The sequence below is a fragment of the Hirundo rustica genome, chromosome 3 (assembly GCF_015227805.2).
Source record: "Hirundo rustica isolate bHirRus1 chromosome 3, bHirRus1.pri.v3, whole genome shotgun sequence".
Lineage (NCBI taxonomy): Eukaryota > Metazoa > Chordata > Aves > Passeriformes > Hirundinidae > Hirundo > Hirundo rustica.
Genome location: NC_053452.1, coordinates 59,257,764 through 59,369,042, shown reverse-complemented (window position 1 = coordinate 59,369,042; position 111,279 = coordinate 59,257,764). Strand labels below are relative to the sequence as shown.

The 111,279-nt window shown below is 41.3% G+C and overlaps 1 protein-coding gene across 3 annotated transcripts; it reads right to left on the bottom strand.

Moving 5' to 3' along the window:
* Positions 1-20,217: 20,217 nt before the first annotated feature.
* SGK1 (serum/glucocorticoid regulated kinase 1) lies at positions 20,218-93,734 on the bottom strand. 3 transcript variants are annotated; one of them, XM_040058005.1, is made up of 14 exons: positions 93,136-93,734; positions 68,136-68,351; positions 45,089-45,167; positions 25,626-25,701; positions 25,122-25,197; positions 24,591-24,695; positions 24,057-24,140; positions 23,829-23,960; positions 23,429-23,541; positions 23,101-23,224; positions 22,667-22,762; positions 22,393-22,548; positions 22,196-22,285; positions 20,218-21,469 (listed from the first exon to the last, which is right to left on the bottom strand). In XM_040058005.1, the coding sequence occupies exons 1-14, from the start codon at positions 93,202-93,204 to the stop codon at positions 21,302-21,304; spliced, it is 1,584 nt and encodes a 527-aa protein (XP_039913939.1). In that variant the 5' UTR covers positions 93,205-93,734; the 3' UTR covers positions 20,218-21,301. The 3 variants fall into 3 exon arrangements, with proteins under 3 accessions (XP_039913939.1, XP_039913940.1, XP_039913941.1); XM_040058006.2 differs by lacking the exons at positions 45,089-45,167; positions 68,136-68,351; positions 93,136-93,734 and adding an exon at positions 28,343-28,643; XM_040058007.1 differs by lacking the exons at positions 45,089-45,167; positions 68,136-68,351; positions 93,136-93,734 and adding an exon at positions 25,802-26,068.
* Between the last annotated feature and the right edge of the window lie 17,545 nt (positions 93,735-111,279).

Below are 111,279 nucleotides of genomic sequence, written 5' to 3'. Positions count from 1 at the left end.
TCACGCTCCACAACTCCCTCCAGAGTCCTGCTGACTCACGGCACAAATATTTAATCTTTTGGTCTTCTGTTAGCATCTTCTTTAAAAGTACTCTTTAAAAGTACAGTGTGGCCTTGGTCAGCAACTCTGAGAGTTATGTTTTGGCAGAAACCTGAAATCAAACTGAAGGTAAGAACTGAAGACTGGAAAATACAATACAAACAGAATTGAGATGAGAAAAGAAAAGAAAAATTTTAGTTCAGGTTTCCACTTTCATGGCTGTGTAGCCTTTCTAATGAATAAAAAGAAAGGTCTTTTAATTTCTGGGGGATCCAAAGGGGACACTTGTACTTTGTTGCTGAATAACATGTCCACGGTTTGTTATCACACACTGTTCCTTCCTGTTTGCTTCAGATATTTTATATTTACCTTTTCTTTTTTAACAAATCATAGAAACAGCAGCCTGTATATTTAAAAGAAAATTATCCATCTAAAACAAAATTGAGAGGTAGTGCACATTTCCAGTGCAAGGACTGAGACTGGAGAAGCCAGCTACTAATGCCACCCACTGCTTGAAGTCAGGTGTTTTCTAGGAATTTCCAAATAACATGCCAAAAATTGAATCCTTTCCACTGTACAGTGGAAAGAGGAGTTTGTTCTTTACTCTTCTAATGAATTGTTAAAAATGCGTAAGCTGAAATTCCCTTTGCCTCTTCCAGTTAAGGAAAGAGATGTCCATTGCTAAGAAAAGTTTCAGTTGCTGAAATGTATTTTTTTGTTGCTCAGGAACATTTTCTCCCACATGGAATATGTCAGTCACACAGGAAATGCAGTCATTTTCATGGTTTTAATTATTTCCACTGACAAAGTGTTTTGTTTTCTCCTGAAAATCTTGTTGTTGCAAAAATAAACAACTAAATGTCATTAATGCTCTGCTTCGCCTTCTTGCTGCTTTTTGACCGCAGCTGGCAGTCTGAAAGCAGTTTTATATGCATTCATTAAAACCAAATGTCTGGGTAAAGCTTTCCAAAGTCCATCAAAATTTTCAAGTCATTGCAGGCAAGCAGGAAACGAAACCAGCCTCTAAAGCACAGGTCAATTTGTGTTCACCCAGCAGTCCTGAAGAAATGAGCAGTGGACACTCCCGCAATGCGAAAAATGCTTCAGGTCACCTGTTCCCCTGACAGAGCCTCTGTCACCTGAGTCCATGAACAGGTAGCAAAGGCAGTCTTCAGTGGACACTGTGCATCTGGAGGCATCTCAAATTTATTTTGAGACTACCATTCCCCTTCAGATCTGGACATACTGAAAGCTCAGCAGGTAGAATGGCAGATCTGTTAGAACCCAACACAATACAGGAGAGGCTCTTTGGAAAAAATGGAGGTTTTCTGCCCCAGAATCCTTTCCTCTGCGCACACCAAAATCCTATCTTTTGAAATACAGGTATTGGAAATGCTATGCTGGCAGCAGTTTGACAGGGAGGGGACAGTTTCCTTTCTCTGCTGTATGTCCTGGAGGTGCAGGTAGGCACTTTGCAGGCAGAGAGAGGCCAGGGAGAAAACAGCTTATTTGTTTCCCACTTAAATGACGTTTTCTCCTGATTGCCATGAGAAAGGAGCGGATGCCTGTCAGGCACCAGGCCTCTAGCCCCTCACACCACACTGTGTAGCTCCTGGAGGCAGGCTGTGCCTGTGTGGGCAGTAGCTGCCTGGTTACCCAACACAGATCAGCTGGGTGGGCACCCATGGGAGCCCTGGAGAGCCTCATCAGGGAAGAAAGCTCCGGCTGGACTGTGGCCTCAGAGGAAATCCCCGACACACATCCTCCAAAAGCACTTGGTGGGGATTGCAGCCTGCTGCAATTCAGAGGCTGGCATTTGCTCTTCTAGCATTTGAGGCTTTATTTATTTTGTGGTTTTGTTTGTTTTTGTTTTTGGTTTTTTTTTTTTTGAAGCCCAAGATACATATCACATCTGGCAAAGCCGATTTTGTGAAGCAAACCCACTCTCGTAATTTTCTGTTTATTTTACCAGCATGTTGTATGAAGGAGCTCCCTGAGCAGCTGAGAACTGCAGCCTGTGAGGCCTGCTGCTGCCTCCCTCCCTCTGTGCCCCCGGTAAGGGCAGACAGCCTCACGAGAAGGCAGCTGCCATCTGTCGCCAAGGTCCCAACGTGGCTGCTTGGCTGACTTCCTTCTGTGCAACAAGAGACTTTAGCATAAGGACTTGGGCCTCTCTGAGACTACAGAAGTCCTGGTGCACTCACTTGCCTCCTACACGGCAGGGGCTGCCAGCCTATGAGCGACTGCACTCAGCAGACACCCTCCTCCCTCCCTTCTCATTCAGATTCAGACTCTGTGCTGCTCAGTTTGGCTTCAACCTCTCTGTTGCAGACTAATCACTGAAGTATTAGTTGTTTAAATTCTCACTGATGAAATAGGTGCTGGCAAAGCCCAAGGGGTTGTCAGTGGTACAGTATGTGCTGTGCTGGGCACTCACAGTGTCCTGAAGAGCACTGCACTGCCTCTGAGCAGGAATGCCCCAAGGAAAGAACGTCTGAGATTGAGTTCACAGCAAACAGCGTGCACAAAATGCTTTAGCCTTCCACTACAGCTTCTGACTTCAGCAGGCCTTGCCAAACAAGAGAGAACAAAGCATAGTTTTGTAGTTAGCTCTGGTAAGTTTAGCTCTTGGAAAGGACTTTACTACCATGGACATAGTGCATGAGGAAGATTTTTGGGTATGTGGATTCAATAGGCAGAAAGTTGCTGACTTGGCTGAAGGTTAATTTCACACCACAAAAAGTAATCAGAATCTCCAGAGCAGCACTAGAGTGGCTGCTAAGTTGCAGCTACTCTTATGAGAACAAGGAAACTTGCAAGTCTCTTCCTGGCTCCTCTGGGGAAGTGAAGGACCCTTTTTCCTTCTCCAACCTCATCTCACTGATTTTTGGGAAAGCTGGTGATAAGTTTTGGCACTGCTTTCAACTTCTCCCCCTTCAGACTGAGAGCTTTGAACACATTTCTCGTGCTTCACCTTCTCCAAATCTTACGCTTTCCTAGGTAGTTACCAATATGCACTCCAGCTCTCAAAGGAAACTCTTTCCTTCCTGGTCTGTGACTTTCCTGAACTGCACCTTGGCTTTTTGCAGTGGGTGTCTGCTCTCTCCTGATAGCAGCTCTGAAATTTCAGTTGTATTCAGTGAATATGACCTCACATTGTCTACCACATACACTCATTTTTTCTTACTCCAAGCTCTCTGATCATGTCCTCTCATCTGTGTGAGCCCACCCAAAGGGGCAAAGCAGCTCCAGAAGTGAGAAAAGAAAATCAGGCCTTCAGTACCCTTTTGAAAAAAGTCCCAGTTCACTGCAAGACATCTGACTTTGAAAAGGCTTTCTGTGCAATTTAGAGACTTTTTTTCTGACTAACACGTTTAGACACGTATATCCATGTTTACCGCTGTGGGGTTTGGATCCCTTGCCAATTCTAGAAGCTAATACACTTGTGCCAGCTCTCAATCTCTTGGACATATGCCATGGAAATCAGAGGCAACATATTAAAGTGCCTAATTCCTGGAGCCTTATGATTATCACGTCTACACAACCCACCCTCTTAGCTGTAAAAACTTAAAAGCTGAGTTAGTTAAGCTTCATTCACAGAAACTCAGGAGGGAGAACATGAATGAAATAACTGAGCATATTTTGTTTCTAAAAGCCATGTTTTCTAAGCCAGTATGTTGATTATGTTATGAATGGTTTAATATTTATGTGTTTAACATATTATCTTCAGCTTGAACATACATGACATTAAAACTGAGGAGAAAAATCAGTTCTATGGATAGAAGACATTTAATCCTTCAGGTTTATGACTGCAGGATGGTTGGAACCAGTCCTTGCACCATTTATATGGATGGGGCAGTAGTGGGCAAGTTCCTTAGAGACAGTGCCCAGATGTGCAGCAACACACCCCTGGTCCCACTTTTGGCTGGGAGGCACATATCACTGCCCAGGAATGGGCTGGGCATCAGTCAGTGGGAGGTGAGCAGTGGTATTGTGCATCACCTGGGGCGTTTAAGATTTTATCTCTTCCTCTCTCATTTGATGATGACAATGATTATTGTTATTTACTTTGCTTCAATTATTAAACTGCTCATATCTCAACCCACCAGTTTTACTTTTTTTCCCATTATTCTTGTCCTCATCACACTGGGACAAGCTAGGGTAGTAAATGGGAGGCTGAATGGTACTTAATTGCTCTCTGGCGTTAAACCACAACAACCCTAAAAGGCAGGTTTTCAATTTTCCACTTAAAAGGGAGGGTCTGAGCACAGCCTACAGCTGCCTCAATCACCTGAAATCCTCCCTGCCAAGGGAAACACCTGTGCCAGTGGCAAGCCAGAGCAGTGAGGGCTGGGCAACACAGCTGCAGTGGAATTCCCCTTAACTATTTGTCTATGTCTTTTTGCAGGTTTTGGGAGGTTGGGGCAGGAGTGTAACAACTTATCTCATCAAAGTCTCCACTTCTTTATTGGATTCTGGTTCCTCAGAGATCAGGAGTGTCATGGAGAAGTGGGATTTGGAGGGAACATTTTGGAGAAAAAAGCAGCAGTGCTACTGCTCTGCATGGTAACTGCAGCTGGACAGGTGTTTGCAGCCAACAGATGAGTTTGTACCTTCTTCATGGATTCGTGCAGTCTGCTGGAGCGGCACAGGCTGCTCTCAGATTTGGCATGTCAGCTTTCAGACAGCTTTCTGAGACTTCCCATATCATTCCACCCCTCCGCTTCATTTCCAGGTGACTGCCAGATCAAATCGAGGTTTGATCTCTGTATGTTGCTGTGAGCTTAGACAGGAGAGATTTCTGGGCAGGCCAACAGGCCAGGGGCCACTTGGTTTGCTGTAGATGGAGCTCCTGCCGGCACTGTGCCACTCTGGGAAAGAGAAAGCTAGGGAGCAACTCACAACTATCTCAGAAACAGCTTCTGTTGTGCTTCCCTGCTTAACTGAGCAGGGAAAGGAACCAAACAGCTTCTTCTTGAAGACAATACAGGTTTGTCTCAATGGGTCATAACCCAGATTATCATAGATATTCTGAGTTGAAAGGTACCCACAAGGATCATCACGTCCAACTCTAAAGTAAATGGCCAGTATGGGGATCAAACCACCACTTTGGTGTTATTAACACCATACTCTGACCAGCCGAGCCAGTCTCAGGATCCTATAAATTTGTTCTTCATGTCTGAGTACTGCATAGGTTGATTCCATGCACAGGGGCACCTGGAAAAATTATTACAAAAGGCAGCTGTGTGCAAGGTGGTAACTCCCAGAAGCAGAGGATGTTCATGCTTCTGTTACTCTGCACTTTTGTGTACATGCACAATAGATTGTTTAAAATCTGTACTGCATACAGGTTTTTTTCACACACCCTCACTTTGTTCAGTACACAAGGAAGATAATTATTAGCTAATAATGCTGTGGAGGTCTGTGGTACATCAGAACTCAATCTGCAAAACCACAGCCACTGCTGCCTCCTTTATAACCGACAGTGATAGTGAGCATTATGATGTTTGTTTTTTCCCAGCCTGTGGTATTAACCTTGGAAATGGAGATAATCAGTCATGGAAATATAGTTAACGGTTTCCCCACAAATTGCTAGATGTTTAGCAGTGTATAAAATTTTCATAAGACTGAATTAATCCACCCTTACAACATGAGAAAAAGATGAATGGAGAGCATTAACTCTGCACTGAAGTGGAGGAACAAAGATATGTCATTTAAAAGCCCAAAACACCTTTATATATGGACACACAGTTTGGGAAACCTAGGCTCTGTCCTTGTGATTTAGTATTAACCGAGCCTTAAAACATATAAAGGCAGTTACCGTTGACTTTGTTCACACTTGGGAGTCTGGAACACAGATGAAAATAAAGCTTAAGCATCCAGAGCGTGCCAAGGGGAAAAATAAGTCTGACAGCGTCCCCTGTAGGCCATTTAGTCCATCTTCCTGCCCTAACAGACGGTCAGCTATCTCAGACTTTGCTGGTTATCTTTGTTGCTATTTTTTTCCTGTATAACTTGCTCTTTAAAAATGCCTAAGCACAGATTTTTCAGAGTCTTCTGAGGCAGGTCTCCTCCAGTGCCTACTTATGCTCTTTTTTTAGGCTCATGTTTATCTTAAACCCTCTGTACAAGTGTTAGTCCACCTTTCCTTGAAGAACTGTGTATTTCTCTCTCTTTGAAGACACTGGATATCTGCTGCTGACTCTGACAAGACTCCTCACTGAATCACACCCTCTTTGGGGAATGTTGCCCAGAATGGGACATGAAACATCAGTGGATGCCTCAGGGCTGTTGAGTGAGGCAGAAAAAGTTCTTCATGATTCTTATGGGTTACTTTTTCTGCTTATATGTTGCAGATGTGATCCTCACATTTCTGCCCAACAGTGCCAACAATATTACTCATTAAAAACATGGGGTATGCTACAATCTCAACTCCCTTTCTGAGGAACTATTAGCCAGCCTGCTACATCCCATTTCATAATTCTGTAGTAAATTACTCTAACTTAAATGTGTAATTTTGTGGTCTAACTGACTTATTACCCACAATTTTTCAACTCTCTATGCTAATTTGTCCATCTTCTGTCCTCCTGTGTGTCTGCAGCTCCTCTCCCAGCAGGGTGCTGTTTGTGGTCTCCCACACAAAGTTACACGTCTGCTAATGACATGAGTGGTGAAAGAGGAACCAGGGGAAAATAAGTAAATCCAGGAGAGACTACTGTGGAAGAGACATCAGATTTTTCTCCACCTTGAAAATTAATATATATTAAGAATAATTGTAGTGTCCCTACTGTGATTCTTTTTCCACGTATTTTAGAAACAAGGCATGTACCAATGAACAAACTGACTCAGAAAGTCTGGTGTAAGCAACTTCTCTAGAATCAGGCACCAAACAGGCACAGGCTGGAGCTCTACTTTCATCTACCTCCACCATGGGACAATTTTCTTCATGCTGTTCAGTGCAAAACTCCCTGGTGTGGCTGGATGGGGGCAACTCTCTTCCTGAGGAGAGTGAAGGGCAAGGTGCAGCTTCTTGGGCATCAGGAGCTGAGAAGCAAGGGCATGACACATTCCCTGAAGATAGCACCTTAAGAGACTTCAGCTTTTAAGTTCCAGCAGGCCTGCTCATGCCCTAACTCCTGATGTAACCAAATTTAGGGTTTCTTTCAGGAAGAAGAAAACATTCTTGGCACAAAGACTAGCTGTCAAGCTCATTGAGAGTTCACTGAGGATCTACTTCTAAGAAACCTTAAACTGCCTTGTATATTCTTCACCCTCTGGTGACAGGAAGAACAACAGGAGAACTAAGATGAATTTCATAAAAGGTTTGGAGGGAATTATCTATTACAGGTTCTTTGCTTTTTCTCAGAATCCACAGCTAAATGCGTTACACCAACGTCATGTGCCTTCTTTATCAGAATCATATCATAATCTTTGCATTACATAAATCCATTAGGACTGTGAGCTCACAGAAGCTGATTTTGTATGGTTGCTTCTTGAATGTAGACAAGCAAAATAAGCTTCTGTTCGGGTTTCAGTTTAATACAGATTGGAGGGGAGAAAATCCACTGTTTTTAATGGGGATGTTTTTTAACGAGCTTTTAAAAAAAAAAAAAAAATTTTTTTACTCCACTAGAGGTCACCAGCACTGTATTTTTCAAAGAATACTACAGAAAAGAACACGCTAATTTCACTTCAAGAACTTCACTTGAGACTTAACAATTTGATGTATTTGACCATCTAATTATTCCAGAATAGCTGCACCAAACTACTTCTGAGAACCATCTCACACAGTTTTCTGCTTTGGTGGCTGATAATTTTTCTGGGAATAAAAACCAAACTAAACCAAAACACACACCCACACACCACCCCTTACCACCACCACCCAACCAACCAACAAACCCCCAGCACTTTAATTTTGTACTAGTTTGTTCACACCATAAAGGATAGCTTAGAGAAGTTAGATCATACCAAAATAAGCGCACTAAGCAGTTATTTTGAAGTGCTTGAGGCCACAACTAAAATTCACTAACAGCAGAGTAAATTAAAATAAGGATTTGGAATTAGATTCTGTGCTCCTCCTTTCCTGTAGCCAGCTCAGTAAATGAGGACCAGAGAAGATGTTTTATGCCAAGATACATTAACCCAGACTTGAGACTATCCCTATGGTTACTCCAAAGTCTTTGCAGTAGGCTGACTGATACCCCTCCCCGTGGCACTTCTGCTGCCTCCTCACTGCAGCCATTTGGGGACCTAGTCTGGGGTCACAGCAACAATTTACTCATGGGGGACATACTCAGGTCAGGCACTGCTTTTGCTGCATTGCTGTGCTCCCAGCTACCTTGCCTTTTCCTGGGGGCTTGGAGCTGAGTTCAGCAAGTGGTTGTCACACCTCCATTATGAGTGGAATCAAATATAATATCAAATCTGTTGTGATGAGTTTTACAACACCCTCATCAGAGTCAAGGGTGGCATCAACAGTTATTAAATTGGTTCTCTGTCCCTTACATATCTGGAGATAGGAGTATTCCAAAGGGAGCACCAAAACTGCCCTTCAGCTGCAGCAATCTGAGCCTTCTCACAGCTCCTCTCTTATTTCCCTGCAGCAATGTTGCATCCACGTTTCTTCCCCCCGAGCTGCACTGTGCAGTTTTCTCTTTCCATGTCATTGCAGCAGTGTCAAGTTGAAGCCCTACTTAACCCGTTAACCTAAGGTCTTAGCATATCCTTGCCTTGACACCTCAGCCTTAAAAATTATCACGTCCTACAGCAGAGCTGCAGCCTATCTGTATTGGTCCAGGTTGTATTTTTCCATGGATAATGCAACCACAGTCCCCAGCGTGCTTTTCCAGAGGGGAGGCCATCACACATCCTGCTGCTCCAGGAGATAAGGGTGCACAATAGCCCAGTTCATGGTGCACAGCCCATAGCACACCAGAGGAACTTCACCTTTGCTGACAGACCAGGTCAGGGGCCAGGCAATGGGAAACAGAGAGTCTCTTCCCAGAAAGTCATGCCTTGTTCATGAACCAGCAGATATCAACGGCAAATACAGCTGCCAAACATTGTGCAGCACCATGAGCAGTGGCTTACACATAAACCATTTAATGAGTTCACACGTACCTTTTCAGAAATCTTCCCCTTCTATGTTCTGCCCCCAAAGTTTTTCAAAGCCTTACCCCAGTTATCTCCTTGTTCTCTTGTCCACTTTTGAGTCTACCCACATTCCTAATCCCACCCCTCCATGGACATCACCTTGTGTATGCTCCACCAAAGGAGTTCAGGAGACAAGGGACCATTCTCCTGCATAAAACTCAGAGCCCTCACAATCCCCATCAGCAACAGAGTAGTTCAGCTTCTGCTTGAGAGAGAGCAGCAGGTGTCAGGCAGGGAGCAACTCATGACAGAGCACTTAGATGTGTTGACTGTATTGTTTCTGGGCTTTTAGAGTGCTCGCCAAAATGTTACTCCTTGCGACACCCAGCTGTGGGAGGAACATTGCAGAGAGATATAGAAGGTAGCTGCAACCTCCTAGTGTTTCTGGAAGCAAGGAGTGGTGTAGGGGTATCAGAGACAGCAAAATCCTCACCTGCTTAGATAAGCTACTTATGTTTGGGATGGCTGGAGCAGGAACTGAAGCAGATCCTTTCCAGTGCTCCTCTGTGAACCACGACTTTGGAAGGAACAGATGAGCCACTGTTTATGTGACCAGTTTTATTCCACACTTAGACCAACATCACTTGTCTTTATTTCATGGTAGCTAGCGCCTCTCAGAAGCATTGTCACTGCAATGAAGTCTGTGTAGTTTAGGAAGAACACAGTGCTTCTCTAGTTCTCCTCTTCGTCGTTGCTAATATCAATTTTGTCCTTTCTTGTTCAGGGTCGAAGAACAAATGTGCATAGCTTAAGTAAGGCTCCTGGATGGAATAAAATTAGCCTTTCATTAAATCATGGATGTTCACCTCCCTTACTTTTGCTCTCCTTGAGCTCATTTATGAATTACGAGTGGCATGTACAGGGTGAACAGGGATTGCTCAGTCACTGTCCTCTTAACACAGTAATTCTAGGTCATCAGGGAAAAGAGAGGTAGAAGAGAGATTCAGGAGAAAGAGATAGTTCACAGCCATAGTCAAGCACCACGGCTGTCCTCCCACAGTAGAAACTGACAGGCAAGACATGACTTGTGGTGTTCAAAAGGACACTTTTCTCTCATATCAGGAAATGTGGGAAATCTGTTGCCACGAGAAGGTGTGATGACAGGACAGGGAAATGCACTTTGTTTAATCTGGTGAGCCGGAATACAAGTGTTAGAGAAGAACATTTTCTGTGGTTTCTGCACAAGCTCACTGCTGAAGTGAGCACCGTATGTCCCCTGTGTGCCTGCAGAGCTGAGACTGAAAGCCTGGCTGTCTCACCTTGCTCACTGTTGCTGTCGGAGTTGGCCAGGGTAAACATCGATCAAGCTGACAATGTCCCTGCAGCAGAATTGAGTGCAGGCTGTCAAGACCAGCTAAGAAGCACAGTAAGTACTTGACCTATCATGGCTCCCTGCTAGCAGCCCCCTGCCTAGGGTTGGGGATGTTCAAGTCATCTCCTTCGGCAGAGCAACTCACAGGCACCTTAAATTTAGTTCAAAGCTGCCTGTGCATTCATGCAGGCACGCTCTGGTTACACGGTGTACGCTCTCCCAGGGGCGGGTTCGACCTACACTTTGGGAAAGAGGATTTCCCACTGATGACATGCAGCATGTCTCCTCCTAAGCATGGCAAAATGGTGCTTTTGTTGTGTGGTTTTGGATTAACCCAAATGGGAAAAGCTTCTTATATCATTTACCTGGAGGGTAGAAAACCTGACCTATTGTGCTCTTCACGCTATTCAGGTAAAAAGGATTAAGATAGAAATAGTATACGTAGAGTGAGAAAATACCAAGGTGTACCTCTGTTGATTTCAAGATGCAGCTGTTATCAGTGTTTGGGTTTGTGCTTCTACACCTTCTCTTGTGTTGTATTTGGAGTGTAAATTAACTTGTCATACAAGTCATTTAAGGAGATATTATTAATAAGCTTATTTGCTGAAAATCAGTACAGAATATTTAAAATAAATGCAATTAAAATTCTCTTTGATGAAGAGTTTAAAAAAGTTCTATAATCCTAGCTCTGGAAGTTATATTGGCAAACTGACATTATATTCAAAGGAGGGAAGGGGATTAGATTTTGCGCTTGATGTGATCAACTAGGTTCTGAATTGATTCTTCATTTTAGCAATGGTGCTTTTCCAGCTGCCTTTTCAGAGTGCAAATTTCAATAATAATAAAAAAAAGGCCACATTTATAGAGGACTAAGCCTCCTGGAAATACCACAATTGAACTCACAAGCTTCTTAACATCCTTTTTATATCCTGATGGTGTAATCAGTGTATTTTTGTCTTTACCCAGCAAGTAATTTGGCATTAGCACTTCACCTTATTTAGGTCGGTTGAAAAAGACTCCTGATTTATGGTGGACATAAGGGGAAAATCTAAAATTGTAAAGACTGACAGCCTAAATATAGGAAAGGTAACAGAAAGCATTGTACTCAGAGCTAATAGCATTGTGGGAACAGGGTACTGTCAGGCATTTCAGTTCTTAAGGACTCCTCTATTTTGTGATGTTAACAACCACGATGGCCAAATTCTGCTTTCTGTTTTAATTATGAAAACCCATAGAACTCTTCGGCCTTACTGTAACTTATGTTGACATAAATAACACCAGATTTTCTTCTTTTTGTTTTATAATTTAAAAATTTACCTCATATGAAAACTGGCCTGTTTAAAAAAGAATTAAACATTTTCAGTCTTTCAGATAGAAATAAATTTCTATTTGGATTTAGAGCCTCCAGGACTAATCTGGAACCTAATTATTCTGCAACAAGCTGTTTGTGAGTCTTTGAATTAAAAATCTTAGTTAGAATAAATGTATTCCTGGTAATTAAAAGTGGGCAAGAGTCAGGAAAAGATGAGATATGCAAGGCCTTACTTTTTAGATCTCACAGGATATTGTTAGAGATGTTTATAACTTTAAAAAATTTGAGTCCAATTGCAGGGGCTTGCTATGCCATGACGAGGGCAGAGCCTGAATCAAAAAACTCAGAAAGCAAGCTGTCAAAAGTGTGCTACAGAAAATTAAGCTATTATCTACAGAGGGAAAAGAGAAGGTGTGAGTTTTCTTTGTTGCAGAGAAAATGTATCTGAATCTGACAAGGACTTAGAGATAAGGGTGTGACAAAGGCCAGACAAATAGAGGGGGTCACAGGTAACTGGGGTGATGGGCTTTCAGGTGTCATCTTTGTGAAACCAAATTCTAATGGCAATTTTCTACTCAGCGGTGGATAAACAAAGAGGAATAATAGATCCTACTTTTAATATGCAGTTGCACGAGTAGCTGCTGGATTCTAAACTATAAGAATGTGTATCTTATCTCCACGTGTCATGGGTTTGGGTACTGCACGTGCCTGCATGACTAATGCAGTATACCTAAGTGTCATCCATCAGCAGTGAACACTGTGCCAGAAGAAGAGGACTGAAAACTGAGTTATTGAATTCTCATTCAGAGAAGAGTATTGATATCAGCTTTTAAATAGTCTATTCAAAAAGGCAGTTCTGGAACTGATGCAGCACTTTTCTTTATTTTATTTACTTGAAGAGGACTCTCAGGATGATATGATAACATAAAGGTATATTTGCTGCAAACATAAGAAAGAGCTTAGCTGAAATGAAAACACTGAATAGAGACCATATATTTGGCTACACGTGAGAAAAATAGTCACTGCTTGATTCACGTGCATCCATAAAATGCTATAGGATAGATTCAAGTAATCTCTTTGCAGTTCCTCACACTTGGTAGATATTTGTGGTTTGTCTAATTTAGAACTGTCTTATAAAACTGTCTCTAACAGAAAATGGTAACTACATATTGTAAAAAAAAAAAAAAAAAAAAAAAAAAAAAAAAAAAAAAAAAAAATTATAAAAATTATAAAAACCTCCTTGTACTTTTCAAGTGGTTGTGGGACCAAATTTTTTAATTGCTCAGGAAGCTCAGACTAATTTCCATAAAGTCAATCTTGTGCCACAACTAAACTGACAGAAAGAGAGGTGAAAATCTAGCTCGCTCTGTTTTTTTCATACTTCACAATCAGTGATGTTCCCAAAATAATTTTAGCAATTTGTATTTATCAAACTTATCAAGTTAAAAGATGTGAGCAGCATTCAGACAGTCAAGATGAGTATTCTTGGATTTCTGAAATTACTATAGCTGAAACATAGGAACTATTTCAAAAGGTTGCATGAACATTCCAAGTGCATGCTGGAGCATGGCTGTTGTGGTCCATAGCCTCAGGCCCTGACACATAGAGTTGTACACAGGCAAAACAGCAACAAAGGTCCTGCTGCCAACAGCCAAAAGCCTGCAGCCTCAGGTCAGCATCTCTAACCTCCAGTTGCAATCACAAGACTCAAGGGACTGATTTCCCATAGCCCAGCTGGGTGACCATCAGTGGCTTTAATGCATATGTGAGAGTGCTGAGACAAAGTCTCACTTCTTCCAAAATATTGCTGTTCTGCTCCCCTTTACAACTCCACCCCTGTGCTGGGCCACTATGCACCATAATAGGGAAAAGAGGGGGTGTTATGAGACCCTTCTCTTCTGGCTAAATGAACTGCTATTTTGGCCCAGTGGTCTGTGGAAACACATCCGTGCTGTCAGTCTAACCCAGATGTGGAGTAAAACAGCACTAAGCAGCTTGACACTGTTTTACTTTACAGCCTCCAGCAGGGACAAAAGCCACCTCAGCAATGGCTCCATAAGGCAAGGGAGGGGATTCACAAGCACTGTTAGCAGTTTTTCTTACCAGGCTGTTCCAGTCAAGGTGACGTGGAAACCAACAAACATTGTACATCTGGCCTGTCCACTGCAACAGAAGCTGCACAGTTGGACTGAAGGAAAAAAAGTAAATACATAACTCTTTACTATGAGGGTGATAAGGCACTGGAGGAAGTTGCTCAGAGGAGCTGGGGATGCCCCATCCCTGAAAATATTCACAGCCAGGCTGGATGGGGCCCAGAGCAACCTGGTCTAGTGGAAGGTGCCCTTGCACATGGCAGGAGGGTTGGAACTAGATGATCTCTAAGTTCCCTTCCAACCCAAAGCATTCTGTGATTATATTTATTGATTATATGAAAAATACACGTCAGAAAGCATCAGCAAGAGCTATAGAACACACAGCAGCAGAGCAGGTACTCACCAGCATTAACTTTTATTCAGGTAAATAGTCCTAGTGGAGTGAAAATGCTGTGGGCTTTGTGTGTTGTAAGGCTCTAAAATCTGGTTCAGAATGACTAACCACAGTATTTTAGCATGAACAGTTGGTGAATTATTTTTGACCCAGATGGTAACAGGCCCCCTTCAAATGTTTCGTTTGACTCATGCCAGCTGAATGATGGCTCTGCTAATGATGCTCTCATGTTATATGAAAAAATGGTTTACATGTTTACATGATTTAATATAACTCCCTGTAGATCTTGGCAGTGTTTCACACAAGAACTACTCTGCTGGTTTTCTAATGGAGTGTCTCAGTGTCTCATCTATTTTCAGTTCTTTGCCATTACCTGTCATAATACTGTGCATGATGGCAACATGCCAAGAGATGCAATGTCACATTAATAAATGTTAATATATAACAGGGCAGATATCCAAAGTGATAAGTATTTTAGAAATAATAAACCTTTTTTTTTTTCCTTTTCCTCTTTCTTCTCCAGCACTTTCCATTTTATTGGCTCCTTGTTCTACTTCTCATGGCCTTGTTGTCAGTTGCTGAAATATTACTTTGTAGTGGCCACAAAATGAGGAGCAGTGTATCACTAGTCATCTGTAAACCTTAATTTAAAAATCCATACTTTGGAAGCTGATTGTCAAATCTATTAAGCCTTCTTCTGGCTTGCAGTCATGTTTTAAACAAATAAAGTTTTTCTCTGCTAAATGTTTTTAATTGCTTGCAGGGCTTATCAGCATCTGCAGAGGTGAAATACTTCAACTCCCTAGTGAGCTGCATAATTTCCAGTTAGTTCTGTGTCTTTTGATATCAATCCCATGTGCCTAGGATGTGATCTGCTAAACACACATAGGTGGTGAGCAAAATATGCACATGCTGAATGATCATCTGAGAGGGAGGAGGAATCTGTTTTAAGCAACTGCATTTACAAGTCAGTGAAAACTCCTTTTATAGGCAATGGAAAGAAACCATCCCCCTCCAGAGCACCCAACATGTCTGTTTAAGACAAGTGAGTTCACTTTCTCTCTCTGGGTACCTGGAAAGTCACTGTACAGAGAGACTAGACTGCATGTTCAGGTCTGACCCATACCCATACGATTTAATTAACTTAGCCATGTTAACTGACATGTGGCCCAATGTTTCTCAGTGAGATGCCATTCCATATTCAGACTTGAAAAATTAATAACTGGATAATCTCTTATTAAGAAGGAATGGTTTTTACAAGTCTGCAGAACATCAGTAAAATGTAACCGCATTACAAACCTGATGTCTGGAAGCCAAAGTGATCCTGGAATACAGAGAAACTTTGGACCCAAATCTGGAAACATAAGTCACATTTGAGACCCTCTTTTGCATTAGACAACTAAGCACATCCCACAGTCTCATGGTCATTACTTAAAAGAAGTATATTAATTATTTTGTCCCTTCGGAAAATCTAGGTCCCTGTATACCCACACATCATTCTTATTTTTTATTTCAGTGCTCACCTCAGCACAATCAGTCACTAACTGTGGTTGTATGGTATATATTACACCTGTTCAAATCCATACAAAGGCTATTTTTTCCATCTATAATTGAATTGATACAGAGCAGTTCTCAGGAGGAAGCTACTCTGTATGGCATATACTCTGTACTTCACGAGACATTAGCTGTGCAGCTGTCTTCAGAGCAGCACGTGCACATTTACCTGAACTAGTACATTTATTTCCCTGAGAAAAGCAAAAATGGGAGCTGACTGACTCACAATATATTTTTGAAGTTATATAGGACTGTATGCTAGCATTCTATTCTCCAGTAGACTATAAAGAATATTACTTCCTTACAAAAGTAAAGATATATTTCTACAGATTTCAAAAGTAAGTATATGGATTTTCTATACAAATGTAGAAAATCTCAATACCAAACCACTAGAGACCAATCATAACTAAAGACTCTAAAGTGCAGAGGGAAGGATGTTTACAAGAACTGAGAAAGCAGGATAAAGTCTAAAAAGCCTTAGGCCTTATCCTATAAACCACTTATTTGTGTGCTTCATATATTACATTCATAAAAGATGGCCTGAACTGTGGGATATCTCCTCATCAACACGTGAGAGACCATCCACAGAGTACCGAGTTCTTTGCATCCTCACTCATGGGGAGAGATAATGCCATGAACAGACCCCTACCAAATAAACAGGCCAAGGCTGCGGATCATTTCCTAAATAGTCCTTTCCAAATAAGGAACTGCTGAAGGAGCCATCGACACAGTGCAGTGTTCTTCTTGCCTGGTGCTGCTTATCCCTCCTGCTGGATGAGAAGAAGAGGCAGCACCCGTTGTAGCTATCTAAGCACCAAAAAATGCTCAGGAGGGAACTCCTCTGTTAGCCTGGTGCTTCTCAGAGGCAGATGAATCCAGATGGGGATGTTACAGGGAAGACTGAATCTGACGAGGAAACCTGGGCTTAGTAAGGCCTGCACAACTCCAGGAAGGCAGCCCCTCTGTCCTCACGGGTTGATGCCTGTCTGCAAGAGGAACGCGAGCTGTGACATCGCTCCTGCCCTCTCTCAGCATCAGCTTGGACCAATTGCTCATGCAGCCGCAAGAGAAGGGCACCATTTCCAGCGGGCCCGTCTCCCACGCCCTCCTGTCCCCGATCTCCCGCCCGGCCCAGCGTGTCCCCCCTTTCCCGGCGGCACCGCAGGGTGTCACCCTCGGCCCGGGCCGGCGGCGGGGACACGGGCCGGCGGCACAGCCCCCGGACACCGGCACCCCGAGCTGCGAACCGGCTTCACGCAGCTGCGGCTCACCACACACACACACACACACACAGGCCTGGCGACCATACGCCGTCACTGCAGTGCCCCCCGAGCCTGGGCAGGAAAGCCAGAAGCTGCCACACTTCAGTCTCTCAGAGAGCTTTTCCAGAGCCCGACCTGACTGTCAAGCAACTGCTGGACAAATTGTGTCTGTACATATCTGTATTAATTGCTTGAAGCTTTCTTTTTCAGATCCCCGCACACCCCCCTTTTTTTTTTTTTTTAGTATGTTTTGGAAGCATTTCTGCAGAATTTTTTCCGTAATCAGGCCTAGCCATCATGGAAAATTTTATCCCCACCTTGAAATGAAGGCCTTCATAGCAGAAACTGCAACTGTGGGGAGCATCAGAAAGCATTTTTAGCTGTCATACCGGCCCTGTCAGGGTAACTACAACCACACGGTATCACATAAACATCGATAGGTCTGGTACTGCAGTTAAATAGGAGCATAATGTTGTGCAATATTTCATTTCTCTTCCTAGAAGAGTCCGGGTGGGCCCAGATTCATCTCACCTACCTTTAGATACCCCAGGTAAGATGCTGAAGTAGGGCCACTAGCCAAAGCCCTTTTCTGAGCAATATCCCTAATTTTTAGCACCTATCCGTAGAAATGTTTCCCTAGACGTGCAAGGCTGTACTAGAATCTTGGAGTTTTTTCATTAAATTCTCCAGGCTCATCGTAAGTCTATAGAGGGTGGACATAAGCTACTTTTCAAGAATTTTTGGGGGGAGAGACAGGAACCTCCTGCTTATTTTGCTTATGATCCAGTCTGTCCTCCAGCCTGCTGAGCATAAGGAGCACAAGAAAAATGGTCACTAAGAAGTTTCTCTTATCTCCCTAGGGCTCATGAAATGGTTCGTGGCTTTTGGTACACTGAGATAAGTAGCATGTACTAAACCACGTGAGATTGTCTGCATTTACGTATTTAAATTTTCTTGTATGTATTATCAATACACTCCACCCAAAGAGCATATGAAACCCAAGCATGCTCGCTAAGCAGAGTACAGTATAATAAATATTTGACATTTAGTTGCATTGACCATTCTACTAAATAAAGTCATCCAAGATGGTGGTGGTCACAACACTGCCACCAGCAGAAAGTGTGGATGACTACTTCTGTGTTACAAAGGAGGAGTGAAATTAACTACAGATTCAGGTCTTAGGCAAAATAGCTCATAAAACCTATGTCACCTCTGCTGTCAGGAATCCTAGCCCTTTGCTTCTCAGTGCAGAGACTTTTCTCTAAAGGAAATGCACATCTTACAGACACAGAATGCCATAAAACAAACAAAACAACAAACCGAAAACCTAGCTGACTTCCACAGATTGTCCCTACAGGCATGACTGTAATACATCAAAATCAGCGAGATTAAAATCATGGACAACTTTTTCCCTTTTCTACACCAAACATTTGAGGCAGTATGTGTTGAATATTCATTGCTAGCAGTTGCAGAGTTTTGCAGAAAGCAGCAGCATAATAAGCCTACGCATGGTAGAACAGTTAGAATTACAATCAGGCATTGTTTTTCAGAAGGAACTCATTAAAATAATACCCTACATCTTGGCAGAGATGAAAAGCACATGATGTACACCTTTGAGTCGCTGAAGTTTTCTACTTCTTCATTATTAATTACTGCAGTGGGGTTTTTTCCTTGAAAACGATAGGCGGTATTTAATGTTCTGTTACCCTGGGGCTGCAGCTCTCCGCTCGTGTATCTGCATGCAGCACCTTGCTCATGACTGGGAAGTGTGAGGCAAAGATAATGTGTATGCACAGTTCCGTTGCCTAGCAAGTACAGTTTCATTTTCTGCAGAGACAAATTAGCACTATATTTTTTATCATCTCTAGCCTACAAGTCATCGGCACAAATGATGTTTCAGTAACATTACACCAGTGGAAGACTTTGCAGAGCCTGTACACTATTCAAAGAGTTATTGAATGCATGAATCGGGGAGTTTGTTGAGAGTTTGAGGGAAAGGTGACTGCATCTCTTTCAGATAATAACGGGATCTGAAAGGTTTCTCAGTTGCTATAAATTAGCTTTTTCAGCTCTGAGTGTGGTCTCCCAGAAACAGTTTATAGCTAAAGCCATACGCGTTTTTCTGTTCCTACATTGAATGGATAATAAAAGCTGGAAAATTACTGCAAGCTTTTATCTCAGAAATGTAATGAACAGAAATACCACCCCTATTAGAGATTTGCTTACACTGCTGTTATCTCAGCAGCCTGAGCAATATTTGACTGTCCAACTTTTCTCAGCAACTGCTCATCTGGATTCTCAGAACTACGGAGACCACCAACTGAAGTACCCAATGGAAGATGAGAGCTGTAAAGAAGGTGCAGATGCTCAGTTCCTCAGAGAAAAAAAGCCATCCACCACCACGAAGAAACTGAATAGGATCACCCCAGAAGAAATGGTTATCTTATTTCTTGGCCAGAAGTCACTCTTGCAGGCCATCTGGTAGTAGTGCTCAGTAATAAAAACTATTTAACAGTTTTAGATAGTTTTATCACAGCTGCAAGCATATGATCAGTGGGTGAAACCCAGGTCCTGAACAGATTTTGGAATACTGGTAAACTCAGGGTACAGTGTACTGCCCCACATTACAGCAGCAAGGTTAGATGCTCCAGGATGGACTCCCAATAGGGGCTGTTTCCATCAGTCTCATGATAGCCTGTTTCTAGTGTATGTCTGCACAACACCATGCTAAAACATCTGTCTTTGTTATGTAAGGACATAATTCAAGTGTAGCTGTGCTTTGTCCACACCAGAGAGCAGTACCTTCACTTTGCTTGAGGCAGAGAAGCTAATTTGGGGGAAATGGGAGCATTTGTACCACAAAAGAACACCCACAGTGGCACACAACCACCCTTAACACCCACAGTTGGAAGTACATATCCATGTACTTTGCCAAGTTGTATCCATGGTAAGATTTCTACGGGTGCAGTTTAATGGAGTAATCATCACACACCTAAGAAAAATTACCTTAGGTGATTGGCAGCATGGATTTATTTTTAATTATTTTCTTAAATCTTGCTAAAACCTTTGTTTAAAAAAACCCCAAGAGTTTATGGAAGTATTTTTCAGGATTTTACTGCAAACCTATGGGTCTGGTCACAAAAAAATATGATACATATAACCATGTTAATTATATTACATTACAATGATGGTATACATTACAAGTAAGTCTGTAAGTTTAAATATACATCTAGAGTTACAACTGAATGTACAGATCCTTTTTACAATACATACAATCAGGAATGAAAATCCCTCAAACCCCTAGACCATAAATAATGCCCATTTTACAGATGATATCTTTTAAACTATTGGAAAAAAGAAAAAAAAAAAAAAAAAAAGACAAAAAAAGAAGAAACCAACAGCTTTGACCGACTGCAGCTGGGGCATTTTGGTCCATAAAAACCCTTTCTAAAAATAGAAATATTTTTTCATAGCAGCAATGCTTTCTGCAAGCATTTGGATACAAGTAATTGTGAGCCCGTTTCAATAATTTTAGTTGACAGTATAGATTTACAAAAGAAATTTCAAAATTACACTTAATTTATCTTCCAAATATGGAAGAAACAAACAATGCCCCACATTGTGGTATCCTGCAAGTGTCACACTGATGCTTTAAACTAAGTCCATCTGTAGTACGCAGACCACACGCATACCATTTGTTCACATAGTAAACCCACATAAATGAACTGAGAAACACACTCTGCAACAGGGAAAGCTTTGGAGCTCACAAGATCTCATCAGAAAAAGGCACATTTCATAAAATCCTTATCACGTTCAGATAGATCTTCAGGCAAGGCTTTTCGAGCACGACTACAAAACAGCTTGTTCTTACTCCTATGATCTGTCGTAGCAGTCAATGGCAGCAGTCACTCTTGTTTTTTCTTTCCCAAGGAGACAGCACCACTTTGGGGGAAGAACAAATGGAAATGAAAAGCCTGTAAAGCTCATTTAGAGAGTGATGTGCTCTTCAAAAAAGCTTCCAGCAAACAGTGTAGTTGAAATTAAGGCTGCAAAGCTGCCATGGTGGAAATGTGCAAATTCTCTTTCAAGGTGACTGGTCAACCGGCAGTTCCACCAGAAGGCCAAACAAAAAATAAAAATAATAGTTGTTATTATTATTAAAAAATAATAAACGAAAAATGTTCACAAGAAAGAGTCCACGGGTGGGGCATATGAGAAGCCCAAAAAGGCCTCAGCAGCTTCTTTGACGCTGGCGGTGATGAGGATGCTGTCCGGGGACTGGCCAATGGAGTTAGGGACTGGCTCATCAGTAAACTCCGGATCAAAGTGCCGCAGGTCACTGGGGCCGCTCTGTGGAAAGGGCAGAAAAGGAATTTAGACCCAAATATTTTGTGAGTGTGCAATTCAATTCAATATGGAGACAAGCACCCTTTTACAGAGACTCACAGTGTTATCACCTCAGGCCCACTGTTTAGCAGCCTTTGACAGTTTTAGTTTGACCTTTTTTGTATCCTGTTGCACATTGTCTCACTAAAAACAAGATGATTTGATTTAGTATAGCTGCACTCACACTAAGCTCATGCAACAGAAGCTAAATGCAAACATGCCACTCTTCCACACAGCAGTTTGCAGGGAAGGACTTTGATCTCCTAGTTATTAAATTCAGTTTATAAAATGCTCAGGAAATTATGGAGAACAACCTCCACAACCTGATCCCTTCACTTTACATGTTAGTATCTGACAAGCCAATTGTAACTCTGCCACAGGGAAGCTACTTGCTCTCTCTATATCTTAACTACCCCTTTAGTAAAATGGGGAGGCTGGGGGTTATTTTAAATTTGCCATGCAAATAAAGCACGTGAGACAACAAAAACACCCAGCTAAATTTAGATGGATCATCAGCAAAAAGTCAATTACCATCTACTTTTAAGTTTGTTTGGACAAACACAGGGGAAGGAAAGTTGCATTCCCCAAACACAGCCATATGGCCACTTGCCCCTGGCTCCTGGGCACCCCACAAAGACAAGGGGTAAAAAGACACTCCCCATGCACTCTATAATTAGAGGTGATACGTACCACATTTGGGTTAAAAGGGGGTGTAATCTTCTTGTTAATGAGATCATCCCAGTTAATTGGGGAGAAGAAGATGTGATTCTTAATCTCCATCTGTTAAGAGAGAGAAAAATAGATTAATTCAGACCCAAGCTAACATGAATAGTATGTCCCAGTCATCCTCCCACACTGCATATGGGCACTGGCCAGTTTGCACTTACAAAGTCTTCCTTGGCACCAAGTCTCTTTGTCCTGTCCTTCTGCAAGAGGCCTTCCAGGAGATGTCTAGCTGAGTTGGTAATATTTGGCTTCAGCTGCAAGGGTTTGTTCAAGATATTGTCATACATTTCTGCAGTGTTCCTGCTGTAGAAGGGTGGCTGTGGGAAGCAGAAAAGGAGGAGTTAATGATGCTGACAGGCAGGCGTGGGGCTTCGTGTGGGAAAAGGTCAGGTCGAGTAAGCTAGTTTGTTCTGTCATGAAGGACCTGTTGCTTACCAAGCCATAAAGCATCTCGTACAGGACTGCTCCAAGGCACCACCAGTCCACAGTCCGGTCATAGGGCTGCTTATGGAGAACTTCAGGAGCAAGATACTGTGTAAGAGAATGGAAAGAGCTATGTGAGCCATATGGATCTTTACAATCAAGAAAGCCTCCCCATTCATGAATGAAAGCAGCTTACTGAATCCCAGCAATATCTAAGCTAAAGGAGAGCTACAATATTCTTACAAACAGGCAAACGGCTTGAGAGCTGCTCTCTCCTGCTCAGCAAGCTCCATGTGTTCTCACTGGCAGCCCTATATCAGAAGGCCCATAATGGCCCCTGCTCATGTAAGCAGCCTTAGACACACATGAGAGAAGTTGCTTTTTCCTATGAGAACAGCTCTTGCTGTTGTGTTGCTCTGAGAGCGGGGCATCAGAGCTGGCCGTACCTCTGGTGTGCCGCAGAAGGTGGAGGTCGTGCCATTGTGCTCTATGTTTTCTTTGCAGAGTCCAAAGTCAGTCAAGACAATGTGCCCCTGTGAATCAAGCAGGATGTTCTCTGGCTTCAAGTCTCTGTAGGAAGAGATGAAAGAAGATAAATGTTAGTTAGAGGAGGTGCAGTGAGAATATTTTAGGTGCATCTATTTTATGGAAGTTCACTAAGCCACCACAAAATATTAAAAGCAATTCCAAGATCCTACTGAGCTGCAGTTTTCAACGCTTACTTAACAAGGCACATGTTTTTTTCTGAACAACAGACTGAACAAGGCTGCTCACCGATAAACGATGTTCAGGGAGTGCAGATAGCCCAGCGCACTGGCAATTTCAGCAGCGTAAAATCGGGCTCTCGGCTCCAGGAAGCAACGCTCCCTCTGGAGATGGTAGAACAACTGCAGGAGACAGAGAGAACAAAGTTATGTAAACGGCGCCAAAGCCTCCTAACAATGCACTTAATTAGACCCAACATATATAGCAAGGGAGAACAATAGCAGGAAATGGCCTAACGATCCTTTGGTAGTTCAAAACTTGGCAGGCCGAAACATTCAATCTAGTAACTTCTCCCCCATGACTTTTCCCCTTGCAACTTTTTTTGTATTTAAAAGGAAGGGTGAAATGTCTACCCTACCTCCATGCACATGATAGGAAATACTATTTAATTAATTTTCTTACTGCTTACCTCTCCACCATTGATGTAGTCCAGGACAAAATACAATTTGTCTGCAGTTTGGAAGGAAAAGTGAAGCCCGACCAGGAAGGGATGTTTCACATTTTTCAGCAAGACATTGCGCTCTGACATAATGTGCTTCTCCTGAAAACACCAGAAAATATTTAGTACGCTTGCTTAATAGTAGCAGTAAAAATGTTTTTGATGGACATTGCAGTGGCATTATGAAGGGCAGCTTACCTCCTTCTTCTTCAGGATTGCTTTTTTCTGCAGGACTTTAACAGCGTAGAACTGCTCTTCTGCCTTATGCCGTGCAAGGAGGACCTGAAAGTGCAAAAAATTCCAGAACTGAGCAATACTGAAATACGCAACAACTTGTAAACATAACTAGCAACAAGCCTTTATGTTAGCTGCTGAGCACTGCCACATCCCTCTGATTCAACGTGCAAGCCCTTCTCTGGAAATGCCTGACACTGTTATCATTCTGGAAGATTAATCTAGCCCAAAGATATTATGTCCAGTTTCTTTCTCTTCCAAAAGCAAAGAATATCTATTCTTCACAGTACTAGTGAACTGAATTCTCTGGCTCTTTTATGACTCATTCTAATTCAGCATCCCTGCTCCTGCTCCCTCTCCCTGCACTGGACAGCAGAATGTGCTCAGGTTTGATTTAAGTGACCACCATTCACCAAAGGCAGTACTAAACCCACTCTCCAGTATTTCATAGAAGAGCTCAAGTGTAAATACATTTAAATTTTAAAAAGTTATGCATACCTTCCCAAAACTGCCTTTTCCAATCACTTTTAAGAAATGAAAGTCTGATGGTTTGGCATGTGGGTTGGATGATGGGCCGAGATTGATCTGCTGTGAAGGACTGGGCTAGAAAAATAAACAGAAACCACATTCATTAAAAAAGTTTAACAGTGATAGTCCCAACAATTTCTCTTTTTTAAAAATACAAATGAAGTGACCTTGAAAATAAAGATTATCACTCTCATTTGCCACTAAAACTTGATCTCTAACAGACATCTTAAATAGGTACTGCCCAAGAAGAGTCTAACGACCATAGCTTACTTAGAAGTTAAGTCTTAGAGACATTGCATAATGAAATAAATCATAACACTTTTTAAACATTTCTTCATGTTTGAAACAGAAGAAGTTTCAGTCTAACCCGATTACTCTTTCTTGTTTACATTAGTGTGCTATGAGACGCACTAATGCAATACTCACGATGCTAATTTCGCTACACTTCTATTAGTGGCTGAATTGATGTTCTAAAAACGTCACAGAGCAAAATCTACTTACCGGAGGAGAAGGATTAGCATTCATAAGTTCAGGCTCTTGAGGCTGGGAGATTTTCAAGATAGACTGAACTTCAGGGCTGCAAGGACAAGAGCACACATAATTAGGAGAGCCACCAGGAGCAGCAGGCAGATCTTTCCACCAGAGGGCAAGCATGTATCGCGGAAGAGGAGTTCTGGTTGAGCCTACTACAGACCAAAATCTATTCGATTTATGGAGTAAAATTTTTCTAGAGGCAGTAAGTTCCATCATACAAAGAAATTTATTTATACTCTAAGTACAGCACATAATAGAGACTGGTCATTAGAAATCTCTTCCGACTTATTTGTCCCAAACTCAGCTCACAGAGATTGTTGCGAAGTGAGTAACACCTCAACAAGACAAATAAACTCTTCCGTAACAGTAATGCCGGAGGAATTACAGTAAACAAATATTATTTTTAAACTAGATCTCGCAATATCTAGTGATATTTGTGACTGAAATCGCCCCAAAAATTCTGATACTTACTGCTTGCATGCATAGGAGTTGGTGGCGATCTTCTGAATGAAGTCGTTAAGTCCCATTCTTCTCTGCTTCATGAAAGCTATAAAGTAAAAGGAAAGGAGAAACAAAATCGTTAAGCCACCCTGACAGAAGAACCACAGCTCCTTGAGCATCTTCAAAGAAGCCCCCACATCGCTCACCGATGAGGATAGCCACCATGCCCCTCATCTTCGAGTAAGTCAAGGTAGGACCAGATGCCTCAGCTGCTTTCACGGTCATTTTGAAGCGAGAAGGTGGAAGAACAGCAAGCACAGAGTTCCACCAGCTCCCAGCACCGCACTGACTCGGCGAAGCACCCGGCGGCGTTTAAGTGGCGGCGGTGATGGGCGGGACCGGAGAGGGGCGGCGACGATCGCACCCCCCCGACGTCCTTAGGGGGCGGCCAGTGGCCGCCTCGGGGGACGTCGAGTGTGGGAGGGGAAGGCAATCGTCGCTGCCTTTACCACCGCCCCACCTCGGGCGCAACCCTCAGGGGAGGCCCCCCCCACAGCACCCCCGCAGCATCTTGCCTCGGGATGCCGAGCATCCACAGGCAAACGCATCAAATCCCGGTTTTTTTCTTCCTTGACAGCAAACTCCCGTAATCCCGACTCTCTCTCTCTTCCTCCCCCACTTTTTAATCCGGCCCTACTTATTTTACAGTTATATAAAGTTGAAATCTGGCTCTGTCTTTAGGACGACCAACTCTCCCGAGAGTGTGGGTGTCCCCTCACCACCCCGCAGCCTGCGTCCGCTCTCGGTGCCGCCGCACCGGGCGAGCGGCGATAAGGGGCGCTGACGTTTCCCTGAAGGAGCCGCAGTGACTCAGAAGAACAAAATTTCCTGCCCGGTTTTCAATAAAACAAACAAACGTCCCTTCTGTGCACTGCCCTGATCCTGGCTGGGACATAACTAAAAGGAAAAGAAAAAAAAAAAATAGAAGTATTTTTTTAATGCCAAAAAGGGAAACAACGCGGGAGAAAAAAAATAATCCGTTCCCTGAATTTGGAGGAGAGAGCAGAAATCTGCTTCTAGAAAAGGTGTGGAGATGACCGAGGAATGGACAAGTGCAGTAACGGAGGGGGGAGGGAAAAAAAAAAAAAAAAAAAAAAAAAAAAAAAAAAAAAAAAAAAAAAAAAAAAAAAAAAAGGAAACAGCCCGCTCTGCAGATTTTGTTTTTACTGTACACGGTCATTAGGGAACACCGTGTACCCGGGATTTAATGGCTCAGTCGCTTCCAATGCGGGCGTGCCGGGGGCACCGGAGCGCTGGTGCATGCACGAAGCCCAAGGTGAAAGGATTCAGCCGGGGCCCTTCTCCCGGGGGGCGCGGGAAGGCGCGGCGAGGGGGCTTTCACGGCCTCCCGCCAGGCTCCCCCGCCGGGAAGCATCCCCTGGCACGGGTCAGCCGCGTCCAGAGGGTGCCGAGCTCCTGCGCCCTACAGGCGGCTGGAACTTTCCACCCGACGGGGTGTTATTCATGCGCGTGTTTCGCCTCTCTGTGTGAACGAAAGGCGCTGGGTTGCGGCCAGCGGCTCCAGCTGCAACCTGCCCCCGTCCTCCCCCCGCTCGGAGACCGTCTTTTTACTCCTATTTTTTTTCGCTGTACCCGCTGCTGCTGCCTTCCCTCACAACCACTGCCGGCCGCTGGGCGGCATCCCTTGGCAGCTGCGTGTTCCCTGCGCCTCGGGGGGCACGGCAAGCACCGCGGCACGGCAGCCGTCAAAGGCAGCAGCTCACCTTGAACAGCAAGAGGGATGACCCGGAGAAGAGAAAGAACCCCTGCGAGTTGGGCACGGGTCGTTAAAAGCACTGCAAAGGCGTTATAGGGAAAAAGCAAAGAGCGAGGACTGCCAGCTCCGCTCCGAGCCTCCGGTGTCCTTCCCGGAGCAATGGGCCCTTGCCCGGCCCTGCCGTCCCGGTGCGGGGAAGTGGAAGGGAGCCGGCGCCAGGGAAGGAAGCGGCGACGGGAGAAGCAAGGAAATGCGGACTGCAGCTGGCGGGGCTCTGGGTTCTCCCGCTTGTGGCTTTCCTCACTCTGTTGCACACTGAAATTGCCACTCTCAATGTAAGTGGAGAACAAACAAACAAAAAAATTCCCACAATAAAGTATGGGATTCAAAACTATCCTCCAAAAATCCCGCTTGATAGATTGAAAGAGACGCGGACAGTTTTCTCTGCCCCTTCGTACTGTTTTCAGAGTACTGCTGTTCAAAACCACTCGAGATCCACAATTTGGAGGGTCATCAAAGTCTCCGAGCCCTGCGAGCTGCCCCCTGGCATCTCCAGGCTAACGATGATGCCCCCCGGCACGTTCCTGCCGTCTGTGCAGAGGCAAGCGGCTCCCAGTCCCCGGGCAGTCTCCGGCACATCCCACTCGCAGTTCTGCATAGCCTGCCAGAGGCTGACACCCACTGCCGTCCTTTCGGCTCAGCCGCGGCCCCCCACGCCGCCCGCAAGAGCCCCCGCTCCAGCCGCCTACACCAGCGCCCTCGCTCCCGCTCTGCGTCGGTCTTTTTGCAAGGGCTCCGCTGCTCTCGCCAAGTCACCTGGCCTCTGTTCGTGCCAAGCGCTGCCTCGGCTGACCCCCGCACGCACCCGCCTGTATCCCCCGGTGCATCGCTGCTCGGGGACCCCGCTGCTGGGACGGTTCTTTTCCCCGTGAAGAGTACTTCTCGGGCCAGGGCGGAGCGGTGAACCCACCTTTCAGCGACGACTTCTCCTCTTTGCCCCTCATCTTGCTGCCTGCCGGGACCCCGGGCGCGGCGCGGCGGCGCGCAGGCTGTGGCTGGGCTCCCGCTCCCGGCCGCTGCTGCAATCCCGAATAACTCCCCTTCCTGGCCGGGCGGCCCGCAGGCAGGAGGGAGGCGGCGAGGGCAGCGAGGCCGGCCGGCGCTCCGGCTGACCTCTTTATGGACGCAATATCGAGGGCGGCTGACATGCGGGAGCGTTATAAAGTTCAGCACGGGCCGCCCCGCACACTCTGCCCCGTTGCAACATCACCCTCAAAATTACTGTAATCAGCGCGCACACAAACACACGCACGGGCGGAGCGGGGCGGGGGGGGCGCTCCGGCCCTCCCTGACCTGCCGGCCGCGGCCGGCCCTGCCCCACGGAAGTTTGCGCTGCCCACGCTCCCCCGGCCGGGGCGCGGTGCGAGCGGCGCGCACCCGCGGCGCGGCTCCCGCGCCCCCTCCCCTCCGCTCCGCTCCCCTCCGGCACGGGCAGAGGCGGGGCGGGGGCCGCTGCTGCCGCCCGTGCGGGGCGCGGGGCTGCGGCTACCGGCCGGGCTTCCCCGCCGGCCGGATAGCGCCGGGGCGGGACCGGCGCCCCGCTCCGACCTGGCACCCTGCGCCTTCCGCCGGCAGCGCCCCGGCGGCACCGCTCCCCGCTCCCCGCCGCCCGCCACCGCCCGGCCCGGCGCCGCGCACCCCCGGCCTCGCCCCGCCGAGGGAACCCGCTGTCCCTCCGTCCGGCACCCACCTGCCGGCTCCGCACCCGGCAGGGCCCTCTCCCCCTCCCCCTGCTCGAAGGTGCCTCGCAGCAGCGATGGTCTTAACGTAGATGGGAGGAAGGCCACCCAAGGGACGGATTATTATCATTATTATTATTATTATTATTGATGTTATTATTATTATTATTTTATTAGTTAAAATTAATGCAGCGTTTTAAGCTGTTGAACTGGGTTCTCCAAAGCCCGGCGTGTCCTAAAGTTGCATTTTAAAACTTTTCCTTAGAATGACGGCAGCGAGCCTCAACAGTTGAAAGGCATGAGGGAACACAAGAAAGGAACAAGTCATCAAAGATCGCATTTCTCAGATGCCAAGTCTTATAGAAAAGCATCAGACACTGTGAATATCTCAATAAATTGGAACACAAATTTGTATAGACAAAGGCTTAGGGCTATACAGCTAAAAAGTAAATACAGGAAAAGAATCAAAGAATTACAGTGATGTCCCACACTCATGTTACTCTCCTACCTCAGCCTAAAAAATTGACAAACTGCCGTGAAATTCTAAATCGAGTTTTTCCAAGCAAAGTGAATAATAGTAAAGAAGGTAGATGCTGAAAATAAAAAGGAAAGGGAGACTCCATAAACAGAATATTAAAAGTTTATAGAATCTCTTTGCTCCAGGATGTGCACACTCCAAAAGAATGGGTGAGTTCAAGAACGGATGGACGAATCAGTTGGAAAAAAACACCCAAGATTTAACAACGCAGGCAGCATGTCTGACCTGAAATGCTCCTGTACTACAAATCCCTGTAAGCCAGGGATGGGTTGAAGCATATCACTGAGCAGTTGCCTGTTCTTTCCTTCTCATGTAATAATGCAATGTTAGATAATGATAGCTGACCAGCTAACCCAGTAACGCAGACTGACCTGCATGGACCTTGGGACCATATTGACCTTCTGACAATCTTATACTGCACTTCTGAGTGGCATGATACTGCTTTATTAGTACCAGAGTTTAACCAGCTCAGAAAACTCCAGGAACTGCTGCTCACTGGCAAGAAGAAAGAGAACTGATTTGATATGTAGCCTGATCTGAAGCATTTGGCTCTGCCAAACAACTGTATTCTATGTAAAAGTAGCACTAGGTAAACAGATGCTCATCAAGCTGTTCACCATGGTGGCATCCAAAACACGGTCCCGCATCCAGGCTGTGAGAGATGCAGGAAGACAGACTCTGCTGGAACCATGGGAGACTTAGGCAGAGACTTAGGCAGACACAACATGCTGGCTTACTGTTATGGGTCACCCCAGGGTCCTGCTGACACAGAGATTGGGACATACCTCCTGAAATAAAGCCAGGAGGGATGTGAATTGATTTATCTTAAAGAAGGAACAGCAGCTCATCACTAGCGTGGGCCTGTGTTGCTCAAAGCAGTTTGAGGCACATTCAGCAGTAGCTGAGCTGTGTAAATTAGTCTCCCTAGAAAAGCCTCACTGATTGGAGGGCTTATTCATCTGTGGCGGGCAGGCAGGTATTAGTCCTGCCTGACACTGCTTTCAGGGCACACAGAAACTTCTCTCTCTTGCCCTTCAGGAAGGTCATAGGCTTCAACAGCCCACATGGTGTTTGGAACCTGTGAGCTCTTTTCTGATTCTGTCCCGATCTTCATTGTCTGTTCTGGAATTCAGTGCCTCAATCCCTCAGGAATTCCTTCAGGATTACCTTCTGAACTTCAGTTTGGCAATGAATTCCATGCTGAATAAATGAATTCCTTCTTATCTTGCTGAATCAAGACCTTAGGATGCAGCAGGTTCCTAGAATTACTTGGCTGACTCTGGAAGGAAACTTCTTCAAATTCTGCAAATATTTTCAGCAGTATTTGGCTTTGGGTTAATGAAACGAAGATGAAGTTCAGGCTTTGGACTGCAGGAATGACACAGTCCCCAACTACAGAAGACAATGGCACTCCTTAACAACATCTTCTGTCTTCTGAAACAAAATCTCAGAAGCTTTTATTTTCCTCCTGTAAATCCTGAACAAGCAAGTCTCTGACCTTGTAATTAAGTTTCATGTTCAACAGCCGAAACTTTCAGTCGAGACCTTCAGGCTGCCCCCACAAATGGTGTCTATGAGTATCAGCAAACAGATAAGTAACTGAGTAACAGCTTTAATGACAACTCCAACAGAGATTTTAAATCAGGAGCTTTTGAATGCTGTCAACAGGTCGGCTAGACATTGTGTTGACAGGTTTATTGACTGAAGCCCCTACTGATCTGGAAACATCTAATTGATTTCAGTGTCATATTTTGTCAAATACAAATTTGGAACATCTTTTATTTCCCTTTTCTGTTGCCTACAGAGCAGGTTTACTGCATTGTCAATAAGAGGCTTTAGTGCCAAGGGATTACGCTCACAGGAACACAGAGTGATGCAGGGCTGTGCTGAGAAAAAAGTAATTCCCATCCTTTTAGAAACCAGTGGAAAATTACAGCATTCTTTAGATGAACTGACCTCTAGTTAAAATAGCTGATAAACAATGCCCTGACCTCCATTTCAGTTCCAGCACATGGATTTGAGTCTAACGCAGTTGTTGTCGCTGTGACTTTCTGAGTAAATGTTGCAGGTATTTCAGCCTGTAGCAGTCAGAGAGGGATGACTGCAGAAAACCCTATTTGTGTGCCTTCCTCTGAGTGTGTCTTCCTGGGAGTGTGCCACCCCAAGGTTAGTAAAAGTCCTTGCAATATTGTGTAGTCTGTCTAACTTAGAGTTCTCATAAAACCGCGTTGGATGACAGATACTTAAATTCATTATTGGTATTATGAACTTTAATGTGCTGTGACTGCACAGAATCCGGTCTTATCAGAACTGAATAGTGCTAATATGGAAAAGGAGGTGAAAACATATGATGGAAAAGTGATGAAAAACGAGTCATGAAAAAAATGAACATTCTTAGGGATGCTGTGAGTTCAGTCTGCTAGTTTCCTTTGGTCACAAGGCAGCCTTATGTGAGGAGCTCCAGAGTGAACAGTGTAAGCATATACTGTCAGCTGACTCTTGCACTCAGATTTTTTCTTCCAAAACTTTAGTTTTTAAAGGATAATAGCAGAAGGGCCTTTAGGCGTTTTCTATCAAGGACACAATCGGAACATGTTTCCTTGCATGTCTTGCATGAAATAGATGTGCTGAAATACAAATGTTAGCTGAACTAACCTAGCTATGGGATCATCCCTTATCTCTTCATCTAGTGTTCCACTAGGTGTTGGCGGCCATGATATCTCAATGTCCTTTATGTGTGTACAAAGCCCCCATCATCATGATTGTCATCATCATCAGTTCATTATCTTAAAAGATCTCTTTAAGCCTGTGAGTCCTCCACCAGCCTTGGAGATAAGGTACCAAGTGATGTAAATAGTGAGAGAATTTGTCAAAGAGAGGATTTTTTGCTGGAGAGATGTTCAGCTGGGTCCTAACTCAAAACAGTAAGTTTGACTTTTAGCAATGCGAAAAGAGAGGCCTGATAAAGGAAGATGCGCACTGCCAGGTGTCAATGCTTTTCCTCTTGGTGATATTTTCGTGTCTCTTGCCATTACCCTGAGTTTCAATATTCTGTATTATTTGTAGGAGGTTTTCTTTCAAGAAGTGTTAAAAGGTGCCCGGGCAGAAGGGTGCAAAATATGCATGCTTAACAGGGCTTTATCTAGGGTGATTTGTGTTTAATGATTTATAATTTTAGGAGATATTGGGTCCCCTTGCAGAACCCAGATAAATGTAGGATTATTGCAGTATTTCTGAGTATAGATTAATTAGTCTAAACTAGAGAACAAGGGAAGAATTGTTTATTTTGCCCTAGGTAACTGGTCCAAAATAGAGTAAAAAATATTTATATATTCACTCATAATATGTTTACCTTCCTTAGGTCTTGGTACTCAGGTTAGTCACACAGCCACCAGATGTACCCTCCTTGGTCACAAGAGATAAATAAGCGCCCTGAAGACAACTCTGTGCATCTGTGGCCTGAATCAGACAGTGTCTGCTCTTTAGTTGAAGGAGTTTGGTCCTGAAACCCACAGATAAGTAGAGGCTGATTTGAATTGCGGGTGATTTTTTTTTTTTTTTTCTTATTTCTGAAGTTTTACATGTAAAAGATGTGGAATCACTTTAGAGAATCATTTTGTCAACATACACTGGGAGAGCTGGTCATTTTATTCCTGGTATATATATATTTACATAAAAGAAAAAATCCTGTGGCAAGTGTAAACACCATGTATGTTAGCCAGAGATTCCCAGCTTTAGTCCAGTTCATTTATGGACCTGAAAGAATACTTGTAACATTGTTATAACACTCCATAGTGCTCCTCAAGGTTGAATTATAAATGTTGTCTTCCACCTAGCAGCCCTGTGTGGTTGTGTTGCAGTGGATGTACAAGACATACTGGTTTTCTTGAAATTAATTGACATTATCTTGCCTTGCACGGTACCTGATATCATCTCAAAGAGATGTGAAAATATTAGTTCTATTTTACAAAGCTGGGAATTCAACCACAGCGTAGACAATGTGTCTCATCTGTGGCAGGACCAAAAATTAAATGCAGATCTAACTTTCTCCTGTTCTAATATGGATTGAGATTACTGTACGGCAATATATATTCCATATCTGCCAACCTTATTTGTGTAATTACATGGATTGTAAACAGACAGTTTTGGATGGCAAGAGCCAGAACAGGCACTGCAGGCATTTGCTGTACCTTGGAGGAATGCTACTGAGATATGTGATATTACTATAGCCTGGGTTCCCTTTCCAGCAGGAGCCACCCATCACAGTGAAAAATGAGGGACTTGGAACACTGGCTCCTAAAAGGCTGTTATTCCAGGAAGAACCTGAATCTAGATTTGTGGGGAAGGAAGGAAATATAACCGTATTCACATTGAACGGGCAGCTGGTAGCATCACCTGCCACCATCCAAGAAGTTGGAAGTGCCAGGAAAGTGGCACACGATCACCACAAAGAATATTACAGTAAGACAAAGAAGTCCCACAGCTGTTTCATAGGCAGACACAGAAAGAAAAAGCCACAAACATTCCCAGCATTAATTCATCTTTTTCGTTCCTGATGCTGTTTCCAAACCTGTTCATTCACTGCACTGTGAATCTCTTTGTAGTGTTCCAATTAGTCCAATTTTTTAACACCTTGAGCCCTAAAGTGAATTGCAAACCTTTGATATGGGTTTTATTTACTTTGCTAGAAGCTGTTTTTCATTTTTTGTAAATGCTTTGTGTAAATGCTTCGTGTAATTTTTGTAAATGCTTCTTTTGCTTCCACAAAGAAAAGCTCAAGTGTTTTGTCCATAGGTTTACTAGACTTCAGACCAAAAGAAGATGCTGGAACATATAACCCGGCTCTCTGCGTAACAACCCTTGCATTTGCTGCTACGTATATCAGGTCCAACAACTTTACCTCTGAGGTTTCTTGTCTCTTCCTCTTAGCTCATATTTGACTATCTCCAAATTTTCATCCAGTTCAAGGATAAGAATCAGGAGGTTTGGCAAGCACAGACACCCACCTGTGCACAGTCATGCAGTGGACCACAGTCTGTGAGTATATGACCTTTCCAGCCTTCAGCAAAGGCTTCCTTGCCCCCTTGCATCTGCATCTGGTCATCAGCACCCACATGGTGGGTGTTACCAACCCTTGGATCAGCTGGCAGATCTCCATGTGGGAGCTCCCACTGACTTGCATTAGTCAGCCAGGTGATGAGCAGCTGGGCACAGCCTCTGCAGCTTGCACAGCTGAAGCTGGAGGCAGACATGTCCCAGCCCACTTAGTGGGCAAGGCATAGTGTCATTGATCTTACATACCTTCACTGCATTGTTATTTTAAACTTGTTATTTAAAAAAAAAAAAAAAAAAGGAATACAGATTTGCATGTATGCCATGCTCCAAGTAGTCGTGATGCTTCTGTAATGCTCCCATCAGAACCTTATAGTATGATATTTTTTTCAGAAAGTACTTGCATGCAGGAATGGGGAAGAGCAGGTCTCGCTTATTGGATTGCTGGTGAATGCAGTGTGGCTGGTACATAATTCTCAGTGTGACACTAATCTCTATACCCTCACTGAGATGACCACCACACCTCTCTGTCTAGCTGAATACAATGCCTCAATCTTTCACACAGGACAGGGTTAATAACGCTATAGAATTTTATTTTAGGGTGGGTTTTTTTGGGTTTGTTTGTTTGTTTTGTTTTGTTTTTTGTTTTTTGTTTTTTTAATAAAAGAAAGACCATGAGAAAGAGAATCAACCACCTCTATGTATTTTTAATAGAGCTTCAGAAAAATTGAGTCCTGGAACTCTGACTTGTTGTGAACATGCCTTAGCTTGCTGCAATATAGAAAACATTACTAAGCAGCTGTATTTTGTTGACAGTGGAGTTCTTTAGAAAAACAGATAAAGTGCCAGGTGAAGAAATTAAAGCATAAAGAGATTAAGCAAAGTACTGTCCAATGAGATAGGAGGTTGAAAACAAGACTTTCTGCCTTTGGTGTTCTAGCACTAGTGTAGACAGACGAACCACTGAGGGCAAATTTAAAGTTTGAATGCAGAAAGGCTAAGCATAATTTAACTGCCAATGGCAGCATTTAGTCACTTGCAAAACATAGCACTGTGGGTGCTCTAGACTACACTAGACTTCCCTGTAAGTATAGGGATTTCTCTATAGTTATAGGGAACTCTCTTACCAGTGCTGTTATTCATGATTTTCACTCAGCAAAGATTTTCACTTATGCATGCTTTTATCCTGAGCCCTTTAATTCAAACAGGCAAACATTAACAGCAACATTTTGAAGAACGAGGAGATGGGGAAGTTGGATTACTTGGGTCACTGTCATATGATGAGCTTGAAATAGAATAAACCTTTTGTGAGGCTCGTGACTTTCAATCCCATGCTTAACTCATTGGACATATAGCCCACCTCCTACAAAACAAAACCAGACAGCAGTTTTGCTCCTTTGGTGACTGACCCAGACTGACTGACTCAAAGAGTGGTTTAAATCACAACTATTGGACTCAGGATCAAAGTCAAATGCTTTCTTCTCCCAAGTTTCATGAGGTTTGAAAGTAGCACTCTATTTTTGACCTCTCCACAGTTTTGAGTTCCTTAATGCTTAATGGCAGACAAGGGCCATAGAAAGGGAAGACATTTCTCAGAATGTAAGAAAAATTGTTAGTGCCAGTGCTTGAGATATGAAAGTATGAAATATGCAATGATATGCATATGCTAGATTCAGCTGAGTAGTAACTCTATACCTGCTTAATTTCACTACATCTCTTTCAAAATGGATAGTACAGGGTAGTAAAGTATACTATACTTTGTCTGGAGATAGCATTGTGAAGTACTTTTTACAGACCACAGTTTTCTCTGATTTAGTATTATGTATATATATTTCTGTAAATATAGCTGTGAATGTACATTTAATTTAATATTTATTCCATCTTGTTTAACTCCTCTGTGATGAACAGCATACACAGAACTTACAACTCTTTCATCTGGTCTCAGGTCACACTGATGAAAGGTCTGTAACTACTGAAACCCCAGAGCATTTGCCTTGTTTATTTCAAGTATATTTGTCTTTAGGTGCTGCAACCACAATTAGTAAACTTCTAAGCCACTTTGGCTGTGTGAGTTGAATCACAGAATAATATAACATGATTCCTATATTGTGCTCACTGAAACATATATTTTTATGTGTAGTGACTAATGAACTAGTGAACATATTTGTTAAAAACATCTTAACAGGAAAATGTATTTTGGAGTGGGGGAAGGTCTATTACAAAGCTAGAAACTGTGAGAACCAACATTATTTCTTTAATATAGTGAGTGTTTTCTCTTTATACACGTTTTTATTCTCAGATGTGGTACTTTTAAATATTGAAGAAAATTATGAGACTGATACATCAGGTCCCACTTTGTCGTGTAAGCCTATTTGTGGCTGCCAGGGAAGGGCATAAACTTCTCAGCATTTCTCAGTATCTTGTGTCTTGAACAGTGTCTCTCAAGTCCTGTTAATTCAGGGATTACTTAGTTTTTTGGAAAACTATCAATGGATCACCTTGTGCAGCACAGCTATAAGATTCAAATTCATTAAAAAACCCTATAATGAAGCTAAGCTTTGGGCATTTAGTCACTTGCCTTTGCCTCTCAAAGAGTATTTTGGGAATATTATTTATTTCTATGTTTCTTTTGCTTTGCAATTATTTCGGAAAAAAATTTGCAGCTATTGTTTTAGGTCACCAACTGATGTTCAATGGACTTCCAGTGCTGTCAAAGACTGTAAGACACCTCTGAATGGTGTCTAACATGAACTATTACTGGAGATGAGATTCTGGACCATGAGAACCTTTGCTTGGAACAAAGAGGCAATTCAAATGCTCTTTAAGCAATTTAAGAATGCTAAACTAATTAAAAACTATTTTATCAATATATTACAGCTATGGACTTGTAAAAAGTCCTGTTTTGTAAACCACCATCATTTTAACAGGAGATCTTAAAATAGATTTCAAAATCACATTTTACTCTGAATTGGCTCCACGGGAAGAAATGCAGGCTTCCAGGCTATATGCCATCATCCACGAGCATGGCTCAGCATCCTGACGCTTCTGTGGGGCCAGCTTACAAGAAATGTGGAACTGCTGAGATGAGGAATTCTTTTCACAATGTGAAATGTTTAGACTGCTAAGAAAGGAAAAAAAAAAAAAAAAAAAAAAAAAAAGGAACTAATGTGGGAGTGTGTGGGGAACTACATATAGAAAGAGGAAGTATCGTGTGACTGATCAGGAAATGGGTACAAAGCATGTGTTTTGGTAGTATTTTCACTTGTTTTGGGGGCATTTCCATAGAGAACTGGAATCTGGCCCTGAGTTTAGGTATTACTTCACTCCGGAGTGAAAGGCAGGCACTAATTTGGAGCGAAACACACCAGCTGTCAGCCTTTGCACATAGCAACACGGCACAACAGCTGAAGGCAGGTCGCACAAACACAACATCCCACGGAAATAGCAGTGTTGAGAGCCATTCTGGGCTTCAAGAATCAACAAACAATACTCTGACTTCTATAGAAAAAGAAAGATATTTTCCAGGCTGTATTTTCTGAGAGGAATTTGTTCTCTTTTACCTCCAAAAATTCAGGCATACACCTATGCTACAAAAACTCCAGAGAAATATGCACAGCAGCAAGGTGCGAACATGATTAAAGCCCTTTCTGATCCTGCCTGCCAAGACATTTCTTTACCATGCACAGATTGGACAGGATAGAAATTTAGCTCTCATCTTCCCATAAACATTATCTAGTCTGGGGTACACTGCCGACCCTCATGATGTCAGGGCTGTTCACTCCTTTGGTTTTGTCATGTGATTTTTTTTTTATTTTTTTTTCCCCAGAACCAAGGAAAAAGTCCAAAAATATGACAGTTCTTCTTGTGTAAAGTAAATTTCTGCTTATTCATTTTCTCTTGAGCAAGTTGCTGTTAGTCAGATGTTTGCAGAGTTGTGGGGAGGGCAGTATACTGCCTGCAATGCAATGAAGTAATTTTTAGAGGAAGTCCTTGTATGGACAATTTGTTCATTGTTTTGGAAGACTTCAAATAGCATTTCCAGGAGGACCAGTTTGAATTCCAGATTTGATTCCCCTTATTAAGTCATTCCTCAGTCAGCTGGGAGGCTGAGGCGAGCTTGGGTATGCTGGTGTAAGTGAGCAGCACAGAAAGCTGAGACAAAATCCCTAACAGAAGATATTTTGGACCTTCCACTCCAAAACAAAAATGTAATTCCCCTGCATAGTTATAAAGGGACTGAAATAAATAAAAGATATATTTCAAGGGCTGTCATCGTAAAGCTCTTGAGAAACATGCTCAATGATATCGAGCAAAACAATTATTTGGAGGACTCTTTTTGCCATTGGCTTTCCCCTCTCTGGAGAATGAAGCAGATTAAAGGATTTCAAACTTGACCCATCCCCACTTGCTAAGTAGATCACATTAGTCTACATTTGTCTGGATCACAGTATAACAAAAGTGTAATGGTGTAATTTCCTACACTGCTCCCTTGGTCTTTGTCATGTCTTCTCTTTCGGCTTTGTTTTTGGCCTCTGTCTTCCTTCCAACATTTCCACTGCTCCTTGGAGTGATATATTTGCCTTAATCTGCTTCTTCATTTCACCTTCTTTTCTCTCTCAGGCCCTTCTTTCTTCATGGCTGCTTCAAGTTGAAGCCAGTGGACATCATCATCTACAGTCACCTTCAGTGGAACAACATGAGTACAAAGTCATCTTCAAAATTATTTGAGATAATTTCTCACACTTTTATTTCATAGGATGAAGTCAAATGGGATGTGGAAAGTAGGATAATTTTGACCACTCATCTCAAGAAAGATGTTAAGAAACTGGAGGGAGCCGGAGTGGAGAGCTGTCAAGGTTCTAGTGCACAGGACCATTAAGGAGAGGCTGAAGTGCCAAGCTTGTATAATCTGATGAAGAGGAGGCCAAAGGCAGTTGAAGAGTAGACTTAATGATCTTGAGCTACAATGACACCAGAACCAAATTCTTCCCAGTGGTGACAGAAGGTGCAAGAAGGGGCAAAGGCAGCAAGATGAGTGTTCAGCTTGGCCGTTAGGAAACAAAATGCCCACCTGGAGCATAGAGCAGCCTGGGTACAGGTTGCTTTGAGAACTGGAAGAAACACTATCCCTGGAGGTTTCTGAGCCTCGACCAGACAAAATCCACATTGACCTGCTTGACCTGCTCCAGCACTGGTCATAGTCCAGCCTTGGAGTGGGATGTGTGTTCCACAGGGCCCCTCTAAATGACACTATAGCACCAAAAACAGGCATTTCTCCCCTCAAAGCACTTAGTGTAGAGTTCTTCATGTTGTCCCTCATTTAGCCAATCCCTCCTTAATGGGAAGAGGAAGAATTTATTTATTTATTTATTTATTTATTTATTTATTTATTTATTTAAGTGAAGGATCATATAAACTAACTAGAACAGCTAAAGTAACTCTGGTAATAAGTAGAATACTTCTAACTCTTGCTTTAAATGGAATACATCTCATGCAGATAATGTACCTTCAATTTTTACTCCCTTTCAAAACTATATTTGTCCAAGTGCTGGAAGATGTGCAGGCAGAACACAATGCTGAGAGCCCAGGAAACCTGCCCAGCAGAACAGAACCTGTACTTTCTGCTGTTAAAACTATGTTGGAATTCTGATGTTATGTACTAACAGACCTAGGAGGAAAACGTTTGTGTGCATGGAGAAATATATCTGCCCCCCAGCCAGCCTGGTCTTGAGGTTCAAGGGTACCTATGAACCCAGGCCATGGTAGGTATTAGAATGTGTACTCTCACTTCTACAAACCAGCGCAGACACTGAATTTTATTTTTATGTAGACAAGTAGCCTTCTTAGCTTTAGTGGGATGATTCACATCCACGTAGTGATGTATACATGTGCTTTTAGAATGAACGTTCTTTATTTGTTGTTTCAATATTTGTGTCTTCTCTCTGAGTTAGTCTAATGAAATCTTTGTTCAATTATTTTTGTTTCCCCTGAGGCTGTCTACTGGTATCCAATGCTTTTTATGGAGAGGTGTTCCTTTTAAAGTTTCTAATTCCTTGGTATGAATAAATTCACTGATTTTTACTGGGATGCTGTAAATTCTTTGTTTAGGACAGGTTGTAAGCCACAGCCTTGCATCTTCTTTTGACATATTTTCAACTTTTTTTTTTTTTTTTTTTTTTTTTTTTTTTTTTTTTTTTTTTTTTTTTTTTTGTCCAGCCATATTAAAAGCAACAGCAATTTTCTATCTGTTTTAATTTGCAGGAAATGAGTTTATGCTGCTGTGTTTTACACAGACAAGAGCTTGTGTTCTTCAGTAATTATTTCAAGACAATGTTGTCTGAATGATGTGATAGACTAAATGAAAATGATAGCATATCTCAGGTAAACTAAGCAATTTTGCTAGACTATATTAAATTCTGATTATAATAAAAGGTTTTTAATTCATTTCCGTCATCACTGGACAGATTTACAAATTGTCTTCTGAGAAGTACAGTTACGAAGCATATATAAGTATCAGCTTGAGACTATAGAGCATTGTGATTGCTGGCATAATTTAAAATGAATCTATGCCAGTCACTGACATCACACCCTTCAGTCCACTAATTCCTGAGAACTGGGGAGATTTCTGAGGTTTTCCAACAGTCTTAGACATCAGTCATTGCGACAGTTTACATGGAAAATTTTAAAACATAGTTTCTTCTCCACATGAACAGGAGTCTCTCATCTCCTGTACAGGAGCTGAAGAAGCAGAAGGTGTCCTTGAAAAGGCTTTCAACTCTTTCCTGAGGCAATCCGTCTGGAAACAGCTTGCTCTCTGCCTAGGGCCTTGAAAGGGAATTAGGGGTTAGTGCTTAGCAAGCCTTACTTATCCTTTCTCTCTTCTGAAACACATTTACCTCAGAGCATTTGCACTGGTGTGAAAAGGATTAAAAGTCTCCTCAGTGAGGCTGTTCTGTTACTGGATCCGTTTGTGTTGTGTAGTGGTAAGGGCTGATGGATTCCAGCATGCTGCTGCTTTATATTCTGCCTTGGTTGGGGTTCCTCTCTCCCGGACAAACCTCACCCTTTGAGAAGTGCAGTCACACAGATTTCTCTTGCTAAGCATATTGCAGAAAAATATAATACAGGGAAACATTGGGCTAACACTACTAAAGAAAGATTTACATTTTTTCCTTGTAAGGAAGCAACATAAGCACAAGCCCACGGTCGAGATAACTTTTACGAGCAACATAAAAAAATACTGAAAATTATAGCAACTTTTACTGTAGAATCTTCATTCAATATGACCCTTTTAATTAGCTTATTTCAATGCCTGTAAAATTCAGAGCAATGGTTCTCCTTGGGCAGGAGCCAATCAATAGAAATGAACAACCAGGAGACCCCTGACACTCAGCTTCTGTTCTGTGCCACACTTTCCTAGAGTTTTAGCCTATCAATCTTGCAACAACCCATGCATTTGTGTGATTTATTGCTTAGCTGTGTCCATAACACAAAAAGCTTGTAGATGGTGGCCCCTGTACTGCTTTTCAAACATACGATGCTCTCCTATAAGGTCTGGAGTTCTTGCCAAAATGTGGATCCCTGCTGGGGAAACAGGACCATGAACATAATAGAGCCACAGTTTAGATACTGTCTGGAAGGGGTACTGTGAAGGAAATGTTGGAGCAGAGAAAAGTCAGATCTGGGCATGGTACCTCCTCATCACCCTGCTATTTTCTCCAGTGATTTTCATCCTCTTGCCTTCCCATTCCTTCATCCCCCACAACTACAGCAATGTATCAGATCCCTGGAAATCTCACCTAATGCCACACTCTGGAAGAAATAATCCAGGCCTCTGGTTTGACCAATTTGGTGCTGACCTCCTTCATCATATGGTATGGTAGTTCAGGTGTCAGATTCATAAATCAATGGGAAAAGATGCAAATTAAAAACAAACAAAATGTTAAACCCCACAAATACTTAGTTCTGTGTTACGTCTGCATGGGATCTCCAGGAAAATGGACACTGAGGATTCCACACTACTGAATATCTCCAAGAATATATTAAACCCAGCTCATCCAGCCTTCCTTCATAGTCAAGGGAGAGAAAAGGACACAGAGAGGGACTGATTCTTCTCCTCAGGCATACATCAGAAGCATGGTGTGTGTTCTTTGTCACAAAATACAGTGGCAACTGTGACAGCACCACCCCCTTTTCAGGGGTCTGAAGTCATGGGAAATTATGCTTTCAGGTTTTATTTGAGAAAAATTCTTCAGAGCTACAAGTACTGGAAGGACAGTTTTTCACAAAAAAAACTTAGAACGTGAAGTCATCACAGATCTTCCATATTGCAGCACCTGAGTCTCCATAGAGTTCTGTTTCCTGCTTGACACCAGTGGCTGAAGGATCAGCTCCAGGCTGTCCTGCAGGTAATTCTGGAAGGACTTCCCATGTCTTCAATCCAGGCTGTTACATTTCTTTTTTAGTGCATGTTCAGTATGACACATAGAGAGACAGGTATATTAACTGCAATAAAGCTTTATTAGACCTTTGATCTGCTACCATGTTGTAGTGTATAAATTAATGCATTAAAAGAAAAATCAAATGTAAAATAATTGTCTTCTCTAAGTTGAAAAGCTGAATTTCAAGCTGTGCCTTTAGAGCACTTTCATCACATTTTTAATTGAGCTAGCTTTTGTGTCAGGAAATATGGCTTTATTAGAAAAGATGAGGGAAAAGTAGAAAAAAAGCTGATGTTTCATTAAACTGAGAAACGCCATGGGCATGAAATTGTAATCTCTACAATTGGTAGTTGTGTCCTGGCAGAAGAGCCCTTAAACTTCAAATACTCTGGGACGAGGTCCCGGATTAGTAAGCCGTGAGCACTTTTTATGCTTTAACTGAAATTAGCCTGGATACCAAATTAACACGGTTAAGAAAAAGAACAGGCAGCATCCCCATCTCATCACCACTGCCAAGAAGTGGTGCCTAAATACTGTGTTTTTAACTGAGTCATTCCCCAGATGTGGTTTCATGCGTAGCCAGCTGTGAACTTAACTGAGAAGACAATAACTTGGTAGTGAAGAGAGAGCAGGAGCCAGCAAAAGGACTTTAAGAGCTCTCCCACTGCACATATATCTCGTGGTGGGGTAATCACTGGCCTAGTGCACTTCAGGCAGAAGAAAACACCACTCAAATTAGTTAAATCAACTTCCCTGTGTGGGCTCCTGTATTTTTGGGAAAAAAAATGTATTACAGCTATAGCTACCACTGCTTAGGAATCACTGTAATTTGCAACATTCACACACTAATGTGAGATCTCATGACTGACTGAACATGTTTAGCTAATTAAATGTATTTCTAAACTTGTTTCATAAAATTTTATCATCCAGATCAGGATTTAATGTCTATGCATAGTAGCCAAGACTGGTTATAGGTCAGGGGAATTAACCAAGAGCATTAAGGATTCAAAATCAAAGCAAGGAAGTGAAAGATTTCCTCCTAACAGGGACAGAGGCTTCTGGGATTTTTCCCAGGGGGAGAGTTGCAAAAATGGCAAAGGAAGCAGGAAGAAAATCTCCCAAACATCCAAGTGAAATCTGCCTCAGGATCAGACATCTACTGTCATGTTAGGAGCAGTTTATGTTTACTAGGACATTTGCACTGTGCAGTCACAGCATTTTTAGGGGTAGTTTTTTTCTTGGCTTAAATGCAGTTCTGATATGTCACCTCACCACAGCACCAACAATCCAAGTTAATCTGGTATACTCTCCATCTGTAAAAAAAAATATCTAAGCTTATAATTGATTAGGCCAAGAGAAATAAAGATAAACAAAATACACACAAAAAAATCCCCATCCCTCCAAAGAGCAGAATTCCAAGATAGGAGACAAGAGTAAGAAGAACGCATATGAGCTCAACACACTCAATTTATTTTATCTATGCCAAAACTACTGAGACTTCTCTTTGTGCACAGCTCAGTTCTCCTACATACAGACCAGGGGTCACTGAGTGGCCACTTTTGCCCTCAGATGCATTCACAGGACTCTTGCTGTAGCTAACGAGAGCTGTGCTCACACCACGGGTCAATGCTGAAACGTGTCTGACAGCTTATTAAACAGATCTGCTCAAATTCTGTTGTTTCTCCTCATTATGCCATGGCATAATTCCTCTGGAGCCTTTGTGCCGCATGTTGTGCGCTGCGGCCATGCGCGCAAGCGAGGTTGTTGTTGTTTTCACCCAGCAAACCCTCAGTGGGTGAGAGCCTGCATCTCATCTTGACATGAAAAACATCCTTCAATTAGGCTTGGCTTGGAGACAAAGCACTCCAGCCCAGAATAAAGGCGCGTCAGAAGCAGAGCACGCTGCCCGCTCAGCCCCACTGCCCGCCCTGCGGCACAGCCCGTACCTGTGTCCTCACCAACCCAAAGGGTCCTGGGCTCCGGCTTGGGCAGCGAATCTCCTTTGCTCTGGGGCAGCTCCTTCATCTGAAAAACACAGAGGGAATACATTAGGTCATGAGAGCTTCCTATTGAGGTGTGTTTTGCTTTGTAACACTGAAGACCAAAATTATTTTCCATCTAAAGTGCATATTTCAGGTGACAGTGCAAGGGCCCTCCCCAGCTGTTGCTATAATCAGCGGAAATCTTATGAAGTGTGAGGTACTATTATCTTTCGGAAAAGAAAAAGGCCCTGTGAGTCACTGTATTTTGAATTGCATTTTTCCATTCAAACTGTGTGCGTTGATTTTATACTGTGGACCAGGTGGTCCAGCCTCATTCTCCTGCCTTGGCCGTGCAGAGGTAGGGGAAGGGAAAGGAAATGGTTGGCAGGGTCCCAAAGAGTCTGTCTCCTGGCACGGAACTGTTTGCAGAGAGCTACTTTGCCCACTTTATTTCACAGCAGGGACAACCTTAACAGGGGTGGGATTTGTGTAGGGGATGCACAGGTGCAATCCCTTCGCATATCCTTGGGATATCGCCAACATGGGAGCTACAGATGCGTGTTCCTCTTCCTGAATAACACTTTATCCTCATCTCTGCTATTGCAATGCCTCTAACTGCCCTCTAGACCTCTCTTACTCACGTGAGGTTTCAATCAGAGCTGTGCAAGAATTTTGAGAACTAGGATTGTGATTGTCCTCTGTCACCACTTGGATAAAACCTCTGACCTCAGTGGTGCTGTTTCTGGGTGAAAACCTGAGTGTGAGGGTGAAGCAGAATTACACCATTGCTAACCCTATCTGTACCAAAGTGCTTCCCAGGCTCTCCACCCTACTGAAATGCTGCATCCAGCATTAACATATGAAGAAGCAGTCAAACAGCAAATAAGGTGCTGCAGAAGAACAAGGTAAAGAATTCCCACTGGAATTTTCACTTATGGTAAAGAGTGCTGGTGTCCAAAGACAGGATAAGTTTTCTTGCTAGCATCAAAACTTAAAAACTTCTTTATACAAATGCACTTTTCTCAAAGTCTGCAGTCCTGACAGATTGGGGAGTTTGTCAGTGTGGGTCTGGAGCTCTGGTGGGTTGCTTCTGTAAAGTTGTCAACTGTACTGTTCTTTGTGTAGTTTGTTTTAGAAATACTTTCATTCAAAAGAGTCCCGACTCAAATGTAACTTCCCCCCCATTACACACACTCTAAACAGGCTGTCTGGAGGATTCACAGGATTGCAAAACATTGGAAAGGTGGCTCACTCTTCTGATTGCATATTTCTGATTATCTTTATTCGTATAAGCACATGACAAATAGTATGGAAGAAATGGGCATTCAGGACAGCCACTGTTCTGGCTACTGTAAAACTGCTTGATTAAAGAGCCAGAGGGGCTGTGGGAAAGAGGCAGCAGAGGAATAGAATGTAGGTGCAGGATGAAAGGAGAGAAGGAGAGAAAGTGTTTAGTTCGATGCATTCCAGACAGAACTCTGATGACGCCCAGAAAGACACAAGCTCAGAAAACACAGGGAAAAACATTTAAGAAAAAGCAGACTCTAGACCTGGATCTGCCCTTACAGAAAAGCACATTTTTATGTACAATGTACAAAACAGTATATATGGGCAGAGCCACGGTGTCAAAGAGAAGTGTTGTGTCCACAATGTCCGTGAGGAACATGATTCAGACTTTGGATGCTGAAAGCTGCAAACCCTGAACTCTGTTACTTAATAAAGTCCAGGAAACACTTGGCTATCCTGCCATGAGAAGAGATCCATCACTGTCAAAATCTGCGAAAGTAAAAGTCTGGAAAGTTGTACAGATGGACACATGGAAAGACTCCCATGCAAGCACTCATGCTAAACAGGTACTAAAGAGAAACAGAGCAGAATGGGAACAGTGCACTAAAAGCAATGACCCCCTGGAGGATCACACACATCTCTCCCTCACCTCATGCACACACAATGTTCTGCATGTGCAAGAAAAGGCGGTTGGGGCTTGTACCAAGGGACCTGAATCACCAGTGCATCCATCACCAGGAGCAGCCCTGGGTGGGAGTGAAGGTGCACATCTGTTCCTGCTGACAGAAGGAGAGTTCACAGCAGACAGTGACACTGCAGCACATCACCCCTGTGTGTCGTATCACAGGCTAATCCAGGAGGTCACAGAGCTGATAACAACCTGACCGCACTCCAGAGTGCCAGTCTGCAGAGCCAGAGCCAATAACATTTCTGTATCCCACAGCAGGGATGGAAGGTAAAAGCATTAAATCTTATGAAACACAGAGATCACCAAGTACAGAAGTGACACAAATGGGTGGGAAACCTAGTTTGAAATAGCTTGTAGTACTCCTTTAGCACTAAGTGTGCCCACTTTAACTGTGTATGATATTGCTAACAAATACATCCATTTCAGTAATTTTGTTAATTTACTTTTTTCCTCCTTTAGTTTCCCCACAATTATCTGTATGTACAGTGGCACTTTAACCACACCTTCCATTTTTATCTCTATGCTTCCATTTTAGTTGAGGTTCTAAAAACCTGTGGCTTCCTTGAGAAGACCCCCTTTGTCGTTGTATGCAGAATCTTTCTTTTGTATGTTTTCCTGGGTTATGTTCACATACTACCAAATCAGTAGTTCAATTCTATAACAGTTGCACTGAAGAAGTTTTTCTTTTCATTTGTGGCAGTGAAATGCTTACCACGGTGCTTGTAAAACGCTGGACTAAGACTGTTTCCTAGCTGACATTGCTCAAGCCTAAAGTTCAGTAAGGAGAAAGGAGACAAGTCATTTAATGTGAGTGGCCAGGTCTTTGTGCTAGCTGAGTACACATAAGCCACAGCAGCTAAGACCTCAGCAGGTCAAATATTTTAAAACAATATCCATACAATACAGTATATAAACCAGCAAGTTTTTTCATACCACACAGCACAACTTCTCCCTTCCCGCATTTCTTGCACTCCAACAATGTGACGCTGGAAGACCAACTGCCAAGGTGAGAGGGACTGCTCCCACTAAGCCTTGCCCTAGGAATCAGCTATGGAAAACTACATCCTTTGGTTTGCAAGACGTAAACCATGTTGGAGGCTCTTTCTCTGAAGCAGAGTTTAACAGCACTAGATTATGTTTTGAGTTTTTTCCAATCTCAGTGTCATTGGAAGAAGATAAAAGGAAATAGAAGTCAGAAGTTTATATGTCAGTGCAAGCAACACAACTTGAAGTACTGGTTTTGGCTAACTTTCAATGCTTTATATATTTTGGGCAAACATGCCATTAATTGCATGATCCTGTTTTTTCTTGTTTTAGACAGAAAAAGAACGTCAGTCTTTATAAATGCTTAACGAAATAGCAACTGCATCACTTCCTTCTCTGTTCCTTTTGATCTATACACACAGTTCTCGTTAGCTGTAAGGACTCTTGGTGTGTCCTCAGCCAGGAGACCATCCCTAAAATAAAGACTGGGAATGAGACAAGGTAGGCAGAATGGCTACCCATTCTTAGTGTAGGAAAAGGAGAGTGAAAGGCTGTTGAAATTCAAATACTCCATGAGATACTCTGAAAAAGCTCATCTTTCTCATGGCAGCCAATGTGAGAAAGGTTAAGGGCATCCAGACATTCATACAGGCACCTCTGTGGGTAGACATGGTTGTCCAGTCTGGAGGAGAAAGCTCTGAGGGCTGAAAGCAGCTTTCAGCAGGTAAAGGGGCCCAAGAGGAAGGCTGGAGAGGGACTTTTTGCAAGGACATGTAGTAACAGAACGAGAGGGAATGGCTTTAAACTGAAAGAGGGAAGGATGATACTGGATTTTATTAAGAAATTCTTTACTGTAGGGTTGTTGAGACATGGGAACAAGTTGCCCAGAGAAGTTGTGGAAGCCCCATCCCTGGAAGAGTTCAAGGCCAGGTTGGCTGGGGCCCCAAACAACATGGTCTAGTGGAAAGTGTCCCTGCCCATCACAGGGGAGTTGGAATTAAATTATCTTTTAAGGTACCTTCCAGCCCAAACCATCCTATGATTCTGTGATTGTGGGAGCCCCAAAGGAGCTGAGACCCTCAGAAATTGCTCCCTCCTTTGCTGTGATGTGGGGTCCACATTGCTTCACTGCACACAACAAGGTGCCAGGGGGGGAGAGGAGAGCAGCAAAAAAAGGGAGAAAGAAGATGGTTCAAAGAAGACATATTACTCTTTGAATAACAGTGTTAGGAGGGCAGATAGCACTTGTGTCTAGAAGTGACCTGTGACTCTAAGGCATGTGCTTGTAGAGGGATTGCTGCTGTTTAGCTTACAGCCAGTCCTCACCTGCTCTGCTGAACCAAGAGCCAGAGAAATGTGGTTTGCAAAGGCAATTTCAACTCTGAAGCCTAATTTACACATCAACATTGTTAATTATTTAATTGCTGAACATCTTAACAGCAAGAGCTCATTATTTGCTGCATATTCTGTTCACTAGAAAGGACATCAATACCAACAATGGAAGCAGAATATCTTATCTAGAATAAATACCACAACCACTTTGTAAGTAGAAAGAAAAGATGTTCACAGATACAAAGTGACACTCATTCATTGAACTCTCTGCTTTGCTTTCACTGCTGTTTTCTGGAGTCCTGAAGAGGATCTACCTTATTCAGCACGACAGCCTCAGGATCCAGCATATTTTTGCTGCTGGGATGACAATTAATATCCTGGTTTTGCTTAAGGTTTTCAATTATACAAATAAGTCATCGAATCCTTTATGACAGTTAACATGTTCAGATTTACATCTTCATTCTTGTAGACAATCTCTTCCAATGAGGGCAACATCAGAGTGTGACAGGGCCAAGCATGCTTAGCTCTGTGGATTGTGTTTGTGAAATGCCCACCTAAGTTAAAAGATTCATAAAATGGCTAAAATTTCTGCAGTCAGTCATAACAGCCAGTTATCCATTGAAATGAATGGGAGCTATCCATGCTTCTCTTGGCATAGCTGCTTCAGCGCTGTTGAAGTCTCAGTGATGTTATCTGAGTGAAAGTCCAAAAGATCTGCCAAGACCACCACCACTGGGTCTAGTGCCTAGGTAGGGCTATCACCATTTCTGGTGACCACAGTCATCTGCATCTTCTGAAATGAGAACAGACCAGATGAGCTGTCCCCATGCTGGAGTCCAAAGCAAGAACCCCAGGTGAGTCTGAAATCTGAAGTTGCCTAGACCGTGACATGGCTACAGGAGGTTCCTACTGGCAGGTTCTCCCAGCATGCCTATGAAAGCATATTCAGAGGTTTACATAGCTGTCTAGGAAGTCTAAGTTCTTCCCATGGGTGGAAAAAGCAGTGATGTGGATTTCCATAAACCAACCATAACTTGGACTGGGTTTGATTGTGCTGCGTCACAGTGCCATAATTAAATGAGCTGAAAAGTTGAGAGAAAGCCATTTTATGTGCCACAATGCTATTTCTCCAATCTCTGTGTATCTCCACACATTAATGCATCCTTGCACAGCATCTCTGCAAAGAGTGCCAGTCCTGGGAACAGCGAGCTGCAGGTGCCCATAGCTGCTGGCACAGCTCCTGGGCTATTACTACCACAAACACACAACACAGAGCAGCAAAAGCAGGAGGTGTCTTTATTTCTCAGAAGAGAGTTGAGCAAAAAAATACTTTTTTTTTTTTTTTTTTTTTTTTAGGGAGAAGTGGGACACAGCCACAATATAGATATCAGATATCACACTGAGACCTGAAGGATGCTTTTCCATGAAGAATCACCAAGACTGAAAACAATAATGTTCTTCAAATGTTTTACTGATTTATTCAAATAAATTCCTGTTATATCTTTGCTAAATAAAAAAAAAAAGGCATTCAGCATTGCTGTTAGTTATTGGAAAAAGTGTCCTCATTTCATTAAAGCAATATTTTATTCAAACTCAAACTTTTATTTTCAATAAATATCGTGTTTTTGCATTGACAGTTGTAAAGTTGTGAGAAATCTTATTATTTGCGTCAATGTTTTGGTCAATTAGGATTATCAAGGAAGGGAGAAACAGATATTTTTGGTGGACTATAAACTCATTTAAAGCGGAGCATGAAGATCAACCAGCATTAGTAGATAATGTAGAACTTGCAGCTAATCTGTACAAGTCCAAGCTATTTGGAGTAGTTCACATCTAACCTGCAAAAACATAAAGAAGATAACCCTCTTCCAGAGGTTCCTTGACCATTGCCAGGGGACAGAAGATGCATTTTTCTGCAGAAGGACAGACCGGGCTAACTGAATTTGGCACTGGGTTAACTCAGTTTTTGAACCAAGGACCTTATCCCAGCCTAAAGCCAAGCTCAGGGACATAGCTGAACAACATTCTGTGAATCAGAGCTTTTGTGATTCATTGCCTTCAACAGTGCAAGCCAGAGCTGTGTTTAATGATGTTGGGAACCAGACCAGTTTGAACGGGACTGGTTGATGTAACAAGAGGAAGGACTGTGTTGTGGTTCACAGGACAGTGTCCTGGGAACAATGAAACTGCAAACGTGCAGTGCAATGTAAAGGCTGCATCAATCAGCAATTGATTATGAATGTACAGCATGCTGCAGCTACATCACCTGCTCAGTTAGTGAAAGAATCCTTCCTCTTGAGAAAACAAAGTCAAGGGACAAGCAGCAGGGAAAATCAGCACTTTTCTTATCTACAATAACATGAAATTTCACCATTGCTTTTTCAGCAGTAGAACTACACTAGTCCAAACAATGCATTTAAGTGTTATTTGGATTGATCATTATAAAGCAGCTGACATCTTTGCTCATGTCAGATGGTGGAAATAAAAACATTGAATAGAACATTTTCTAAAAATACATTTTTCTCTCTCAGTTTAAAAATTCATTAAAGCAAAGATACGAGATCCACGGTTTCTAGCCTCAGATTTTGAAAGACTTTGAATTTTGGTTCAGATTCATATCTGTGTTTTGTTCCATGGGACTGAATAGGAATCTTGAGACCAGACAATGCTGAAGAGTGTGGAAATTCAGGTAGAGTATAAATTCTGTAAAGTCAGAAGTAGACGGCACAATGAACTTGTCTGATATTCTGCATAATTTGGCTACAGAATTTTGTCAGGTTTACTGCTACCTCACCAAATATTTCATGCCTGGTTTGGACTTAAGGTTTTTCAGTGATGTAAAATCCACTTTTCTTTACATGAGTTATTTGTTCAACCATTTTTTCACTTTTTTTCTTATTGATTGCTTTTGCTTGATCTTCCAGTCACAGGATGCTTTTATATCTTTTCCCTGAAGAGCTTTGTGCTACAAGTAGCTGCTCCACCAGGGAGATATTTGTAGGCTGTGGTCAAGTTGCCTCTCAAATTTCTTTTTGATGAAGTCATCATGGCCCTCTCATCCAGGGTTAAACAACACTGCATTTGACAAAAGTGAAAAACAAGCAGAGCTCTTACAAAGTAGCAAACAGAGCTATAAATTTAAGCCCTTCTAGCTGACTCACAATAACATCTACCTATATCCTAAATCAAGTTCAGGAAAAAAAATCCCAACCTTTAACACTGATTGTATTTTCCAAAATAAAACAAGGTGTAATTGAAACAGAGATCATGTCTAGACTATCCAAAAATGGGACTTATTGCCATTTTTCTCTTTTTACGTAGACTAAAGGAGGTCAAACTGAAGACTACAATTTAACTATCACAAAGAAACTAATGCATTATACCCCATAATAAAAAATATAAAAGGTGCCTGAAATAAATTTTAGTGTGGAATTTAACTTTTAAGTAAAGAGAGACGTAAAAAAGTAGCTGTATGCAGAGCCGACAGAACACTCACAATGAAACAAGTTGTGTTGATCAGAGTGGGCAGGGTTCCCACATATTCACAGGGTCCCTCAGAGCTGTGGATACCTTCCGAGGCTACACGTCCTTGTTTTCCAGGAATCAGACTGAAAGTGTCATAAGACTGTATTTTCTGGTTCTTTCCAGCCCTAACCAGAGCAAAGTCATTAACTTGTACATTATCCCACTCTAATTTACAAACAGCTAATGCAGGAGAGTGAATGTTGACTGAATTCACTTCAGGTTTGGTTATAGATTTGGGCAAATGTTGGAGTCAGTTCCCACTTTGCCTGAACTCATTTTCTGCCCTCAGAAATAATCGGTGAACCTTGCATGCTCACAGCTTGCTTTGAAAGGCTTCTGGCCTGAGCAAGGAGCATTTTCCCATGGATGAGCAAGTGAAATGTCTCAGCAACAATCATATCTGCCTACAGTGATAATTGTTCTCTGGCTGTTCAGTCGCATAGCACCTATTGCCAGGGAGAAGATATTACTGGATTTTACTTCAGATACTAAATGTGCTTATTGCACAGGCATTTTGCAGACCTTCTAGACTATATCCTCTCTCTGCCCTACACACTAGGATAGAAAACTAGTTGCAACATTGTTTTGTTCTGTATTTTTCTGTATGTGGAAAGAAATGAAAGCAGTGACTGCTCATGCAGTGATGTAGGACTTCCATGAGCCAGGGAAAATTGATAATATGTGGCATCTTGAAGTACTGCTCCTAAGGATTAATTGGATAATTATCTCAATTTTACAGCTGGAAAATCTAAATAACGAAGAGTTTGAAGATTTGTTCAGACTCAAATCCCAGTTCAAAGAATCTGGAATAGGCTTTATTTTCCAATCCTCCAATTAATTTTCTTGATGAAGTTATATCCCCTAATACGTTCTTACATAAGTAAGACAATCAGTTTATACGTACAGTGGGGCTTATACCAGAGGAAAAGCCCTTTTTTTTCTGCGTATTTTCTTGTTGCTCATCAAGCACTTGGGGTTCCTTTTACCAAGGCTTGTAGTGCCATGTATTCAGATACAAAGGGACTGAACTCGGTTAAGTGAGACAGTGGATCTGGAATCCTGCCAATAGGATTAACAAGCCCTTAAAACTTCATGTATATAGGATTTGCTCAGAAACAAGGGTGAGTTACTCAGGAAAAGGGCAAAATTTGTTCCTGAATTATTAGTTCTGTTGTGGCACAGCTCCAGGTCTTGGCAGCTTGGTGAGAGGAGGTAAAGGATTATGGCTCTTATGTGTGCAGGGTCCATAGTGAGTCAGATGAGATTTACAGCCGTTGAGAAAATCAGAAGCAATTTACCTGAGGGATTCGGTGAGATCTCTAAGTCTTCCTGGTATTCACCAGGTTTGTTGTTCCACCCCAACTGCCACCATAGCCTAAGCCCTCTTATGTCCCCTCGCCCTGCGCAGTGTCTGTGCTGGCAGTGGTAGGGAGCTCTCTACAGTCATCTCTGTCCCTGTACAAAGATGCTGGCTGGCACATCCTTTAATCTTATCTGGAATATAAACTTATTCATACAGGGCAGATATGGTTGACTGAAGAACAGAAGGCGAGGCTGTAGGAGGAGCAGAAATGTACCTGGACACACCAGCAGCACTCACCAACAGCCCTGCCACATCGAGACTTACATTTCCATTGCCTGACATATACATATCCTGAGGAAGCCTTATGTCACTTGCTCTAGGGACAGTTTCAATGTCCTACTCACTGGGAAGTACTGCTATTTTCATAACACTTGAAAATATGTTCAGTCCAGTGACAGCAAGGTCAAGAACGTATTATTACAAGAAAACATTGTCTACTGTACTTAGGTTTGACCCTTTCTTTTTAAAGTGCTTGTTCATTCTCCCTTTCTTATTCCCTGCTAAGGAATCATTTGACCTTAAAATGGAAAGGAAATGAGGCTGGTTAGAAGCAAAATGTTTTTGGAGAGTCATTGTCTACCTGTGCTATACTTGAAATTATATTTCCATTAATTCCTGACAACTCAGTGACATAGTGAAGAAACAGTCTTGTTCTCTGTTTAAAACAATGAAAAATCTCACTCTACCTTCAGGAGTGAGACCTCCATTACAGGGAAAGAAAGTAAATTAGCAAAATCTGTACTTTTTTACTTAGGTTAAATTATGGTTGCAATGGTTGTTCCATAAATGCTCAGAGGAAGAAATGAAGCAGAGCTGTATAGGGGATGGAAATGTATATCTAAATAATGCCATTGCTGTATGCAGTGTGAGTGTAAAACTTGAAATGGAATCGTATGCAACTATGACAAGTCTGTTATTCTACACCCATATTTTGCAAGAGGTGGTGGAGGTGGAGTGATGCTGGCCTGATAATGAGGGCAGTGATTGTTATTCACCATTTAGAAACAGGTATAGACACTGAAATGACTTAAATGAATAGGCTACTGCCATGTCAGGGGTATGATTAGCTCTTATCAGTGGGTTTCTTCTGGCTCTCCTGACAAGAGACAAAAATGGCTGGGTCACTCATGCAGCTTAGCATGCAACACAGGCCCACTGCATCAGAGCTGGTCACAGAGGTATCCCCCAGCTGCACAGCAATGACTCTGACCTGAGGAAGCTCCCAGCACTGGGTAGAGTAATGGCACTGTGGCCACAAAGCATTTATGACATTCTTTGCGCAGGCTCAGTGTGGGCTCACTAACTGGCAGCAATAGTGAGATATTTTCCAACACTTCCCTGGCTGTCAAGGCAGCTTCGGTATCCAGCATCCTATCCCTCCCAGCTTTTGCTGTCAGCCACCCTAGATGCAATACAACTTATATGTCAGTATGAACATACATGTTGGCATTAAGACATGAAGCTCTAAAACTTCACTCTACCCAAGAAATAAATTGAGGGACTTAAGCTGTAAAGTTCTATATGAATATCATTCTTATCTGGATGGATGTTTTTTACACTGGTCAGCCATACAGCAATGTCCAGTTTGGCTGAAATCTGGTTTAAACCAGATTTAAACCAATCCACAATACAGGCTCCAAGGAAGGAATGAACATGGACTGCATGGTCCTTGCAGTCTGGCTTTGCATTTGCAAACAGTGTTACTTCTGAACATTTGACAGATTGATATTTGATGCTGTCATCATTAACGAGACTTGATCTTGCACAAAAGGGCTGGCCAACATCCAACTGCTTTCATGTCTACTGAGCATGTATGTTGGTCCTTAGACTCTGCTCCTGTGAACTGTCTCTAGCCATGTGTTTTGAGGAGTAAGGAAATAACAAGATATATTTCATTGCCTTATTTCAAATTATAAAAGCACCAAAACATGACTTCTGGATGCGTTAATACTTTCTATTCCATTTCACTTTATCTCTAATCATAGCATCAAGAAAAATAGGATTTGTTAAATAGGAAAATATTTAACACACCAGTAAGTGTCAACAATCATTACAACTCTGAAAAGCAGTTGCTCTTGCTTTCAAAGTACAAGTATTTTCTTGCATTGTTACCTAATCAGATGTAGCTATGTGGTTCATAGCTACAGATCTCTCTGAAGAAAGTTCCCACTTGTGGTTAGAGAGTCAGAGATTCAATTTTTCCATTCCTCCAAAAGATTTACTCAGCATGTAGATCTTTTCCTTTCCAGCTGGCCACAAAATTTTCAAGCAAACATAGCATGAGCAGTGGTCCAACCTTATCACTAAGACCATCATCAGATTAATTAACTTATGAAATTTGGCTTTGATCCAAGAAGAGCCTATGTGTCACCCTGAAAGAAATTGAAGCAGCATTCTCAGTGAAATGATAGCATATGATCCCAACCCACCCCAAACTGGCAACAATCACGTTAGAACCAAACAGATTTTGAGGTTGTGACAGAATTGAGCAAGTCTGTTACTATCAGCCTCACCACAAGATTGCTGCCAAGACACTGAAAATTCAAAACTAAGCATACACAGAGATTTCACTGAAAGAAAAATAATATTGACAAATGTTCTATGAAGGCATCAGACCTTTCCCCCCCCCTAGAACTCTTTGCAAAACTTAAAGGAGCAACATCCTCTGAAGATCTGCTGACAGCTCATAAAGGAAGCTGTATAGGCTTATATCTCTACAAATATTCCTACAGGTCTTTTTTCCACTCTTTTCTGTATTGCTGGAATGAAATGTAAGGAAGAATCAGGCTGCTAATGGCATCCATGGCAGTGATACAGGCTTGGAGAGTATCCAAATTGCCTTTTTTCCTGTGCTCTTCCAGTTACAGACCAGGGCAAGCATAGGTTCAGTACAGATTTCAGCATGTGCTAATGTGGTAAAAACACAGATTCACAGACTACTGCAACAATTCTATAGCTGCAAGAGGACAAAGGAGCCAAAGATTGCAAACATTGCCACCACAGAGAAGCCTGAGAGGACAAGGAGGAGCCAGATCTGTCATTAGATTGTCTTCTGACCTTGGTGTGAAATGCCCCACCAAATGCAGGCAAAACCTCGGACTGAAACCGTGGCAGTGGCTGTACCTAGCGCAGGAAACGACAGATTTGCAACTCGGTTTCATCTTCCAGTTGTGCCTATAATGCACATTGTGATGGAGGAACTACCTGAGCATTAAAATCTTTTATGGTGTATCTAGGACTTCTAGGGATGGATTCCCAGATCCTGATCTTCAGAGTCCACCCAAAACTATAGGGGAAAAAAAAAACAACAACCACCAACTATGCGTGGAAAGTACTAAGCAGCACTTTGTCAGGGTGGAACTTCAGCAGTATCAATGTTCAGAATCAATCCAAATATTAATATTAAATGATTTTTTGACACATTAGGAATATAATAAGCATAGTTAGCTGACATGCTGAATTTGAAAAATAAAAGCCACCCTCAGAGACAGTTGGAACTGAAAACCTTACAACATTTCAGTAATGCATATGAAAGCAGAACTAAACAGAAAAACCCTGAACTTCCAATTCTGACAAAAATCCCTGATGATTGAAGTACATAGATGTCTGAAATTGTTCCAGTTATTGTAATTGGATTTTAAAGGTATTTTTCTTTTCAGATATATGATATTTATCTTGACAGAGTTTGCTCAACAGTTTCATTGTTCCATGTGTTTCCCTTTGGTGCTTTGAAAAGAAAGCTAGTTTGTTCTTTTCATCTGTAGCCATTCCCGCAGTAGCTGTCATTTATTATGTGGAAAAAAGGATTGTGTTGTATTTCTGTAAGAGTTTGGCTTTGCATATAGCTGTATTTTTTCATTCAGTAAGTGTATCTTGGGGCTCAGGGAATTGTTTTGATGAAAAGATAGCTTTTTGAGCAAAAATATCTTTATCTCTCAAAGAGCCTCAGTTCCTGCAGGCTAGATTAAAAAAAAAAAAAAAAAAAAAAAAAAAATCCTTAAGAAGCCAAACATCATCATCTTAATAAATGTTAGCTTTTAGACATCAACCTTCTAGGGCATGATCTGTAACTCTAGGTGTATAGGAACCTCTGCAGGTACCGCTTCAGCAGCACTAGGTGCTTCACAGTAAGAGTAACAACCGATATCTTGACAATCGAGGGAAAAATGTTAGTATCAGCTATCTAACTCCTGCCTTTTAAGAGTGGCTTTTGAAAAGCTCCTCAAGAGCATCAATCCCTGTTTTAATCTAATAGACCAAGCCTGTCAACAAATGCTCCAGTTTTGACAGGCCTTTCAACCTATAGAAATCAGATCTGTTTCTCCTGCCTTCAATGAGTCTGCTTGAAACAGAGCTGAATCGCTGATGGCAAAACTTGGCCGCTCTCAAGAATGAGACTTTTAGAAAGAAGGCAAGGGACTATAGCTTTCCTTCCCACCTGCACTTCGTCCCACAACCCTTTAGTACCCAAATAAAGTGTTTCAGGAATGTTGCCCAGGGTTCAAACAAGCTACAAGGTTTTGCCTGCTCTTATAGAGTGATGCAGCTGCAAAAGGAGGCATTCACAGCATCCTCCATTTTCACCTGGACAAGCTTATTACCCACTAGTAGTTCGGAGATGCTTTGGGAGTAGGGAGGTGTTTGTCTTCCCCACCTAACAGATTTGACAATTATCTAAATTGTAGTCCTCAGATTTTCACTTCACACTTTCAGCAATAATATATGGGAGGTGCCCCCTCCCAGCAGCTCATCCTATTTTCCAAGGGCAAGAGTGGATCCTACCACATCCTCTTCAAGACCATTCTTAATCCTTCTTCGTGGCTTAGAGAAATAAATCTACCCTCTTTTTGTCTTTTCCATTTGCTTGCTTGGCACTATTCTGAAGCACTTATATGTGTTCAAGATTTAGGCATGTAACTGAGGCAATAGATTCTGCTCCAGAAGGCAGATGTGATCAGATGCTACCACACCACTTGTCAAATATTTATTAGAATTAACACTTTTGTGTTGTTTTGGTTTTACTTCTGTCTGCAAGTCCACTTATCTGCAAAAAATTTTTTAGTTTCACAGGAAAACAAAACCCCAAATGGTCTCACATGACATCTCACACTTTAAGATTTCTTAATTAGAAGGCTTGGATTCATTTTAAGTTCCTTTAAACTAGCATTTCTAAGCTATGGAAGTCCCATGGGCCTGAGTCCTTCTTCCAGACTCATATGCCTTTTATAGTCATCCCATGAGATGACACCCACCCCTACAATCCCCCTGAGCTCTGTCTCAGGAAAATTTGATTTTTATTTTATTTTATTTTTTTTCTCCTAGTGAAATTAATTCTCTAACTTATGCAAAACTACCAAGGGACGTTAAAAACTTTTTTTTTTTTTTTTTCCAGTAAGGCTCAAAAATAATTTTGAGAGAGCATGACTGTTTTGAGCTTTGAGCTTTACCTTTTTATTTTAAAGGTAAATGTTAACATAATGTGATACAGTATAAGCCAAACAAAGTCTTTGTGCAGCTGCACTGCTGCTTTGGAAATAATTATATTTCCATTAATGCAAATGGTAAAAAAAGTTGATTTATCGTGCATCTGTCAAAATCTAGTGAGTGCATTACAGAAACTCTTTCAGAACATCCTGAGCTAACTATTCAGAAGGATGAAAAGATTTCATAAAATGGAAACTCTATAATTAGACACAGAGCAAGCATACCGTATTAAGAGGGGAGACACTGAGGAGTCTTGGGGTGTGGGTTCCATTAAATTACCTTAAATGAGCCACAGGCATTGTATAAACCAACATGATAATGGGATTTACAGAATACATGACTTTACAACGGAGTCCTCAGCCAATTATAACCTCTTCGTGCAAAGAGGAAAAATGTACATAAGAGGTTATCTGGAACTTCTAGACAGAAAAATAGCGATACCTATTTCTAAACTGCAAAGGAATGCAACACCTCCATGCTGAGAGCAAGATGAGAGCAAAGATGAGAGCAAGATGAGAGCAAAATTGTTCAATGTGTTGCTAGCAGTGACCAAGACACTTCGGGTGTGTTGTCTGGTCTGAGACTTCTAGGGGTAGGCGCACCAGGGCATACAGAGTAGCCAGAAAAAGAAACAAAGTTTTCTTTAAGAAACATGTTTCGGGGTCAGAGATTAATTTCTTTAGAGAGAAAGGACATACAAGACCAGCCCTTGTCAGTACTCAAAAGTGCAGTCTAGGCAGGCCGTGCAATGTCTCTTGGTGGGGAGGGGGGACACAAACCGGCCAGGGGCTGCACTTAGGTATTTTGCAGATATAGTCTTTAGCCGTCTGTATGTGGTCTTAGCAACACATATATGAAAGGGTTTGTTTTATCTGTACTGCTGTTACTCTTTAAGAGAGTATCAATTGCCTGTCAGATTGTTTTTATGACCTTGTCACAAAATGCAACAGACTCCTTTATTTATCTACTGTGAAGCACAGAATCATCTTCAAAATGAGTTGAAGCAATGATTACAAGATGGGCAATAAACAGATTTGAATCAAATTCTATTTGGGGAGAGCAACTCCAGTTGCTCCTGCTAAATATAACCTTTGTAGACCAAGGGAGTCTAGCACAGCATTTGACTGTAAAAAAATAAAAAAATAAAAAAATAAAAAAATAAAAAAATAAAAAAATAAAAAAATAAAAAAAAAAAAAAACCCCACCACTTTTCAAACTAAACTAATTGGGTTTTTTTTACTGGTTTTGTTCATTGTTTATTTCCTTCTTTGATATCAGGTACTAAATATTACCAGAAGCTGTATTCTGGAGAAATGGAGAACATCCTTCCATTCTAATGAGAAAAATCTCTTGGCCTTGTGTGGCTGACCACTTGATAATCAGAAATGGGCTTTGTCTGTCTTGCATGACAGAACAAAATTAAACAGAAATTCGGTCTACTGTGTTTGGCCCGGATACCTCATACCCACTCAGCTGTGTGGTTTTGGGTTACTACCACCAATGTAGGAAGGAATACTTTCCTCTCCTTTCTTTGAATGTCATCAAAGTCCTTTGAATCTCTGATTAGAAAAGGTGCTGGATAAAAAAAAAAACATATTAAAAGAAAAAATAACTTAAGAAAGAGAGGATGTAATTTCCAGTTCAGGTATTATGGGAACCCCATAGAAAGAATAATAAATCATTTTCCAGCTGTAGATACCCTCAGGGAAAACACTTGACAGTTTCTTTAAAATAAGAAATATTTTAATTATCTTCAGTAGTGTTGAACCAGCATTCAAAAAGGAGGAGAACATGTTTTTAGATTTCAATATTGATTTGTCCAATTAATTTACTAAGTATGTGGCACTTGAACAGACCTTTGGTGGATGTACAAATGACTGAGTGCCTCACTGTGTATTTGTAAAGCAGATGATTGATGCATCACATAATTTTTTTGAGCCATGGAGCTGATTTATATGCTCTGTGCTATATAGACATTCTCTTTGTCAGTTGGGACTGTAAAACCCCCCACAGGCAATTGTCTGCTATTCAGTCTTTCCCATTCACTGAAATTACACATAATTTTAGCCTGTGCATTTGCAAACTATGCTTTGCCATTTCCATTTGAAAATGTCTTTGTGTTAAACATTTTTGACTTGTCTAAATAAATATTATCCATAATAACCCTACATCAATCCATTACAAACCCATGTAACTACGTACAGCATTTAGATTTAATCCCTGAAACAAAGCCTGTTCCCACCTCACTCGTGTGCTGCTTTCACAGCTGATACTTGCAGCTGCAGAGAAATCTGAGCAACAGAGAAATCTGTGATTGCTTTCATCTTTCTAAAGCTATAGGATCTGCAATAAAATAATGTTTGAGTCCCCAGTCTTCGTATATACACACACGATCAAATTCCAAAATTGCAGGGGCTTATTGGCAGGTAAATATGCCTGTACTTATAGGTGGAGGTAAGTATTCAAATGTACTCAGTTCCAAATTCCATCAAAACCTCATTAGTGACACATTTATATCATTAGCTGAAAGAGCTTTAGTGTAGTCAGATAGAAACATCTATTTAGGAAATAGCTATAAGCTCTGCTGGTGAAAAATGGCTTTTTCTTTAGAGACTGTCAATTCACAAGATTAAGCTACAACCTTGACCTGTGATGATCCGGAAAAGACAAACTTTCTACAAGCAGAAACTGCAAAATGAAGAGAAATACAAAATACCTTCTTTACTGTTCTAATTTCTCATATTGAATCACTTTCTTCTCTAAAACTCTCTTTAATCTTCAGCCACTGTTATAATATATTTCTGGAGCAGCTTATCATGATTGGATTTACTTGTAAAGTAAAAAATTATCAGAGAAGCTTTCGAGTTCCAGTGGTTGTGGGTTCTGAAGTTAAATAACATGTAGTATAGAACAAATTCCTTTGCTTGTTTTAATATTTTCTTCCATAGGATTAAGTTGCAAGTATCCTTCTCAGTATAACATGGAGCGTTGAAAAAGGGTTATCTGATAGATTATCTCCCTGTGTTTCACTTTTATGAACACAAGGTGCAGTTTCCCAGCTCTGTGAGATGAGCCCCCATCTTCCAGTCCTAGGGGCCACAGCAAAACATACCCAGAAATCTGGAGTAACCCACTCTAAAGGCAGGAACATTCTATGCATTAATATATTAAACTCCAGCCAGATATCAGTAAGTTTGACTCTTCAGTTTTTGCAGACATTTGCATATCCCTGTAGCTTTTATACTTAAAGTCTGCTTATGATGCTAAATCTTTTATACCACAAATTTTGTAAAAAATATTTTCTTCTTGTTTCTGTTTTTAAATGAGAATTTTCCAGTCGCTTTTAATTTTCTCTTTCCAGATCCATTTCTACTTTTCAGTATTGCCATGGCACAGACAAATAAAGCACCATAATTTTTCTGGAGTGATGTTAATTTTTTTTTTTTTTTCTTTTTTTTTTTTTTTTTTTTCTGCCAGCTCCTTTTCCTGGAAGAAGAACAAGAAGGGACAAAAGAGAAACCAAAGCTCATTGAGATAATCTTCATAAGTTTTTCCTAAATCACTACATGGGGCATACCAGCAAGACGATGAAGCTCACACTAAATGCCAGTCTGAGCCACAGGCTCAGGGACCACTGGACTCTTTGTCCTTTGCTCCTTGACGACATCTTTCCAAAGGATTCTACTTACCAGTGTCTCTGCCAGATATTCCTAAATGGATTTCATTATATAGATGAAGAAAAAAATATATATAATTTGCTCTGCAAGGCCTTTCAGAGGCATGTGATGCCCTAGTATTGCTGTTCGACCCATAGCAGATATATCTATTTCACATCCTTCCCCACATCACACCACATGGGACAGAAGTAGATTCAGTGGATGGGGGGCTGTACTCCTAAATGTATGCATAGGGTGTCTGCTTTGCTGAGCATGGGATTGACCTGAGCCGAGCTACTTTCTGTGGCATCCAGCTGCCTTCCAGAATAATCACACTTAATTCAAGACCCTACAGTGTGTACTGAGTAGTTATAATTATTCCATCAAAGTGCATTACTGTGTTTCTGTCTCTATCAAGTGTAATCTGCCATCAGGTTGTTGATTTGCCTAGGTTCGTTAGAGCCTCTCACAGTCCTCTCCAAATGTGATTTCGCTGAACAATTCTGTAATTCTGTTACCCAAATTTCCTTTTTTTAATCTACTTTTCTTTCCCAATTTGTCTTTTATTGCAGCACTTTTCACATATATTGGTTCCAGGAGTATTTTTGTCCCATACTGGGCTTTCAGGAATTTAATTTCCTCTGCTGTGCGTGTGCATATGTTAGTGTATTAACTAGCACTTACCAGGGTGTAAATCACAGGGTGCCTCATTACCAAAGCAGATCATTAAATGTAGGAGGTTTATTTATCTTACATGTGTGAGAAAACCATCTTTCCCTAAAAATCCCACTCAGATCTGTCACCAAACCCTTTCTTTATGGAGAGCTGGTCAGATTTTTTTTTTTTTTTTTTAGGTCCATATTTTCCATTAAAAGGCATTTCTTTTTATGATGCCCCTTTGTGCAAAATATTTCATCTGAAACATATTCTTACCCCATCTCAAATGCAAGTTCCTAGAAGCTGTTTGTAGGAGCGATTTTTAAGTAGAACTATCTCATATAACTGCCCAGCCTTTGGCTTGGGTACATTTCTTTCAGCATTCCTCATCTCTAAAGCAAGACTTGAAATAGGGTAAAGTGCTGAAATCTGACTGAATGCAAAAGCTTTTCCATACAGAGGAGCCTTGAACACTTTTCAATAGCAAAATAAATTCCTGCTATGGATCTAATAATGTGATCCAAAAGTGTCAGTGAGAGTAATTAACTTCCACTAAGCTGCAAAGGACTTATCCAAAAAGGTTGCAGCCATGAATTCCCTGCAGCCCTAATTAAGATTTTCCTGTGTTCCTTCCCGGACGACGCTGGGCATGGATGGACTGCCTTGGGTGGAGGAAGACAAGGCAACTGCCTCAGGCACCTCCATCTCTCCCATTGCCTGTCCTACAGAAGTGGTGAGAGAGGGTGAAGAGATCCCAACGTGCCATGTGGCACCTGATGGCAGCGGGACACCCTCCCGGCCATCTAAAGTCACCCTGCCTAAATGGAGTAGAAGCATTAGCTCACCCTTTCTCTCCTCTCACCCCTTAGCTAGGGGCTGCACAGGGCTTTTTTTTTAGCTGTGGAAAGAAAAGACAGCTCTAGACATTCAAGGGTTTGGTCCCCTAGATAGAGATGTGTCTGTGGTGCTTCAGGACAAACGCCAGCTGAGGGATAGGGCAGCAGGAGTTTTTTTAGACAAAGAGGAAAGAACAGAACAAGCCTTGAATCTAGCTCTTGGCTCTGAGGTAAAAAATAAATTAAAAAAAAATAATAATAATAAAAAAATTGAGCTCACTAACAAGGTCCTATCTTTTTCTTATTTAGAGAAAGGTTTGAAACAAGTGCATACAGTGCAAGTGGAATACAGAGGTCGTGCAGAGCATGAAAGAATTTTAAGCGTGTGTGTGTGTGCATGTGGGTATGATTTGCTTCTTATAATGCAGCTTGGTAAACCCTCACCTGAGAGATTTAAATCACACCCAGCTTTGACCATGTTTGCCTCTCCCTGTTTAGCAGGCTGAAATGCAGCTCTTAAGAGGTGGGTTGCCCACTCTTTTGAAACCAGCTTATTCACACGAGGTATTCATTACACAGCATGGTAATTTATTTTGAAAGCAAATTTACCCTCCTCATCAAGCCAGTGAGTTATGTGCAACCTGAACTATGGAGATAGACATGGAAAAGTGAGGTTTGGTTATTGTAAATCACTACCCTGGCAGTGGTCCAAGCCCTTAGGGCTTCAGCTGTTACACTAGTAGAGCAGATGTAAGCTCCCATATAACTAATCCACATCGGTTACAAAAAACAATAGTATACCTATGTAAGCCAGTCATGTGAAAATTAGCATGATTTTCTGGCAATACTTGATAATTATCTAGTCCACTGTAAATAAAGCAGAAAAAAAGTCATAAAAATGCAGCAATAATACACTATCATACAAATAACAGAGGAGACTTACTAGAGGTTACATCAGTAATAATTTTTATAAATTCCAACTGGCACATGCCATAATAGAAAAGCCTGGGGAGATGGAAATGAGGGCATATAATAATAATAAAATCATTATTTAAAATACATTTCATTTCAGAATAATCTTATTTACACTAAGTCAATTTTTAAAGACTCCACTACATAATTACAATCACAGCAAACAAGCAATAATGATTTTCTCCCTTGTTCTGTGCTGGAAATAAGAATAGGAATACAGACACATATCCCCTCAGGTGATGTGTTTTAATCAGGTTGGTTTTTATAAGGCCTTTTTCAAACTGATCAAAATAGCCTGAAGCCTGTCAGAAAAAGCTTGTTACCTAGAATAAGCCTTTAATAATGTTTCACAGCTGATTTGTTTTTGAGTTAAATTGCCCTTGAGCAAAAGGACAGGGTCGGTAGGACCCTTGTATGGGTTGGTGTTGAGCGCAGTACAAAGGAACTATAATAATTATACCTGGTTGCAGTACTGAGAACCAGAGTAGGAAGAGCAGTGGAGAAAACGAAACAAGAATTATCCAGGAGAGATGACTGACACAATCCAAGCTCCCTGCTGATTTAACAGAGATCACGTTCTCTTCTCCTTGAAATACAGAACTGTCTGTTCAAGTTCATTGGTTTAAAGTGACGGGAGTTATTTCACACTTATGCAGCTTGTGCCATTTGTAACCCCGAACAGAATCTCACCCAGAAACTCTCTTTAAACCTTGAAAAGGTCACACACAGAACTCCTTCAGCCTTTATTATTAAAAGCTTCCTGCCTGGTTTTGCTGTAGAGAAAAAAGCAGTGACCTTACGTTTAATCACATCAAGGACTCTGTGCTTTAACTTACTTAAAAGACTCCTTATGCAGGATATAACTTTATCCAAGAAGTCTTTTGCCAGATAATGATGTTTTTAAAGCAGCATGCAAAGTATCCTCAGTATCCTGAGTATCTCTCATGCTGCAGACTCCAGCTGCTGAGTAAGCAGCCTCTCCACTGCCTGCAGAAAGGAGAGGTCCAGGGGAATCTGCATTCAGCCAAATCTACCCCATATGCATGTGAAACCCAATGGAAATCAGTTGTGAGGCCCTACACTCTACAGTACATGTGATTTACAGCAAGTCAAAGGATTTGCAGAATCCTGCGTCTTTGGTGCTCTCATTTTTTAATGCTTCAGCCTGAGCAAAATTAATCTTCTTAATGAAGTAAAATGGAGGCGTAATTAGCTCCTTCATTTGCGCCTGTTTAACCACAATGCCTTTGCTGGGTTTCAGAAGGGCACAGGACTTCCATTTTTACCTGCTGCTTGGATTTCCCTGTTTAAAAATGCAGCAGATGTACCTTGAAAAAAATGTTTCTGCTGTGAGCTGTATGCTAAGGCTCTGATAAATACCTTGTCACATTTGCTCTGCTTTGTACTTGGAAAGATTCTTATTTGTTTCCTTTTATGTTTCTACAACTCTCTCTTTTTTTTGCACACCATTTCCAGGCAAGGGATAATTCTGTCAGGGATGACAGGCTCTGAGGAAAACTTTCTGTTCTGCATTTGGCTTTTCTCCACAGGGATTATATGGAGCTGAATAATGAAGAAAAGGTCCAAAGTCTGCCTCAGAAAAGCCCTTTCCTGACCATTTCATCTCAGCCCTCACAGTTCTGCCATCTTCATATCTGTGTGTACCTGCCCAGCACTAGATGAGGATTGGTGTCATCCATAACATACTAACATGACTCGAGGCAAAACAGGGCTGCCTTTCTGCCAGAAGACCCCCTGAATAATTCCTGTTTGGGAAAACTCCCTGAGCCAAATTCTGAATTTGAAAAGGAAAGCTACGCATGGTTTGGGGGGTAGAGGGGATGAAGGGTGGTCTTGTATTTGTGAGACAGGAGGGAAAAAAATAACATGTCTGGGTCCTTTTCATTATCTTAGAAAGATATTATCACCCACCCTCACCTCAGTTTCTGTAAAACAGGGAAATAATATTTATTATTACTGCTAATCTGTTCCAATACAATGAGAGTAGATCACAGCACTCTAGTGAAGAGACTTTTGTTTTCCATAGGTACCAACTTCCAAGGTAGAAAGCAGAGCCCAGATGTGCACAACAGCCTTGGTCAGCAGGTTTCAGGTTTTGGAGCATCTCTTCTAGTGGCACACAATCTCATAAATATGTTATAAGTACAGACCTGCTATCAGTACAAAACACGTAAGCAAAGTTTGTGGAGGGGAAAGGTTGGCTTACTTTGCTGCTTCTCTGGCTCTCCCAGGAGCAGGACTCGGCCTCCTGAGGAGCAATCCCTCGCTGGAAAGGGTGGTCACTCAGGCAGGTCTGGCAGAGCGGAGGCTCGAGCTCTGAATCCCCCACAGGTAAATTCAGCACAGTGGACCCCGGGTATTTGAGGCTGGCATGTGGATGCTTTTCAACGTTGACCATCGGGCTCTTAATCCACCTTCGTACCTGCCAATACAGAGGGAGATAATGGACTGTCTTTGATGCAGAGCAGTTGGGATGGCACAACAGGGTTTCCAATGAGGACAGTAGCACAGATTGGGGAAAATGATCAGATATGAGGACCAGGATCAATTTTCTGTAGGAAAAACTACCAGGCAAAGTCAGGGTGAACACACATCTTCATAGCCAGACTCTTTATGCTGACATTTTTTTGCTGCTTTGTGCAAGTCTGCCATAACTTTATCTACAAAATAAAGGCTTTATAAATATATTGAAATACACAGTAGACTGCTAAGAAGAGAGTGATAACTACCCAAAGCAAGTACTTCCAGCCTAAACAGCTCAATTTCCCCATGAGAAAAAGCAGACTGGTTTTGCAGGAACAGAATTGTAAGACTGGCTTTCTGCAGTCCTTTCTTTCACCAGCAATATCTACTGTATCATCTCTGACTTCATAAACTACCTCAGCCTTTTCTGTGCCTGCTATCACTCCATTCAAGAGTCAGTTTCTCTTGCTGACCCGCCCCAAATTTTGACCCTGTTTCCTCTAACCTGCCTCTTCCTCCCTTCTCCTCATCTCTGCAGCTTCCCAGCTCAGACCCAGTGCACTACAGTTGGAAGGACGCTGGTTACGAGTATAATACACTGTGCTGGCAGGGCACGGTGTCAGCCTTGTGCGCTTTGTTTGCTCTTCCTTTCACTTCTGTGACTGTCTCTTTTCTGCCGTGTGAATCAAAAGTATTGGATTTTCTGAGAAGCGAGGAGTGAGACACCTTTCTGAGCTCTTTTTCCAAGTTATTTTTCACCATCAAAGCAAAAAGGCCACTATGCGAGCCATGGTATATTTGCACTGAATCTGATCAGACCTCTGTCATTTGAATGCAAAGGATGGACAGGGATGTCTCAGGACACACTCCCAGCCTGGAGGGGGAAGGCTGAGACAGCCAGGGCTGACAGCCCAACTGTTCTGTTATTGACAGGATGCAATCTTTTTGCTCTGTTGTCTTGGTGTTCTGGGCCTCAGTATCTCCGGTCTTCATTAGGAGATGTTATTTGCCATTAGAGGATGCTTTACATCAGGAAAAAAAGCCATTTATGTTACATTAGTCACGAGCAGGATGGCTAGTGCTTGATTCACAGTGGAAGTCTATATCACAGCAACTGGTAACCAGGATCACGTTCAATAAACAAACAGAATGAGACATCTCTAACTAGCTGGTGACTCCTCCATGAGCAAAGCGCCTGCAATTGCCCTGCTGTGCTGACCTGCCGGAAATCTCAAGATTAGGAAAATTTCTCTTTCCTCTCTATGGAAACCAAGCAAACAGATTTCCTTCTGTGGGCAAATGAGCCACTTTCCAGTGCATTCCCCATCAGCATTTTTTAGTGTCAGCTCTTGTGGATAATATTACCCTCTACTTCCGTGCTCTGGAGCGTCCCCACAAAATATCCAGACTGCTTTAGATTCAGGTTGATATGTTGAAGTTGTAGTGGGGAGGGATTATATTTTTCAGATTTAATTTCAACAGATATATATTGAAACTGATCTCCTAATTCAGACAAATTAAAAAAAGAAAAAAATGCCAAGCATAATTGCTTCTATGATTGTCAAGCACATCATTAAATATATTATATTCCCCAAATAAATGCATGGCTATGTGTCTTGATCTAATTTCAGATTTTGGTGTGTTGAAAATAATAATTATACTCATGGTAAAAAATAATTTTTTAAAAAAATCCCATGCTTGATTTCCCAATGTAGTTTTATTGCAGGAAACAGTCAATATATTTAACATGATTCTGAAAGAAGTAAATGTTGAATTTGTCCTTTTTAAGTTATACCTGGTGATCAGTTAAGTGTTTTCTGACCTGGTTCTTCATTTCTTCCTTGACACCCGTAAGTTCAGTCATTTTACTATGGGTGCACACATTGTGCAGAAATGTGCATGAATAAAGAACCAAACTGACAGCAGAAAGGACCTGCAATGAACTGGAGGTTCAGTTTTCCTTAAAAATTCAGGAAACATAGGCCAGTCCTTTGTTTGAGACTTCTCAATTGCATATAGAATTCATATGTAAATGTGGATTTAAGGTTTCATTAAGACCCTGTGTTTGGTTTTGTGACATCAAATTCATGACATTTGCAGTGACACAGTTAAACAATAATTTCTGGTGTAACTTCACCTGTTTTTTCAGTCTTGTGTTTCCATTTACATATCTCTAGCCTGCCTGTGTATGAAGAAGCATTCAGAATGTGACCTGGGTACTTCTGATATGCCAAAATCTGTTGATATTGAACGATTTTGTAGCTATACCTTTTAATGGCAGTGAAATATACATTCTGCAGTATAATGATCATAAATTAAAAATTAACCACCGGTGCTTTAACGATAAGGGAAAGTAAGACAGAGTGCACGTTATGAAGCTGCACTCACCAGAGTGTAGATGGCATTTCTCTGTCTAGCATCAGCAAGTGGTTCCTGAGTTCACACAGAATTCTAAAGAATTTTTCTTTATTATTTATTCCAAGCTGACTTTAAATCAGATACACATCTGTTTTTATGGATTACATATTGTTTGCTGTTTTAAAAGGTTGGGCTGAACTAAAGTTTTCACATGATAGGGCCATATTATTTATACAATATAGCTGTACAGAGAGACAAAAAATAAGCATGATCATGAGCATTGCTCTGGTCATATTGTTGTTCTGTTGAATGAAGCAGAGTTTTGGGGAAACTAAGGTGAAAAAATTTCAGGAGCGTCCAGCTTTGAGATTGGATGGACCAGCAGGACTTTTTTTTCTTTTTTTTTCAATGGTTGGAAAAAGTTCAAATAGGTTAGCACACCCACAAATGCACTGTCAGAGGAGAACTTTAAAACTAGTTTTTCTTCATTAGGTCGGACAAAGTCCAGGTTCATGTACATCCAGCCACGTCTGCTCAGTCCAGGACGCCATGCTGACTCAGCAAGGAGCTCGTAACATTTCAATAAACTTCACTGAGTCACTCTGAGAAGTAATATATAACCAACAAACGCCAACAGAAGCCCAAGGCCGGCATAGCTAAGGTGAGGGAAGTTGTTTTTCTTTCCCTCTGAAGCCTTTGCCCCTGAGTGAGGCGCCGAGCCGAGGCCCTTGGTGCCTGCCCGCGCACCCAGCCTGCCTGGCAGCCGCCCGCGGGGAGCCGCGCTGGGGCTGGGCTGAGGCGGCGGCTGCCAAGGAGCCATGCCAACGCCCGGCATGTTGGCTTGCTTCTAGGGCTTGCCTACGTGGATGGGCTAAAGTCTGCTCTCCAATAACAAGCTGTGCAAATGTGCATCCAGCCCTTGTGTGGACGGCTTGGTTCAGAATTATGGCAGGTTTAATTCGTTCTGTAGCCATTTACCCCATTTATCTAAGTTAAAATGTTGGGGTTTATTCTGAATTTAGAGGTTCAGGAGGAATTTAATGACATTCAACTCCTCTAATTTCACTTCTTCAGCTAATTCAGAATAATGCCCCACAGTATTCCTTTGCAGACAAACCCAATTTCCATTTTGAAATTCACAGATAACAGAGAGTAAAATGCACACAAAAGTCTAGAAAATTCAATGATTCACCACTGACTTTCAACATATATCCACGTCCAAAAGCATTGAAAATACTGATTTGAAAGTAGGAATTGGCACCAAGGTCAAGATCAGAGTTTGGAAGAAAACCAATTTCCCTAGCGGTTTCTATGCAGGTCTTGGGTTTCTATTGATGCTTGTAGATTATATATTACTTTTCAGAGGGCCTCAGTTAAGTTTATTGAAATGGTATGTATATATATTAGTCACTGAATTGTAAGTCTACACTATAGGCTTTTGTCTCGCTTTAACCTTAATAAACTTCAAAGATTTTTTGAGGTTTTAATATTTACATTTACATTAGAGAAGTGCCTTAGATCTATAGCTCTGTTTGACTTGGGCTATCTTAAATGTCACTAAAGGATTCCAAGTGCAAACATTCTCTTCTTTTGAATTCCACTAAAAAAACTCCTACACTGAATTGTACAAAATTAAAAAGAATTTTAAAGAAGTTTCTCACAGTTTCTTCCCCTATTTGACAAATTAAGATTAACAAGTGGCAGATGATAGTTTGCTATTTAGAGCATTATATGATCACAGATTCATGGAATGATTTGGGTTGGAAAGGACTTTAAAGACCGTCTAGTTCAATCTCCCTGCTGTGAGCAGGGACACCTTCCATAAGACCAGGTTGCTCCAGGCCCCATCCAGCCTGGCCTTGAACACTTCCCGGGATGGGGCATTCATAACTTTTCTGGGCAATCTGCTCTAGAGCTTCACCACTGTCATACTGAAAATTTTCTTGCTAATACTTTATTTGTATCTCTTTCTGTCTGAATTCACTCCTTCTCCTGTCACTACATGTCCTTGTAAAAAGTCTCTCTTTAGACTTCCTGTAGGGCCCCTTCAGGTACTGTAAGGTCTCCCCAGAGCTCAAATACCAACATGCTAGGTGCATAATTCTTCGTGGCAATGTAAAGAGTATTTTATTATTCAAATACTTTTTTTTTTTTTTAGTCTTATCATGATATCCACTACCAGTAAATAAACTAGAGCTGGCTCCTAACTGCTGGAAGCAATCCTCTCCTGAACTTCCTCGGAAGACTTATGTATTTCTGTTTCCAAGGCAAGGCCCTTAATCTCGCCCAGCCATTTCATCCACCATTATAGAGTAGCAGACTCTAAATGTGTCAAAGATAATCCAAGTGGGATTGAGCAGAACAGAAAGAGCTCCCATCGCGACTGTAGTGTCTTTGTGCCTTCTTCTCATCAACAAAGCCTGTCTGCTAGAAACTGCTTCTACTACATGCCTGTTGCGGAGCACCCAGCAGTTTCTGGTTAAATTAGGAGTGCATTCCTGAGAATCGCTGCTCCCACATTAATCCTGTGAAGGGACAGCCTGGCAGGTCTGTGCAGATGGACTGTGGTGTGCTTGTCTGGCGGTGTGTGCTGAGCAGCGGCTGGTCAGCCACCGTACTGGAGCTACGCCTCAGCACTCTGTCATGCTCAGGGCAGGTGTCTCTTGATGCTTTCTGAGGCTGACCAAGAGACCAATGGTACCTATCTGTGCAAACAGGTTTGAGATTTATCAAATATTTTGTCTTACTGCTGTTAGCTTGAAGTTAATTCAAAATGCTTCAGAGAGTCCTTGTCTTGACTTGCTTGGAGAGGATGAAAAATGCAAAGCAGGAAAAATGAAAATTTACCAAAATTATCTTAATAATTTTTAAAATAACTACTCATCTGAATAATTTCTTAAAATAAAGGGTTTTGAGGTTGTGAAAGCAAATAATTTCAACTTTTCCAAAACCAAAAATTTCACATTTTCAAGTCAAATGACATTTTTGCTTTCTTTTTCTTATTATTTTTTATTGAGATAGAACAAATTATTTGGAACAAATGCAGTCAACTTCACACTCACAGACTTCCATGACTGAGAATAAACACTTCTCCACCCTGTCACATTTTAGAATTTTTTTCTGTTAATGGTTTTCTTGGACCACCAAAGGAGGTCTGGAACTAGTCAAAGATGTTTGGTATTTCTGGCATTTTCCAATGACAACAAACAAAATTGATGAAAATTTTCCCTGTTCTTTCAAGAAAAGTGAGTTCAAAGGAGTGTTGTGCACCCTTCCAATATGTAGCCACATTTCACCATTCCCAAACTAAAATGAAATGTGGCTGTTATTAGAGAACAGCTCTAAATACCCTTTTTCCAAGCATGGTCTGTAGCCTTGATGAAAGGTGCACAAGTATCTTTTTTAAAGGTGCTTTATTTTCTGAGCCTTGTTTGCTCAAGTTGCTTTGTTTGCTTTACTTTCTAAAAACAAGATATCCAACAGTGATAATCTCAGACCTGAAAATTGCCAGATGTGATTAAATGAGATTTGCCAAGTTCCAGTGTTTTTTTCACTCCTGGTTTTTCCTGTTATGTAATAGCAAACAGATAAAGCTTTTAATTTCATATGGCTCAGTTGCCAATGGCATCAGTCGACTCAGCACATTTTACGCTTTAATCGGTTATCCATAATCCAGTCCCCATCACAGTAATCATGAGCAACATTTTCCACAAGAGAAACACCAGCCTGTTCTCTGGGGCTGCTACTGATGCAGATGGGGCCCTTGCTCAGAGGAAAAAAGATGAGGGTGGCACCAGTGACCATCCTGGGGCATCCTCCCTATCTCTGGAGACTCTGGAAAACCTGGTGCTTCTCAGGAGAAAACAAGCTTCTTTTCTGGCCTTACAGCTGAACACTTGACCTTCAAAACTGATGAATACACAGGAAAAGAAAAGGCAGGTTATGCAGGGACATAATGTCTTGCAGGATTAGTCCTTTTGTGGATGCGGCAGTCACTTCACTGCACTGAGCCCCAGTGTCTGATATAGACCATGGATTTTAGTAGGATTTGGCAACAGGGTGGGAAGATACATATCCTGGAGTAATATTCATGTGAAAGAAAAAAGGAATAAGTTTGTAGACAAATTCGTTGGGCCATTAGATGTTTAAAATTGCAGACATTTGCTGAGGACTGAGCATAAACTGCATGATGGAATGGCTTGAGGGAAACTGTGGAAAAAACTGCTTGGAGGTCCAGTATTATCAGGCAGCTCTCAATGAAACATCACATCCATCAACAGAATAGTATCAAATGCAATCTGACAGCCTGTGCAACCATGTGCCCTGTACAGCAGCATTATCTCCCTCCAAAACTTTGGACAGGTTTTTGTTTTGATTTGATTTTGTTTTGGGGTGGGGGTTTTTTTTTGTTTGGTTTTGTTTTTTTGTTTTGTTTTGTTATGTTTTGTTATGTTTTGTTTTGTTTTTCGTGGGATATTGGAATAAACCACTCTGTGCCCTCGAACTTTTCTGAGTACAGAAATGTCCATTCTTCATGAAAGTTTATTTGCATCAGTTATGAGTTATTTTGGCTCTTAGTCAGCTCCTTTACCCTTCATGTTGAATTTCAAAGTCTCTGGATATTCTTTTCTCTACTGGCCAATACCAAACGCCTCGACTGTGATCTAGGTCAGTGTATGAGCCTGTGTTTGAGGTCTGACTCCCTCTGATATCAAATGTACATTTCTCTTTCTCCAGTTGCTGTTCATCCGATCCCTTCTTTCCTTTTCCTGACGTTATCTAATTGCACCCTGGACAAGGATTTGAATTTTCATCCATTATGTAAACCCGAGGTGGATGCGGAGCTCTTGGAATCATCTCCCCTGCAGTCTTGAGGGCGACTGTCAGGAAACCTATTTAAATTACAATTAGGGAGATTAGGGAATGAAAAGCTCCATTGTTCAAACTGTACACAGTCATCTAGTTAAGTGGAAAATGGTAAACGAGAGGCAGGCTGATTAATGCCCCGACCGAGATCTAGCACTACTCTCTAGCTGACTCTGACATTTAATTTGTCATGTCCTATGGGAAATGCGGCACAGCAAAAGAATCAGTTTGTCGAATCACCACGAGCTATTTTTTTTCCCTGCAGATTCCTGAAGCACACCACTTTGTTGATTAATAATCACATTTTATTTTAAAAGAGAAAGTGAAGGGCAACTCGCTGCATAGTCATCATTTGCTGTTTTCCCTGCAAAGCCGAGAAGCTGCTCGCTAAAAAGCAGACAGAGGCCAAATAGCAGAGCACATCGTCTCTGTCCAAGCCTGGATGTACATGGCCTGGATCCATGGAGAGCTTAGTCCTCCACCTGTGCTAAGAGAAAAGTTACCTGCATGTGAGGAGGATCTGGGGAAGGACAAATATGCCACAGCGCGGCATGGAGAAGTGCAGGGAATTACAAGGTTCTTCACAGGAGCCCCAGCATACTGTGGTATTGCAGGGGAATACACAGCATCTGCCAGAAATCAGATCTATCTAAGGGAAGGCACAGCAAATCTTTCAGTACTTGTTGTTGTCATCACTGGCAATGTTAACACATCAAGTAAATAAGGCCGGTTTTTATGATCTTAAGTGTGGATGACATGTCTCCAGGCCGCAGAAGAAAGTCAACAAAGGCAGGTTTCTTAAAAAAAAAAGTCAACATGCGACTGCATCCAGGCACTAATCCCAGAAATTGATGGGTACCAAAATGACTCAAGGAATTTGGAATCCTCTAAATATGGGTTTAAATACTTCGGCCGAACAAGTTGTAAATCATGTAAGTCAAGGCATGAAGAGCAGCAGAAAAATTAGACACACCAATATTGCAAATAACGGGCACAAAGCAAACTGCTTGGTTGATTTTCCTGTCCCAATAAATGGGAAATCTCTTGCCAGCTCCAGTGGTGCAGGAGAAAGTTTGCAAAACCCACATTTCACATTAATAGCTAAATTAACTTTTGCTGTGCCCTCACACTGATTTATTTTTTTTTTAATGTGGCACCAAAAAAATCTAAACAACTAACTAGTCACCACTTAGGATTTTCCTCTCTTGCTTCTTCCCACGTTGTCCTTGATAACAATTGTTAGTGTCATGGGACTCTTTTCTCTGTGAATAAATAAATAACTGATGTGTTGGAATCAGGTAAGAGCTCTTGGATCAATTACAAGCACTGATGGCACTTGTTACTACATGAGATGAGACAATAGATTCATTGTCCATTCTGGTGTATAAACACCCTCTGCGTATTATGTCAAAGAGGCAAACAAAACAAAATGGGGTTTATTGTGTATGTGCAAGTGTAATCTTTCCAGGCTACCAAGTTAAAAGTGCTTTTCATCTAGATCAAATGAAAACAACATGAACAATACAACCCGAAATCCCATCCAAATAGTCCGAGGCTGCTTGCTGGTACCTTCTCTTCTCTATTCTCTGTTTTATGTGAGCAAAGCCAATTGTCAGTAAACCTAGGCAATGTTTATTTTAACTTCTGCTCTGATAAACACCACATCCCACATCTATTAGTCAAAGCCTCAAATCAGTCTGCAGGGTACTGTAAGCATCTGATCCAGGCACAGGAGCCAGGGAATGCATGCTTGGATGTGAATGGGCAGCAAAGGCAGGTGAATGAAAAATTTCCAGGCAAAACAAAGATACCTCAGTGTACTTTTTCTCCATCTCAGTTTCCTGATGCAACAATTATTTTGCATCCTTCAGTAATCTGGGCTGAAATAGCCCAGTATTATAAAGTTTAACTGCGGTGCAAGAATAATGACTGCAGTGGCAGAACACTATGGATGACTGGTTACAGCACCAGTTCCCATTCAATACTCATCCTTAACTATAAAAAAGCTCCATAGTGTCAGAGCAGGGAAGCATATTTTGTGTGGCCGGAAATTAATAACTTTCCTATTTCAAATTTGAGCCTAACGCTGTGCTTCACTAATCCTCTTTTGATTTCACAGAGGGTGACCCTTCTAATTTGTTACATAACTTTGCACGGTATCCTAATTTTTTGTCAATGTTTAAAGCAACCAGGACTACTAGACAAGCTGATTTAGGATGCCTGGTTCTTCTGGCCTTGTGAGAGGTACATGCCAAAACATTCACAGAGCTGTGAGACAGACCATATACCTTAGAAAGCTGCAGTATTCCCAGAGGGGCTCCTGGTGAAAGATGACAGTGATTTTTTACAGGTCAGCTCCTTTGCCAGGCAAGGCTGGGCTGAGACCTGGCAGCAGGGACTTCAGCAGCCCGTGCAGGCCCATGTGTAGTGTGGCATGGCAGTGCCATGGGGGAGGCTGCCACAGCCTTGGTCAAGCCCCACTTGAGCACTCTGGGGTGCTCCTGTCATCTATCAGACTGGGTAACAGACAAGGCAAATATCTTTGCTTTTCTGTTCAAAGTCAAAGGAGACATTGAATAATAGAATCATAGAATACGTTTGGGTTGGAAAGAATGTTAAAGATCCTCTAGTTCTCTGCCATGGGCAGGGATGGGCAGGGACACCTTCCACTTGACCAGGTTGCTTAAAGTCTCATGCAATGCGTTTGCTGGAAGGCATATCTTCCAGGAAAATGCCCAACATGTCTTTTCCTAGCTTTTTCTAGTGACCAATTTACCTTTGCTCAGAATAGTGTTTGAGAAGAAACAGAAATTCTGCGTCACTCAAATTAGCCATTTCTAAATGGCATCCCAGGTGAGATGCAGTGTGCAAAACACCAATAAATTTCCATCGGGATCTAAATTATTTCATTCTGAACCATACAAGAACTTATGACTTAAAACACCATCATCAGCAGGGATTTAAGCTAGGAGGAGGATTTATAGTTCAAGTGTTTTGACAAATTTATTCATTGCCAGATGTGACCAATTCTTACAAGACCATTCACTGATTTTCATCAATAATTTTTTCCCCACTAGGATGATAAAATGGACTTATGGAAAGCAGACCACTTGATACATACTCTGTCACCATAGGAGAACATATGGTCCTGAATAATTTGAAGGCATACATCTTTGTCTAGCAATTTCACAGACAAAGGAAACCTCCTTGATAAAGAGACTCTTTTGAGGTAAAAATTTGTTACTTAATGATTCAAATTTTTCTGTGCGTGATATTCTTTAGAGATATGTAATGAAATCTTAGCTCAGGCTATCTGAAAGGTAGACCAAATGTTTAGAGCATTTCCTAGTCCAAAAACCGCAAGGAGCATTCATTTATAATCCCATGAGGAGAAAACTATGCTTTTCTAATTACATTTCAACCTACTCTGAAATCTGTTTGAATTTCACCAAGCTTCCCAGCACTCTGTGGTGACTAGATTCCTCCTCCATTTGAGAAATAGGTCTTAAGAGTCCTTTTTGGGGAAGGGGAAGAGACTCAATGCTTCAAAAACAAAACAGCAAACACAAGATGAACTAACAAACCTGAAACCCCATCCCATTGCAATTTCATCACCTATAAAACTGCAGCTGTTTCAATTTGTGAAACTAAGCAATTTCTCCTGCACCTGTCAAACCTGACTGGCATTTCAATAAATTGTTCCATGTATTGTTTATGCTCATGCTTTAAAATAGCTTGAGAAATATGGTTTTAAAAAGGGCTAAATACAGACAAAAAAGTACAGTTAATCGGAGTAAAGCCACATTTTCAAACTGCCAGTCAAAACCAGTCATTCATATGTATTAAAGAAATAAGTGTTCTTAAGTGAAAAACGTAGTAACAGATGCAAACCAGACACACTCAAGAAGTATGAAACAAGGGAGGCTTTCTTTCTGCCGTTTACATGATTTCCTTTCTTAGCTTAGTATTTTTCCAGGGGCACACTCGCACACACAAGAAACACATTACCCAGCACTTTCATTCCTTGTGGTCTTCACTTTATTTACAAGATGACGGCAATAAAGAGCTTTGTTTTAGAAACACGTTAAGACACCAATGCTGACTTAACAGCTTGCGGGTTGGAGTCTCCCACATGTGTGTGTTGTTGGTTTTGTGAAGACTGTGACTGAGGCAGCTTGTTTTGAGTCTCTTATTCCATATGCTGGGTTATGTGTGGATTTTCTTACGCTTAACTCTTGCAAATAAAAAATAAATATTCTGAAGTCATTTCGGGCAAAAGCTACTGAAAGCTAGCACATTTTTCCTCTGAGAATGCCAACATTTTTTTGGGGTTCAATGCCAAACAGGTTAAATAGGACATCAGAGAAAATGTTAAAAATACCCTGCAGGTAGGATAATTTACATGGCTTCTATTTGGTGTGCAAATCCTTTTACAGGACTCCAAGTCACCAATATAAATTAGTGTGTCAGAGAATAAGTGAAATGGAGGAAGAAAACAGAAACTGAAGAAGGCAAGTAGAAGGAGAAAATACTTGAGACAGATAGGTTTTTAAATGGACTGAACAGTTTCCCGAGTAATATGACCATGAAATAAGGGAAATCAGATGACAGCCTAGCATTGTGGATTTGGCCAGTAATTCTTCACTAAAGACAACATTTGGAAAAGCAGTATATGCACCAATCTCAGATCCTTTCCATCCCTGTGAATCATTTCTCTCGCTGGCAGAACACCTGCTCGTGTGGCACACCTGCTTTTGATTCACCCCCTAGGGCAAGTGAACCAACTTTTAGGTGGCATACCTACACTGGAGAAACCCAGTATCATGGGTTGGCACGATTTTGTTTTCTAGATATAGAGAAATGTAAAATGTTTTTCCCTGCCCTGACCGTGGAGTGGGTTGAGGGGGGAGGACAAGGGCCTATCAAAAAGCAGGCTGGGATATTGGCAGCTAAGTTGACCAGTGAGTAGTGTCAGTGCGACTTTGGAAGGGACATTTAAAACTCACCTGCTGGTGACCACTCGCGCTCTTGCTTTGGAATCAGCCATGAGGTAACATCATGGTAGGTGGCCATGCCAGGCCCAGCTGGGCCCCCAGAAGCTGCTGCCCGCATGGAGAGCAGGGGGAGCCCATGTTGGGCCCCTCATTGCCGGCTGGGCCGGGCCCGGCCAGGCCTCTGAGAGCTGCGGCCCGCATAGGAGCAGCCCGGGTGAAGCCCTTTTACAGCTTTGTGGTGGCTCTGAGCTGGACCGCCCTGGATGAGACCGAGGGGTGGAAAAAAGGACATCTACCAGCTTACTCCATCAGCACAGCTTTGTATTTTCTTCAGCCCTGCAGCCCGGAGCGTGCATGTGGCCCTTGCATGCCCAGGCGGATGTAACCCTTCTTAGCAACATGGAACTTTTAAAGCACAATTCTTCCTTAAAAGAAAGAAGAAAGAAAACAAAGAATACTAGAACAGAACTAAATGAAGTCAGTTAGATTAGAAGTGAAAGAACTAATAATATTGGAATAGGATTGAAGAAGTGGACATTTTTAACCGGACTTTTCTAAGGTAAATTATGAAGAAATAAACTGTTCTTTGCAGCATCTTGGTATTATTTGGGTAGAATGCTATTCTAATTAAAATTAAGGACTGATGTAATTGAGATTTATTTGGAAACTTTGAAACCCCCGCTCCTGGCTTAAAGGAGGTCTCAGTTTTTGAGACAAAGATGATTTTAGACTAGAAGAAGTATCCGTAAATAGTAGCCCAGATACAATGAGAAGCTTTGCTGATAGAACATCACAGTCTGCAAAAACCCCGGGCGGCAGCAGATGTGTGACATTGGGAGCACTGGACTATTTTGTCTTGTGGCAAACGTCTTCATAAAAAGATCTTAGAAAGACTCTTCTCCTAAAGTAATGAATGGTTATGTCTAAATAGTGAAACTGACTGAAAATCCTAAGTTGTGTCTTTCTATGTTATTCAATAAGAAAGTTAATAGTTTGTAAGAAGAAAGAAGTGTGTTTTAAGGCATCATTCTGTTTTAGTTTAAGTTTTTTCTTTTTCTCAACTTTTTTTCTCTTTATTTTAATATATGTTAATAAAACTATTTTTGTTCATTTTTAAGCTTAAGCCTGCTTTACTTGGTTGTTGGGTTTTTTTTTCCCCCCTCCTAATGTCTCCCTCCCACAAAAAGAAAGCTAATACTAAAACCCCTACATTAATTGTTGTTTCCACCCGGTTTTATTAAATTAAAACCATTACACCCAGTGTGGTGGTGTGAATCCCATATAAACACACGGATGTGCAAAGATATTTGGGTGCAGAAGCTGCTGGGGTTTTCCAAGGCTCACACTAGTTACTCCAAGAGCTTCATAAAGCACACTGAAGTCTCTAGCACCTTGCAATGGAGAGGGAGCAATCTCTCCCTTCAGCTCAGAATGGGCCTGTTCAGTACTCAGGTTACTATATGGGAAAAGTCCAGGTTGGTTAGCCCTTGGAGAGAAAAAAAGGAGAAGAATGATGAACAGATGAAATTTGGTGAAAAGAAGATGATTTATTTATATATTTAACTTCTGGAGGACTGCCAGTGTGCTTAGGACTTCACAGAAAGAGAACCTCATCAGGCTTGTCTCATATCCAATTACAGCTCTTTCAGGCTTAGTATATACAGTATAATTGGGGAATGGAATGAACAATCTCAGAGAGGCTCTGACTTTTTTCCCTTCTACATTTCTTAATTAATCTTAAATAGAGAAGGAAATAATTTTTTTAGACCAAGCAAGACATCCCAAAGCAGTCACTTTTGCTCTCTTATCAGTGTAAAAAAAAAAAAAAAAAAAAAAAAAAAAAAAAAAAAAAAAAAAAAAAAAAAAAAAAAAAAAAAAAAAGGCAACACAAAAGAAGAGACATAAAAGATAAAGGAACTTTTGAATCTGAAATGAGAGCTCTTCTTCTCATAGGGAGCTGGTGGAGGGACACCATAGGCTTAGGAAAGAATGGACACTAAAGAATGCTTCTTTCTGACAGGGTGAATAAAATCTCACAATCTCTTTATCAAAAATATACATCTCCCATCTCCACCACATGCATCGTAACTCCTGACATTGTGCATTGGGTAGCCATTGTCAAACTGAAATGCAGGAGCTAAAAGAGAAGTGTCAGGACCAAGATAATGAAGAGAGACTCTAAATTCCCTCCTTATGACTGTGTTGTTTGTTGCCTCTCCACCTCTCTAAAGGTCTTGGTAGTGTTAAAGATACCTCTGGATGATGGCTGCATTTTTAGGTTGCCCATCTACAGAGCCGTTGATTAAGCAGCATTTATATTCATCTTTTTTTTTTGAAAGTTCAAGACCATCTCTGACTAGTAGTCCCAAATAAAAGGCTTGGTTATTAATTAACTTTGTCTACCAGTTTCTGGGATGAACAAGAAATCAGTCTGAAATCAGTGATATTGCTGTATAAAGGGACAGGGTGTCCATGGAGCAGGAAAGAAGATGACGTGGAGCCAGGATGCAAACTGAACACAAAACTTGGAGGCACAGCAGCTGTAGTTTTAATCACACCTCCTGTCTGTTGGCATAAGAAGAAAAGGTCATACTACTGAGCTAAAGGTTGCTTTGGTTTTTATATCACAGGCTGTCCTCCTCCAACATTACCTTCCATTGTCTTCTCTTCACATGAGTTTTCTTATAGTTGATTCACTGTATCGCAGCCCAACGGTCAGAAAGGTTTTACACAGAGGATTCCCACAGTCACTTTGTTCCCATAGCACAGAGGTTTAGCCCGACAGTCCAGCCAGAAAAGCTGATGTTACAATGGCTGTCCTTGCAAGGAGCCCTCCTTTGAGTTGACCCTTAAAGAATGTGGAATCCAAACTTACGTATGAATCAGAGTGTGTCAAACAATGTCAATGTGCTTCAAAATCTCATTAATTTTAAAACAAGAAATAAATTATCATTATTCAAATTTCAACCTATCTACAGTTTAGGCCATTAAAACTTAACAGTCTTTCATTAGAATAATGCAGGGATCTTTTCAGAAAATAAGAGATACTGAAAGAACTCTATTTTTTTTTTTTTTTTTTTCACTAATCTTCATTAATTAGCATAGAAAGAATTTCAAGCCATTTTAAGGACCTGTTCTTGGTAAATTTTTGCAATACATCTAAGTTTGTATTATTGACCTGCATTTCAAGCATTTTTCTTAATAACCTTTTTCACTTATTTCTGCTACACACTTGAAAACATTTAACTGCCCCAGTAAAAGCATAGATATAAACTGATTGAAGCAAGACAAATATCTAGTAAAAACAGAGCACAAAATAAAATAAAATAAAATATATTTTTCTCATTTGTAAGTACAAGAGCCCTCAACTCTTCCCCAATCAGTCATGTAAAAATAATTTTGATGGCAACAGTCGCCAGTGATTTTGACTATCTTATTTGTGTCCATGAAGTCTCAACTGAGATTTGAACCTGAACTATTTAAGTGCTATCAGTCTCTTTTTCTCTACCCTGAAGAGGCTGCAATCTAGACAGCTGGCTAAATGATGCCTCTTAGGATAGTTGAGGTAGATTCCCGAGGTCAAATATTACACAGAAGTCTGAGCTGCAATGAATTTGTTTTCCTGTGTACTCTTTTAGCACCCAGTACTGGTGCAAGGTGGCTCCTTAAAAATGCCTCCTGAAAAGGTCCCAGCCCACAGAGATGCTGAAAGAGTGCTGCTGTGGTAGGTGTGAATTAAGCCTTTCCAGAATGGGAACCCCAAGGTCATGTTCCATCTCCATATCACACCTGTAGTCAGCTGGCATTGGAGCAGTAGACGCAGGGTTCACCTTCCTCCTTTTGAATATTGAGTGTTTTCAGGAAAGTCCTAATATGTACTGCCTGACTGACAGGGATTTTTATCATGTGTAGTCCTCTGGATGTTTTCAAAAGAAATCTGAACACCCATGGCGTGGTTTGCACAGTGTACAAATATATGTGGCCCAAAAGAGCACAAGCAGGCAGGTTGCTGGCATCTGAAAAAGTGGCCCCTTGGCTACTGAGCTGCAGCATCTGACTGTCCACACAGCTCCTCCTTCACTGCAGCTGGGACATTAAATGGTTTGCTGCTGCTGCTGGTGCACACCAAACCAATGTCTGTGCACACCTACTGCAAAAAGAGGCTGCCCCACACCGTGCACAGCTCACCATCTGTGCTCATGATGTTATGCAGAAAGTTGGTTTATGGGGGTTTTCTTGTGGGAGACACAAAAGCAGTGAAATAAGCGCTGGATCATGGAGCCCAGCAGGCTCCAGTCTCGGGCTGTCACCTCTTCAGCCATTTCCTGATGTGCCACGGTATGGGAACAGGCTTGGTCATGCTGGAAGACACTTAGAACAGAAACATGGCCCTTGGCACTCTTGACTTTGCAGGGCAGGCAGAATCTCAATTTGTGATGCTTTTTCCTTTTCCAATTTTTTTTTAAATGAGCTGAGTAGACTGTAAATAATAGCTTTTCAACTTAACACAGTATCTAGCATCTTCTGATGCCACTGCCATGTCAGCAAGACTGTATTAAACACTTCTGACCACTTGAAAAAAATTATTTTGGTGCTGCTGTTGTTAAGCTGTTTAAAATGCTTGCATAAATTTCAGCCACACAAACCCGAGCAGATGTTTGCTGCTGCTCTTTCAAGAAAAGGAAATTTTTAGTTTTGTTGTGGAAATTTAGAGTGAGGGTCAGGAAAGAAAGAATAACTTTTGTCTTGTATATGAATTAGTCTAACAGACTGAGTTACCTATTTTCTCTTTGTGCACTTACCTGTGAAATGGGTACGATTATTCTACTTTGTAAGGATATTTTAAGTCTTGGTTAATTGTTTGTGAGCTCGTCTGGAAATCTCTCAGTGCAGTCTTCAATAAACATTAAGATTTATTGCTTTTGGAGCTATTGTTTTCTTACTCCCTCTATTTAATCATCTTGCTATAAAAACGACTGTTGTAAATAACAACCACTGGCAATTATTTTGTGATACGTGCTATTTAGAAAAAAAAAATTCTGTATTATTGATTTGATTTTGCCACACTGTTTCATGGATTTAGGTTATGCTTGGTTTTCCACGGCTTTAACATCTGCATTTACATGTTTTTTTCTGCTGAGATGGTTCCTGACCTCCTGTTTTCTTCTTTACATCAGCCAATTTGTTAGAAAGATACAAGCTTTCCCCTTGCTTTCAATTCTCTGATTCCTTTCTCTATGGACACAACCCTCGACCTCCCCTGAGCTTGTAACCCTCATCAAAGCTATGTCTTTAATTAGCAGATAGCGTAACATATACACAGAGTTGCTCCAAACTCTTAGTCCTTCCCAGCCCCTGCAGATCATATTTATCAATCTCCCCGTTTGGCAGAGGAATCACATTGATCTTTCAGCAGACACAGCTGTCTGTTTTCTTGGTATCTCCGTTTGCATCACCAGTTACCACAGCTAAAGGTGTCCAAAACCCTCTGTGCTGTCCTTCTGGCTGACATTTTCTTGCATCACAATGTTTTTCAGACAATTTGGATGTTTAGACTAAGGGTAAATGATACTGAGGCTGCTGAGCTGCGTTATGATAGCAGTGACAACATTGTGTCCGGGGTAGAATTGCTCTAAGAATTTGACTCAAGACTCTGCGGCATTTAAAACACTGTTAATATGCTCTTGGCAGGAGGCTGGGAGATCTCATAGCTGGCCCTTCCCCAAACAGAAGCCATGCTCAGCTCTGAAAGCATGTAATGAAGGCAGACCAAAGCACTCTTCTGGCTCAAGCAATATCTAATCTGATCTTGAAAGGAATGAGCCAGAGCAGGCTCTCAAAGGAACCTCCCCCCATTGCTATTTGATTTTAGTGATGGTGGATAATGAGGACCTGAAAGCAGTAAAAGAGCTGAGAGTGTGTTTGGAAAAATCCAGTCAGAATATGAAATTTAAAAAAAAAAAAAAAAGTCCATTTCTCAGAAAGAGTGAGGTGAGTTATAAGTAAATCTTTAGATGAATTCTGTGCTCTGAGTTTTCCAGAAGGACACTGATGCACAGCGTAGAAGAAAAAAACCTATGGGACTATGTGAACAGAAACAAAACATCACATCTGAAGGGAGAGCAAATTTTAAAGAGTTTGGTAGAAAATGAGATAACATGCATTTACCAGTATGCCAAACTTGCCTGATGCCTTCCTTTGGTGAGGCAAATGAGGATAATCTAATCCATATGGTCTCTGGTAACTCAGTAACGCAGTGATAACACAGGGGAAATAATTTAAAATGGAGAATAAGAATAGTCTTACAAATATAATCATGACATAAAGAAACAAGCTAAAAGAGGAACATGACTACTGGAGATGGGTTTGATACAGAACCTTGTGCTCAGGAGATTTGCCAATGACACATAGATCTGCTTAGCAAAAGACAATTAGAGTGGGAAGAGAAGAGTGGGATAGAGGTTAGAAGTGTGTAGCAGTCTCCATGAGAAAGACCTTTGAAAGAGGACTATATGGATGCTTTGGTAACCCCAAAGAGATCTCTTGGCCAGGAAATATGACAGCTGCTTCTGTCTGCTAGAGTCACTGGGCAATGGAAAGCCTGCTCTATAGGAAGTGTCTAAAGGAAGTTGCCTTCTTTAGCCTAGACAAATACAGCTGAAAGAAGAAATGACTGCTCTCTATAAGTACACCAGTGGTTGTATACATGGGCAAGATCTGTATAAGTTATTGCATTGTGTTAGTAAAAGGGCAAATGGAAATAAATTAGTCATGTGTAAAGCTAGGCTGAAGATCAAAGAAAGATCTCTAAATTTTCAAGCAGAGCGATTTTTCTGAAACAAGAAGAGAACAGGGAAGCTTCAAGCATTAGCTTGACAAATTTGTGGTAGGAATTACAAAATGTGTTTAGGAAAGAAGATCAAGCTTAAGTTTAAGGAGCATGGATGTGCTTTCTAGTATCACATTTTTTATGAAAGAGAAAAGAAGAAGTTAGAAGGACAAAAGAATAAGAAATGAGACTTTCCTCTCTCTTGATCTTTCTTTCTTTCTTTTCTTTCTTTCTTTCTTTCTTTCTTTCTTTCTTTCTTTCTTTCTTTCTTTCTTTCTTTCTTTCTTTCTTTCTTTCTTTCTTTCTTTCTTTCTTTCTTTCTTTCTTTCTTTCTTTCTTTCTTTCTTTCTTTCTTTCTTTCTTTCTTTCTTTCTTTCTTTTCTCTCATTCTGCTGTCCTTCCTCTATTCTTCCCTAATTCTTTTTTGAACAAGAGACTCACAGATACTTTCTTCTCTAGGTGTTGCCAGTTTTGTCTCATAAATCTTTTTCAGCTGAAAACCAAAATATTAGCAGTGATCCCAACCCAAAGCTCATCTTGGTTTAATGGGAAGACAAAACAAAGGGTTTTTTTGTGGAAAGCCAGTACTAGGGCCCATTCTCATATTTCATCTGTGTGTTTACTTAATAGGGTTTTTCAGGAAAGAGTTGGTAGACAGAAGATGAGAAAACTACTGTAGCAGGTTTGAAGCCTGATAGAGATTTAAAGCCACTTTCATCTCAGTTACTTTAAAGCCCCATGGTAGTTGTGGTCTGCAATGCTCAGGTTATAGACTGATAAAGGCATTTGAGGCCGTGGTGGGCAAATCTGAGTACTTACAGCTTCAGCTGATGCTAAGAAGTGCCACAGATGCTCAGCACCTCTTTACACAGAACAAGTGAGATGAGAAAAAAATTCTCTGCAGCAAGTCCCTGCCTTACTTGCAGTCAGCCAGGATCCTTGTCTCTGGAAATCAGCTCTAAAATTTATATACTTTTGTGACATTGGCCCAAGCAGCTAAGAAAAACAGCAGCATAATCAGTCATCCCATATAAAGATGAAATTTTCCCATGGTACAGCCATCTTGTCTCTCATTTTCTTCTAGATAAGCTCCCAATTACCCTAAATAAAAGATAATGAAATGAAATTCATTCTGAATTGAATTTCTAGACTTGTAAAAGTGGCAGAGCAGAGAGTGGTACCCCCACAGTACAATCTGCAGAGGGACCATAATCTGTAGGTACTCAGCTGGAAGTACTGCATTCAAGGGCTTTCTGTATCACTAAATCACTGTAGTCCTAAAAATGGTGTTCAGGTAATTCTGCAGTCCCCTCAGCCATGTATTGCCTTGAGCTCTGATGCAGCCTGAGCTGTCGTCTTCATGCATGATGATGTTTATGAGTTAGTCTCTTCAGCTTGCATATGGAGAAAGCTGCTGGTATGTAGTGCCATAAAATATCAACCTAGAAAGTAGAAGAACATGGCTTCCACAAACTACTTGTTTGGAAAAATTGCATAGAAACAAAGGTTGCTATTTTCTCTTCATTCTTGCATGTTCACTTTGTCTTGACCTAAATTGCTAATTAATGTAAATGTTCTCAGCGAAAAAGGATTATGGATATTCTTTCCCTTATCAGGTTTCAGACTAGCAAATCCTTAATCCCTGCAATAAACTTCCTCTCTAAGACATGCCCTGTTTCTTTTTTTTTTTTTTTTTTTTTTTTTCTTTTATGGAAGACAGCTATTTCTTTTCCCACTTATCAGTAATTTATCCTCTTCACATTCTGAATAAATTTATATTTGGTCTTGGTCCAGATGTAAGAGGATAATGAATTTCCATATTCACTGAGGTTACCATATCATGTACAGTACAGTATTTAAGTGGCAGGGACTGTTCATCATTACTCACCCTGGTTTAACCATGTTGGTTTGTGTTGTGATATATGACATGGCATGTTATTTTGATATGAATGAGGTCATATGTTGTAAAATATTATCCAAAATCTTTATAAGGTAGGCCAATGCAACAGAAGAGGCAGTGCAAATACAACAAACACCAACTTGCCAAAAAAACGTCTGGCAGGGATGGCAGTAGGTGAATATGAAAGGCCCCTCTGCCCTGGGATATCCCTTTGGCCAGAGAGGAATAGCATATTTGTAGGTTTACCACACTCAATGACATCTTGAATTTGTAGCGTCCTGCTGAGTGGGCAATCCTGCACAACACTGAAGGAGGAGACCTGCAAACCTCTCACAACAGAGGGATGTGACTTCTGCCAATTAACAAACCCTTTTTATTTAACTTTGGGAAAGTCAAACTGCTGCCAGCTTATGAAAAAGAGAGACTTCCCAGCCATTTATAGTTAAAGTGGTTAAATGGCTTATTTGTATTGGTGTCCAGTATGCAATGTCAATGGACAGGGAAAAGGATGGTAGTAAAAATGAAGTTGTGCCATCAGATAACAATGTCTTTTTGTCTCCCAGCCTTGTCAGGAGGTAATTCTTGTATACCACGACCCAACATTATTTGAACAATGGTGTTTATAATTTAACTTCATTGGATTAACTTCAAATTCCCCCCTTATACCTATATATGACCCATCTACTTCTCTCCCCTCCTCTTTTCAGATTTGTCATCTTTAATTGAAACCCAATATTTAACTATTAAAACTTCTGATTCTAAGCACAATTACTTGTTACACCTCTTGCAATGAAAAAAAGACAGGCAGGTAAATCCATTGGTTTTCTTCCAAGCTGCACCCATTTTAAGTGGATGAAGTCCCATTATGTTGATCCAATCCCACCAGATGTGAGTGCTACAGGCCATTCTGCAAAAACAAATAGTTTCTCTTTTCCCTTTTATTTTTATTAAGTGTGCTGCCCTTTAATTTCAGCCTTCCCTTCCTGTTCTCTGACCTCTGGACATGGTTAGCCCATACCCTGAATCATCTGACACAGCAGGCAGCATCCCAGAAGGTCAGTACTTTGTCATCAGAGAATAAGCTAGGCTTAAAAAAAAAATCTGTTCCTCAAATTCAAGTCAACGTTTGAATGCATTTTCAGCCTAATCTAAATCCACAGAGCTCTGCCAGTCCTTTCTGCACTCTTGGACACAGCAACAAACAGGATTGCAATTTAATGAAAGCATAAATCTCAATGAGAAATGACAACAGTGAAGATACATCTGGCACTTTCTTCCAAAAAAAAAAAAAAAAAAAAAAAAAAAAAAAAAAAAAAAAAAAAAAAAACCTGAGTTGAGAAAATAGAAGCATTTCCCAAAATTTAGTGTTTTACTCTACATCGATTTGGATTTTCTGGAATTAGACTTGGAAATCACCTCTGCTAGAAATGTGTGATTTTGAGGAGACAGACACAGTGATTTCAAACTGGAGATCGGAGCCCCATCCCTTGTTTCACCACAGACCCTGTTGGAGATCTGGGAGAAGCCTGCGCAGTACCCAGGTAACAAATCTCCTTCTCAGGGTTTCAGGCGTGTGTCAGTAAAGAGGGACAGCATTACCTCACCCAGCAGCCTGGATTGCCAGGCTCTGCAGCGCAAGACCTGCCTCTCACTCTGCGTGGGGGATGCATCCACTGGGTTGCTGGTTGTGGAGCACTGGTGCTGTGGGGATGCAAACTGCCACACAACTCTGCCACACGCCACACTTGCGAGGAACCTCGCAAGCATTCTTCTCTGCATGTAGGGTTCAGAGTGTCCAGATCGCTGGCAAGGGACCAAATCAACTCATAAACCTGCAACATGTTATGAACATGTAGCTTTTTCATTTGTGTATGTTTCAAACTCTGACATTGGACAATGGGGATTTTCTGCGAGGAAGATAAGAGGGGTAAGAGAAACGTCAATGAACACATAGCTCTATGAACAGAAAAGTATAGGGAGAGAATTCCCTTCTTTGTGTCTCTAAATTGGTTTTACTGATTTCATCTATCTTCATCACAATAGCAAAAAGACAACATCTGTTAAAATGAAAATCTTCAGAAACCAAAGACAGCTATTTGTCCTGATCCACTGCCCAGTACTGTATCAGTATGCTAGTTTCTTCAATTATGACTACAATTAACAATCCCTTTCAGCTGAAAATTCACTGTAGCTCTGAAAAAAAAAAACCCTACAAATCACAATTTTCTCTTCTTCTAGAACAAAATTAGATAGAGGTTTGTAGTGATAACTTCTCAGTGGCTCTAAACAGAGATAGAAGACAGTTGCCAATACAGGAACCTTAGACAGGAATTGCAAGCCAATTACTTTCCTCTTTAAAAATACAATTATATTAAAACCTTCAAGCACTTAAAAAAAAAAAAAAAAAAAAAAAAAAAAAAAAAAAAAAAAAACCACCCACACCACAACACCCAAGAGATAAACCTTAAACCTTGTTGGTAAGCTGAGTATCAGACATACATGTGCCAGAAGTATGGGCTGAATTTACATGCTGTTTGACTTACCAGTCTGAGGCTTCTGCAAACCACCTTGAAAACAACAATTCTTGGCTAACACTGCACTACTGCCCTTTTTTCCTCTGAGTGACCCAGCTAGTATTTTCCACATCTGCCCTTAAATGTGGAAAATACTAGCTGACCCCAGCTTACAAATTTGTTACTGGTGTAGGCTTCATTTTCTTTGCCTGAAGGGTTAAATGGACTGACCATATTCTTGGCATGGAGAGAGAGAGAATGAATGGGGATGAATGAATGAATGAACTAATGAGTGAATGGAGCAGCTTATCTGCTCCTACTCCAGTCTGTTTAAAGAGAGGGTTGTTGTTTTAATCACTCAGGAAATCCTTTCCGTAGTGTAGTCCCTGCTAACCATCTCTTTCTGATATTTTGCTTCTCCTGCCTGGGTCTACCCAGACTTACTCAGAATACCTGTGTGGTATTCTGGGCTGCTGCCACATGGAAATGACTTTGTCGCTGAAGTTAAATAAAGAGTGTGCAGTATTGTCACTATAAAAGAGTCAAAGAAATAGAAAGGACTTAACTAAAGTGATGAGATAGTTACACTTGCATTTCCTTGAGAAAATCATCAAATAAAATGCATAGCAAATATTTTCTAAATCTTGATATATCTAAGTTAAAGAATATAAAAGAAAATTAAATCCAGGTGTAGCTCAGTCTTACTCCTTTCTCTTACATTAATTATGATTACAGGCAAATTACAAGCTGTGAAGTATTTTCCTGAGCTCACAAATTCTTCTTTGTTCTCTTTTTCCCCCTACTTTGTGAGATGATGAATGGATGTGGGCAATGCCACACTTCAGGAAACGAAATGGAAGGTGTGGAGGGAGTCATAACCCTAGGTGGATGTGGAGGAGCGAGTCAGAGACAAGCTGCAACATCCCTGCACTCTGCTTTGGAGTGCGTTATCCCAGCCCGAATAGCTGCCTGTATTGCGTCAAGCCCTGGGGTCAGCTGTGACAGAGATACACATTCCACAGCAAAGGGTGCTGATGTAATGCCTTTCGAGCCCCCAGCCTCGTCCCCCCTGCCCAGCTCCTCTTCACCTATGCTGCTGTTGCCCTTGGTGTTCTGTAGAACTGCCCATGCCATGGACTCCGTAAAGTAGGAGACCAATGTAAAGCACTTTCCTTCTTTAATGACTTTCTCTCTGCTCTGGCTAAGTAAGAAATGCAGTAATAATAATAATAATTAAAAAAAAAAAAAAAAAAAAAGGGAAGAAAATTAAAGTAAAATCTTACCCTCTTTTTAAAAAACTGAAAGGCTGAGCACTTCTTGACTGGAAATCCATTCATGTCTTTGTTGACCATTTTCCACAGTGAAGGGTACACAGTGATAGATCCAGTGTGCCGGTGTGGCACTTGTTTAGCGCATCTGTTCTCCTCTGTATCCTCCCAGCTAAGGAAGACAGAGCAGGGCAGGAGGCTCACCGGCACGGCTCAGGCAGCTGTCCTTTACACATTCATCCTGCTGCACCAGCTACTGCAGCAGCAGCAGCAGCGGCAGCCTTCTCCAGCTTTCAGATGCAGCTCTCTATTAGCTTATTAAACACATCCCCTAAATACACATAGTCCTGTAAAATCCTCTGACAGCTCTCAGATCACAGGCAGCAGACCTCAGGCTAAGTGGGTCTCACATAAACCCAGGTCCATCCATCCTGTGAGAGTTACTGGTACCACATGCTGTATAAGCATAGAGGATACCGTGCTCAATTTGCTATTCTCCTTCTTCAGGTGGTGTGATTCGCTGCTGTCGGAGATGAAAGCTGGGTTTGATTGTGCAAATTTCAGTGGAAGCTGCAGTTCAGCAACAACAGAGAGAGAGAGAGAGAGAGGGAGGCAGGGAGGGAGGGAGGGAGGGAGGGAGGGAGGGACAGAGGGAGGGGAAGGGGGGGGAAGGAGAGAGAGAGAGGGAGAGATGCACAGGCAGAGCAGCTGAGCACAAATAACCATACAAAGGATAGCAGAAAGGTTCAGGGAAAGAAGTGCTGAAAGGCAATATCTTTCCCTTGTGAGTGTGACAGGGGTAGCTGTCATTTTATATGTGAACAGTCTTTGAGTAAGATGAAAAGAAACACAGGTCAATTAAAAAATATTTTTCCTATGTTGCTCTTATTTAAACAGTGATACTTTGGAAAAAAGCCCATCTGATGATCAATGCAACACTGGGTTATGTGACAGGATATGCTGCAGAGAGTTCAATGAGCTTAAAGGAAACCCACAGTTCCTATAAAGTACATTTGCTATATGTGATGCAGATAAATGTGAGCCGAAAAGACACAGACACATTTGTTCAGATATTTCTGTAGAAACATAGATATATAGCTTTCAAAGCCAGAAGGGTTATTTCATTATAGAAAAATAGGACTGAAAGAATCTTGAAAGGACACCATTTTTAGCTTCCTTTTTATTAAATTCAATTGAGTTAAATTTCACCAAGTCCAGTGAATACAGTAATATGTGTTTAACTAAACTGTAAAGTATCTTTTAATTAAGCTACATTTTACAGCAAGGTTTGGAAAATAGAATAGGATTTTCATGACCTCTTATCAGCCTGTGTTTCAGGATAATAAACCTCAGTTTCAAGAAAGAACCTAATTTCTTATATTGATCTGGCTTCTAGTTCTAGCCATAACTTCCAAGATTGGTCAGCCCTGTAATATAAAGTATATTTGAGGATACTGGTCTAATGTAAATCATCTGTATGTTTAGTTAAATAGACTGAGCATTTCACATTTTTCAGTGGAAGACATTTTCAGCAGTCTTTGAAGATACTGTGTCACTCTTCCCTATTCCTTTTATCCCCTCTTTTGAAGGTCCTTTAATAATAAGAGCTGTGTATCCTGTCCCAGAACAAGTTTCCCGTTGTTGCATGTAGAGGTCAAACTATGAACTTGCATCTACTACCATGGCTGTTCCCCAGAGAATGCCACAAGTCTTTGGACCTGAGCAACTCACTGGAGACACCAGGCTGAGCAGCTTGTAGGCTATGACCTTTTTACAAGTCAAAAACATCTATTTCTCCACTTTATACCTTTAACTGTCCATCACTGTTTGTAAACAATTTAGGCTGCACTCATCCTAGACTTGGAATTTCTTAAGGATGTAGTACCATAGCATTCATTCAAGACCTCTTTTGCTCATACTTATTTCCCCATTTTTTTCCCTTTTCCTTTCCCATCCTTTTCTAATCCTTTCCTGTCCTTTTCCTGTCTTTTCCTTTGTCTTTAATTGCAGCGGTCACAGTGGTCACAATAATACTCTGAGAAATATTTCTTGGGCTCAAGTTAAAAATTCTGGTCACAGCTATGAGGGGAAGGTACAGCCCGATCCCAGGTCACAAATGAGAACACTCATCAGGAAGCTACGGTTCAAGATCCAAGCAGCACAAAAGACGTCATTTTGATTTTGGATGTTCTTACAGGTCCGTCTGAAGCAAGGGGCTGAAAACCCAATATCTCATCAGAATTGTTTCACTTGATATAACTAATTGTCACTGGAGCAAGGACAGAGGGAATTTTCCACTCTGCTCCTCTGTCTGGGGCTAATGGATTTTACCAAGGAGCAATTCAACCCAGCCCTTGAAAACGGATCAGCAATTCAGAGTGTCCAGCTAGAGGTACATTGAGGAGATTTTCAGAAAATATGGAGTTCTCAATATGCTTCAGCCAGGCTTCCTGAAGTGAGTACCACCCTCCTCTACCTTGCAGTCAGTCCCTCAGTTCTCGCTGATCTCTCATTAATCCTCTGCTGTTCTTTAGAGCTGTCAGAGCTATATTCTGGTGCTACAGATAGAGATGTAGACAATGGTGAGTCCCCAATTTCCACTGGTGGCATCTCTCACTACTCTATTCTGAGCACCACGTGCTTTGTTGGCTAATCTGAAATGCAAGAAAATTATTGTCAAAAGAATGACTTTCACTCAGGCAAACCAGGCAGCTTGCTGTGCACGTACATTTATTTTTGAGATCTTTCATCTATTCAGCCACAGCTTTGATCTGTCTCTCAGACTCAGATATTTCTCCTGAAATGAGTGTGCACTGTCTTTCTTCTCTTTCACAAAAGCATTTGTGTTGTCTCTACCTTATCTATAAGATTTGCAGACTGATGACTGAAATACCATTCTCCTTCCAGCCTTCTAAACCTGGCAGCTTGCAGGCTGCTGGGGGTGCTGACTGTCCCTGTGAAGACATGTGAGTCCTGGTGCCAGGGCCTTGACCTCCAGACCTTTTTAGCTGTTTATTTTGTTTGGTTTTTTGCCTCTTTTCAGCAGAAAAAACTATGCACTTAAGTTAAGCATTTTTCTATTAGAGAGAAATAACTCCAGCTGATTTTAAAGTAGCCCAAGAGTTTTAAATGCTGCTGAAATTATTTTTCAATGCAGGTGTGTTCCTGCAAGGAGACTAACTTAGGACACTATCCCTGAATCACAGAGAGCCTTCCTTGGCCTCTCCAAGATATGCATATTTTGATTAGAATTCTTCTCATTTGAAATCCTGTTGGCCCTGTGATCTCCAAGGATTTTATTTGCAAATATTTTTTTTTTACTACAGGTATCAGAAGACAATTCTGTGTCTGCAGAGCTTGTATCTAGCACAGGAGATCAAAAATCTAAAAGAGGAGTAAAGGGGAACACCACATATTTGTTCTTACACAAGAAGCCAAAGATTTAAAGACAGAGATATTTTTCCAAGAAAAAGTATTTGACTTTTTTATGATGTCAAAAACATGGCTTTGTAATTAAACCTTAAATGAGCATAAAACTCCATGTTCACTGCATTTAACTTCAATCAAAAGGCATAAAAATTGAGTAGGAAAATAGGAACTTCAGCCAAGCCAACCTACTCAGCTGTGCTTTATTGTGATTGTCACGAAACATCAAGGGCTTTCATCACCTTGGTGAACTGCCAGATACACCAAACACTTTAAACAAGTCCAGCAGGTACTTCATGCTTTAACAGCCTTTAGCCGTTCCCATTAAATTATCATATACTTCCCCAATGATAAAGTAAGTTTTTTTATTAGGGCAGTCAGGAGAGAAATACATATATTTCTAGCTACAAAATTTTGGAGAGTTGCAAAACACATGGTAGCGCTTGAATCCCTGTGAGGCAACCCCACAGGGAGAGCGTGAAGAGGTTTTTGTTGATGATCTTCTTGAAGAAATACTATAAACTCAGACTGATATAGTATACAAAGGCACTAAGCCTGGACCAGAATTCTCATTCTGTCATGCCTCTTATGAACACAGCATACCAATGTATGTTTGCCTTTCTTTTAAATGCTTACAAGTGTAATGTCACAGATAAAAGGTGGTGAATCAGCCCAGGGTTTCTCATGGAACAAGCAGATTACATTGACGGGTTTAATTAGCTACGACCTTAACAGACTAAATCTTTTTCTCCCACTGACTAAGAAGAATGCTCTGTGTGAAGTCACAGTTTTTAGTATCATAGCCCTTTTTTGCGGTTCCCTTTGCTTTGCTTTCCAAGTTGCTTATGTCTCTGGCAGGGGTCAAAACCACATGTGGCAAACAATTTCTAGAATGTTATGGGTTCTCACACAGCTGCTCAGTCTGTGAGTGCTGCTTCCCTCACTTCCTTTGTGGGCAGGGAACAGTGGATAGCTTCCAGCACACATGACTGATATTTTACCCTGGTATCCCATGACAAAGAAGGGCACAGCTCATTTACCAGAGTACCCCAGGACCAGCTCAGAAAGTAAGAACAATAACTGAAGAGAGAACAATGGGTGTTTGAACACTTTCTAGTCGTTATGCTATCTCCAGAAACAAGACTAGCTGAGTGTCCATATGTCTTTCATCTCAGTTCTGCCCTAGAGCAATTCTTGACCCTTTGTGGTTGCTCCTCTAGCTGTTGGCCTTGTCAGCATGCACCTTGAAAACCTGTGGACACCACCCTTAGGCCAGCTCTCAAGCGTTCTTCATCCTGTATTGCTCACAAGCATCACTCGTCCCCCAGTTTCTACTTGTATTTGCCAACCCTGCCCCTGACCATTTGCAGCTCAAGACCTCACAGACTGCATGGTGCAGCTTGTCAGCCAGATTTTCCCACAGTTTTCCCACAGTTCTTCCTCTGTGCTTCCTCTGTGCTCTCCCAGTCACTGCGAGGAATGGGGCGCTGAGTGACACGGCAACAGCCCCCACCAACAGCCACCACATTCACACACCAGAAGTTAAAGCTGGTGATGCAATGCCTAGCAATAAAAGACTAACATCAATAAGGTTGTGGGAAGAAAGAAAAGCATTTTAGCACTTTAGAAGCTTGCTCAACACCAGCATTATTTTTTTTAGAGAAAGACTAAGGTTAAGATCCTAAAGAAGTTATGATACTTTCCTACAGTAAGATAACGCTCATGTTATTGTAGGAAGACAGGGTGTTTCCTCAGCTAGGAGAAAAGAAGGATGAAGATCCTTCTGTACAGTGTTGTCCAGAAATATGGCACAGATTGAGGTCCTGAGCTGGGCCCTGCCAGAGCACTCCAATGTTTCCTTCACCTGGCTCAGTTGATTATGCCAATCTTTCACACCTTGTGCTGGTTGAATAGAAATCTAGCTCCTCCCTAGCACTTCAAACTTCTTAAAAATGACTTACAGCACTTCCTATTCATACACAATATGAGAAGCAATTTGAAGGTCTGATAGCCTGAAATCCTTCCAGGCCTGGAAGCAATTTTTCCATATTTCATAGGAGACCTGAAATCCCCTTCTGTCCAGCTGAATGTAGTTCCCATTTTTAGCCTATGGAGAGCAGGGGGATATAAAACCTATTCCACAGGAAAAAAACATCAATCTATATCCTACAGGCCACAAAACAATCACCAGAAAATAATGAACTTTGCTTGCTGCTGACCTGAGCCGAATTCAAACTGTGAAAATTTCCATGTCCAAGATCAGTCAGCTTAGCTAATGTGCCTAAGTGAGTTTAATTTTTGCATACTTGACTTTCACTGTTTGATTATTTCAGGCATCTCATTTCCTCGAGTATTACTTAGAGGAGGAATAAAATAAAATGATACATGAAACCATGAAATTAAATAAAACTGACATTCACAAAAGAGAGAGCAGATCTGGTTCAGAAGCAAGCAAGACTTCACTGGAAGAGACAGAGATTCTTTGTTTGTGCCAGGACTCTCTTTTTCTCAGAGAAATCCAATATAGAAAAAAAACTCTAAAAAACAGCATAGAAAAAAAAAAAAAAATCAGGATAGAGGAAGGTCATCATTATTACTGTAAGCCCTTAGTTAGATTTCCTAACTGTACCTTGATTGACCTGTAAGGTTTTTAGAGATAGGGAGCCAAAAAAGCATTAGGGGAAAACTGAATTTTATGGAAACCCTATTGAGTCCATCATTTTCCCTGGCTTCTTTTTCGACTCCTAGAAGCCATTCACAAAGCAAAGCCTCCCTCCAACCCCAGCAGTGCCTTCATGGCCAGAGTGGGAGCTGGGGCTGTAGGAGCCCCCTGTGCCTGCTGTCCCTGCAGCTCTCCCTGCCTCACTCACAGCACCCAGGCCACTGCAGCACTGGGATTTTCCCAGCTGCCTGCAAGCTGCTGCTGGGCGTGTTATCCCTGCCAACAGATAGAGCTTGTCAGGTAGAAGGAAGTCTGCAGGGAAGTAAAGCCCCTATAAAATACCTTCACAAATGACAAATAAAAAAAGGCATTAAAACTGAAATAAAGGTCTTACCACGGGAATATTTCACTGACACTTACTTCCCTTTCTATCCACCAGGATAAGGCTGTGTCATAACATTTACAGGGATGGGGATTTATGAACCATACAGTTTCTGAGAAGAAAGAAATTGGTTAAGGTCCAAGCTGGGACAGATTTAAACAGATCCATGATGTTTTGAGAGTGGGTTAGCTGCTGCCCTGGACTGAAATCCAGGACTGAAAATCATTAATAATATCCAGTTACCCACAGAAGACTTGGTCTCAATCCTCCACCACTGGCAATTTAAATGTGGAATCATTACTGGGTTTAGACGACATTACAAATAAGCATGCTTTGTGGAGCACATCACCATTTTGTAAGGATTTGGTAGTCTAAGCTTCCTACTGCAGGTTCATTTAAAAATGTTCATTTTGCTTAAAAAAGAAAAAACAATCACATCTAGGACACACACTTCTCTACGACATTTGCCACTGCTGTCAAGGTGGAGATACTGTTCATTTTCCTCAGCAGGCTCAGCATGCATGCTTGAGTTCTCATGCTGTGGAAATCTGCTCACTCTGACTAGCAGGTGGAGAAATGAATTACAGCCACCAACCCTCTGGGCAAAAAAAAAAAAAAAAAAAAAAAAAAAAAAAAAAAAAAAAATCCATTAGTTGTCACAGCAGTTAGGTGTGACCTCTCATTGTTCTTCAGTTTGGGGGGGAATTCTTTTTGTCAGCTACTATTACCATCTACTCACTTCCCAGGGTGTCTTATCTCAGCTGCCTTTTTCACTGGTATCACAGAGCCATTAGATACAAACAGTACTGGATTGCCTAATAAAACCCACTGACTGCCACCCTCAGATTTTGCTTCCCCTCCCTAGCCAGCTGGCCCTTGGGGGAGTACCTGTAGACATTCCCTTCTTGATTCCTCTTCACCTATTCTAGGTCAGTGCCTCAACACTCCCTAAACTATAGTAATTTCCCTGTTTATTTAAAAAAACAATTCGGTAGAATGGGAGTTTTCTAGCTACTTCAGTCAAGTAAATAACTACATTTAATTTGGGACCTGAACTGCCTTTGTTTCACTCTGCTTTGCCGTTTAGAAGCAGAAGAAAAATGCAATGGTACAAAATCAACATCTTGTAGACAATAGTACAAAGTCCATCTGAAATGGGCTGGTTTATGACTCTGGCACAGGGATGAGAAAAAGATTCTGGTATGACCAGCATCAATTTAGAAATATTCTGAAGAAACCTGATCTCTCAAAAGTATCAGATGAGTCACAATTACTCATTTGCTCCTTCAGCTGTTTGGGGAGGGGGAAGCAGAGAAATAGCTTATTAATGCTGGCTCATATTATCTAAAAATTTCAACAACCTACATGCAGTACAGTTACAGTGTCTGTCATGTAGGGGAGACAGAGCCAAGATCCACCCAGTCTCCATTGCTTCTCTCCCAAACTCGCAGCTCCACCATTTCCCATTGGAATCAGACCCAAGGTATGAGCTGTCTGTGTAGGAGTGTTTGCAAGTGGTATTTCTCCAAGGCAATGTAACACTGACACATTCTGATAAGCCACATCATCATACATCCCTGCAAAAGGGCAACTGAGGATGGCTGATTTTTGCATTATAGCTCCAGGGCTGCCAACCAGTCTCTGCCTGCTTGTAAGACCTGGGCTGAGCAGCAGCGGGGTCCAAATGACCATGTGACATATCCTCAGGAGGAATGGGGGATAAGTTTCCAATCCAGAAGACTATGCTTTTGGTGGTTTGAAGAAAAAAAGAGGCTTGTATCAGAAAGTATTTGTATACAGACCATTTGAAAGCATTCAGGTAATGTTACGACTGAATTGCTTGATTCTATTTTCACAGTAAACTCTGCTATAACAAAACTCTATTTTATAGCAAGGCAAATTAAAGTCACTAATTGTTTCATATGTGCAACGTGGGAATTGCAGTTTTATTTATAATGAAACTTTGATTACATTGTAATTGTTCTAGCAGAAAAATTATTCCATTTTCTGAGGCTTCTGCTGTGTTTTCAGACTCCGTGTCTGCAGTAATTTATATATTTCTTGTAATCACACACCTTTAGGCTTCCCTAGAACTGTGATTCATATTGCCTGATTCTGAAATTCTGGATAAACTCAAAGGAAACGCTCTCCTTTAGTTGGAAAAACTAACAGAAATGTCGTGTTTTGGATAGCCTGGTAAATCCTGACCATTCTGTGCAGAATCCCAGGGGAAATAGCAACTCATGCTTTTTACTTTACTCAAAAGTATTCTGCATTTGACAAGTCCTCTAGTGCTTTTCCTGTTACAGAAAGCCACTCTTCCCTTCCAGAAGGTGCTTCCGTGACTTCCTACCAAAGTTTATTTAGTAATTGCCTACAAAGTGTGAGCATGCCTGCACTGCACATCTGGAAACTAGAAAGCATCATTGAAAAGACCTTCCTGAGCTCATTCCTAAGGTAATTAAATGCATGAATCACATTCCTCATAACCTTCTCCCCAGTGTAATATGTTTTGCTTCATGCTCCTCCATGAAGATCACCTCCAGGTGGTTATTGGCATAACTTTAAATATCAACAGTTGTTGATATTTCTCCTAGATGTTTGCACTGATGAAAGAGTGGTTTAGGACTCTGAACTGTTTGTAGCAGGGATCCAATTTTCTTGGATTTCTATGTCCAGTGCTTATGTCCAGGTCTGAGAGAGTCATAGAATAATACATAGTAATAAGCTGATGTTTATCAGTTCTGCTTCCTTTACAGCTTTTCCAATGTCCTCTCTTCTTACAAAGGAATATTGTAGCTATCAGGTGGCACAAGAGGGGAGCAACTCTACACCTTTAGTTCCTTAGAAACCCTAGGGTAATTACACAATTTTCAGTGAAAGAAATATTTGTAATTAATGTCAACAGATATGGGCATGAAGTGACTGACAATAGTGTGCAATTGTGGCCCAAACAGGGGGACTTGCAGCTGAGACCAAGGGTGTTATTTCCATGTCACTGATATCAGGACCGAACCGTGAAGTGAATATTCACATCACTGGAGTGAGAAGTATTCAATTTCCTCAAGATAAACTTGCTGTAGTCTGAAAGTGTGAAGAAAATGCGTCAGGCCACTCTCTGGACATCCTTTTGTGAAAATGAAACAGGTTTTCATGATATGAGAAAATTAACACCCCAGATAAAGCTGTTTTGCCAGATGACTTCAGCCTTTTCATATTAAACACTTTTCCACAATAAGACTTGAATCCTTCGGAGTAATAGTTGTGGGCCTCAGCAGTAATGTCCTTTAACACTTAGCTGGCATTACTAATTAATTTTTATGTATGACATACGTCTGGGTGGGAAAGGTACTATATGAACCCTTGAAAAGTGGAACCATTTTAACCTGGATTATGTAGAGGCTTTTCCTGTGCTTCTGTTTTATAGATATTAATGTCATGTTCCACTATTCACGTTATAAACCGTCCATGCGACAGAGGCATTCACTTCTAAGTATTTGAGCACTGTGCTGAATGAAATCTGTCACTATTTTTGATCTCGCTGCACTGAAATGGAGAAACCGGTACTTTAAAAAGTCTGTTCATCCATACATAGGAAATGCAACCTTTTGAAAATCTTGATGGAAGTCTGGTGCCATTAAAAATCTGTCTTCAAATTTCTTCTTGTGATTTGTGCTTTATTCTGAAGGGATTTTGTTTCTCTCCTATATATATCTCCTTGAAATTTCAGTAATAGGGCATACACAGAGGCTGAATTTAGAGCAAATACATCTGCGTCTTTCAGTATGTGTAGTGTGTGATATACTACTCTTGAAGGTACAGAACTTAGCATAGAGCATAAACAGAACAGACAACTGGTGATACAAGCACCAAAAAGTCACCATAGGACATCATGTCATGAAGTACCAGGTAGGCTAAAGAAATCTTTTAATGAGTTATGATAAATGCCTTGCTTCAGATAATGTCAAAAATATCCATTAACAAACAACATTCGTGCTGAGATACATACCATAATGGATTATGTCCATTTTTGATCAAACATAGAGACATCTGAAGATGTTGGAAAAATATAATTAGCAAATTTGATTTTAATATATCATAAACAAAATTAACATATGGAAAATTATTCAGACAATGCTTTAGGAATCTAAAGAGAATTCTTATTATATTACAATGTCATATGTCAGGCAATGTAATATCATATAATGTAATTTCATATGTTGCCATGAAAAGAAAGAAAGGTAAAACTAATTAGATTGTTTTCAGTAACAAACACTTTTCATTACAAAGTTCCATATGTCAAAACCAAAGCTATTCACAGAAGGGGGTTGGGTTTAGTAAGTCCCAGGGTAATTTAAATTTGAAATTGTCAAAATATCTCTTTTTGTTTCTTTAAAGCAAAAGTCTTCTTTTCTGACATAAGATTTTTTTTTTCCTGCAGCAATTTTCATTACTGTATCATGCAAAAGTTTAAAAAATAAAAGTCAGTTATCAGGAAAAAAATCACGTTTTGACTAAACCTGCCATTTTTATTATTACAACATCACACAGAATTTCTTTTCCTTTTTTCTTTGTCCTGAGTGAGCTTTGAAATCTCAAAAATTCCTATAGATCAAAGACCTGCTTTGCATTCAGCTCTTGCACAGATGTCAGCATTTGATTGGCTCAGGTACTGTACCATTGGTTTTAGTTAGGAGTCACGAGACAATGTCAGCATTGTGAAACCTATCCAAACTCAAAAATTCTTTATTTGAGGGCATATTTTTTAGCATTTCTTTTCAGACAGATGTGAGTTTAAAATGGTTAACATTTTGCATTTTTCTCCCCAGACTTTATTACATTATAAAAACAGCTATTGTCTAATATCAGGCCTTTCTTCATCATCCAGCAATAGACAGTTGATCCATCAGTGTGTATTTCATGTGCAAATCCTTTGATTTTCTGTTATACAGTTCTGCTGATGGTTCCATGATTTTTTTTAAATGTCGTTCCTTTGATCTTAAATAAATTAATTTGGAATCACGAGTAATTGACTGATTTTCCTACAACAAATCATTTAACATATTACTTTTTGACCTCTTCTCTCACACATGCTAAGAGGAATGTTATAATTCATACCCTGTTTAGCAGAACAGCAAATCTGTGCTTCTCAACTACTCACTGCTTAACTGGATGTTTTTAGTTAAGACTACAGTGATGTCATGGGCAAAAAGAAACAGCCCCTCCTGTAACATCCTGAAGTCCGTGCAGGGACTACATGATGAAAGCAAAACTTTGACCTTCACACCAGTCCTTACCATGAACCAAACCGAAGAACCGAAGCACTAGTTCAATGCACAACTGAGACTTGAGGCAGAGGCAGCCCTCTGCCATATCAGCTTCAATTTTGCAGGATTTTGCCATGAGCAGGAGAGCTGCCTGTTCCCAAAGTGACTAAGACTTTTGGTCAAGAGTGAGGCAACACCTGTGTGTGTGTTGAGGCAAGACAGCATTCCTGGCCGGCTGGTAGATGCCTGGAGACCCTGAACCAGCGCTGTTACCCAGCTCTACACCCTGGCTTTGAGCTCCACGAGTCTATGGTTGTTCCACATTTGTGCAGACAAAGAATTCTCCCTGTATGCCATGCAGGCATATCCAAAGGGACTGGAGGGAAAGTTCATACCTCTTTCACCAGCTGCAGATGGAAAGGTCCTTACAAGTATGAGAAAAAAACGTGAAACTCTTGACAGTTGTTCCAGCCACTCCTGTAATGTAACTCATTCTTCATCTGTTTATCAGCTAATTACTGCCGGCAGGACAGTCGCTGTGTCTGTGCAGGCACCATGTCACCATGTTTTGGTGCATGGCATGGCTCAGAGCAGATGGAGCCAGGAATCATTAACATGCAGATACATATCTGTCACTTATTAATGGAGTAAGACCCTTATGCATGCTCAACAGGACTGTTAAGAGGTCGAAGAATAAACGCTTTTAGGGCAAACTCTGATCCCCTCAGGCATCTAGCAAGGAAAGGAACAAAGGCTTCAAATCATCAAAGAACCAATTAGGGTCACCTTGTCAGTTGCTGACAGATTCTGCTGATGACTACACTTAGCTGCATTAACCTAACTTTAACTTGGACCAAGGTCTCTTCCATGACCCATATAGGAAACCTTGGACTTCATCTCCAAATAAGCAAATCTGATAGAATTTTGCGCAGGATCTGGGCAGACTTGAGTTGGGGCTACATAGAATTTAGGTTAAAATAGTCCCCCACACTAAATAACCTCTCAAATCTCCCTGCAAGGCTCTTCTGAGAGAGAGAAATGCTCTTGTGGCACTGTGAAAGCTGATGAGAACTACTAGCAAAATCAGGTACTGGTGAACTTCATCTCTTCTGAGCGCAGATGGACAAGAGAAGGGCAGGGTGGACATGGGATGAGGTGTAATTGTGGGGAATGTTCATGTCCAAGTTAATGAAGGTGCTCGGACTCTGGCAGCTGGCATATAAAATAATCCAAAACCTGGTAAGTCCCTATCTTGCTTCACTTTTCTGAGAAATAAACTAGAAATAAGTCAGCTACAACCCACAGATTGCATAGCATGTGCAAGACAGAAATCAAACAGTTGCTTAACCAGTCATTAACATTAACAGAACAACCATCCAGTTCATTATCTGATATCCTGTAGAGGGTCCCTGAATTGTCCGGAATACCATCTGGATTTCTAATGAACCATATTCTTAACTTAATTTCTCAGAAAAGGAATGGTTACATCTAAAAGGACTCACACTTTCAGTCTAGTTTCCTAGAGAGGGGTATGTACTACAACAGCCTCCTTCAATCTGCCAGCATCCAGTTTGTGGCTGAAAACATTCTAATGTCTCTTCTTCATCTCCATAATTGCTGCCTTTAATATTCCATGTCTGAGCAGCTGGGAAACCAGGCAAAAAATAAAATCAAAATCTACTGATACAATGTATCATAATATTTTGAGACAGTGGTCAAAATACTTTACCTTATTGGAACATCTTAATGGTATGGAACTGCGGAACACACAGTTACAAAGGTGTCTTCATGACAGACGTAAAGACAACAATAATTTAGCAGCTCAGTCAGCAGCAACACATGAACAACTAAATCCAAAGGCTGATGTCTTCAGCTTTGTAGCCTGAGAGTATACTGTGGCTCACCTCCAGCCAGCCAACCTGCTATTACAGGAGATGAGATTTTGCACCCTTGCACTTAAATTACACTTAAATTGCTCTCAGCACAGATGCCTCTCTTACATAGGTTTTGCCATGCCCTTGAGGTTATGTTAAATATGAGAAAATTATATCAAGCTTGTAGCATAGCAGGAGGTGTAGCATGTTAGAGGCTTAGCATGCACATCTGTGCATCGCTATCCAAGACTGCCCATTTGAAATATGTTGAAGCAGAGAGGGTGAGTTCTGACCAGAAGTCAGAACTTCTACCCTGAATTTTTACACAGATTGATCTGGTCTATTCTCAGTACTCCCTCCTCTGAGATCCAGAGTCAAGAGGTAAGAAGGTTTGATGTATTTGAGGTTAATCCTGTAAGACCCTCTAGCATTAGACAGTGCTCACTGTTAAAAGGTGAAATCTTATCACACCAACCTCAGGACCATGCATGTAAATTCTGGATCAATTAAAGCCAAATCAACTTTGAAATTAAAAAGGCATTTTCCACCTGATACAGATCTAGATATGAGGAAAAGAAGAAACCATAAAGATCAAAAAAGCAATAGCAGAAAATATCAGCATCTGCTCAGGCAGACATTATGTTACACTGTGTTATGTTTGATAGAATCCAAATTCTATCTGTGACAGGGTGAAATATGCTGAAGTTTGACTGCTTCCTGTCATTATGAATGGAAATTCCACTTAGTGATCATAAATACTGAGCCATAAATCTCTTCAGAGTTCAGAAGAGATTCCTTGTTTTCAGAATATTATTCTGATGTTACAACAATGTGACTCAGGACTTAGGACGTACAGTTGTTTCTTTTCATCTAGTGCACTTAGCTTCAATGTCAATTTTAGGCACTCCCCCTGGAGCTACATGAAAAAAAAATGTTCTTCATCATTGCCCAGCTTTATGGAAATTCAATGCAAGCAATCATGAGCTGAACCCTGAGAAGGTCACACTTACAAGAGTGAATGAAGGGGCTCAGTGAGCATCACTGCTCAGAGCACTAAGCAGCGCAGCTGAAATGAAGTGTAGGTGTGCTCCGGGTGCTCGCTGCCTCCGTGGTGCATGCTGGCCTGGTACCAACCATCCCCTTACCTCCAGGATCCCATCTCCTCACCACTGCCCAGCTTTTGAAAGGCTTGGGGAAGGGTTATCTTTTCTGAGGGATCTTTGATTGCAACTCAAAAAAAATCCTAATTTCAGTGCTTATGTCATATTGAATTATTTTGGCAGGAAAGAACATAATGCCTCTCCTCCTATTTTACGTTATCTTAATTTAACACCAAGTGAAATAAAAAAGTACAGATTAAAAAAAAAAAAGCTTGTTTGTATTTTACTTCTCCTCTTTTATTGCATTTTCCTCTTGCTTTTCCACACCATACCTTTAATTTTTTTCTCTGTTTTTTTTTTCTTTTTTTGTTTAAAGTTGCCTAAAATTTGAAAAGTTTTAACAAGTGAAGCATAACATTGCAGTGCTGCAGTAATTGATTCATTTCAAGTTAATACCTTTGTTATGGAACATTTTTCAAGGAAATATTTTTTTAATTCTGCCAGCCCCGCTATTCAATTTGTAGGCTTGAAATTACATAAATGTTCTATCAGTCCTGAGTGACGACTGAAGAATTAGGATGACTTAAATTTTTTAAAAATTTTATTTCATCAGTCTTTAAGGGACAGTTTGGAAATTGTTAACTGTCTGTAATTTATTACAAGAAATAAATTACAATTTATTACACGAAATTAATTACTGTACTGTAAATATACTGAGATAATTGCTAATGGTGAGTGACAGAATACTCAACAGTTTTCCTCTGGACAAGCTCACTCAGGCTATCACTGATACTGAGGAGTTCTCATGTACCACAGTGAAATCAAAGAAAACATTGTTTCTTTATGGACTTACAACATAAAGCCGCATTTTTATACAAACTGCGAACGCAGTAAAGGTCTCGTATTTAAGGTCTTCAATTCACAGGGTTTGGTTCTGGGTTTTTTTGGGTCCCTATGGCTTTGTACTGGAGCTGTAAAAGAGGTGTAAACTGCCACTGTTCTGCTCTCATAATATTTCTTTACGAAAGAGATAAGCTAAGTAATTACGCAGCAACTTATATTTGTGAGGTGATTGACAAAAGTGCTGCAAAAGGTGGGGCAGTATAGGCTGGCAGTCACAGTATATTTACAAGACATGACTTTGCAAAAATTATTTCATGTATTTTCTGGTTATATTTCATAAGAATTTAGTCTATAGATCTGCTAACTTACTACAAACAGTGCATCAGCCTGCCACACCTCATCCTTTTCTTCTGGCACATAAAATTTCTACATTTCCTATATATTTTGGCAATCACAGGGATGATATTGAAAAACAGGGAAAAGTATCTTTGCATATACACGCTGCTTTATGCCAGGAGACTTGCCATCTGATATTAGATGGCTGATTTCATACTTGGCACAGATTAGTAGTGCCTTAGACCTAGCATCTCTAGACCCATATTTGTGTATTAAATATCTTTGAATCTTTTGTAATGGATAATAGTTTCCCAGGCATACAGAATTGCTTGTTATGTCAGCATCAGTGTCTGATTTGTGCTTTTGGCTCCAGCAGTAAATGGACCTGCAATTCCTACTTGTGCTGGATGAGACTTCTTTGAAGGGGGAGAAGAAAATGGAAGGTGGGGGGTTTTTGGTGGGTTTTTGTTTGTTTGTTTGTTTGTTTTACTTCCTTTGGTCTTTATTTTTGTTGTCACTAAATAGTAGCTTCTACCTCCAGATAATAGCATGGAAATGCAGGTAATTAAATCAAAGGATTGCAAAATACTCAGTGATGAAAAGAAAGCTGTCACAAAATCCATTTGCACAGCATACAGAAAGAGAAAGGACAAGTGCAACTGGAAAAATTAATAAAACTTGGCCACTGGAATCTCTGAGAGAAGACTCTTGAGAAGTGGGTCTGCATGGACCTCATGCGGCTCAACAAAGCCAAGCAAGGGTCCTGCAAATGGGCAGCCCCAGGTATCAACTCAGGTGGTGGGTGAAGCGGTTGAGAGCAGCCCTGATGAAGAGGATTAAGAGTAGTAGTAGTTGAAAAGCTAAGCATGAGCCAGAGATGTGCACTTGCAGCCCAGAAGGCCAACCCTGTCCTGGGGTGCTTTGAAGGCAGTGTGGCCAGCAGGGTGAGGGAGGGGATTCTGCACCTCTGCTCTGCTCTGGTGAGACCCCACATGGCACGCTGTGTCCAGCACTGGAGCCACCAATATAAGAAGAACATGGATTTCTTGAAGCGGGACCAAAGGAGGGCCATGAAGATGATTGGGGGATGGAGTAGCTCTCCTTTGAGGAAAGGAGAGAGATGGGTTTGTTCAGCTTGGAGAAGAGAAGGCTCCAACAAGACCTTATTGTGGCCTCCCAGTACCTAAAGAGGGCCTGCAGGAAGGCTGGAGAGGGGCTCTTCACAAAGACATGAAGTGACAGAACTAGAGGAAATGGCTTTAAACTGAAAGAGGGTAAATTTAAATTAGAGATTAGGAACAAACTCTTCACTAGGAGAGGGTGGTGACACACTGGAACATGCTGCCCAGAGAAGATGTGAATGACTCACACCTGGTTCAAAGCCAGACTGGATGGGGCTTTGAACAACCTGATCTAGCTGAAGATGTCCCTGCAGATTGCAGAGGGACTGGAACTAGATAACCTTTAAAAGCCCCTTCCAATCCAAGCTGTTCTGTGATTCAAAATGCTATGGAAATTCTCTAGGATCTGATGCACTGAACAAGGTAAACTTCTTAGGTTATGGTTTGGCCCTAAATACATAAGATTTTTAAAATTATGATAATATTATTCAATATGATTAATTTAATTTGAAACAGGGATCATTCATAAGTACTGTGAAGTGAGAGCTGTCGGATGTGATTTGATAAACTGGAGCTGAAGTGATTTTTGTGTTTCTTTTCAACTGCTGAGGTGTTCATCCTCCTCGCTGCACACTGGATGCGGGATGCGGGATGGATTCAACGCAGATTGCACAGATAACAGCGGGCAGCCATGAGATCTGCCTCAGCGCACACCTGCAGCTGCTGACTGTGTGCCAAAGCTGCAGGCACATTCAGCAGATGGCTGGGAGCTTCTAGGGCATGACAGAACACATGGAGCCATTGTCCACATCCAGACACAGGCAAGTAGGAGAGATTTTCCCTCTCGCACACACACAGAACCTATTTGGGGAAATAAAAAGCAGACTTCAAAAAAAAATTTAGAAACCCCACATTTGATAGAAAAAATAGGACACTGACACCAGAAATGAAGCTATCACAAGAGTTTTATATCGAAGGTTACCCCTAAATAGCTCCAAGTTGCATTTATATTTTCAAGTTTGTATTCATCGTCCTCTAAAAGTCTTACTGCTTCTTTTTCTTTTTCAGCTTCAAACCGTCACATGCCTGTGAAATGTTTTGCTTGACTTGGGAGGGAAGTACACTCTTCTGCTTTTCTATGCTAGATT

Bases quoted from the DNA above. Each gene is read 5' to 3' on its own strand.
- SGK1 (XM_040058005.1), bottom strand. From the start codon at position 93,204: ATGGTCAACAAAGACATGAATGGATTTCCAGTCAAGAAGTGCTCAGCC. The intron at 68,352-93,135 runs GTAAGATTTTAC...CTGTATTGGCAG, and splicing joins TTCAGTTTTTTAAAAAGAGG to GTACGAAGGTGGATTAAGAG. The intron at 24,141-24,590 runs GTATGCATAACT...TTGCACTTTCAG, and splicing joins GAAAAGGCAGTTTTGGGAAG to GTCCTCCTTGCACGGCATAA.